The sequence below is a fragment of the Hyla sarda genome, chromosome 9 (assembly GCF_029499605.1).
Source record: "Hyla sarda isolate aHylSar1 chromosome 9, aHylSar1.hap1, whole genome shotgun sequence".
NCBI classification, from domain to species: Eukaryota; Metazoa; Chordata; class Amphibia; order Anura; family Hylidae; genus Hyla; species Hyla sarda.
The window spans coordinates 143,376,797-143,516,548 of NC_079197.1; the positions used below are offsets into that span (position 1 = coordinate 143,376,797).

At 44.3% G+C, this 139,752-nt stretch overlaps 1 protein-coding gene and 1 long non-coding RNA gene across 4 annotated transcripts; one reads left to right on the forward strand and one right to left on the reverse strand.

Annotated features, from left to right (window-relative positions):
* Positions 1 to 29,223: 29,223 nt before the first annotated feature.
* On the reverse strand, positions 29,224 to 47,656 carry LOC130290748 (uncharacterized). 3 transcript variants are annotated; one of them, XR_008847683.1, is made up of 3 exons: positions 47,608 to 47,656; positions 30,263 to 30,406; positions 29,224 to 29,278 (listed from the first exon to the last, which is right to left on the reverse strand). It is a non-coding gene; the product is annotated as an uncharacterized LOC130290748 (long non-coding RNA). The 3 variants fall into 3 exon arrangements; XR_008847684.1 differs by lacking the exon at positions 29,224 to 29,278 and adding an exon at positions 29,289 to 29,409; XR_008847685.1 differs by lacking the exons at positions 29,224 to 29,278; positions 47,608 to 47,656 and adding exons at positions 29,289 to 29,409; positions 45,690 to 45,889.
* Positions 47,657 to 47,753: 97 nt separating this feature from the next.
* COQ8B (coenzyme Q8B) lies at positions 47,754 to 118,521 on the forward strand. The gene is made up of 16 exons (XM_056538791.1): positions 47,754 to 47,916; positions 49,602 to 49,646; positions 55,363 to 55,546; positions 57,495 to 57,767; positions 61,086 to 61,152; positions 61,255 to 61,332; positions 65,963 to 66,082; positions 71,609 to 71,694; positions 72,071 to 72,211; positions 73,497 to 73,578; positions 77,403 to 77,496; positions 80,683 to 80,824; positions 85,573 to 85,680; positions 87,215 to 87,280; positions 91,072 to 91,158; positions 113,556 to 118,521. The coding sequence occupies exons 3-16, from the start codon at positions 55,370 to 55,372 to the stop codon at positions 113,844 to 113,846; spliced, it is 1,812 nt and encodes a 603-aa protein (XP_056394766.1). The 5' UTR covers positions 47,754 to 47,916; positions 49,602 to 49,646; positions 55,363 to 55,369; the 3' UTR covers positions 113,847 to 118,521.
* The last annotated feature ends 21,231 nt before the right edge of the window (positions 118,522 to 139,752 follow it).

Genomic DNA, 139,752 nt, shown 5'->3' on the forward strand with positions numbered 1-139,752 from the left:
CTCTCTTGCTGGTACTCTTTATAGAGGTACTCTGGTTGGTACTGTTTAAGGAGGCACTCTCTGGCTGGTATTTTTATAGAGGTACTCTCTGGCTGGTACTGTTTATGGAGGCACTCTCTGGCTGGTATTATTTATAGAGGTACTCTCTGGCTGGTACTGTTTATGGAGGTATTCTCTGGCTGATACTGTTTATGGAGGTACTCTCTGGCTGGTATTTTTATAGAGGTACTCTGGCTGTTATTTTTTATGAAGGCATTTTATAACTAACAAAAAATCAGTAGGTGGGGGACTTATGTGCACCTTGTTTTGTGTGGTGGCCCAGTATGGGATGGTGTTTCCCCGTACTTCACCTGCCGTGTCAGGCAGAGTCTCACCATGTCCCCAGGGCCCCCTTTATGTATTATCCCCTGTGTATATAAGTTGTGATATTAATAATGTACTGTTTCCTTAATTGTTATACCATGTGATTGTTACCCAGAAGGCACTAGTGACCAGGTGACCCCCCCCCCCCCCCCCAAGTGACCTATGGGTTCCTTGCACAGCCCCCTATATAACCAGTGGAGGGACTGCAATCTCTCTCTTAGTTCCAGTGCAGTCAAGTTGTCTCAGTGTCTGTGTCCGGAGCATTGGAGGCCTGAAGCCTAAAGTCTGCAGCCACCTGTCAATTGCAAGTAAGCCAAAGTCATCTAATTGTCAGTCATCACGTCAGTCCAGTCCACCTTATAGTCACCATGGCCTGCACCAAAGTCTGTCTAACTACTGCAAGTCCCAGCAAGCCTGCGAGGTCTCTATGTCACTAATCACCTCCTTGGGCCCTGGCTGTACTGCATAGACTGTAACATCTGTCTGCCCTCAGTAAAGCTGCCATTTGTCCATAACTTGGCGTCGGTGTCTTCATTGCCCCCGTGCCTAGCCCAGGACCAGCGGTATTACCTTCGGGTAGTTATAGGCTAAACCACGCCCTGGCGTCACGACAAGAAGGGGTTAATAACATCTGCCCCTAAGCTTATAACATCTACCCTGCACCTCAACAACCTTTGTGTAACACATGTTTCATTAAGTAATACTCAAATGTTGCCAACTGTGTTCTTCCATAGACTGTTTATAAAATAAAGTATATAAACAAGCTGCTAATAGTATCCCCTAATGGAAATGTTTCTGAAAGTTCTGAGTACTGTGTGTTTACAAGGGTAAACATTTTTCTGGGCTTCCTTTTAGCTGTCACTTAACATAATCAACAGCGTCTTCTCAGGAATGGCTGATAACAGGGAACAATAGACTGCAATAACCTGCACAGATATCAATATATGGTCGGATTATTTTCCCTCTAATAGAGGATTCATAAACAACAAAGTTTGTTGCAAATAGTTTTGAATAGTACCTAAATAAATCCATGTGTTCACCACCAAAACAGATGAATGAAATTGCAGAAATTCCTGCTCTGTGTGATTCCACCTTAAGGGACACAGTCACCTGAGAGGGTTGTTAGACGGGTCGTTCTACTGTAAATGCTGAGGGAGCGTCGGCTATCCGTCCATTTACTAGTGCACAGCATGACACAGTGTCCATTAAAATCAATGGGCCATCTGTGCAATGTGTGGATGGAAGCAATCCTCTGGAGCGGAAACCACACTCATCAGTACTTTACACTGCTCAGAACTGGGGATTTTTGGGAAAAGGCATGCAGAAAACTTAAAGGGGTATTCCAGAAAAAAAACTTTTTTTTATATATCAACTGGCTCCAGAAAGTTAAACAGATTTGTAAATTACTCATATTAAAATCTTTCAGTATCCTTTCAGTACTTATGAGCTGCTGAAGTTGAGTTGTTCTTTTCTGTCTAAGTGCTCTCCCCAAAGCAAATCCCCATAGCAAACCTCTTCTACTCTGTGCAGTTCCCGAGACAAGCAGAGATGTCAGCAGAGAGCACTGTTTCCAGACAGAAAACAACAACTCAACTTCAGCAGCTGACATTTATTGAAAGGATTAAGATTTTTTTAATAGAAGTAATCTACAAATCTGTTTAACTTTCTGGAGCCAGTTGATATTAAAAAAAAAAAAGTTTTTTTTCCTGGAATACCCCTTTAACACTCTCTAAGGCCCCGTTCATACAGAGTAATTCAAGAGGAATTTACTCGAGTATTTCCTCTTGAATTCTCCGCTCCAAATTAATTCACATCTCCTCTGCCCATTGACTTTAATGTTATTTCCGCTGTCCTGTTCACACTGCAGAAATTCTGCTAGCAGAATTCCAACGCTGAATTCCTTTCCGCTTGAAGAAAGAACATGTTCATTCTTCAAGCGGAATCCGCGAGCAGAAATCAATAGAAGTCAATGGTAAAAAAAAATTCTGCCCGACATCGTTTTCAAGCGGAATTCAGAAAAGTAGATTAAATAGTCTCCTCCTTCATTCCTCTTCATTTCCGCATGAAAATTCCACTTGAATTCCGATTGAAATCCGCTGGAATTCCGCTTGATGGAGAAGGCAACAATTTCCTGACCGAAATTATTCCTCGTGAATTACTCTTGAATTCCTCAGTGTGAACATAGCCTAAGACAGAATCCCCCCCATCCTATGGCTCTTTGGCTGTTCTAAAACTACAACTTCCAGCATGTCCTGACAGCCAAGTTTTGCAACTGCTGAAGAGTCACAGGTTAGAGTAAATGTATAAATTAAAGGGGTATTCCGGCAAAAACATTTTATCCCCTAAGGATAGGCCGTCACTCTCCCTCCCATAGACATGAATGGAGGGGGCATGGCGTGACGTCACGTCCCCAGTCCCGGAGGTTTCCGAAACTAGAGACGCAGTCTCCGCATAGTATGCGGGTGCTGCAGGGAGATCGCGAGGGGGGGGGGGTCTCAGCAGCAGGCCCCCCGCGATCAGACATCTTATCCCTTATCCTTTGGATAGGGGATAAAATGTTTTTGCCCGGAATACCCCTTTAAACCCCTGTACCCTTAGCAGACTAGCAAGTTCAGGGAAAGTAGACACAGGAGGATCTACCAGGCCGTGACTGGCATGCTGGCATCAATAATACATCAAGATAAGAACACCCTGCACGCTAGATTCGCCAATGAAAATAGCTATTTACACTGGTGGATCTAGGTGCGGCATGACAAAAGGACGCTTCATACATGACCCCCTGGATTTTTAGACCAATGCAAGCTACATGTTCTCTAAAAGTCTCTATGTAGAACCTTTGTAGCTTGGGAAATGTTTTTGCCCTAACAGATACTCCCCCAAAAAAATGTCCCTCAAATGGTCTATTCACATGCACAGTATCCTGGACAGCTTCAAATCCTGCACATCAAATCTGTGCAGAATACTGTACGTGTGAATAAACCCTAAATGGTCTTGTAATAAGGGCAATATAAATGGTGCATATAACAACACAACAGCACAAATTCTCCATACGTTGTCCTGATATATGACATAAAGGTGTGAATGGGTGAAGCTGGCACACCTCATGGGAGTCTACATACTGATGGTTATCTGGTTGTGTACACTGAGTGTCTATATGCGGATATCGCTTGTCCTCCCTTTAGTTCTGTACTGGTTGTTACTTTTAGAGCGAGTTCACACGTGGCATTAAATCTTAATTCTTCCAGTACTTTTCAGCTGCTGTATGTTCCACATAAAGTTCTTTTCTTTTTTAATGTATTTTCTGTCTGACCACAGTGCTCTCTGCTGACACCTCTGTCCATTTTAGGAACTCTCCATAGTAGGAGCAAATCCCCATAGCAAACTTCTCCTGTTCTGGACAGTTCCTGACATGGACAGAGGTGTCAGCAGAGAGCACTGTGGTCAGACGGATAAGAAATTCAAAAATAAAAGAACTTCCTGTGGTGCATACAGCAGCTGATAAGTACTGGAAGGATTAAGATTTTTAAATAGAAGTAATTTACAAATCTGTTTAACTTTTTGGCACCAGTTGATTTAAAAATAAAATGTTTTCCAGTGGAGTACCCCTTTAAGTCATTCTGGAAGCTGTAGTTTTAAATGGTGAAAACTACTTTAGCGCTTTCCCATTCTGTAGCCATTGGTATATTTTATCATTATTATACTGGAATTTTTCACAATGCGCTACACGAGGGGTGTCTGTCACAACAGGCTAAAGACAAAACTTACTTTGTGGTGGAGGGGGGAGTAGGTATGGGGTGACGCCAACCCTAGCGAAGCCACGGTATTCCAAATGTTTGATCTGAACCCCAATAAAAGGAGAAGAAGTGCTGCTTCTCTCCACTCTATAGGAACTATAGGAGACAGTCCCATAGACCTGTGTCTTCTTCCCCCAGTTGCAAAACTGCAACTCCCAGCATGCCCGGAGAGCCAAAGGCTAGATGCACCCTGGTTGGGAAACACTGCTGTAGGCTTTTTATGGAAGCTTAGCATGGAATGTTATCAAGCGATCAGTACTGAGACCCTGACCGATCAAAACTTTTCTTTTCGTCTCTAGTGACAGTTCCCATAACAAAAAAATAACAAAAATCCCACTAAACACACTTGTGGACGAGATTCTTTTGGACACTCAACTTTTTCAGACAACCGAAAGGCAACTCAGTATAGTAATGCAGCATAGTTATATGTTGATACTCCCCCTCCCCCCACATCCCCGCAGGAGTCTGGGAAAGCTGGGCAACCGCATTGAATTTAACATAGGACTTATCTATTACATTACATGAGGTGCTGAGCCAGATGTGAGATCTGCTGAGTGCTACAGGATAAGGGTCAGTCACAAGCCTGCGCTGCTTTTTGGGCAGGATGACTCAGGATCCAGCATCAAGTGCGTAGGTCTAAAGTTTGTCATTAACCCCATTCAGCAATCGTCAGCATTAAATGTTACTATAAATGTAGCATATAGGTAATAGCAGAGGAAGTCCAATCGTTCTAGTGAAGTGTGTTTCCTAACCAGTGTGCCTCCAGCTGTTGCAAAACGACAACTCCCAACATGCCTGTACAGCCGAAGGCTGTCCTGGCATGCTGGGAGTTGTCGTTTTGCAACAGCTGGAGGCACACTGATTGGGAAATACTATTCTAAGGGGTCGAATGGTGATGACAGTAGATAAAGGTCTTTATAGCAAGCTTATACTCCTAGTAATACTGGGTCATCTCTAATTCTCTATACACAGTGCAGTGTTATGATTCTGCTGCATGTGCCACCCACTCACAGGAAATCACTCAAAGGGGGGGTTGTAAAAAAAAAAAAAAAAAAAAAAAATATATATATATATATATATATATATATATATATATATAGCAAAATATATAAAGCTTTTATATATCTATCTATCTATCTGCATGTGCGCGGTATGTCCTATATTACCTACATAAAGCTGTGTAGGCATGGCTTACTGCTCCTTCAACTGTACCTGAAACCAGACATGGGGATTTACATATGACACATTTGTGATACTATTACCTGCTGCAATACACATTCCAGTGATGTCATCAGAGGGACGCTATAGAAATAACCCGCGTCTCATGTTACAGGTATCACTCCAGAATGCAAAAGAAAGGGGAAGTGTTTCCTTGATAATACTATCGCTGCCAAGGTATCTGTAACAACAGCCATACTGCATGGCACCCAACTTTCCCAAAAATAGGTAGAATTTCTCAGTATCTCCCATAAATGAGTCCAGCCCTCACATTTTTGTAAATATATATTTTTTTAATCTCTACATGTGACAACACTAAAGAATACTCTTCTACAATGTAAAGTAGTGAGTGCACAGCCTGTATAACAGTGTTTAATGTCGTGTCCCCTCAAAATAACTCAATGCACAGCCGATAATGTCAAAAATGTCTAAAATGAAAATGTCGGGCTCAAAGTGTCAATATTTTGTGTGCCCACTATTTTTTTCCAGCGCTGCTTTAACCCCTTAAGGACCCGGGGGTTTCCTGTTTTTGCATTTTCGTTTTTCGCTCCTTACCTTTAAAAAAATCATAACTCTTTCAATTTTGCACCTAAAAATCCATATGATGCTTATTTTTTGCGCCACTAATTCTACTTTGTAAAGACATCAGTCATTTTACCCAAAAATCTACGGCGAAATGGAAAAAAAAATCATTGTGAGACAAAATTGGAAAAAAACCCCGCCATTTTGTAAATTTTGGGGGCTTCCGTTTCTACACAGTAAATATTTCGGTAAAAAATGAAACCTTTTCTTTATTCTGTAGGTCCATACGATTAAAACGATACCCTACTTATATAGGTTTGATTTTGTCATTATGCATTGATAGGACTTATTGATCGCTTTTTATTCACTTTTTCATGTTATAAAAAGTGACCAAAAATACGCTATTTTGGAATTTTTTTGCGCGCATGCCATTGACCGTGTGGTTTAATTAACGATATATTTTTATAATTCGGACATTTCCGCACGTGGCGATACCACATATGTTTATTTTTATTTACACAGGTTTTTTTTTTTTTAAATAGGAAAAGGGGGGTGATTCAAACTTTTAATAGGGGAGGGGTTAAATTATCCTTATTCACTTTTTTTTTTGCAGTGTTATAGCTCCCATAGGGGCCTATAACACTGCACACACTGATCTTTATCATTGATCACTGGTTTCTCATAAGAAACCAGTGATCGATGATTCTGCCGCTTGACTGCTCATGCCTGGATCTCAGGCACTGAGCAGTCATTCGGCGATCGGACACCAGGAGGCAGCTAAGGAGACCCTCCTTGTGTCTTACAGCTATTTGGGATGTTCATCTTTAGAAGAGGCTTCCTTCTGGGAAGACCAACAATACAGGCCAATTTGATGCAGTGTTCGGTGTATGGTCTGCGCACTGACAGGCTGATCCCCTATCCCTTCAACCTCTGCAGCGATACTGGCAGCACTTAACATCTATTTCCCAAAAGCAACCTCTGGATATGAAGCTGAACATGTGCACTTAAATTCTTTGGTTGACCATGGCGAGGCTTGTTCTGAGTGGAGCCTGTCCTTTGAAGCCGCTGTTTGGTCTTGCTCACCGTGATGCAGCTCAGTTTCAGGGTCTTGGCAATCTTCTTATAGCCTAAAGAGCAACAGTTATTTTTCCAGATCTTTAGAGAGTTCCATGCCATGAGGTGCCATGTTGAACTTCCAGTGACCAGCATTAAAGTGCATTAAATGAGAGCCATTGAGGGGGCGTGGCCGTGACGTCATGAGCCTCTGGCGCTGCACCCGACTACCGCCACGCCCCCTCCCATAGACTTGCATTGAGGGGGCGTAGCCGTGAGGTGTGGCCATGACGTTCCAAGCCTCCGTTCGGCATCGCCAGTTATCCGTCACGGAGCGAAGTTCGCTACGGGCATCGGATGTCTGGTGTGCTGCAGCCGAGATCGCAGGGTCCCCCGTGATCATACATCTGATCCCCTATCCTTTGGAGTACCCCTTTAAGCTTCTCTTCTGAAGTCTTTGCTAATACAAAAATGCAGATACTATACGAAGGGAATTACTTCTCCCCAAGTGCATTATTTTACATTTGGAAACTTTAAAACCACTTGAACAAATATTTTGCTATAGTTCTATTGAAATCTTTACCATCAAGTCAAGGGAATATAAGCCGGTGCTAAGGGAAACTCTTGACAGTTGTTATGACGACACAGATAATAACTATCAAGGAAGGACATTTAGAAGCAGAGGCAAAAAAAAACAACAACTTCTAACCAATGGAACAGATTTCTATCTGTCAGAAACAATGTTTAAGCCACCATAGATACACCAATATTCATACAGTCTGCATTGTCCTCTATATAGACGAGTAGAATAGTGTGAGTTTCACCAGAATAAGGCTCACTGGTGCTCTCTAGTGGTACTACAAGTAAACTACAGCACAGTGAGGAATATACTGTTTCTTTAATAGACCCCACAGTTTACCTGCCTCAATTCTCCTTCACTCTGGCCATGAGGCTTGTAGGGAAGTAGTATAACACCTGCCCAGGACATCTTGACCAGAAAGTCCTCTCATATGAGCAGACATATAGAACAGTGTAGAAACTAAGCTATAAATATACATGTATTTCCTCTGTGGTAAACGAACAAGAGTTCTACAGTAGCGCCAAAAAGCCATGACTTTTCCGTATTGGTTCTACAAAGTTGATGATCGGCTACCTTATTGTTGTTGGATGAGGTCAACAGTGCAGCAGATTTTTTAAAATCTATAAATCTATATTTCTAAAAATCCATAGCATGACGGAATAAGATTGGTTAATACCTGTGGTGAGGTGAAGGGATCACAACCACTGCCCACTACTACACAAGGGAGTGCCTTTCTTGTCTGGTTTATTCCTATATAGAACACAGTTATTTAGGTTAAGGGTACACTTATCCAGATCCATCATCAGGTGAAGGTCCAAGGGTAAACTGCTACACACTGTACCCCTGAATATAATACTACCCCACACTGTACCCCTGAATATAATACTGCCACACACTGTACGCCTCTGAATATAATACTACCACACACTGTACCCCTAAATATAATACTGCCGCACGCTGTACCCCTAAATATACTACCACATACTGTACCCCTGAATATAATACTACCACACACTGTACCTCTAAATATAATACTGCCACACACTGTACCCTCTGAATATAATACTGCGTCACACTGTACCCCTGAATATAATACTACCACACACTGTACCCCTGAATATAATACTGCCACACACTGTACCCTCTGAATATAATACTGCCACACACTGTACCCCTAAATATAATACTGCCATACACTATGCTCTCTGAATATAATACTGCCACACACTGTACCCCTGAATACTACCACACACTGTACCCTTGAATATAATACTACCACACACTGTACCCCTGAATATAATACTACCACACACTGTACCCAGAATATAACACTGCCGCACACTGTACCCCTAAATACTACCACACACTGTACCCCTAAATATAATACTGACACACACCATACCCCTGAATATAATACTACCACACACTGTACCCCTAAATATAATACTGCCACACATTGTACCCACTGAATATAATACTGCCACACACTGTACCCCTAAATATAATACTGCCACACACTGTACCCTTAAATGTAATACTGCCACTCACTGTACCCTCTGAATATAATACTGCGTCACACTGTACTCCTGAATATACTACCACACACTGTACCCCTGAATATAATACTGCCACACACTGTACCCTCTGAATATAATACTGCCACACACTGTACCCCTGAATATAATACTACCACACACTGTACCCTTGAATATAATACTGTCACACATTGTGAGCCTTATTAAAATACTGCCACACACTGTTAACCTGAATGGGACCCTGCCACATACCTTGCCTCTGAGTATAATGCCGCTACACATTGTACTTGCTGCCACACACTGTACCCCTGAGTATAAACTGCCATGCACTGTGCCCTTAATATTGCCATACACTGTGCCCCTGAATATAATACTGCCAAACATTGTGCCACTGGGAATAAACTGCCACATACTGTGCCCCTATTGACCTGTGCCATAGTCCCCCTAGTGAACTTTGCCATAGCCCTTCCTAATGAACTGTGCCACTGTACCCCAATGAACTGTGCCACTACTCCCTAATAAACTGTGCCACTATCCCCATAATGAAATGTACCACTGTGCTCCAAAATCATTTTTTCCCAACATGTGAATCTTCAGCAGTTTCAAGCTACAACTCCCATCATGCATTCACAAAATAGCATGATAGGGGCTTAAAGGGGTACTTCGGTGGAAAACATTTTTTTTAATCAACTGGTGCCAGAAAGTTAAACAGATTTGTAAATGACTTCTGTTAAAAATTCTTTACCCTTCCAGTACTTTTTAGCAGCTGTATGCAACAGAAGAAATTATTTTCTTTTTGAATTTCTTTTTTTTTTGTCTTGTCCACAGTGCTCTCTGCTGACACCTGATGCCCTTATCAGGAACTGTCCAGAGCAGGAGAAAATCCCCATTGCAAACCTATGCTACTCTGTGGGGTACACGGAGGGGGCGTGTCGGCCACCGTCGCGTCATGCGGGGACAGAACGCCCCCTTTCCAGCATACTGTTGCAGCCCCGTCCAGGAGATCCCAGGGTGCCCCAGCGGTCGGACCCCCCTCGATCTATAGCTTATCCCCTATCCTTCAGATAGGGGATAAGTTATATTGCACTACAGATATCCTTTAAAATCTTATCAAAAAATCATACAGATGAAAATTCCATCCGATTTTCAATAAAAATCTGATCATGTTTTTAAAATGAATATGTGTGCCAATGACAATTAAGTTTTATATATTTGAAGTGTATGTGTTTTGAAGTCTACTGCGCATGCGTACAAAAAAATTGTGTACGATTAATAATCTGATAGAATCGCACAGTCACACGATTCCAAGCGATTTACATAGACATGAATAATAAAGAAATCAGACACGATTTCGATCCGATTTTGAATCTGGACGAAAAATTGTGGTCAACCATTATTTTACCTCCGATCTCAAATTGGAATGTGGATCAATACTGATGCATTTGTTGTCTATCATTAATGAATGGAAGTCAATGGATACGACTTGGCATGCGGATTTGTACGATTTCAAAGTTAAAAATCGTGAGAAGTAGGATGGTAAAATCGTGATGTGAATGCACCCTCAGCTATCGCTGTCTGGGAGTAGCATTGCACAATAGACTCCTGAATACTAAGATTATATATACAATTTTCCAATATACTGTCAATTTGCTAATTGGCTTCCTTCTATAGGAACTGTCATTGTTTAATCCCAGGGGATAAAAACAAATCTGTCCTGGTCATGAACCGATTTCTTATGTGCCATACACCATAACAAGAACAGATTATTTCCTGAAGGCAAACAATGAAGCAAAGACAGAAAGCAGAAACTTGACTATTCTGAGGAATTGTTACATAAATTATATTAGATTAAACACTGGATAAATAACCTGTATCAGCCAAAATCCAGAATACCTCTTCAAAGGGGTGCTTCAGGGAACTAAACCCATAGCCCATCCTTTCCCTCTCATCAACCTAATTCATTGTCTAAATATTATTCATTAGCTATATAGAGCAGCCCCCCCCCCTCTTTGGTTGTCACTTACATGAAGTGAGGGAATGACATCATCCAGCCATCCACTCTGTGTCTGTCCAAATCCCTCTCTGAAAGCAGCCACCACCCTCCTGAGAGACACAGACCATGTGGTTTCTAGCCTGCACTGATGAATCATGCTCTCTGAGAACTGGGTAGAAGTGTGCAGCCTTAGCCAATCAGACACTGAACTTCTCTCTGCTGCTCAAAGCAGGATGGTGGGGGAAGCTCTAAGAGTGAGATAGATAGCAGAGCAGAGACGCTATGATTACTGGGAGATATAGGCAAGGAGAAGGATGGCATAAAATATCAAACAGCCAGAGAAGACAACGGGGGCCACAGGAGCCATGCATATCAGGCAGGATGGTATATATACCACACACACACACACACACACACTTCCTTGGAGTTCGCCTTTAAGTAGTGAACCTTCCTGCCCCAGGATAGGGATTCTGATGATATGAGGGTGGGAGCTCTATTTTGATTTTGCATTATGGGTTTTCCTCACTGTTTGTATACATAGGTTTGTCACATATATGCAGAGAGAAACAAATCATTTCTACTCATCGCCGCCCCGTTTAGAAGTTTAGCTTGTATATTTACAGTGCCGCTATTCATTCCCTCTGGAGTTTGCTACAGGAATGCCTGAGTGGATTACACAGAATTAAATCAAGAATAAACTCCATTGTAATTAAGTTTATCCCAAATTTAGGACAGGACATAAAAGAACAAAAATACTTGACATTGTTCTCATAGTTTATAGTCGTATGAATTAAACACAACATTCTAAAAAAGCACTGCCCGGAAGGGAACTATAACTTATACCACAATATAGCACATAACACAAGTACAACAACCCACTGTATATTGTACTATTAACCATTGCATTATGACAAATCTGAGCCCATGGGAATTACTTGCCAGATTAAAAACCATTAAGTGTCACAGTAGTAAATGTAGCTATAGCAAAGCTCTACTAAGGATGATGTGCAGTAAGTGATACCTACGTGGTCGCTGCTGATGGAGTCCTTATCCTGGCATGGTGGCACTGACATTGATCAGCCAACTAAATCTGACATACCTTCCCATCCCTCATATTTAGCAGAGCCAATAAGAAAGCAGCCAAGGTAAAAGACATGCCCACAGCTAGTAATACATTCAATTAAAGGCCACCCCTAGGCAACATAATAACCAACAGAATACCAACGTAATGAGAGACAAGGGGAAATTGTTGAACAATGCCGTCCTATAGTTATAATCTTTCAGAGTCCCAGATGAAGGTTTGACGTGCCGAAACGCATGTTGGAGTGGTATTGTCCCGGTTTACGCACTCAATACTTTGCTTTCACTATCAGTCTTATAGCACAGTTATGCAATCTAGCATTTAGCACTTTGTTGTAAGGCTTTACTATTTGGGTTGTGCAATTACCTTTGGGGGATTTGTGTATTCTATATGTCCCTTTGTGACAATCCTATACATTTTATGTGCAATATATACACATGCTGCTATAGTGTGATCCATTATGGTGGTATCCCATTTTTTACTGTTGTGCGGATCCGGTGATATCACCAATTTTTTGGATGTCTGATTCTTTCCTTGCAATATGCACATACATATAAATTGTGCTTTTATCTTCATGTTATTCCTTGTGTGTCTAATAAAGCATGTGTCATTTAATTAATAAGTGACTCCATTTTATTCTTTGTTGCATAGAAAAGACCACCAGTAGAGAAGATATTTGAATCACTGACCAGCACCCACAGTTTTAGTGCCCACCAACAAGACACAGGTGGCCCCTTCATTACATTCTCCTGTCTCAGCCCAGATCATTTCCAGGCACTTAGCAGAAGGATATTTGGTGTCACAGGGGGAGATTTATCAAAACCTGTGCAGAGGAAGAGTGGTGCAGTTGCCCATAGCAACCAATCAGATTGCTTCTTTCATTTTCCACAGGCCTCTAAAGAGGCCTGTGGAAAATGAAAGAAGCAATCTGATTGGTTGCTATGGGCAACTGCACCACTCTTCCTCTGCACAGGTTTTGATAAATCTCCCCCACAGTGTCCAGTAGATGTCCTGCCATTGACAGACAGCCACCATCACCTTTATTTCTAGAACAAGAAATCTGGATGCTACAGATTGGAACCGTGTCCTCTTTAAAGACTAATCCAGGTTCTGTTTTAGGTCCAAGGACAATTGGGTTTGAGTAGGGAGGCCTTGTGGTTATAGCTTAAAGGGCTATTCCGGCTTTATACATCTTATCCCCTATCCAAAGGATAGGGGATAAGATGTATGATCGCAGGGGTCCCTCCACTGGGGATCCCTGCGATCTCAGTGCCCCTCCTCCACGCCCCTCTATTCATTTCTATGCGTGCCATGACGTCACCAGGGGGCGTGACCGTGATGTCACCTCCCCGTCTTGGTGGCAGCGCCCAGCACAGAATGCCGGGGGCTGCACCGAGATCGCAGGTATCCCCAGCGGCGGGAGCCCTGCAATCATACATCTTATCCCTTATCCTTTGGATAGGGAATAAGATGTATAAAGCCGGAATACCCCTTTAAATACTGCTTTTGCTGTTAAGTGACACACTTTCCCAACTGCTTGTATGATGATCATGGGGGAGCCAACCCATACAACAGTCAGTCACCCCTAGTAGTGTTAAAGGATAACTCTGGGATGTAAAAACTTATCCCCTATCCTAAGGATAGGGGATAAGTGTTAGATAGAGGGGGGTCCAACCGCTGTGGCCCCCCGCAATTTCCCGAACGGCACCCCGGTTCTCAGCATGAATGGAGCGTGTCGACCACCACACGAAGCAGCGGCCGACACGCCCCTTCCGTGCAGCTCTATGGGAGAACCAGAGCGCTGCTTTCGGCAATCTCTGGCTCCGCATAGAACTGCATGGAGGGGACGTGTCAGCCGCAGCTTTGTGCTGTGGTCAAAAACGCTTGTTACATGCAGGGAGCCGGGATGCCGTTTGGGAGGCTGTGGCCCCCCGCAATCTAACACTTATCCTCTATCCTTAGGATAGGGGATACGTTTTTACATCCCGGAGTTATCCTTTAAGAGGGATGCTAACAGCAGAGCTGCAGCCACGTTTTGCCTCTTGGCCGACCTAGGACAGACCACTTACTCTGACACACTAAACACTGTGGTTTGATTTGGGTCAGGTGGGTGATCAGATGACCCAGTTACAGTAATGAAATGTATGGATGCAGCTGTGCTGAAACAAAACAGATGGTGCTGTAGGACTCGTGATGGTGAATATGCATGAGAGTGCTTGTTCTCAATGGAAACCAGGAACATCAGGTTGGGAATCTGTGTGGATTCAGCAGTGAGTGGCCTGGACACAGATGACAGTGAATGGGGCCTGCATCCATAACTGTGGCTGATTCTACAGCATACAAACTGCAAATCCACGGCAGAAATGTGTATGCTTTACATTCCTGCAGAAATCACGTAAACATTCCAAAGACACTCTGCAACAATGTAAAATCTGGCCATTGTAGCAAGGTACAAAAGTAGCAAAAACCTGCGGAAACTGTGCACAAAGCCAAACCAATGCAATACTTCCCATCCTCATACATGTAGGGGGCTCCACCATGTTCTTATAACCAGCCCTGTGAGTAACAACAATTGCTTCATGGAAATGAAGCTTTATAGATGGCTGTCTGGGATTGTAATAAATAAAGGGAACTGAAGGGTTTCTATTCTGACCCTTAAGGAAATCTGTCACCAGACCGACAGGTTAGTGCAGGTGACACTGATGACAACGGTACTTACCTTGTCCCAGTCCATGGCGGGGAACTCCTATAATCTTCTCCGGTATCTTCGCTCCGGGCACCGGCTTGGGGCACAGGTGGAGCTTAATGACATAACCGCTGCTGCCCGGGACCCTGCAGAATGCAGCAACGGCTTGGGGCATGGGCAGAGCTAAGTGACTTCACCGCTACTGCTCTGTGCTGGGTCCCGGGAACAGTAGCGGTTACGTCATGAAACTCCCAGCATGCCCAGACAGCTGACGGCCCGTATAAGGAGAAATACAAAAGTTATAGGGGTCAGAATAGGACAAAATTTTCCCCTCATATGTGTATCCTGTGATGTCACGCATATATAATTAATTATGCAAATTAGCATGGCCAGTATTTTTTTGCAAGAAAGGTCACAACCCTAGGCACAGCTGTTACCAAATGTACAGAGCTGAGCCTGCGAAACAATAAAGAGGCCACAGCACCAGGGCCATTTCAATCAGCTGATCTTGGAAACCCCACCGATGTTGGTTGAACTGGAACAAATGGGTTAATGGGAGAATAAGAATCAAATAGCTCAGTGGGACAATAAGAAGAAAATGGGTCAATGGGACAAAGTAACACGCTTTAAAACTTGCACAGAACATCTTCAATGTTCATTGCTAGTGTGGTGGTCCAGTACAGGAGTTGCGCTCCTGTACCTTTCTGTCCTGTTGTTACCAAGTCATGTAACCAGGGAAGGTGTCAGTGACCAGGTGACTTGTGTGGTGACCTACAGGATCCCTTCAAAGTGCTCCCATATAAACCCAGAGAGGAGCTAGTCAGTCAGAGCAGTTCAGACCTTGCTGAGGAACAGTCAAGACCTGAGAGTGTCCTGTGTCCTGAGGAGACCCAAGGCCTACCACGCAGCCACGCTTCCACCAACCAAGTGCCACACAGGTGAATGTCAAAGCCTGGTAAGCTACACAACGGGTGAAGTCTAGTCAGTCATAGTCAAGTCAGTCAAGTCTGTCTCAATTCAGCCTGGGTCTGCCGCAGTCCACTACAAGTCCCAGCGAGCCCGCAAGTCTCCTAAGTCACTGGTCATCTCCTTGGGCCTAACTAACTGAACTGTAAAGACTATTTAATCTGTCTGCCTCAGTAAATCTGCCGTTATTCCGTAACTTGGCATTGAGTCATTATTTGCCCTGCGCCTAGCCCAGGATTCAGCGGCTATACCTAGGGTGGTGCAGAGGTTAACCACGCCCTGGCATCACGAATACAAGGGGTTAATGCCATCTGCCCCTAGGGTAATAACATCTGCCCTCATCACACCCTCACCCCACTAGCCCATCCCTCCTTCTGTGCTCCATCTTTACACTCTGTCTTACTCTTGAAGCCTCTTCCACCCTGTACAACCAGAAAGCTGCAACAATACCAATAGAATGCCAAACAAACGTTCACACGGTATAATATAACACCTGCACTGGGCATGCATGGAACAAACATTGTGTATCTGCACAGTGCATGATAGGGGATACGTTTTTTAGTATGATACTTCTCCTTTAATGAAACCGCACGGTGAATGGTGTAATTGTAAAAAAAAAATACTAAAATCCAGAATTTCAGATTTTTCGTCACTTTATATACCAAAAAAAAAGGAATAAAAAGTGATCAGAAAGTAATCAAAACAAAAATGATACCATTGAAAATTACAGATCATGGTGTTAAAAAATTAAAGTGTTATAGGGATCAGAAGAGCGTGATTTTAAGCAGTAAAATAAAATGAAACCTATATAAATTGAGTATTTTTGTATTTGTAAGAACCTACAGAAGAAATATCATGTGTCATTTTAACCGTAAAGTGCACTGCATGGAAACAAAATCCCCCAAAATTTGCCAAATTGCAGGGTTCTTTTCAATTTAACCCCACAAATAATTTTTTTCTTATTTTTTTTGCTTTTGTGGTAAAATGAGTGATGTCATTACAAAGTACAATTGGTGACGCAGAAAAAATATCCCCCCCCCCCAAAAACATATCTGTCGGCGTTCAGAACCCGACTCATGACGTCAATGAGCTGGGAGAGAGGTGTACGGCAGCACACTCCTATCCTGCTCTGTCTACAGGGATGGCCCCATATGGGTGTGTGGGTGGAAAATGGAAGACTTATGTAGTGTTGAGCGGCATAGGCCATATTCGAATTCGCGAATATCTGGACGAATATTCGTCATATATTCGCGAATATTCGCATATTCGTTACATTCTTGTTTTATTTTCGTATATGCGCAAATTCGCGTATGCGAAAATTAGCATGTGGAAATTTGTGCATACAAAATTCGCATATACGAAAATTAGCATATACTAATATTCGCATATGCGAATTATCGCACGCCAGTCTCACACAGTAGTATTAGAGCCTTCTTTACACCACACAAGCTGGAAGCAGAGAGGGGTGATCACTGTGATGTGTACTGTGAAGAAAAAAAAAAAAGAATATTCGTAATTACGAATATATAGCGCTATATTCGCGAAATTCGCGAATTCGCGAATATGCGATATTCGCGAATAATATTCGAATTGCGCATATTCGCGAGCAACACTACACTTATGGTTATTCAAGGTGCGTTCACATGCTCTTTGTATTTGCGGGTTTTCCGCTGAGTATTTGAAAGGGTGCGGGCTCTACTCGGCTGTCCGCAGCAGATTTTCCACGGAGGAATTTACGCTATGGAAAATTTACGCAAGCCCCATTGAAGTCAGTAGGGACTGCGGCAGATTTTCCGCAGCGTAAATTCCGCCGCGGACAATCTGCTATGGACAGCCGAGAAGAGCCCGCCCCTTTCAAATACGCAGCGGAAAACCCGCAAAAACAAAGTTAAACTATATAGGAGTTGTGATGTCCCAGTCTGGGATGTGGTCCCGTACTGTTCTTCTGCCCTGTCAGGCACAGTCCCTGCATGTCCCCAGGGCTCCCCTGCAGTATACCCCCATTAGGTAAATAGGTTTGCCTCATTTAGTGTACTGTTACTTTAATGTTTGTACCACATGATTGTTACCCAGAGGGCTCCAGTGACCAGGTGACCCCCCAAGTGACCTAAAGGCTCCTTGCACAGCCCCCCTATATAACCAGGGGAGGTCCAGTGCAGTCGTCTAAGTGTCTGTGTCCAGAGCATTGGAGGCCTCGAGCCTAAAGTCCTGCAGCCACAAGTCGGTCATCAGTAAGTCAAGTCATCTTATTGTCAGTCACCATCTCTGTCAAGTCAAGTCCATCTGTAGTCACCGTGGCCTGCACTAAAGTCAGTCTAACTACTGCAAGTCCCAGCAAGCCTGCGAGGTCCCCCTGTGTCACTGGTCACCTCCCTAGATATTTGGCTGTACTGCAAAGACTATATCACCTGTCTTGCCTCAGTAAACCTGCCGTTATCCTTAATCTGGCATTGGTGTCCTTATTGCCCCCATGCCTAACCAAGGATCAGTGCTATTACCTTCAAGTGGTTAAGGCTAAACCACACCCTGGCGTCACGACAAGAAGGGGTTAATACCATTTGCCCTGCATCTACCCTACATTGCACCCCGACACCACAGGTGTCATGGGGCCTAATGATTCTCCATTGCCTGTGGGCCCCATGGGTTCTCAGTAGAGATGAGCGAATTTACAGTAAATTCGATTCGTCACAAACTTCTCGGCTCGGCAGTTGATGACTTATCCTGCATAAATTAGTTCAGCTTTCAGGTGCTCCGGTGGGCTGGAAAAGGTGGATTCAGTCCTAGGAAAGAGTCTCCTAGGACTGTATCCACCTTTTCCAGCCCACGGGAGCACCTGAAAGCTGAACTCATTTATGCAGGATAAGTCATCAACTGCCGAGCCGAGAAGTTCGTGACGAATCGAATTTACTGTAAATTCGCTCATCTCTAGTTCTCAGTCCACAGTTGATCAAAAGTTTTCATTGGTTGTAGACTAAGTGTTCAGACCCCGACTGATTACAACAGTGTTTCCCAACCAGGGTGCCTCCAGCTGTTGCAAAACTACAACTCCCAGCATGCCCGGACAGCCAACGGCTGTCCGGGCATGCTGGGAGTTGTAGTTTTGCAACAGCTGGAGGCACCCTGGTTGGGAAACCCTGGATTACAAGAACAAGACGGGAGAAGTGACCTGGACGGACTTGCAATGCAAGTCTATGGGGCCATCCCTGTAAACAGAGCAGGATAGGAGTGTGCTGCCGTACACCTCTCTCCCAGCTCATTGACGTCATTAGTCGGGTTCTGAACACTGACAGATACGTTTTTTTTTTGGGGGGGGGGGGGGGGATATTTCTTTTTTTCTTTTTACAGGTACATTTTAAGCAAAAAGATACTGTCCAAAGCAGACATCTCCTTAATGTGTCCTGAATCATTATTTACTTTAAAATCACATTTTTTTCCGGAAAACTTTAGATGTAAAAAAAAAACAAAAAAAACAAGTACGATAAATATGATCGAAATGAATGATAGACTGGTACAGAGGGAGAGGGCTTATTTTGACATTGCCACTTGGAAGATTTCCATTTCTTCTAGGCTAAACAATACAATCATAATTGTGTCCAATGTCTTGTGCGCCTGACAATGAAACCTTATGTTTAAAATACTTTGCCTTCCAATGAATCGTGAAAATATGCCAGTTCTGCCACAGTTACAATTAAGTTATAATTCCCAGGCATGGGCCAGCTGGAGAGGTAACTGCGGTTTAGTTTATTGGCTATATTTGGGCTTTATATGAATCAGACCCCAAAACATGTGCTTGATAGACCCATGATCTTTAGATGGTTGCTCTCCCTGTCACTGCTACCAGCAGTACCTGCATTTACCCAGAAGAAGTTTAAAGGGGTACTCTGGTGGAAAACTTTTTTTTTTTTTTTTTTTTTATCAACTGGTGCCAGAAGGTTAAACCGATTTGTAAATTACTTCTATTAAAAAATCTTAATCCTTCCAGTACTTTTTAGGGGCTGTATACTAAAGAGAAAATAAAAAAAGAAATGCATTTCCTCTGATGTCCTGACTACAGTGCTCTCTGCTGACCTCTGCTGTCCATTTTAAAAACTGTCCAGAGCAGGGTAAAATCCCCATAGCAAACATATGCTGCTCTGGACAGTTCCTAAAATGGACAGCATGAGGTCAGCAGAGAGCACTGTGGTCATGACATCAGAGGAAATGCATTTCTTTTTTGTATTTCTCTTTAGTACACAGCCCATAAAAAGTACTGGAAGGATTAAGATTTTTTTAATAGAAGTGATTTACAAATCTGTTTAACTTTCTGGCACCAGTTGATTAAAAAAAATAATTAAATAAAAAAAAAATAAAAAGGTTTTCCACGAGAGTATCCCTTTAAATAGATTTGTCAATTACTTCTATTAAAAAAAATCTTAATCCCTCCGGTACTTATTAGCTGCTGAATACTACATAGGAAATTATTTTCTTTTGGTACCCAGAGCTTTCTGCTGACATCACGAGCACAGTGCTCTCTGCTGACATATCTGTCCATTTTAAGAACATTTTAAGTCCCGAGTAGGAGAAAATCCCCATAGCAAACATGTGCTGCTCTGGGCAGTTTCTAAAATGGACAGAGATGTCAGCAGAGAGCACTGTGCTCATGCTGTCAGCAGAGAGCTCTGTGTTCCAAAAAGAAAAGAATTTCCTCTGTAGTATTCAGCAACTAATAAGTACTTGAAGGATTAAGATTTTTTAATAGAAGTAATTTACAAATCTGTTTAACTTTCTGGCACCAGTTGATTAAAAAAAAAAAAAAAAAGTTTTCCACCGGAGTACCCCTTTAAATGGACACTGTCAGAATCAAAAACTTTATCTGTTGTACATCTTATAAAAATCATGGCTTATAAAAAATACCACTAGGGGTCCCCATACATCCAGCACATAATCCTGTCAGGCTGCAGTCTAATCTTTGTCCCAGCTGAAGCACAAAGCCCAGGAAGTGAGGTTGGGACTAGCACTCTCCTCTGCTCACTCTTGTCCTATCCTAAAACAGAGAGGAGGGATTACAGGAAAGCCTACATTGATTGGATGAAAATACCCAGCACAGCAGACTCAGGGAGGAAGTGAATACATGGTGAGTGAGGGCGGGTTCAGTGCTTACCTCGGTCACACCCCTTCCTGAGCAGAAAATAATAAGTGAGCAACAGAACAGAGGGATTTGTGATCCAACATATATATCATTTTTTTCTGTGATATGACAGCTACACTTTATAGTGTACCTGTGGCTTTCAAAATCTTTTGGCATGTCGTATGGGCATGTCAAATGTTTTTATCGGTCGAGGTCTGAGTGTTCGGACCGTGACCAATGACAAGAATAAGCAGGAAGAGAAGCAGGCAGCCATCCATTTCTCTCCCTGCTTTGTACCTGCGACCTGGATGGCCTTATAGACTTATAATGTAAGCCTGTCTAGGTCATGTGACACGTAGCCGGGAGAGAACGTATGTTAGCATGGAATTCCCTCGATTTGTTCATGTAATCTGTCAGGGTTTAAACACACAGACCCTAACCTGACAAAGATTTTGATATGTCTCCAACATATCAAACTTTGTTTTTACAAATGACAGGTAGACTTTAAAGGGGTATTCCAGGCAAAAACTTTTTTATATATATCAACTGGCTCCGGAAAGTTAAACAGATTTGTAAATTACTTCTATTAAAAAATCTTAATCCTTCCAATAGTTATTAGCTTCTGAAGTTGAGTTGCTGTTTTCTGTCTAACTGCTTTCTGATGACTCACGTCCCGGGAGCTGTCCAGCTCCTATGGGGATATTCTCCCATCATGTACAGTTCCCGTGACGTGACATCATCATTGAGCAGTTAGACAGAAAACTTCAGAAGCTAATAACTATTGGAAGGATTAAGATTTTTTAATAGAAGTAATTTACAAATCTGTTTAACTTTCCGGAGCCAGTTGATATATAAAAAAAAGTTTTTGCCTGGAATACCCCTTTAAAGGGAACGTGTTATTATCAGGATGCAGTCCAATCTTCCGGCATTATGTTATAGAGCAAGGGGGCAGAATGAATTTATATATAGTTTTGTGTATAACTTAAAAGGGTACTCCGCCCCTAGACAAGAAGTCTGATCGCGGGGACCCCCGCAATCTCTGGCCCGACACCCCAGTAATCCTTTAGATAGGGAATAAGATGCCTAGGGGCGGAATACCCCTTTAATGGCTAAGTAGGACCACCACTGGACTTCTAAGTCCAGAATAAGCAGATATTTAAATGAATACATTACAAGTTATACTTAATATTTTTAAACAACACTATACATCAAACTGCTCAGCTCCTATGCTCTGTAACATGCTACCCGCAAAAAGACCTACATGTTTAATGTGACAAGTTCCAGTTAACCCCTCGATGGCCCACGCTGAGAATGCATTTTCAGTGGTAAGAGCCAGAATGTCATACACCGCCAAGCATCTGCTGCAACTACCGAGATAAATCCTGGCAGTTTAACCACTTAGATGCCACAGTCAATAGCAGGGCCAGTTTTAAACTAAGTGTGGCCCTGGACAAAATTAAAAGTGGGGCCCCAATTGCTTAAATATGTTACCAACAATACAGTGAAATACTATGTGTCAGTCACTACACAAAGACTATTATTACCATTAAGACCATTAAATAAGGCTCAAATAATACTGCCATACCAGGAACACCACATTACTACTAAACAGTGAATGAATAATAACATTGCATGTACAGTGGTCCCTCAAGTTACAATATTAATTGGTTCCAGGACGACCATTGTATGTTGAGAACATTGTATGTTGAGACCAGAACTCTATGGAAACCTGGTAATTGGTTCTGAAGCCACCAAAATGTCATCCAAAAATAGGAAAAAGTGAGGATTAAAGATAAATAAGTAGATAACTAATATAGATAAAGCAAATCCTTACATATAAAAGTAAGAAAGATCTGCTGGGAGCTGTAATCACTGTCTGTTTCAGTGTTTCCAACCAGGGTGCCTCCAGCTGCTGCAAAACTACAACTCGCAGCATGCCCGGACAGCCTTCGGCTGTCCGGGCATGCTGGGAGTTGTAGTTTTGCAAAATCTGGAGGCACCCTCTTTGGGAAACACTGGTCTATGTAGAGGACAGGAGCTTCTTCAGGGTCCTGTACAGAACACGCAATGTCCTAAGAAAAAGGAAAATGGAGCCGCCCTCACCTGATGTCCAAAGGAGCAGCTAACTCTTGCACAGGTAAAGAGTACAGAACATGTAATACCTCCCTGTACTGTAGGGGGCGCTACCAGACACCAGTCAGTGCTTGCACTTTAGGAGGGCATTTTACCAGTGAAATATCCATTCTGATTGGTCGGTTCTTCCAGCCATTGACACGTTTCGCAGATTCCATAGCATTGTATGTTGAGTCTGTTTTCAAGTTACAATTGTCCAGAAAAGACCATTGTATGTTGAAACTATTGTATGTTGAGGCCATTGTAAGTTGAGGGATCACTGTATACTGCTAATAAACAAAGCAAATGAGATTTATGACACTAAGAAAAAAAAAAAAGAACAAGGGGCGCTCCCTAGTGGAATAACCTTTTGGCTTGTGAATAAAGCAATGAGGTAGAGGTGCTCACCGCAAAGTGTTGCGCTGAGGGCACAATACCTGTATTGGCATATAGATGTATGTGCTGGGGGTACCAGCGGTAAGTATCAGGCGAAGAGGATCCTGGCAGATTCTTTGTGAAGACATGCTAGCTCAGCGGCCCACACCAATGTAGAAAGGAGCAGTACCGGACCATGAGATGAAGATAACAAATTGGATTTATTTCATATACACGGAAAACATGTTTCGAGAGTCATCCACCTTTCTTCGTCAGGTCGTCTAAGACCTGACAAAGAAAGGTGGAGGCCTTTCTAAACACGTTGTACATATATTATGAAATAAATCCATTTTGTTATTTTCATCTTGTGGTCCGGTATCAGTCTTTTCTTAGATGGTGTGCACCGCTAAGCTAGCCTGTCTTCACAGAGAATCTGCCAGGATCCTTTTGCCTGAATAAAACCACTATTTCTTTTGTGTCCTGGGGAACAATTTTTACAATTCTGCCGAGGGAGGTGTTATATAGACAAAAACCCTATACTTAACATCCCCGCTTCCCCGTCACCACTGGTATCTTGCTCCAGTCACACTGCACAGCACTTCTGGGTTTGGGATCAGTGTGTGGAATTGGCCAGTCAATCAGTGGATGAGGTGGGACATTACTGCTGCTGCTGATTGGACACTGCCACATGCCGACCCTGAACCCAGGGTGGTAAAAGCAAAACCCAAAAAAATGAAATGGAATTATAATGAAAGGGGGCGGCAAGGAGTTAGTAAGTCCTAAGTGTCCCTAAAACCGTTGTCCCTTCCTATTGCCCATCTGCCCTAAACGACGGATCAACAACCACAAGGACGGACCCTATACTGCGCTGAAGTGCATGAGTGTAAGAGTCAAACAAAACAAAACAAACAGTAAATGTCGGGGACAAGTCAGCAACATAACGGGAATACAACAAAGCAACAAACAGACATATCAAGACAGAATATAGCACACTAACAAACAGTTCAGAAACTGGGATCAAGATTAACAGCAGATATAATAATATGAACAAGACTATGTGTGTTAGTGCTCCATTTGCTTAGGGGACATTGACCATCATTCTCAAGAATGGTGGAGGTCCCTGCAGTCAGATCTCCACCGATCTCCACAGTAGTATAAGAGCAGCAGTGCAGCGTGGACAAGCAGAGCCTAGACGTGACACCACACATGTGAATCCAGTAGGAGGGAAGAAAGACCCAAACCATACTACATACTAACTGAAAGCTGTCATGACTGGGGGGTGGACAGGGAGAGTGAGCCCTAAGCTGTCCCTAAATGGCAGATTGACAACCACGGTGCTGGTCTACCTGCACTGAAGTGCATTGGGCATAAAGGTACACAAATAATACTGTACATAGTCGGTCACAGGTCAGGAACATAACAGGAAAACAACTAAACAACCAGATAAACCACACAGGATCTAAATATAACTGTACTAACAGTTCAGATACCGGAATCAAGATAAACGGCAGATAGGAATAATAGACCAAGACTAATTATTGAATAAGTATACAGCAGAAACCAGGAGATGCAGGGGATGAACAGATGAACTGAATGTAAAACACTAAACAGGTCAGGAAACAGAACACTATTTACACTGGAAACACAGGATGGAGCAAACAGGAATAATACAAAGCCAAACTCCAAACATGGAGAAATACAGGTCAGGATACCAAACAGGAATATTACAAAACCAAACTCCAAAACAAGAAGGAGTTGTTACGCCTAGCGCTCCGGGTCCCCGCTCCTCCCCGGAGCGCTCACGGCGCCTTTCTCCCTGCAGCTCCCCGGTCAGCGCTGACCGGGAGCGCTGCCCTGTCATGGCCGTTGGGGATGCGATTCGCACAGCGGGACGCGCCCGCTCGCGAATCGCATCCCAGGTCACTTACCCGTTCCCGTCTCCTGCGGTCATGTGCTGGCGCGCGCGGCTCCGCTCTCTAGGGCGCGCGCGCGCCAGCTCCCTGAGACTTAAAGGGCCAGTGCACCAATGATTGGTGCCTGGCCCAATTAGCTTAATTGGTTCCCATCTGTTTCCTGGCTATATCTAGTCTCCTCCCTTGCACTTCCTTGCCGGATCTTGTTGCCCTAGAGCCTAGTGAAAGCGTTTTTGTGTGTTTATACCCTGTGTACCAGAACTTTGCTATCTCCCCTGACTACGAACCTTGCCGCCTGCCCCCGACCTTCTGCTACGTCCGACTTTGCTTCTGCCTACTCCCTTGTACCTCGCCTATCTTCAGCAGCCAGAGAGGTGAGCCGTTGCTAGTGGATACGACCTGGTCACTACCGCCGCAGCAAGACCATCCCGCTTTGCGGCGGGCTCTGGTGAAAACCTGTAGTGTCTTAGAACCGGTCCACTAGCACGGTCCTCGCTATCCCTCTCTGGCACAGAGGATCCACCTCCTGCCAGCCGGCATCGTGACAGTAGATCCGGCCATGGATCCCGCTGAAGTTCCTCTGCCTGTTGTCGCCGACCTCCCCACACTGGTCGCCCAGCAAGCCCGACAGATTGCCCAACAAGATCACCAGCTGTCGTACTTGACCACCATGACTCAGCAACTCCAGTCACAGCTACAGCAGATTCAGTCTCAGCTACAGCAGCAGCAACCATCTCCTCCCCCAGCTCCTGCACCTCTTCCGCAGCGAGTGGCCACTCCTAGCCTCCGCCTGTCTTTGCCGGACAAATTTAATGGGGACTCTAAGTTTTGCCGTGGCTTTCTTTCCCAATGTTCCCTGCATCTGGAGATGATGTCGGATCAGTTTCCTACTGAAAGGTCTAAGGTGGCTTTCGTAGTCAGCCTTCTGTCTGGAAAAGCCCTGTCATGGGCCACACCGCTCTGGGACCGTGATGACCCCGTCACTGCCTCTGTACACTCCTTCTTCTCGGAAATTCGAAGTGTCTTTGAGGAACCTGCCCGAGCCTCTTCTGCTGAGACTGCCCTGCTGAACCTGGTCCAGGGTAATTCCTCCGTTGGCGAGTACGCCATACAATTCCGTACTCTTGCTTCTGAACTTTCCTGGAATAATGAGGCTCTCTGCGCGACCTTTAAAAAAGGCCTATCCAGCAACATTAAAGATGTTCTGGCCGCACGAGAGACTCCTGCTAGCCTGCATGAACTCATTCATCTAGCCACTCGCATTGACATGCGTTTTTCTGAGAGGCATCAAGAGCTCCGCCAGGAAAAAGACTTAGATCTCTGGCCACCTCTCCCACAGTCTCCACTGCAATCTGCGCCTAGGCCTCCCGCCGAGGAGGCCATGCAAGTGGATCGGTCTCGCCTGACCCTGGAAGAGAGGAATCGCCGTAAGGAAGAGAATCTTTGTTTGTACTGTGCCAGTACTGAACATTTTCTGGTGGATTGCCCAATCCGTCCTCCACGTCTGGGAAACGCACGCTCACACTCAGCTCTCGTGGGTGTGGCGTCTCTTGATGCCAAGTCGGCTTCTCCACGTCTCACGGTACCTGTTCGGATTTCCACTTCAGCCAGCTCTCCCCTCTCAGCCGTGGCCTGTCTGGACTCTGGAGCTTCTGGGAATTTTATTCGGGAGTCCTTTGTGAATAAATTCCATATTCCGGTGACCCGTCTTGTCAAGCCACTCCGCATCTCCGCGGTCAACGGAGCCAGGTTGGACTGTACCATACGTTTCCGCACGGAGCCCCTTCTTATGAGCATCGGATCTCATCACGAGAGGATTGAACTTTTGGTCCTCCCCAATTGCACCTCGGAAATTCTCCTTGGACTTCCCTGGCTTCAGCTTCATTCCCCAACCCTGGATTGGTCCACTGGGGAGATCAAGAGTTGGGGGTCCTCTTGTGCCAAGAACTGTCTAAAACCGGTTCCCAGTAACCCTTGCCGTAACTCTGTGGTTCCTCCTGTATCCGGTCCCCCTAAGGTCATTAAGGACTCTGCCTGCCACAGGAAATGCCCCTCCCCCCCTCCCAGGCAAGCTTCTGTGTCCCCTCATGGCCCTCGTCCTGGTGTCACACTGCCCCGTGCCAGGTCTCGCCCTCTGCCCTCTCTCCCCATTCCTACTCCTGCGGTTCTGCCTGCCGTTGAGGAATCCCTCCTTCCTTTCCCGGTGTCCTCATCCCAGGGGAGGCAGTTACCCGATAAAGAGAAGGGGAGACCTAAGGGGGGGGGTACTGTTACGCCTAGCGCTCCGGGTCCCCGCTCCTCCCCGGAGCGCTCACGGCGCCTTTCTCCCTGCAGCTCCCCGGTCAGCGCTGACCGGGAGCGCTGCCCTGTCATGGCCGTTGGGGATGCGATTCGCACAGCGGGACGCGCCCGCTCGCGAATCGCATCCCAGGTCACTTACCCGTTCCCGTCTCCTGCGGTCATGTGCTGGCGCGCGCGGCTCCGCTCTCTAGGGCGCGCGCGCGCCAGCTCCCTGAGACTTAAAGGGCCAGTGCACCAATGATTGGTGCCTGGCCCAATTAGCTTAATTGGTTCCCATCTGTTTCCTGGCTATATCTAGTCTCCTCCCTTGCACTTCCTTGCCGGATCTTGTTGCCCTAGAGCCTAGTGAAAGCGTTTTTGTGTGTTTATACCCTGTGTACCAGAACTTTGCTATCTCCCCTGACTACGAACCTTGCCGCCTGCCCCCGACCTTCTGCTACGTCCGACTTTGCTTCTGCCTACTCCCTTGTACCTCGCCTATCTTCAGCAGCCAGAGAGGTGAGCCGTTGCTAGTGGATACGACCTGGTCACTACCGCCGCAGCAAGACCATCCCGCTTTGCGGCGGGCTCTGGTGAAAACCTGTAGTGTCTTAGAACCGGTCCACTAGCACGGTCCTCGCTATCCCTCTCTGGCACAGAGGATCCACCTCCTGCCAGCCGGCATCGTGACAGGAGTACATGTCAGGATACTAAACAGGAATAATACAAAACCAAACTCCAAACATGGAGGAATACAGGTCAGGACTCTAAACAGGAACGTAAATACAGAGCACGGTAAAAGCAAGACTCACACTGTGAACACAGACTAAGATAACAAGGTAAAAGCAGAACGGACATAAAAAATCCTAAAAACCAAGCATATTAAAATCTATCATAAGCAGGACTATTAACCATAGTAAAAACTCAGACAATAAACATAGCAAAGCTAAAACAATAACCAGCCCAGAGTTCAGGAAAGCTCGGAGTTAAATAGCCACACCCAAGCTGTCTATGGCTAAGAGCTTTAACTATTCCCTAGCCAGGGAGAATTACAAATAAAACTGCCCAGCCACAACCCAGTGTCTGAACAGACACCAAAATAGAAAAACACAAAAATGGACATTACAAAAGCATTCTGAGATGATTTATCCTTTATAGTTTGACGCATCATAAACTATGTTTAACTATAAGTGCCCTTAAACACATGTAATGACTTATAAAATTACAATAAAAGGAGAAGCTTCATCATCAGATTATTTTTCGTCTTGCTATTTATTTTTCTTCTAGACCCTCTCACCCACAAATGCCGGAACTGACCTGTCCCTACACACTTGACTTCACAGCCTTGTCTGAACACCAGGAAGAACCTTTGTTTGCACTAGCTGGATCACCATGATTCACATCACTCCAATTGTTGTGAAGGAAAATGAGGCATCTTAGTTTTACGTACCTGATCATGTCAATAACCATGTTCCTTTAGACATGCAGATCACAAGAGGGCATATACTGCTGCCAGCTCACACTTCCTTCTGCTAACAATCACAACCCATGTCACAAGAGGCGGCAGAAGGGAAGTGTTGACCAATAACAAGAGCAGCATCAGAGCTTTAGAACCAGACATCATAATATATGTCATAATATTACCTACCGCCACTGCCGATTGTCCTGGAGTCTTCTACTGTAGAGTAGGTGGAGAACACCTGGCAAAGTGGAAGTTTGCATGAAAATCACAAACCATAGATAAACAGCTTTGTCCCTGCCCTGATAATTGTTCACTTCCTGACAGGAGCTTGAAGTTGGCTCAGTTATAGGTGTGGAGAGGTCACTGGAGCTGTAGAAGAAGGTTGTGGTGGTGATAGCGATGTGATCGGGCAAGGTCAGGACAACTGTAGGCGGCATGGTGCAACAGGACTGATGGCGTATCCTACTGTACCCAAGTAAGGGTGCATTCACACCACGGTTTGTGCATACAGTTGGTGTATGGTTTAGGGGCATTAAAACTGTATGAGTTATTACTGTGTGCAACCATATACACATATGGTTTTATATGGTTCTCATTACACTACAAAACATTACACTACATTTCACTACAGAACTCTAAAAAGCTGTGTGCTGTGTATATACGATTTTAAAACAGTAGACACAAATGTGGTAGGACCCAACTGTGCTAAAATGTCCTAAACCTTTCACTTTTTTAGTATGGTTTCTCAATGCCGGTCTATGGAAGTACAGTTCTATTATAGAGTCACCGTATACATAAACTGTAGTGTGAATGCACGTTAATTTTGCAATAAAACGAAAATATAGACATACATTTCATTTTCAATAAGTGTATATCCTCTCTATGCAAAAGCCAAATACCAGACCTTCGCAAAAGTGCACTAAAATAACATTACTAAGCAATACCCTAACTATGCAGAAATTCCCTATGGTGCCTACAAAATGTGTACAAGAAGACAAGCAAACCTCAAGGACTCCACCATTAAAAACGATGCATAATGTAGACCGTGCTTCAATTTAATACATTGTTTATTAAAAGTTAATGGATCAAAACAATAAATCAATAATAATGCAAGCACTAATAACAATAGACTATCACTGGGCCCTAGTGGTAGGTAGAATTTATATAGATATAATACTGTTAATAGAAAAACTGAAGAAAAGGACAGGCGTCCTGCACTCACCGCGTAAGACCTGGATATCTGGCTCCCATCTCGGGCTGCTCCTCTGGTAGGGACTTCAAGACAGCGTGGGGCACTCAGAGGCTAGTGCCGGCATGAAAAGGGGTACAATTCCTGGGGCATTGTTGTCGAATCTCCTTCACAGGTCTGAATAAAAAGACGAGTCCATGTAGCATTTTTGTGAAAACGTCCATACATGTTCCTTTCAATAACGAGACATAAACATGTGGGATTCATTACCCTGATAACTACATTTTTATCACATTCAATATACTTAAGTCGAAAGTATTCAAAATGACATTCAGAAAGTATTTTAACCCTTGAAAATTCAAAATCTTGTAGAGCCATTTTTTTTTATTTTTACAAGGGATAAAAGGAGAGAAATCCCCCCAAAATTTGTAATCCAATTTCTCTCAAGTAAGGAAATACTTCATATGTGGATGTAAAGTGCTCTGTGGGCGCAGTACGGGGCTCAGAAGGGAAGTAGCGACATTGGGATTTGGAGAATGAATTTTGCGGAAATGGTTTTTGGGGGACAAGTCACACATAGGAAGCCCCTATGGTGATAGAACAGCAAAAAAAAAAAAGAAAACACATGGCATACTATTTGGGAAACTACACCCCTCAAGGAACGTAACAAGGGGTACAGTGAGCCTTAACACCCCACAGGTGTTTGACGACTTTTTGTTAAATTTTGATGTGCAAATGAAATTGTTTTTCCCACTAAAATTCTGTTTTTGCCCCAAATTTTACATTTTTACAAGGGGTAATAGGAGAAAATGCCCCCCAAAATTTGTAACCCCATTACTTATGAGTATGGAAATACGCCATGTGTGGACGTCAAGTGCTCTGCTGGTGCACTGCCATGCACAGAAGAGAAGGAGTCACATTTGGCTTTTGGAAAGCAAATTTTGCTGAAATGGTTTTTGGGGGGCATTTCACATTTAGGAAGCCCCTATCGTGCCAGAACAGCAAACAAAACCTTACATGGCATACTATTTTGCAAACCACGCCCCTCAAGGATCATAACAAGGGGTATAGTGAGCCTTAAAACCCCATAGGTGTTTGTCGAATTTTATATTTGGACGTGAAAATGAAAAATTTGATTTTTTTTTCACTAAAATGCTGGTGTTACCCCAAATTTTTCATTTTCACAAGGGGTAATTAAAAAAATACCCCCAAAGAAAAAGCCCCCCAAAATTTGTAACCCCATTTCTTCTGAGTAAGGAAATAACCCATATGTGGATATAAAGTGCTCTGCGGGCGCACAACAAGGCTCATAAGAGAAGGAGCGCCATTGGGCTTTTGGAGACAGAATTTGTTTGGAATGTGCATTTACAAAGCCCCCGTAGTGCCAGAACAGTGGACCCCCCCACATGTGACCCCATTTTGGAATTTAATAAGGGGTGCAGTGAGCATTTACACCCCACTGGTGTTTGACAGATCTTTGGAACAGTGGGCTGTGCAAATGAAAAATAAATTTTTTCCAAAATTCTGTCAGACACTTGTGTGTAACACCAGAATTTTGGTTAAAATGTTTTTATTTTTTTTTCATTTTCCCATCCAACTTTAACAAAAATTTTTCAAAAACCTGTGGGGTGTTAAGGCTCACTATACCCCTTTTTACGTTCCATGAGGGGTGTCGATTCCAAAATGGGGTCACACATGGGTATTAATTTTTTTGCGTTTATGTTAGAACTGCTGTAAAATCAGCCACTCCTGTGCAAAATACCAATTTAGGCCTCAAATGTATATGGTGCGCTCTCACTCCTGAGCTATGTTGTGCGCCCGCAGAGCATTTTACATCCTCATATGGGGTATTTCTGTACTCAGAAGAAATGGGGTTACAAGTTTTGGGGGGCTTTTTCTCTTATTACCCCTTGTGAAAATGAAAAATTTGGGGTAACACCAGCATTTTAGTGAAATTTTTTTTTAAAAAATTCATTTTCACGTCCAAATTTAGCGAAAATTCGTCAAACACCTATGGGGTTTTAAGGCTAACTATACCCCTTATTACATTCCTTGAGGGGCGTGGTTTCCAAAATAGTATGCCATGTAAGGTTTGTTTGCTGTTCTGGCACGATAGGGGCTTCCTAAATGTGACATGCCCCCCAAAAACCATTTCAGAAAAATTGGCTTTCCAAAAGCCATTTCCAAAAGGCTCTAACAGGCTGGTGTAGACCCAACTTTTCTTTTCTATGCGGGGCAAAAGGAGAAAAAAAACCTTAATTTGTAACGCAATTGCTCCTGAGTACGGAAATATCTCATATGCGGCCCTAAACTGTTTCCTAGAAATACGACAGGGCTCCGAATGAGAGAGCGCCATGCACATTTGAGGCCTAAATTAGGGATTTGCATAGGGTTGCGTTGCAATTGCCTCTGCTACCAAAAATATTCTACACCAGTAATTCCCAAACAAGGTGCCTCCAGCTGTTGCTAAACTCCCAGCATGCCTGGACAGTCAGTGGCTGTCTGGTGTGGTGCCATATTTTGTGTTTTGCCCTCCAGCGAGCGGCGGGGACCTGGGTCTGATCGGGGATGCCTGTACGCCCTGCGTCTTCAAGAGGTTAATAATAAAATATAACATTCTGTATGCTACAGCCACCACAATGGGAACTTACTATAAGTACTCGCTACACATAATATATATATATATATATATATATATATATTTATATGTATATACAGTAAGCTCCATCTAGTGGTCACTAAAGCTCTAAATGTACCTATGTAGCTGTATGGGGGATAATAAAGTTCTGTTTTAGAATTGTTGACTTATGCAATGAAATGTTGGAACTTTAACCAACAAAAATAGGGTTTTAACAAATACCAAGAATATTCGGACTATAAGACACATAGGGCCCACTCCCTGGTCTGGACAACTCTAAGCAGGAAAAAAATGTATTATATATTAAGTAAAAACTTCCCAGGTGGTCTAAGAAAGTGGAGGGGTCAATGGGGGAGAGATATCATAACCTGTGTAAAGGAAGAGTGGTGCAGTTGTCCATAGCAACCAATCAGATCGCTTATTTAATAAAAAAAAATAAAAGAAGCGATCTGATTGGTTGCTATGGGCAACCGCTCCATTTTTCCTTTGCACAAGTTTTGATAAATCTCCCCCAACGTCAGCTCAGAAACAGCCGGGTGGCGACCACGGGGCCGGAGTATCGTGACATCACCCCACTATGCAAGTCTATGGGAGGGGGCGTGACGGATAGGGGATAAGATGTCTCAGGTCCGGAGTACCCCTTTAAGCTCTGAGCACCATTATCTACTGAGCAGTGAAACAAACTGCAAAGGTGCATGTAAAGTAAAGTGAAAGTGCATGTGTATATGTATCTCTGGCCTGGGGTCTATATTAGTTTATTTTTTATTTTTTATTATTCAACATTATTTTATTTTATAATCACATTACAAAATTTGACAATAAAACAATAAATGCTGAAAATTCATATATTTCATCCACCCCATCCCTCCAGAATGCTGGGAAGAGAAGAAAAAAAAAAAAAAACTTGCTCAATAAGGTGCCAAATAAACCTGCTCGATATGGTACCAGAACTATGGACTACCACGCCATCTTTTCTCCATCCTTCCCATATCATATCTGTTTTCTTCCTTTGTACAGGGTTGCCCCTTATCCTCAGAAGCTCATATACTTTCAACTTATGGACCAATTTTTCCCATTCTTGAATTGTAGGTGTTACGCCGAGCACTCCGGGTCCCTGCTCCTCCCCGGAGCGCTCGTGGCGTTCACCTCCGTGCAGCGCCCCGGTAAGACCCGCACTACTGTCTCCGGCGGGGATACGACCTGCGTAGCGGGACGCTCCCGCCCGCGGACCGCATCCCAGTGACCTCACCTGTCCGGTCCTCCGTCGACTCAGTCCCGGCACGCACGGCCCCGCTCCCTAGTGCGCGGGCGTGCCGGCTCTCTGCGATTTAAAGGGCCAGCGCGCCACTGATTGGCACCTGGCCCAATCAGCACTTTCACCTTTGCCCTCTTTATAAAAACCCACTTCCCCTTCCTAGCATTGCCGGATCTTGTTGCCTTGTGCCAGTGAAAGCGGTTTGTGTATGTTCCTAGCCTGTGTTCCAGACCTTCTGCTGTTGCCCCTGACTACGACTCTTGCTGCCTGCCCCGACCTTCTGCTACGTCCGACCTTGCTCTTGCCTAGTCCTTCTGCACCACGCCAGTCTCAGCAGTCAGAGAGGTTGAGCCACTACCGGTGGACACGACCTGGTTGCTACCACCGCAGCAAGACCATCCTGCTTTGCAGCGGGCTCTGGCGAATACCAGTAGCAACTTTGAACCGGTCCACCGGTCCACGCCAATCCCTCTCTGACACAGAGGATCCATCTCCAGCCTGCCGAATCCTGACAGTAGGTCATACCTCGGAGTGCCAAACCCGCAAAATCAATAGCTTCACACAAAATAACAATTTAGTAATTAAAATACTATATTTCCCAAATACCCGTGTTTCTCCTAATATCACATTTTGACAGAAAAATTCAAACTGTGCCCCAAGACTAATATTAACCTTATTTGGGATCTCCTTCCAAACATTACCGACTATAGAGCAACCCCAAATTATATACAAAAAAACTAGCTCCCTCCACCTGGGCACCTGGAGTCCCTCCAATAACCAAAAGCTACCAACTGTTTGGGAGAAAGGTATTTACATTATGTATAATCTCCCACTGCGTCAATCTGTACGTACTAATCACTGAAACATTACCCACATTTCTCACAATCTGTTCCCATTGATCCTCTGGGATGTCCCCTACCTCTTTAGCCCAAGACCTTCTAGCTTTCAGACTATAAACACTAACATATGCCCTAATAATCGCCTTATATATTTGAAATATCACCTTACTCCCCACCCTGACTTTAAGGATATTGTCACGATGCCGGCTGGCAGGTAGTGGATCCTCTGTGCCAGAGAGGGATTGGCGTGGACCGTGCTAGTGGATCGGTTCTAAGTCACTACTGGTTTTCACCAGAGCCCGCCGCAAAGCGGGATGGACTTGCTGCGGCGGTAGTGACCAGGTCGTATCCACTAGCAACGGCTCAACCTCTCTGACTGCTGAAGATAGGCGCGGTACAAGGGAGTAGGCAGAAGCAAGGTCGGACGTAGCAGAAGGTCGGGGCAGGCAGCAAGGATCGTAGTCAGGGGCAACGGCAGGAGGTCTGGAACACAGGCTAGGAACACACAAGGAAACGCTTTCACTGGCACAATGGCAACAAGATCCGGCGAGGGAGTGCAGGGGAAGTGAGGTGATATAGGGAAGTGCACAGGTGATCAGGCTAATTGGAACCACTGCGCCAATCAGCGGCGCAGTGGCCCTTTAAATCGCAAAGACCCGGCGCGCGCGCGCCCTAAGGAGCGGGGCCGCGCGCGCCGGGACAGGACCGACGGAGAGCGAGTCAGGTACGGGAGCCGGGGTGCGCATCGCGAGCGGGCGCTACCCGCATCGCGAATCGCATCCCGGCTGGAGGCAGTATCGCAGCGCCCCGGGTCAGTGGATCTGACCGGAGCGCTGCAGTGAGGAGAGTGTAGCGAGCGCTCCGGGGAGGAGCGGGGACCCGGAGCGCTCGGCGTAACAGTACCCCCCCCTTGGGTCTCCCCCTCTTCTTAGAGCCTGAGAACCTGAGGAGCAGACTTTTGTCTAGGATATTGTCCTCAGGTTCCCAGGATCTCTCTTCTGGACCACAACCCTCCCAATCCACTAAAAAAAAGGTTTTCCCTCTGACCTTTTTTGATACCAGAATCTCTTTGACGGAGAAGATGTCCGAGGAGCCGGAAACAGGAGTGGGAGGAACAGATTTGGGAGAGAAACGGTTGATGATGAGTGGTTTAAGAAGAGAAACGTGAAAGGCATTAGGAATACGAAGAGAAGGAGGAAGAAGAAGTTTGTAAGAGACAGGATTAATCTGACACAAAATTTTGAAAGGACCAAGATAGCGTGGTCCCAACTTGTAGCTAGGGACACGGAAGCGGACATATTTAGCGGAGAGCCATACCTTGTCTCCAGGGGAAAAAATGGGAGGAGCTCTTCTTTTCTTATCCGCGAACTTCTTCATGCGTGATGAAGCCTGTAAGAGAGAATTTTGGGTCTCTCTCCATATGATGGAAAGGTCACGAGAAATTTCATCCACAGCGGGCAGACCAGAGGGCAAGGGGGTAGGGAGGGGGGGAAGAGGGTGACGGCCGTACACCACGAAAAATGGGGATTTGGAGGAAGATTCAGAGACTCTGAAGTTATACGAGAATTCGGCCCATGGAAGGAGATCTGCCCAGTCATCCTGGCGGGAGGAAACAAAATGTCGTAAATAATCACCCAGGACCTGGTTAATTCTTTCTACTTGTCCATTGGATTGGGGATGATATGCAGAAGAAAAATTTAGTTTAATCTTGAGTTGTTTACAGAGAGCCCTCCAGAATTTAGACACGAATTGGACGCCTCTATCCGAGACGATCTGCGTAGGCAACCCGTGAAGACGAAAAATGTGTACAAAAAATTGTTTAGCCAACTGAGGCGCTGAAGGAAGACCAGGAAGAGGAATGAAATGTGCCATTTTGGAGAATCGATCAACGACCACCCAAATAACAGTGTTGCCACGGGAAGGGGGTGAATCAGTAATAAAATCCATACCAATCAGAGACCAAGGCTGTTCGGGGACAGGCAGGGGGTGAAGAAAACCAGCGGGCTTCTGGCGAGGAGTCTTATCCCGGGCACAGATAGTGCAGGCTCGCACAAAGTCCACAACATCCGTCTCCAGAGTCGGCCACCAATAGAAGCGGGAGATGAGTTGCACAGATTTCTTGATGCCCACATGACCTGCGAGATGGGAGGAGTGACCCCATTTGAGGATTCCGAGGCGTTGGCGTGGAGAAACAAAGGTCTTTCCTGGAGGAGTTTGCCTGATGGAGGCTGGAGAAGTGGAAATCAGGCAGTCCGGAGGAATGATGTGTTGCGGAGAGAGTTCAACTTCCGAAGCATCCGAGGAACGAGAGAGAGCATCGGCCCTAATGTTCTTATCGGCAGGCCGAAAGTGAATTTCAAAATTAAATCGGGCAAAGAACAGAGACCATCGGGCCTGGCGAGGATTCAGCCGTTGGGCAGACTGGAGGTAGGAGAGGTTCTTGTGATCGGTGTAAATAATAACTGGAAATCTTGATCCCTCCAGCAGATGCCTCCATTCCTCAAGTGCTAATTTGATGGCTAGAAGCTCTCGATCCCCGATGGAGTAGTTCCTCTCCGCCGGAGAGAAGGTCCTAGAAAAAAACCCACAAGTGACAGCATGCCCGGAAGAATTTTTTTGTAGAAGAACAGCTCCAGCTCCCACTGAGGAGGCATCAACCTCCAATAGGAAGGGTTTGGAAGGGTCAGGTCTGGAGAGCACGGGAGCCGAAGAAAAGGCAGACTTGAGTCGTTTAAAGGCGTCTTCCGCTTGAGGAGGCCAAGACTTGGGATCGGCATTTTTTTTGGTTAAAGCCACGATAGGAGCCACAACGGTAGAAAAATGTGGAATAAATTGCCTGTAATAATTGGCGAACCCCAAAAAGCGTTGGATAGCACGGAGTCCGGAGGGGCGTGGCCAATCTAAGACGGCAGAGAGTTTGTCTGGATCCATTTGTAGTCCCTGGCCAGAGACCAAGTATCCTAGAAAAGGAAGAGATTGGCATTCAAACAGACATTTCTCAATTTTGGCATAGAGTTGATTGTCACGAAGTCTCTGAAGAACCATACGGACATGCTGGCGGTGTTCTTCTAGATTGGCAGAAAAAATCAGGATATCGTCCAGATATACAACAACACAGGAGTATAAAAGATCACGAAAAATTTCATTAACAAAGTCTTGGAAGACGGCAGGGGCGTTGCACAGGCCAAAGGGCATGACCAGATACTCAAAGTGTCCATCTCTGGTGTTAAATGCCGTTTTCCATTCATCCCCCTCTCTGATGCGGATGAGATTATAAGCACCTCTTAAGTCCAGTTTAGTAAAGATGTGGGCACCTTGGAGGCGATCAAAGAGTTCAGAGATGAGGGGTAGGGGGTAGCGGTTCTTAACCGTGATTTTATTAAGACCGCGGTAGTCAATGCAAGGACGTAGGGAGCCATCTTTTTTGGACACAAAGAAAAATCCGGCTCCGGCAGGAGAGGAGGATTTACGGATAAAGCCCTTTTTTAAATTTTCCTGGACGTATTCAGACATGGCAAGAGTCTCTGGGGCGGACAGAGGATAAATTCTGCCCCGGGGTGGAGTAGTGCCCGGGAGGAGGTCGATAGGACAATCATAAGGCCTGTGAGGAGGTAGAGTCTCAGCTTGTTTTTTGCAAAAAACATCCGCAAAGTCCATATAGGCCTTAGGGAGACCGGTTACTGGAGGAACCACAGAGTCACGGCAAGGGTTACTGGGAACCGGTTTTAGACAGTCCTTGGAACAAGAGGGCCCCCAACTCTTGATCTCCCCAGTGGACCAATCCAGGGTTGGGGAATGAAGTTGAAGCCAGGGAAGTCCAAGGAGAATTTCAGAAGTGCAATTGGGGAGGACCAAAAGTTCAATCCTCTCGTGATGAGATCCGATGCACATTAGAAGGGGCTCCGTGCGGAAACGTATGGTACAGTCCAATCTTTCATTGTTTACACAATTGATGTAAAGGGGTCTGGCGAGACTGGTCACTGGGATGTTGAACCTGTTGACGAGAGAGGCCAAAATAAAATTTCCTGCAGATCCAGAGTCCAAGAAGGCCATAGTAGAGAAGGAGAAGGCAGAGGCAGACATCCGCACAGGCACAGTAAGACGTGGAGAAGCAGAGTAGACATCAAGGACTGTCTCACCTTTGTGCGGAGTCAGCGTACGTTTTTCCAGGCGGGGAGGACGGATAGGACAATCCCTCAGGAAGTGTTCGGTACTAGCACAGTACAGGCAGAGATTCTCCATGCGGCGTGTCCTTTCTTGAGGTGTCAGGCGAGACCGGTCGACCTGCATAGCCTCCACGGCGGGAGGCACAGGAACGGATTGCAGGGGACCAGAGGAGAGAGGAGCCGAGGAGAAGAAACGCCTCGTGCGAACAGAGTCCATATCTTGGCGGAGCTCCTGACGCCTTTCGGAAAAACGCATGTCAATGCGAGTGGCTAGGTGAATGAGTTCATGTAGATCAGCAGGGATTTCTCGTGCGGCCAGAACATCTTTAATGTTGCTGGATAGGCCTTTTTTAAAGGTCGCGCAGAGGGCCTCATTATTCCAGGATAATTCTGAAGCAAGAGTACGGAATTGTACGGCATACTCGCCAACGGAAGAATTACCCTGGACCAGGTTCAACAGGGCAGTCTCAGCAGAAGAGGCTCGGGCAGGTTCCTCAAAGACACTTCGGATTTCCGAGAAGAAGGAGTGTACAGAGACAGTGACGGGGTCATTGCGGTCCCAGAGCGGTGTGGCCCATGACAGGGCTTTTCCAGACAGAAGGCTGACTACGAAAGCCACCTTAGACCTTTCAGTGGGAAACAGGTCCGACATCATCTCCAGGTGCAGGGAACATTGGGAAAGAAAGCCACGGCAAAACTTAGAGTCCCCATCAAATTTATCCGGCAAGGATAGGCGTAGACCAGAAGCGGCCACTCGCTGCGGAGGAGGTGCAGGAGCTGGCGGAGGAGATGATTGCTGAAGCTGTGGTAGTAACTGCTGTAGCATAACGGTCAGTTGAGACAGCTGTTGGCCTTGTTGCGCTATCTGTTGTGACTGCTGGGCGACCACCGTGGTGAGGTCGGCGACAACTGGCAGAGGAACTTCAGCGGGATCCATGGCCGGATCTACTGTCACGATGCCGGCTGGCAGGTAGTGAATCCTCTGTGCCAGAGAGGGATTGGCGTGGACCGTGCTAGTGGATCGGTTCTAAGTCACTACTGGTTTTCACCAGAGCCCGCCGCAAAGCGGGATGGACTTGCTGCGGCGGTAGTGACCAGGTCGTATCCACTAGCAACGGCTCAACCTCTCTGACTGCTGAAGATAGGCGCGGTACAAGGGAGTAGGCAGAAGCAAGGTCGGACGTAGCAGAAGGTCGGGGCAGGCAGCAAGGATCGTAGTCAGGGGCAACGGCAGGAGGTCTGGAACACAGGCTAGGAACACACAAGGAAACGCTTTCACTGGCACAATGGCAACAAGATCCGGCGAGGGAGTGCAGGGGAAGTGAGGTGATATAGGGAAGTGCACAGGTGATCAGGCTAATTGGAACCACTGCGCCAATCAGCGGCGCAGTGGCCCTTTAAATCGCAAAGACCCGGCGCGCGCGCGCCCTAAGGAGCGGGGCCGCGCGCGCCGGGACAGGACCGACGGAGAGCGAGTCAGGTACGGGAGCCGGGGTGCGCATCGCGAGCGGGCGCTACCCGCATCGCGAATCGCATCCCGGCTGGAGGCAGTATCGCAGCGCCCCGGGTCAGTGGATCTGACCGGAGCGCTGCAGTGAGGAGAGTGTAGCGAGCGCTCCGGGGAGGAGCGGGGACCCGGAGCGCTCGGCGTAACAGATATATTCCATTAATTCATTATTTTGTGTAGAAAATAAACTCTTATCCTGTGTATATTCCAAAGCATGCCTTACTTGTTGATACCTAAAAAAGGGAACTTGTTTTTACCCCGTATCTATTTTGTATTTCTTCAATACAGTGGTCCCTCAAGTTACAATATTAATCGGTTCCAGGACGACCATTGTATGTTGAAACTATTGTATGTTGAGACCAGAACTCTATGGAAACCTGGTAATTGGTTCTAAAGGAACCAAAATGTCATCCAAAAATAGGAAAAAAAGTGAGGATTAAAGAAAAATAAGTAGATAACTAATACAGATAAAGCAAATCCTTATATATAAAAGTAAGAAAGATTAGCTGTGAGCTGTAAATCACTGTCTATGTCAGTGTTTCCCAAGCAGGGAGCCTCCAGCTGTTGCAAAACTACAACTCCCAGCATGCCCGGACAGCCAAAGGCTGTCCGGGCATGCTGGGAGTTGTAGTTTTGCAACAGCTGGAGGCTCCCTGCTTAGGAAACACTGGTCTATGTAGAGGACAGGAGCTTCTTCAGGGTCCTGTACAGTACACAATGTCCTAAAAAAGTAACATGGAGCCGCCCTCACCTGGTGTCCAAAGGAGCAGGTAACCCAGGTACAGGTGAAGAGTACAGAACATGTAATACCTCCCTGTACTGTAGGGGGCACTACCAGACACCAGTCAGTGCATACACTTCAGTAATACAGGTAAAGAGTACAGAACATGTAATACCTCCCTGTACTGTAGGGGGCGCTACCAGACACCAGTCAGTGTATACACTTCAGTAATACAGGTAAAGAGTACAGAACATGTAATACCTCCCTGTACTGTAGGGGGCGCTACCAGACATCAGTCAGTGCATACACTTCAGTAATACAGGTAAAGAGTACAGAACATGTAATACCTCCCTGTACTGTAGGGGGCACTACAGACACCAGTTAGTGCATGCACTTCAGTAATACAGGGGTTTTACCAGTAAACTGCCCATTCTGATTGGTCGGTTCTTCCGGCCATTGACAGGTATCACAGATCTGGACTGTCCGTACATTGTATGTTGAGTCTGGTTTCAACTTACAATGGTTCAGAAAAGACCATTGTATGTTGAAACTAGTGTATGTTGAGGCCATTGTAAGTTGAGGGATCACTGTGCTTAGGAGATTCCCCCCTTCCACCAGCTGTGCAATATATTTACCGTAATCCCATATTTAACCCAAAGAGCTGAGTCGGGAATAGTCACGAATTCTTTCAATCTAACATTATCCCAAATCGGTGTAAAAACCGTGCACTCCTGAATTTTACACGCCCTCTTAAATAATTTCCACCCCTTACCTAACATTCTACCATAAGAAAAGGAGTTATCCATACGATTATCTTCCTACTCCTCTATCACTGAGGTGCTATTATTAATTAGTGAGGGAGGACAGTAAACAGAACTAACATAGAGCTGCCAGTGAACTATATCTTTTATAATCCTGGACAAAAAATAAGCTTTAAAATTTGGCATGGACATTCCCTCTTCCCCATTCATAGTACACAATATCTCATATTTCAATCGGGGGCATCCTTCACCATATACAGTGATCCCTCAACTTACAATGGCCTCAACATACAATAGATTCAACATACAATGGTCTTTTCTGGACCATCGTAAGTTGAAACCAGACTCAACATACAATGGTACGGACAGTCCAGATCTGTGAAACATGTCAATGGAATGGGCAGAATGGGCATTCACTGGTAAAACCCCTGTATTACTGAAGTGTATGCACTGACTGATGTCTGGTAGCGCCCCCTACAGTACAGGGAGGTATTACATGTTCTGTACTCTTTATCTGTATTATTGAAGTGTATGCACTGACTGATGTCTGGTAGCGCTTCCTACAGTACAGGGAGGTATTACATGCTCTGTACTCTTTACCTGTATTACTGAAGTGTATGCACTGACTGGTGTCTGGTAGCGCCCCCTACAGTACAGGGAGGTATTACATGTTCTGTACTCTTTACCTGTGCCAGGGTCACCTGCTCCTTTGGACACCAGGTGAGGGAGACTCCATGTTACTTTTTTAGGACACTGTGTGTTCTGTACAGGACCCTGAAGAAGCTTCTGTCCTCTACATAGACCAGTGTTTACCAAGCAGGGAGCCTCCAGCTGTTGCAAAACTACAACTCCCAGCAAGCCCGGACAGCCTTTGGCTGTCCGGGCATGCTGGGAGTTGTAGTTTTGCAAAAGCTGGAGGCTCCCTGCTTGGGAAACACTGACATAGACAGTGATTACAGCTCCCAGCAGATCTTTATTACTTTTATATGTAAGGATTTGCTTTATCTATATTAGTTATCTACCTATTTTTCTTTAATCCTCACTTTTTCCTATTTTTGGATGACATTTTGGTGGCTTCAGAACCAATTACCAGGTTTCCATAGAGTTCTGGTCTCAACATACAATGGTCTCAACATACAATGGTCGTCCCGGAACCTATTAATATTGTAACTTGAGGGACCACTGTACATTTATTTAACATTCGGTGAAAATGGTTAAATCAGGTTCCTGTAATCCATACAGGGGAACTGTTCAGGATAAACAATACCTGGGGTACGACTATAATTTTAATAAGAGCCATACCATCGGCCAATGAAAGGGGCATTCTCTCCCAGATTTAGCTTCTTATCCAGTGGTAATATACATGACTTGCTCCAATTTATTTCCAGCCCGGATCTGTATCCAAACACCGAGAAAGCATTTATAATCAAAGGAACTGCCCTAACAGGATTTTGTATAAATAGGAGCCAGTCATCGGCGTATAAAGCCATTATATTGTCATCTCCCTTCGGCTAAGTCTCCACTTGGTTTTTTGCACTGTGTTTTTAGGGATTAAAAAAACGCCTGAAAAATCGCCAGTGCAAGTGACGTCATCATGCGTTTTTTCTTGCGTTTTTTCTGGCATTTTTTCTGGCGTTTTTTTCATTTGTGTGGAAATGGCACCTTGGCATTTTTTTTTTGGTACCCAAAATTTCTTGGGTACCAAAAAAAAAAAAAGGATGCAGCAGTGATGGAAATTTTTTTATTAAACGCAATGTATATATTTTATAACCCAATTTTTTTTATTTTTTTAATAAAGTGTGTGTTTCACTTTTTTTTTAAAATACATTTTAAAAATGTTTTATGTAGTACTACTACTCCCAGCATGGAACAGACTGTTCCATGCTGGGAGTGATAGTACCTGTACTATAGACATATATCGTCCATAATATAGCAGAGAAGCGAGCGGGTCTATACATCGCCCTCTCTGCACTATACTCCGGCCACTGATGTCAACAGAAATTCATATTTCCCACCCAGAGCTGTGATTGGCCGGATGGTTTCAGCCAATCACAGCTCTGAAGAAAAGATGAATGAGTGGCCGGCCCGGAGTATAGTGCAGAGCAGAGATGCGAGCGATGTATACAGCCGCTCCATCTCTGCTATAGACAGGACGATCACAGAGGGTGTCAGTAGTGACATCCACTGTGATGTGTCCTTAAGCAGGCACTACTACTCCCAACATGGGGCACACTGTGCTCCACCATGCTGGGAGCTGTAGTACCTGTATTAATAGACAGATCGCAGTGAGTGTAACTTCTGACACCCGCTTCGATCTGTCTATTAATGCAGGTACTACAGCTCCCAGCATGAGGCAGCGTGTGCTCCATGTTGGGAGTAGTAGTAGCTGCAGTTATGGAAAGATCACAGCGGGTATCACTCCTGACACCCGCTGTGATGCTCCTGTATAATGTATAGAAGTGGCTGCTCTCCTATGGTCCCCTGCACGGCCGTATATATACACATGTTCCTATTTCTCACAGAGAGCTGTGATTGGCTGGAACCATCTGGCCAATCACAGCTCTGCGGGAAATATGAATAAGTGTATATATACGTAAGTGCAGGGGACCATAGAAGAGCGGCTGCCGCATCTATATATTATACAGAAAGATTGCAGCAGGCGATCTGTCTATTAGTACAGGTAGTACTACTCCCATCATGGAACAGTGTGTTCCATGCTGGGAGTAGTAGTACTAACTAAAAAAAAATAAAAAAAATAAAGCAAAAAAGTGAAAAACACACACACAATACATTTGTATAATTGTCGGCTACATTTTTATTTCCCCGCACGCATAAATTGATCCCTGTTTAAAAAGTAATAGTTTTTTTTTTTTTGCAATAATATACATTTCGTTACATACAATTTTTTCCTTCACTACTGTATATTTGTGAATTTTTTTTTTAATGGTACCCTACGAAATGTTATTAAAAACAGCTATCTACATCACTTTTTTGGATCGCTATAGTCCAAAAAAAATTAAAAAGCGCCTGCAAAAACGCCAAAGTTAAAATCCACATAGCGTTTTTCTTGGCGTTTTCTCACTCCCATAGACTTCTATTGGAGCAAAACGCCACGATTTTGACAAAAAACACCGGTTTGAGGGAACTACAGTGTTTTTTTTCAAAACGCCAAAGAGCAGAAAAAAACGCAGAAAAAGTGAAAAACTCCAAAAGGATTAAAAAAACACCAAAGTGAAAAAACTCAAAGTGGAATTCGAAATTTGCGATTTCTCATTGACTTACAGCCAAAAAAACTCCATGCGGCAGAATTGGCATTTTTCTTTGCGTTTTGCAAAAAAAAAAAAAAAAAAAACATGTGGAAACTTAGCCTTCAACTGAAAACCCCTTATTCCAGAGAGTTCCCTTACAAACAATACAAAGGGCTCGACATACAGAGCGATTAAACAAAGGGGACAAGGGGCACCCTTGACGGGTGCCCCTTGTTAAGTTAAATGCAATGGATGGCGAGTTCCCCAGAACTATACTCGCTCTAGGTGCCACATAGAGAAGCTTTTCCAACTAATATACAAATACCTCCACTCCACCCTTATGCTTCGGTGGACGGAGTAGTTTATCATGTCAGCCAACGAATGGCGTCTCCCCGGGGTCCATATTAGTTTAGTGGTCTAGGCTGCAACCTATATGTATTTCTGGTTTGGGGTCTTAATTTATTCTATTTTTATTGGGGAGGTCTGGGCTGAGGACTATATATGTGTTTCTGGTATCAAAGTCTGTATTAGTTTAGGGGGTCTGGTTTGCGATTTGTTTTTATTTTGACGTCTGGGGTCTCTCTCTATATATATATCTGGTCTGTTTGTATTTTGGGGACTGTGCACGGTCTGTGGGTTCTGTTTGTATTTTGGGGACTGTGCACGGTCTGTGGGTTCTGTTTGTATTTTGGGGACTGTGCACGGTCTGTGGGTTCTGTTTGTATTTTGGGGACTGTGCACGGTCTGTGGGTTCTGTTTGTATTTTGGGGACTGTGCACGGTCTGTGGGTTCTGTTTGTATTTTGGGGACTGTGCACGGTCTGTGGATTCTGTTTGTATTTTGGGGACTGTGCACGGTCTGTGGGTTCTGTTTGTATTTTGGGGACTGTGCACGGTCTGTGGGTTCTGTTTGTATTTTGGGGACTGTGCACTGTCTGTGGGTTCTGTTTGTATTTTGGGGACTGTGCACGGTCTGTGGGCTCTGTTTGTATTTTGGGGACTGTGCACGGTCTGTGGATTCTGTTTGTATTTTGGGGACTGTGCACGGTCTGTGGGTTCTGTTTGTATTTTGGGGACTGTGCACTGTCTGTGGGTTCTGTTTGTATTTTGGGGACTGTGCACTGTCTGTGGGTTCTGTTTGTATTTTGGGGACTGTGCACGGTCTGTGGGCTCTGTTTGTATTTGGGGGTCTGGTGTAGAGTTTATTTGTATTTCTGGTCTGTTTTTATTTTGGGGTTTAGACTAAAGTCTATATATATTTCTGGTTTGAGGGTTTGGTGACTGGTCTGCCTTCTGTTTTTATTTCGAGGTCTGGTCTGTTTGTATTTTGGGGTCTATATTTATTTCTGGTCGGGGGTCTGTATTTGTTTAGTGGGTCTGGATTGCGGCCTTTTTTTTTATTGTAATCTCTGGGGTCTATATAGTGGTCTAAGGTCTAAATGTGTCTCTGGTCTGTAGTCTGTTTTTATTTTGAGGTCGTAGGTCTATATGTATTTCTGGCCTGAGGTCTGTCTGTATTTTGGGGTCTATAGGGGAGATTTATCAAACCTGTGCAGAGGAAACGTAAAGCAGTTGCCCATAGAAACCAATCAGATCGCTTCCTTCATCATTTAGAAGCCTTTTTAAAAATGAAAGAAGCGATCTGATTGGCTACCGGCAATTGCTCCACTTTTCCTCTGCACAGGTTTTGATAAATCTCCCTCTATATGTATTTGTGGTCTGGGGTCTGTATTTGTTTAGGGGATCTGGTCTGAGCAACGCATCACAACCCCCGCACGAAACGTGGGCTGCCACGCCACTTCCATATAGCTCTCCCATACAGCGTGGCAGCCCTCGCTTTGGGCGGGGGTCGTGACGCGCTGCTCTTGGGGGGAGCCAAAGCTCCATACAGATCACTGGGGGCCCCATCGGCGGGACCACCACAATCTAAAACTTATCCCCTATACTGCACATATGGGATACGTTTTTCACCACAATACTTCGCCTGTGCACAGAAAAAGTTGACTAGTTGCCCATAGCAACCAAGCAAATGGCTCCTTTCATTTTTCAGAGGCTTTTTTTTTTTTTAAATAAAAGAAACAATCTGGTTGCTATGGGCAACTGAACTTTATCTCTCCACAGGTTTTGATAAATCTCTCCCTATATGAATGTATTTTTGGTCTCTGATCTTCTTTTATAACTCCATCCGTCAATCACTCCTCGTCGGTCATCACGTGACCCCCCCTCCACCTCCCGCCTCATAACCTTCACGCTGTCTCCTGCCGGCAGCCAATCACGTCTCTTCTTACATTCAGCACTTAGATGTGACGCGCGCTGTGATTGGCCCGCGCTACGTGCGGCGCTGATTGGCTGTGAGAAGAACGTGCCTGTCATTGTGATTCCCGGTATCTAAACCGGTGCCGGAGACGAGGGTGGAGAACGCAGCGCTGTCCCGAATAGGTGCAGCGATCCGAGCGTCTCGGGTACTGCGGCGCGGGTTTTTTTTTTAGCTTGGTGCTTGCCCTCATCAAAGATGGCGGCAATGGATGTCTAGTGAGTGCGTGAGAAGCAGAGGTGAGTATGTAATGTTCTTCCATATAGTATAAGTAATGTGTAGTGTGTGTGTGTATGATCCTGCGGTGGTGAACTCTGCAGTCTGGTGAGGAGATATGTCCATTAGTAGATGTGTTATATAACTGTGTTACCTAATGGAGGGCGGGACCCCACCTGTCATTGGTATAGAGGAGTATAATGTGTATATAATCGGTATATAGCTCTAGTAATGTCTCTATAGGTAGTTATATCCACCTAAGTCATAGCACTGAATTTCTATGGAAGTAAATTGAAGTATTGTACAACAAAAATTTATAAAACTTTCTGATACCCTTTTTTTTCCTAGACCTCCAACATTGTAAAAGGGGTATTTGGGATGGCATGTGACTAGTAGGGGTCCGACCCCCGACAGGGGCCACAGTGCTGATTTAACATTATGACTATTACTATAAAAGATAAAGGGGTGTACCATCAGGAAACACACATCCCCCCCCCCATACACAACATAGGGTATAGTGGGCTGATCACGGGGGACCCTCCACCCTACTATGACCTCCATAATGGGACCCCGGATCTCCCAGCAGTTGGACATTTAATGACATCAGACACTTATCTTCCATCCCAGTGTTTCCAAACCAGGGTGCCTTCAGCTGTTGCAAAACTACAACTCCCAGCATGCCCGGACAGCCTTCGGCTGTCCGGGCATGCTGGGAGTTGTAGTTTTGCAACAACTGCAGTGCCACAGTTTGAAGACCACGGGTATCAGTAAGGGTGCATTCACACCGTGTTTATGCAATACAGTTACCGTATAAGGTTTCTGATGAAAAACGGATTCCTCAAAACCGGACCAAACTATCAAAGCGTGTGTACAAATTTTAACCAGTTTACAGTTTTAAAAAATGATGTCTGATTGCAACTGTTTTTAAGGAAGAAACGTATACATTTTTAACTTTTCACTCCATTATGAATAAAGTTTCACTGGCTTGAATGAAATTCCAAGAAAAAAAACTGTGCAAAGTCAAAAACCGTATGGTGAAAATCAGATGGAACCGTACGCACATACAGTTCCCATTGACTCCCATGTTAAAAAAAAAAATAAAAAATAAACTTATACGGTTTTTCACCCTGACCAAAAACCGTGGTAGGCTAATGTTTTGGGTACAAGGAAAAAAACGGACAAAACAGTAAAAGGCGCAAAACGGATGCAACCGGATGCATCATTTGGCATACGGTTTTCAATGGAGAGTCAATGCATACGGTTTTCAATGGAGAGTCAATGCATACGGTTTTCAATGGAGTCAGTGCATACGGTTTTCAATATGGTTCCGTACGGTTTTCAAATTTAATACGTATACGGGAACTGTATTGCAAAAAACGTGGTGTGAATGCAGCCTACAGCTATGCAACCTTGTGGTTGTAAGGCCCCATTCACATGACTACTTGGGGCTCTGTTGCCAGTATACATCTAGTTACCTTCCAAAAGAGAATATCGACATGTGCCATGGTGTACCTGCAGCGGAGCCATAGACATTACTAAACCAAGCCCTGTCTATTAGTAATGACGTGCGTTCTGCGTTACGTATACACATGGTTTATTTGCGGGACGCAAAGGCACGGTACACTGCTGCTGTTCTCACTTGAAATAAAAAAAAAATAATGTAGTATTTTTATTTTATTTATTTATATTTTCTCTCCTTTTAAACCAGAGTTACCCCGAATAAAAGAAATTGCGAGTTTGGAAAGAAGTTGAGGTGAGAAGTTTGTATTGTCAAACATATCCAGGCTGTCCGGGTATGCTGGGTATTGTAGTTTTGCACCAAACGGAGATACGCTGTTTGGAAAGCACCTCTCTACTGTATAGACTTTAGGGGGAAAGAAGTACCGTATATACTCGAGTATAAGCCGACCCGAGTATAAGCCGAGACCCCTAATTTCAACCCAAAATCCCAGGAAAAGTTATTGACTCGAGTATAAGCCTAGGGTGGGAAATACCTCATCCCCCCCCTGTCATCATCCAGACCCGTCATTAACATCCTCATCATCCCCTTGTCATCATCCCACACATCCCCCCTTCATCATCCCCTTATCATCCCACACATCCCCCCTTCATCATCCCCTTATCATCCCACACATCCCCCCTTCATCATCCCCTTGTAATCATCCCACACATCCCCCCTTCATCATCCCCTTGTAATCATCCCACACCCCCCCTTCATCATCCCCTTGTAATCATCCCACACCCCCCCTTCATCATCCCCTTGTAATCATCCCACACCCCCCCTTCATCATCCCCTTGTCATCATCCCACACATCCCCCCTTCATCATCCCCTTGTCATCATCCCACACATCCCCTTATCATCCCACACATCCCCCCTTCATCATCCCCTTGTCATCATCCCACACATCCCCTTATCCCACACATCCCCCCTTCATCATCCCCTTGTCATCATCCCACACATCCCCCCCTTCATCATCCCACACATCCCCTTATCATCCCACACATCCCCCCTTCATCATCCCCTTGTAATCATCCCACACCCCCCCCCCCCCCTTCATCATCCCCACACCCCCCCCCCCTTCATCATCCTCTTCTCATCATTCGCCCTCAGTGGTCTTCAACCTGCGGACCTCCAGAGGTTTCAAAACTACAACTCCCAGCAAGCCCGGGCAGCCATCGGCTGTCCGGGCTTGCTGGGAGTTGTAGTTTTGAAACCTCCGGAGGTCCGCAGGTTGAAGACCACTGCGGCCTTCAACATGCGGACCTCCAGAGGTTTCAAAACTACAACTCCCAGCAAGCCCGGGCAGCCATCGGCTGTCCGGGCTTGCTGGGAGTTGTAGTTTTGAAACCTCCGGAGGTCCGCAGGTTGAAGACCACTGCGGCCTTCAACATGCGGACCTCCAGAGGTTTCAAAACTACAACTCCCAGCAAGCCCGGGCAGCCATCGGCTGTCCGGGCTTGCTGGGAGTTGTAGTTTTGAAACCTCCGGAGGTCCGCAGGTTGAAGACCACTGTGGCCTTCAACATGCGGACCTCCAGAGGTTTCAAAACTACAACTCCCAGCAAGCCCGGGCAGCCATCGGCTGTCCGGGCTTGCTGGGAGTTGTAGTTTTGAAACCTCCGGAGGTCCGCAGGTTGAAGACCACTGCGGCCTTCAACATGCGGACCTCCAGAGGTTTCAAAACTACAACTCCCAGCAAGCCCGGGCAGCCATCGGCTGTCCGGGCTTGCTGGGAGTTGTAGTTTTGAAACCTCCGGAGGTCCGCAGGTTGAAGACCACTGCGGCCTTCAACATCATCCAGCCCCCTCTCACCCCCTTTAGTTCTGAGTACTCACCTCCGCTCGGCGCTGGTCCGGTCCTGCAGGGCTGTCCGGTAAGGAGGTGGTCCGGTGAGGAGGTGGTCCGGGCTGCTATCTTCACCGGGGGCGCCTCTTCTCCGCGCTTCCGGCCCGGAATAGAGCCGTTGCCTTGACAACGACGTATCTGCGTCGTTGTCAAGGCAACGTGACTATTCTGAGGCCGGGCCCGAAGCGCTTAGAAGAGGCCTCCCCGGTGAAGATAGCAGCCCGGACCACCTCCTCACCGGACCACCTCCTTACCGGACAGCCCTGCAGGACCGGACCAGCGCCGAGCGGAGGTGAGTACTCAGAACTAAAGGGGGTGAGAGGGGGCTGGATGATGTTGAAGGCCGCAGTGGTCTTCAACCTGCGGACCTCCGGAGGTTTCAAAACTACAACTCCCAGCAAGCCCGGACAGCCGATGGCTGCCCTGGCTTGCTGGGAGTTGTAGTTTTGAAACCTCTGGAAGTCCGCAGGTTGAAGACCACTGCGGGTGGGGGAGTTCACTCGAGTATAAGCCGAGGGGGGTGTTTTCAGCACGAAAAATCGTGCTGAAAAACTCGGCTTATACTCGAGTATATACGGTATGTGACAGGTTGGTGTCTGGCCGCAATCTGTTTTCCTATAGTTCAGTATACTGCAGTAGTGGGACTGCTGTGACTACTATGGGGGAGCAGCTATTGTTACTATTGGTTGGTGTAGAGTGTGTGACTACTGCAGTTGGGGGTTTCAGTGTATGCTGGGAAAGTTAGAGGTATTCCAGGAAAAAACTTTTTTTTTTTATATATCAACTGGCTCCAGAAAGTTAAACAGATTTGTAAATTACTTCCATTAAAAAAATCTTAATCCTTTCAGTACTTTTGAGCTTCTGAAGTTAAGGTTGTTCTTTTCTGTCTAAGTGCTCTCTGATGACACGTGTCTCGGGAAACGCCCAGTTTAGAAGCAAATTCCCATAGCAAACCTCTTCTAAACTGGGCGGTTCCTGAGACAGGTGTCAGGTGTGACAGGTGTCATTACTTAGACAGAAAAGAACAACCTTAACTTCAGAAGCTCATAAGTACTGAAAGGATTAAGATTTTTTAATAGAAATAATTTACAAATCTGTTTTTAACTTTCTGGAGCCAGTTGATATATATAAAAAAAAAAAGTTTTCCTGGATAACCCCTTTAACCCCTTAAGGACTCAGCCCATTTTGGCCTTAAGGACTCAGACAATTTAATTTTTACGTTTTCATTTTTTCCTCCTCGCCTTCTAAAAATCATAACTCTTTTATATTTTCCTCCACAGACTAGTATGAGGGCTTGTTTTTTGCGCGACCAGTTGTCCTTTGTAATGACATCACTCATTATATCATAAAATGTATGGCGCAACCAAAAAACACTATTTTTGTGGGGAAATTAAAACGAAAAACGCAATTTTGCTAATTTTGGAAGGTTTTGTTTTCACGCCGTACAATTTCTGGTAAAAATGACGTGTGTTCTTTATTCTGAGGGTCAATACGATTAAAATGATACCCATTATTATATACTTTTATATTATTGTTGCGCTTAAAAAAAATCACAAACTTTTTAACCAAATTAGTACGTTTATAATCCCTTTATTTTGATGACCTATAACTTTTTTATTTTTCCGTATAAGCGGCGGTATGGGGGCTCATTTTTTGCGCCATGATCTGTACTTTTTTTTTGATACCACATTTGCCTATAAAAAACTTTTAATACATTTTTTATAATTTTTTTTTAATAAAATGTATTAAAAAAGTAGGAATTTTGGACTTTTTAAATTTTTTTTCGTTCACGCCGTTCACCGTACGGGATCATTAACATTTTATTTTAATAGTTCGGACATTTACGCACGCGGCGATACCAAATATGTCTATAAAAAATGTTTTTTACGCTTTTTGGGGGTAAAATAGGAAAAAACGGACGTTTTACTTTTTTATTGGGGGAGGGGATTTTTCACTTTTTTTTTACTTTTACTTTTACATTTTTTTACATTTTTTTTTACACTTGAATAGTCCCCATAGGGGACTATTCATAGCAATACCATGATTGCTAATACTGATCTGTTCTATGTATAGGACATAGAACAGATCAGTATTATCGGTCATCTCCTGCTCTGGTCTGCTCGATCACAGACCAGAGCAGGAGACGCCGGGAGCCGCACGGAGGAAGGTGAGGGGACCTCCGTGCGGCGTTATGAATGATCGGATCCCCGCAGCAGCGCTGCGGGCGATCCGATCGTTCATTTTAATCGCGAACTGCCGCAGATGCCGGGATCTGTATTGATCCCGGCACCTGAGGGGTTAATGGCGGACGCCCGCGAGATCGCGGGCGTCGGCCATTGCCGGCGGGTCCCTGGCTGCGATCAGCAGCCGGGATCAGCCGCGCATGACACGGGCATCGCTCCGATGCCCGCGGTTATGCTTAGGACGTAAATGTACGTCCTGGTGCGTTAAGTACCACCTCACCAGGACGTACATTTACGTCCTGCGTCCTTAAGGGGTTAAGGAGTAGGCCTCTTTACAGAAGGTGGGTGGGGGGTGACAAGTTTTGTTTTCTAAAAGGGGGATCTCCGCTGGAAATACTTGCAAATGATGCGTAAGTGCAGGAGTTTTAATTAAAGGGAACTAATCGTCAGATTTTACCCTATATGATAGCGTTTTATATAGGGAAAAATCTTTATCCTCACCATCCCCGGGGGACTTAGAAACTAGTCACCGCTGCGGCCGTAAGTAGTCCCCTGGACGGGGAGCTCCTCTTACCTAGCCCCGTATCTTCGGCCGGCAGCAGCAACAACTCCTCCGCTTGATTGACGGGCCGCATCATCGCTCTGATCCATCTGTTCAGTGATCAGAGCGATGACGTGGTCATCAATCAAGCTGAGGGGGCGCCACTGCCGGCCGAAGAACAGGACTAGGTAAGAGGAGCTCCCCGCCCAGGGGACTACTTACGGCCACGGTGGTGACTAGTTTATAAGTTCATATCCTCACTATCCCTGGGGGCAGGAGCATCCCCCGGGGATGGTGAGGATAAAGATTTTACACTATAGAACGCTTTGCTAAGTGTTATATAGTGTAAAATCTGATGATTGGTTCCCTTTAAATTGGAGCAACACTTAACACTTTTGGCCAGAGGCGCACTTTAAACATGAACGGTTTCTGACTTTTCACCTGCCTGTTTTATGAGTAAAATACTCTAACAATATAAATCACAACAACTAGTTGAGGCAGATATATCTACTATGTATATAGACAACTTTTACAAGGAGAGCATGTGCCTGGAATTCAGCCTTATAAAATCTATAAGTAAACCTATTTAGTGTACATTGACATTTACAGGTTCCTTTAAAAGGCTATGGACACCTTTGCACTGATTTTTATTTTATATATTTTTTTTTATTTTTTTTTTTTTTCTTGTGTTAATTTTCTGCCTAAATGCAATGCACTGTTTTCACACTGTGCATTTTTTGGGTGAGCATTTGTTTATGGGAAGAGTTGCGACAGATGATGTTGTGGAAAGAGAAGGATCGGGCATGTTGGGTTTCAATGATCCCTTTTGTTTTAAGAGAGATAAGAGGCCACCAGTGGAGTCTAGGAAAAGACTTGGGGTATGTTCACACGGCGGAATGTCTGTGCCGAATTTCAACACGAATATTCCGCTGTAGCAGAGTCCCATTGATTTTAATGGGATTCTGCTGCACTGTTCAGAAGGTGGGATTCCCACAGCAGATGTTTTTGCCGCGGAAATTCCTATTCCGCCTCCCATAGAAAGAATAGACATGTCTATTCTTTCTGCAGATTTCGCTCGAAATTGCATTACCATCTATGAGGCGCATTTCCGAGTGGTCCTACCGCCCGCTTGATCGTGCAAATGTGCTGAATGTCCGCCCTGTTTGCCAAGAGGTAAGTCTAAAACTAGGAGCAGTTACGATACAGGAAGCCTGAAAATGGAGAAAGGTAGATTGCAGGCTGAAACGCAGGGCAACATTTTAACTCAAAGGTAACCATTACCATACATAATTATACTTTTTCCACTTTAAAGGTGTTCGTGGCCTTTTGTGGCCTGTTATGTAATTTGACAATATATAGTTCTGCCTCTTTACTTTGACCTCTGATTTTTGTGTTTCAGACATAGGATGTGGAAGGAGGTGGTCTTGGTGTTACAGGGAGCGTCCCATGTGGCGCAGGCGATGGCGAAGATGGGCTGTGAAGAGCTACGTTTGGTGACCACTACATCCACATTAGGAAGCGGCATCAAGTCTATGCAGTCTACAGCTGAGCGATGTGTGAGCGCGGCATTCACCAGAATACAGGTAAGCCAACTGTGTAGCCACATGGCGTCACTTTTCCCTTGGGGTGTGTTCACACATACTATATACGCTGTACATGTACAGTATATGCGTTTCCCAACCAGGGTGCCTCCACCTGTGGCAAAACTACAACTCTCAGCATGCCCGGACAGCCGTTGGCTGTCCGGGCATCCTGGGAGTTGTAGTTTTGCAACAGCTAGGTTGGGTAGCACTGGTCCTGTGCAGCAGTATTAACAAAGCCCTTTCTTAAAGGGGTATTCCAGGCAAAAACGTTTTTATATATATCAACTGGCTCCAGAAAGTTAAACAGATTTGTAAATTACTTCTTTTAAAAAATCTTAATCCTTTCAGTACTTATGAGCTTCTGAAGTTAAGGTTGTGCTCTCTGATGACACGTGTCTCGGGAACCACCCAGTTTAGAAGAAGTTTGCTATGGGGATTTGCTTCTAAACTGGGCGATTCCCGAGACAGGTGTCATCAGAGAGGACTTAGACAGAAAAGAACAACCTTAACTTCAGAAGCTCATAATTATTGAAAGGATTAAGGATTGAAAGGTTTTTTTAATAGAAGTAATTTACAAATCTGTTTAACTTTCTGGAGCCAGTTGAGAGAGAGAGATATATATATTATATATTATATAATATTTTCCCTGGCTAACCCCTTTAAAGGTTTTCTATGCAGTCGGAGTGTGGCCTTCTAGTAAGTTTTGTTGTAGACCCCTACAATGTCCTTTTGCATCCCTGAATATATTACTTAACCAGGAAATTTGCAGCAGTCTGCTTGCTATTATGGCGATCTCACAAATATTTCTAAAGGCTCCCTCATGTGACACTAAGGCCTCATATCTCCGGCAGTGTGAAGCCCGTTATTTTAGGATCGCGAATAGCGGGAGAAAAAAATTGTGCTTTCTCTGAAAATTACGGCGCCTGACGGACCCCATTGATTATAATGGGGTCCAACGGGGCCCATTATGACCCTTCAAACTCCCCCCCCCCCCCCCCCCCCCCCCCCCAAAAAAAGTGTGAAGGACGTTATTCCCAGGTCGTAACGGTAGTGTGAAAGGGGCCTTAGTGTTTAGTACAACAATTGTTTGCATATCCTTAACACTTTTATTCCTGTAGATCATCTCTTGCTTACGTGGAGGTCACACCTCTCGCCCTTAGGACATCACTAAGAAGATTAGGAGTGTGAAGTTTCAGGGAATGCCTGTCTTGTAGAGGAGACAATCTGTGTCCCGTGACTTCCCCCGATATTATCTCCGTCATGTCTTCAAGTAATATTTAAGATTTTAGTGTCTTAGGGTGTATTCACACGTACAGTATCCTTTGCATATTTGATGCTGGAGATTTAATGCTGCAGATTTCAATGTACACTAAATGACTGACACACAGCATCAAATCCTGCACATCAACTATTTGCACGATACTGTACGTGTGAATTGACCCTTAAAGGGGTACTCCACTGCTCCAGTGTTTGGAACTAAATGATGTTCCGAACACTTAGAGCCAGCGCTGGGAGCTTGCGATGTCATAGCCCCGCCCCCTCTTGACATCACCCCCGTCCCCTCAATGCAAGTCTATGTCTCTGTCCGGGCATGCTGGGAGTTGTAGTTCTGCAACATTTGGAGATCCACAGGTTGGAGACCACTGCCCTACAGGATTGGGGGATCCGACTGCAAGGAATCCCCTTCAGTCTTTAGTATAGGAAATTGACTCCTCTTCTCTATCACTTCCTGATAGGTGGAGTATTGATTGTTGAGACCCCCATTAATTGTCAGAATAATGTCTACTCTACTGTCCGCCTGAGGTTTAGGGGGTGAGGGCTAGACCCCCCCCCCCCCCCACTGATCCTCCATTACGCCATAATATTACAAGATGTGAAAGTCTATAGTTGTGACCGCTGTCATTGTTCATTGATTGTATGGATTGATCTCTCGACATGTTTTGTCTAGGTCAATAAGACAGACTCCAGGGAGCGCCCACCATCCGATGATTTCAGCGCTGAGTCTTGGAGCGTGATGTCGGAGTTACCCCCGGCTGAAGATATGCCACCTTCCCCGACCAACCCTGCAGAATGGCAGAAGAAGGGCCCAAGCCTGACTGGCATGGGGCAAGTCAGAACATACAGCACCATTAGAGGCTTAACAGCTGATGAGATTCAGAGAGCGAGGGAGACTAAAGTTCAAGGTGGAGCAGAGGATCTTGGGAGACCCAAGCGACAGAAGGTGGGGGATCACTACTATTAAATATCACAATGGCAACATTTTCTTTTATCATATTTTTTTTTTTTTTCAAGCCTTAAAGGGGTATTCCTACCTTGTTACTGCCGTCTTTCTCTGCTCCTCCGGCCTCTTTGCAGTGGCCGGAGGTGGTCTGGAAAGCATAAAGCAGCCAAGGTGGGAAGTTACACAATTTGTGTAACTCCCATTGACTTTAATAGGAGTTGTGTCAAATGGCGTGGCCCCACAGACTGTTTATATAACCCCAGGAGTTATGCAAACAGTGTCAGGCTGGGTTCCCATAACGTTTTCTCCCATACGGGAGCGCATACGGCAGGGGAGAGCTAAAACCTCGCGCTCCCGTATGTAATTTATTTCAATGAGCCGGCCGCAGTGAAACGTTCGGTCGGCAAATTTTTGCCCCGTATGCGCTTTTACAACCGGATCTAAAACCGTGGTCGACCACTGTTTTAGATGTGGGGAAAAAGCACATACGGGGCAAAAATTTGCCGACCGAACGTTTCATTGCTGCTGGCTCATTGAAATGAATTACATACGGGAGCGCATAGAAAGGCATACAGGAGCGCGAGGTTTTAGCTCTTCCCTGCCGTATGCGCTCCCGTATGGGGGAAAACGTAATGGGAACCCAGCCTGACTTGTGGAGCTACAACGTTTGTCTTACTCCCATTAAAATAAGACCTTGTCTTGACCTCGGTGAGAATACCCCTTTTATAGTGGGAATCCAAAAAGTTATACCCTGTTCACAGGATAGGGGATAACAAGCTTATTGGTTGGGGACTTGCCATATGTCCGGCCACCACTCTATTCATTCTTTATGGCGCTTCCGAAAAATTGCTGAGTGAGCTTGGCAGTGTGTAAAAGCCCCATAGGGAATGAATGCCGCATGTGTTGTGCTCTGTTCAGTGGGGTCCCATTGGTTGAACCCCTACCGATTAGCTTGTTGTTCTCTATCCTGTTGGTAGGGGAACACTTAGCAAGTTGGGAATACCCAGATTTGTCATCATTGGTCAGGATCTGGCAACTGGTACATCCACCATTGACAGTTCTGCCTGTGCAGTTTTGGGATGGGAAATGTACAATTATCTGTATGAAAACAGTAGTATAAAGCTATCCTAGTCTTTGTTTCACTTGTAAATCTTGGGACGGGGCCATTATTGTTGCCAATGTCTGGCTAAAGTGAAATAAAATACCTGTGACATAAATTGTCTGGTCTCATTCATTGCGAGCATCTATCTACATCAGTGTTTCCAAACCAGTGTTCCTTCAGCTGTTGTAAAACTAGAATTCCCAGCATGCCCTGTGACAGCTTTTGACTATATACCAATGAGAAATATCTGATCAACACCATTTGGCTAAGTTTCTACTTGTCTTTTATTTTATTTTTTAAACACCAATTCTGCCGCATGGCATTTTTTCGGCCAAAAAACGCTGCGGAGCGGCTCTATACAGTGCTCACATCTCTGCACTATACTCCGGCCGGCCATTCATATTTCCCTCTGAGAGCTGTGATTGGCTGCAACCATCCGGCCAATCCTCACTCTGGGCGGAAAATATGAATGAGTGATGTTCTATTCACATCACTGGCCGGAGTATAGTGCAGAGATGTGAGCGCTGTATAGAGCCGCTCTTCATCTCTGCTATATTATGGACAATCGCATCGGGTGTCAGGACTGACACCCGGGGCGATATGTCTATTAGTACAGGTACTACTACTCCCAGCATGGAACAGTCTGTTCCATGCTGGGAGTAGTAGTACTACCTAAAGAAAAGTCAAAAAATAGAGAGAAAAAAGTGAAACGCACACACTTTATTAAAAATTTTATAAAATTTCGTTAAACACATTTTTTTGATCACTACAGCATCTTTTTTTATTTATTTTTTTTTTGTACCCAACAAAAAAAACGCCAAAGGGGCCAAAAATGCAATTTTCTCACAAATGGGAAAAACGCCAGATGCAGGAAATTGCACTGGCGTTTTTTCTTGGGTTTTTTTCAAACCAAAAAACGCAGGACAAAAAAAACAAGTAGAAACTTAGCCTTTAACCTCCTTGCCACAAATAGACATGCAGTTGTATCCAATAGATCCCCCAGATGTGCGACTCGTGTTCCCATACCATCCCCAGCGGGAGGCTGCTTTAATATACAGTCGGGCTCCTGCATTAATGGCTGGAATAGGCTATGGCTATAGCTCAATCTCTGGTCCTTCACCCCTTAGCGGTGACTGTGGTGTCTAAGAGGTTTGACGCAAGATAGAATGGCTTCCCATCTCAACCAGTTAATGCACCACAATTGCAAAGTATATACTTGGGGAGAGATTTATAAAAACCTGCTCAGGAGAAGTTGCTGAGTTGCCCATAGCGACCAATCAGATCACTACTTTCATTTTTAACAGACCTTTTCAAAAATGTAAGTAGCAATCTGGTTGCTATGGGCAACTGGGCAACTTTTCGTTTTGACAGGTTTTGATAAATCTCCCCCTTTTTAATATAATTTTTTCCCTTTTTCTTCCCTCCTGCTTCTTCCTTTTTTGCATAAACCCCACTCTTTAGCACAGGTCATGTGTATTACTGCAGCCCATATCCCATTTACTTCAGTAGAGCCGTGCTACAATACCAGACACAACCTGTGGACAGGAGTGGTGCTGTTTTTGCAAGAAAGGAGCAGCATTTTTTTCCCTAATCCTTTACAACCCCTTTAAAGTGTAACTGTAGAATTTATATGAAAAATAACTATATTGCAGCACTGTGCACTATACTCATTTTTCAAAATCGCTTTCATGTTCAAATCGGCGCATATGTACAGAGCGCTGTTTTCCCTTGCTCCCTGCCACTCTTAACTCTGCATTAGGGAAGCGAGCCTCCTTCTCAGCCTCCCAGACCCAGTGTAATGTAATTATATACGGTTACCTAGGAAACAGCAGAAGGCTGAGAAAAATGGCGCTTTGCTCAGGTATGTACCAATTTTTAAGATTAGAGAAATTTAGATAAATTGTTATAGTGCACAAATCTTTAATTAAAGTGCACATTTATGGTATTGCCGCCCATAACGGGCTACATCAGTGGAAAAATAAAAGTTGTGGCACTAAGATTGCGCAACAAAAACTTTGGTAGATCTTTCCCTATATACAAAGAGACAGATCTCTTAATAAAGATGGACGGCGAGAATCCACTGCAGACCACCCTGGTGACTGAGCCCTGTTACCAGCCGACTTAAACAGATTCCCTTTAATGTCTGCAGGTCGACTGGTATTTTACACTACATACAAAAATCAGCATAATAAACCTTAACCTCTGTTTCTTCACAGCTCAGTGAAAGGGCTAGAGAGAGAAAGGTGCCTGCATCACGTATCAGCCGAATTGCAAATTTTGGGGGTAATTTTATTTATTTTTTATTTCTTTTTAATATATATTTTTTTTTTTAATTATTTCATAATGTTGACTAATAGTTTAATCTTGAACCTTACTGCTCATTAGGATTGGCTGTAGGCCTTGGGATTGGTGCATTGACGGAAGTAGCTAAACAGTCTTTAAGCAGAGAAAAGAAATCAGGAGGTGAGTGATGGGCATCAGCTGGATGAATGGACTGCTGCTGTGTTTGCCTCTTCCCCTGCAGTCATAATGGGGTGTGTTTTGTGTGTATTTGTGTTTTTTGTTTTTGTTTTAATAGAAATCAGATCTATTAGTCTTTAAATCAGGCCTGCATGACTGCTCTTCTCCCTGAGCAGTGATACCGGCAGTGCCCGGGCTGTCAATCACACAGAGTAGGCGTGGTTACAGCCCAAGTAGCAGGGACTACAGGAAGATGCCGCACCCCCTTAAAGGGCATTACCACACAGCGTGGGACCACTTAAAAAGTGATTATCTTCACTATTGCTGACCCCTGGAGGACAACGGGTCATTGTAAGAATGCAGATTTTACCCTATATAATGTGTTGCCACCAGTTATTTACGGTAAAATCTAATGACTGGTTCTCTTTTAAAAGTTAGTATCTTTTGGGGTCTGAGTTTTCAGACCCTGACTGATGGCAAGAATGAGCTGGAAGAAGTGCGCATCAAGCAGCCCAAGACTTAATCCCAGTGTAAATCAATGGGGCCATATCGGTCACTCGTATAGATTACAAGGGGATTACACACAACTAGCACTTCACTCCTCACTGGTCTGAGCGATTCGGTCTGGGTGTTCAACTACACTATCAAAGCTTTTTAAGTGTTATTCTTTACCCAACTACAAAAAATATTTTTGCACCCTACTGATTTCTATCCTTTCAGTCGTGAAACTAATGCTGTACTATACATGGTGCCAATATATGGCCCCTCCAAAGAGGCGATAACATTCACCCAAATAACAAGTAAATGTATGTCTAAAATGGATTAGGGAGAATATTTGTTATCTCAGTGTTTCCCAACCAGGGTGCCTCCAGCTGTGGCAAAACTACAACTCCCAGCATGCCCGGACAGCCTTTGGCTGTCCTGGCATGCTGGGAGTTGTAGTTTTGCCACAGCTGAAGGCACCCTGGTTGGGAAACACTGTGTTATCATAATACTCTCTCTACTGAAAAAAAAATGCTGCAGCCACTTTAGGGGGGGGTTGTAGCCAGGTAACCTTCATTTAAGGCTTTCATCGCTGAGACCTAAGCAAAAATCATGTTCTATTCTTACCGGGGAACTGATAAAAAAAAAATGTACAAAATAAAAACACTTTAGTTTCTGCTCGTACTACTCTAAGGCTCCTTTCACACTGACGTTTGTGCCGGTCACTGTACCGGCCGTCAGGAAGATAGTGGGAGAAATATTTGTGCATGTCACGTCTTTTTCTCCTGCTATCATAACGAGACTTATATTGGACCTTAGAGGAATTCCATTCTAGTGAATGGGATCCTCTTTGCCCGTTATAACTTTTGTTTTGCTCCATAATAATAGCCAAAGTAGGGGGGGGGGGAGCCATTAACGTCCGTTTGTAACGGAGCAACAGTAGTGTGAAAGGAGCCTAAGAAGAAAATATGACACCATAAAGTTAAAGCACCTTCCTCCTTCTATTCTATGAAGCTCTGGACTTGCAGTTATTCCTTTAGGGTATGTTCGAACGTACGCAGATTTGAGGTGCAGGATTTTCTGCTGCAGATTTCAATGTAAACTAAATGACTGGGCACAGCTTCTAATGTGCAGCTACAAATTCTGCGCATCAAATTTTCGCAGGATCCTGTACGTGTGAATGGACCCTTACAGAAGGTATGTTGTGCCCTCAGGATCATTTTCTCTGGATGGCCTAATTAACTTTAGTCCGATGCTTCATATAACTGACAGCTGGTTCACCCGCACTAAACTTTATGCGCAGGCTAATAGTGCAGAGCAAAACAATGTCACCTACATAAATCTGTGCTCCGGTTGCAGAGTTCTAGCCCCCTGTTGCTAGTAAGCTAATCTGATCTTTTGCTTTCTTATGCCCACCCATCATCTAAATATGCACTCTGCTAGAATAACTGAGCACAGGTTCACTTCCTTCTCTCCAATCTCAACTCCTTATCATGTGAAGTATGGGCTCACGCGGAGGGAGGTGGTGGGCTCGCGCGGAGGGAGGTGGTGGGCTCGCGCGGAGGGAGTTGGTGGGCTCACCTCATTAGGATGGGAGAGTAAAGATTTATGCATATGCAGAAGATGGGTGGGCAAATAAGAACATGGAGGAAGAAAAGCTGGTTTCCATCTCTATTGCGCAAAAGATGAGATTAGCTTACTAGCGACGGGCTATATCCAAGATGATACATCAGCTTACTAAGATTTACCCACACGATAACCCTGTGTATTGAATTTAGTGGGGGTGAACCAGCATTCAGTTTCCCTCTAACAGATCGACCACAGCTCAACCTAGGATATAATACAGTATGCAGCAAAATTGCTGTCTTTTTTTTAAGGAAAACTGAGGGTATGAAGCTGTAACCAAATAGTTTTACAGTAACTTCCCTGGCTTTACTAGCAGCAGATAGAGGTTGAGCTGTAGATGTCATACATGCTGCTGTTTTTTGCTCTGTAGGCTGTTTTCAGAACCCTCCTCTACTTTCAATATGCCTTTTAAAGACCACAATAAAAGATCGCTCTTGTGCTTTATTCACTGTAGTTTTAACCATTGTTGCATAAATCAATAGTACAAGTGAATATAGGAAACTCCTTTCCTGCCCTCTTCCTTTCTGAATTCATCATTCACTCTCAAACACAGCCATTTTTTTTTTTTTTTACAAGGTCAACAAGCAGGTTATGTTTTGGCTATGGATAGGGAAGAAGAGAGAGGCAAACATGAAGACTGCAGAGACCGTACAGGAATTTCTATAAGAAAAGTCTGCATGGTTCCCCTGACAGCGTCCTCCCATTAATCTGTGTTCACACATCGGAAGGATTTTGCGGAAGAATAACCATGTTCAATCTTTCCTCTCAAACTGGTGGAATATGCCAGAGAACTCCTTTTTTTTTTTTTTTCTTCAATGGAGCGGCGCTTATGTCCACGGCACACCACCATGGACATAAGTGTTCTGGAGCATTGTGATCGGTGCGGGTCCTCTAGGGAAATTACTCACTGAATTTCCATAGTTTGATCAACCAGGGTACCTCCAGCTGTTGCAAAACTACAAAGGCACTAAGAAGGGATGGGAGCTGTTAAGGACCAATATTTATCAGCCATTGTGGAGCCTGTCATCCATTGGATGACCCAAATTGTCTATACATTCACAGACAGAACAGGGTTTGTGTCAAAGGAACTGAATACTTAGGGGTTCCCCCATAGATTACAATTGGTTTGGCATTAGATCAGTGTTTCCCAAGCAGGGTGCCTCCAGCTGTTGCAAAACTACAACTCCCAGCATGCCCGGACAGCCGAAGGCTGTCCGGGCATGCTGGGAATTGTAGTTTTGCAACAGCTGGAGGCACCCTGCTTGGGGAAACTCTGCCTTAGGGTGTGCTATAGAAATATAGGGGGCGTATTATCCCCTTTTCTGTGTGTGCAGTGTTTGGGAGATATCATGAAATCTGCAGAGGGGTAAACTGATTAAAGGGGTACTCCAGTGAAAACCTTTTTTCTTTTAAATCAACTGGTGGCAGAAAGTTAAACATATTTGTAAATTACTTCTATTAAAAAATCTTAATCCTTCCTGTACTTATTAGCTGCTGAATAATACAGAGGAAATTCTTTTCTTTTTGGTATGTTCTCATGACATCACGAGCACAGTTCTCTTTGCTGACATTATTATAATAATAATAACACTTTATCTATTGTTGTCCTTAGTGGGATTTGAACCCAAGTCCCCAGCACTGCAAGGCAGCAGTGCTAACCACTGAGCCACCATGCTGCCCTTAGTATACATCTGCTATGCATCATTGCTAAAATGGACCGAAATGTCAGCAGAGAGCACTGTGCTCGTGATATCATCAGTGTTCCAAAAAGAAAGGCATTTCCTCTGTAGCATTCAGCAGCTAATAAGTACTGGAAGGATAAAGATTTTTTTAATAGAAGTAATTTACAAATATGTTTTAAATTTTCTGCCACCAGTTGATTTAAAAGAAAAAAGGTTTTCACCGGAGTACCCCTTTAAAAAAAAAAATGCCATATAAAAATGATATAATGGCCAGGAATAGTCACCATCATGACTCTCCTTAGACACTGACCCAGATTTTCAGAGATTGTCTACTCTTTGGTATAGTACAAATTTAGTCCTGGGTTATTTTGCCAATAGATTTAGGGTCCACCTGCTTATCTGTTGGTGTATATGGCTAGTTTTTCTTGTGGGCCTCGTTCTGCCACCATGTCACTGTCACTAATGTTAAAAGAGATTGAAGATAAGGGAAATTCATCAAATCTATTGGAAAAGCAGGAAATATGGAGACCCGGTCCCTTTTTGTAATTCTTGGCGCAAGTTAATGGAAAAACTTAAAAACTCATGATAAATCCAAGGGGCACGGAGTGCAAATGGTTAATAGGCAAATAAATCCTATAGTAAATCTAAATAATTATTGTCCTTAGCTCAGGCCTGAAAATGTGAATGCTGTTTCTTGATCTTATAGCAAACTCTTGATGTATTTATAAGTCTTTGTGTTGAATTTGGATTTTATCATATCAGATGTTTGTGTTCATTTTTGTAAGGTGTAATTTTTGTAAATGTAAGTAAATTTTTTTATTTTTTTATTTCTATTATTGCAGATCTCACTGTCTTAGAAGCAAACTCTTTCATGAGTGAAGCCAATGCCGAAAGAATAGTGGACACGTTGTGTAAAGTTCGGGGGGCTGCCTTAAAGATCGGACAGATGCTGAGTATCCAAGGTGATTATGGGAGCATCGAGAAATGTTCAGTTATGTCCATAATGTGACATGCAGAATTGAATTCTAATGCTGGCTACTTATTCCCCCTTAATGTCAAGTTTTGGGGGCTATGTCACCGTTACACACCAAGATATCAGTATTTTGCAGAATACCCACGGTGCCTCCATAAATTATAACAGACCAAAGGCAATATGCTTATGACTATGATTAGTCTGTTTTCAAGCGAGCACATTTTGCCTTTTTTTGGAGCAATCTTGATGTACTCTAGCAACATAGACTCAACATACTTCAGATTTTGGGGCTTAGTTATAAGTGAGGGTGTTGTGTTTTTGTTGTTTTTTTTTATTATAGAAGCAAACTCCTGTGGTCCGACTAAGGGGAGTCTACTACTAAATGTCACATTTTCTTGAAAAAATAAAATAAAATGGTCATACCATGCTAAGGAAAAAAAATAAAAATAATACAAAGATGTAAAAATTTGCCTGCAGAGTTTCAGCTTTAAAAAAAAAAATAAAATAAAAAAAAAACTGCGGCAAGTATAGCATTTTATTATAAAACTCTGTTTGTTTTCAGGCTTAGTTTTATGTTTGTCAGGATACACATGCAGGTGCAATTCAACAATCTCCTCCCAAACCGATAAATCCATCTCTTTCCTCACTTACACTTCTATAGGTGAAAAAGATTATGGGAGAAAAATTCTGTAAACCCCCATAGACTACTATGCAGATATTCCTTTCCAAAATTCCCTCTTAGGGTGGGTTCACACTACGTCTGTAGTGTACGGTGGCTGGATCCGGTTGGGAGGGGCGAAAACCGGCTGCTCCCGTATCCCAGCCAGATCTGGCCCCAACCCCATTCATTTCAATGAGCCGACCAGAGTCGAACCCTGACTCCGGTTGTCTCATATTTGCCCCGGTTTTCTGACCGGACCTAAAACCGTGGTATTCATTGAAATGAATGGGGTTCGGGCCAGATCCAGGTGGGATACGGGAGCGGCCGGTTTTCGCCCCTCCCAACCGGATCCAGCAACCATACACTACCAACGTAGTGTGAACCCACCCTTAGTCCGTAAAGCTATAGCAATGTGCTGGCTGGGAGGAGACCTAGACCTAGGGTAGGGTAGGTGGAAACATTTATTGTCCCATGTGAAAACATTGTCTATGAAAGTTGGAGTTTCTCCCAAAGACTTAGAAAGGTATGGGGGAAGTGGTAGGAGTCTCCCTTGATACTTTATTTTCTATTTACTATTTAAGAGGTTTTATTTATAAACAATCAAACTAGCCGGGCCAAAGGTAAATAAAACCTGAATTGTAGTCCAAGAATTCTGTAAGTACTTGTCCACACTGCTGAATTTCTGCCACCAAATTTCGCTTGCAGCAGAATCCCATTGTATTCTATGGGATCCTGCTGCAACACTCATATTGCCGTCCCATCCGACTGCATTTCCATCTATGGAGATGGCTTCCCTACTGATGGGAAATTTGGCGTACCTGCTACAGACTGAATCTCTCTCCCTGTGGAGATTCAGCAGTGTGGATGGGCTCTAATAAATTGCAAAAGAATCACCAAAGGCCCAGCAAACCAAGAGGACATCCCGACTGACCATGTGCTAACAAACAAGCATCTACTGGTCCCTTGTCCCCCACTCTAGGGTATTGCAATATTAAAGGGGTATTCCTTACTTACATGAATAATTCCCTTTCGGGGTAGATTTTTCAAGCCAAGTCATTTTAATGGGGTCTCCTTCTTTCTTTTTAAGAGTATCTCCTAGCGTCCTGTTTTTTCTATAGGAAATGAGGGGTTTCCTCATAGCGACTTCCTTTTAATTCGGGGTCTCTTTCGAGTAAAAAACAATTTTTCTTGATAGCTCTCTCTATCATTGGGCTATTAGGGGAATTCTGAAATGTGAAAGTGAAACGTTTATTATTTCCTGACAACCTTTTTTTCTTTTTGTTTATTAGTAATGTATTTCTCTCTGTTCTACTCGCTTTTGCTCTTCCTTCTGTAATCAATTGTAACGGACACTTTCTTTCTGTCAGCCTCTTTTGAAGTTCATCTGCCTGTCTTTCATACGTGGTATCTGATACATTGTTTCTTCTAAGGCAGATAAACTGGCCAAAAGGGACACCCTTCTTCACGGAGCCAGTTCGAGAGCCAATACATATACTCATCTAACAATCCCTTTATTAGTCAGCTTAAGTTCTATGCAAGATACGTAGACGATGTTCTAATAGCATGGGCAGGCACAGAAAATAAATTCAGTGAATTTGTCACATACCTGAATAATGTAAATAAAATCAATTTGTTATTTTACTCCCAATTCGGCAGATCCTCAATCGAGTTCTTAGACGTTAAACTTATTATAGAACAGGATAGAATTATTAGCGAAGGTTATAGAAAAGAGATGGCCAGGAACACCCTTCTTCACTATGGGAGTTCCCACCCCCATTCCGTGAAGAAGGGTGTCCCTTTTGGCCAGTTCATCTGCCTTAGAAGAAACAATGTATCAGATACCACGTATGAAAGACAGGCAGAAGAAGACCCCATTAAAATGACCTGGCTTGAAAAATCCACCCCGAAAGGGAATTATTCATGTAAGTCCTGTAATTTCTGTAGGTTTAATGCTGAATTAAAAACGATGCGGCTAGGTGCGGTTACACATACTGTCACAGACATCATTACGTGCAGGACGAAGTATGTTGTATACGTGATCTTCTACCCCTGTGGGTTCTTCTACATAGGGAAAACTATCAGGCAATTGAGTGCGCGAATAAGAGAACATATGTACACATTCCGCACTTTGAAAGGAGCCCCGCGCCTGATCTCCCATGTAGTGGAAACCCATAGGGGTCAGACGGATCACTTACAATTTTCAGGTATAGAGAGAGTTAGACCTAAGCCCGGCAGGAATATAGATAAGTATTTATTGCAACGTGAAACATACTGTATCATACATACTGCCGCAGCGGGCCCGTTGGGACTAAATGAGAAAGTGGATTATGCACCATGTTTTTAAATATCTAGTTTATACGTTGTATTTATATGTTTGTTCTGTGCTCTTCTGATGTGTATACCAAAATGGCGATATATAGCCAATGGCGTTCACACCAATCACGTCAGCTCAGGTGGGCGGTTCGGATCAATTCCAGGTCCACCTCTCACCTGTATAAGAGCCAGTTCAATCTCCAGACTTGCATGGCCAGAGGAAGCTCGCTAGCCGAGTGAAACAGAATCTGTCGCCTGTTTGTGTACCCCCCCTTGTCTATCCCTCTCCCCCCTCTACTATTTGAATTGTGAGTATTTTGCAATAAAGAAAGAATTCTAGAGAGAAGACGGGTGAGTGACGGTTTATCTTCATCTTCCTTGGATTAAGAAGTTTAGATTTGTAAATTACTTGTAATAATAAGAAAGGAGAGAACCTATTGCAAGACCAAAGCTCGTGTAGAAATGTTTCGCTGTCAAGGTTCTTAAATACGGGTGTTAATCTGGGGAACCCCTGACTTCTTTAGCCTGACCGGTGTATAGTAAGCTCTATTCTGGATCAGTATATCCGTTGCGCGAACTACAGCGGAGATTTAATAGTCCGCAACTTCTGTCACCCACCGATAGGTCAGGGATAGCCGCTTGCCAGGTGGATTGTGCTGCATCGAAGGGACTCTGGATTGTAATAGGGCAGAGATATTAGTGAGAGGCTTTGCCAAGTCCTCAGCACGGAGTAGAGATTCCAAGCCGGTCATAGACCTGGAAATCTGCCCTGAGCCATACGTTGCCAGCACCAGGTGGCGGACTTGCAAATAGCCAATTTTTGCCTTCTAATCCCAATTAGCCTGAATATTGTTCCAGTCTGTTCACAGAACAATCCTGCTAGAACCAGACTGTTGGCGAGTACCATAATATAGTACATCTGGTATAGACTAGAAGAGAAATTATAGCTGAACATAGATCATAGTAACTGGAATGACGGCCTCCATTACGTTGCACAAACACAATTGAAATACAACGTATGTTACATTGTTGCTGCGTCATTTCATGATTCGCTAGCTCTATTTATATGTGTTTTTTGACCTTTCTGCATCTGGATGTATATCATAGTAACGGGAACGATGGCCTCCATATGTTACGCATACACTATGGAAATACAACATAGGTTACAAAGTTTCTGCATTTCTTTCATACATAGCTAGTTTTATCTATAGCAGTGTTTTTTTGACCCGTGTGCCTCCAGCTGTTGCAAAACTACAACTTCCAGCATTCTCAGACATTCTGGATATATATTATAATCACTGGAATGATGGCCTCCATTACGTAGCACAAACACAATAGAAATACGACATATGTTACAAAGTTGCTGCAGTTCTTTTTTTCATGACCTAGCTGGCTCTATCTATAGGAGTTTTTTTTTTTTTTTAACTGTGTGCCTCCAGCTGTTGCAAAATTACAACTCTCAGCATGCCCGGACAGCCTTTGGCTGTCCGGGCATGCTGGGAGTTGTAGTTTTGCATCAGCTGGAAGCACACTGGTTAGAAAACACTCATCTATAGAAAGCTTATATCCAATTTATGTTGTAAAATAGAATGATGGCATTCAGAAATATATAAAAATATTTAAAGGGTATTCCAGGATATATATATCAACTGGCTCCAGAAAGTTAAACAGATTTGTAAATTACTTCTATTAAAAACCTTAATCCTTTCAGTACTTATGAGCTTCTGAAGTTAAGGTTGTTCTTTTCTGTCTAAGTGCCCTCTGATGACACGTGTCTCGGGATCCGCCCAGTTTAGAAGAGTTTTACTGTTTGGATTTGCTTCTAAACTGTGCGTTTGCCGAGACATGTGTCATCAGAGAGCACTTAGACAGAAAAGAACAACCTTAAAGGGGTACTCCGGTGAACACCTTTTTTTCTTTTAAATCAACTGGTGCCAGAAAGTTAAACAGATTTGTAAATTACTTCTATTAAAAAATCTTAATCCTTCCTGTACTTATTAGCTGCTGAATACTACAGAGGAAATTATTTTCTTTTTGGAATTCTCTGATGACATCACGAACACAGTGCTCTTTGCTGACGTCATTTTAATAATTCTTTTATTGTTATCCTAAGTGGGATTTGAACCCAAAGCCCCAGCACTGCAAGGCAGCAGTGCTAACCACTGAGCCACCATGCTGCCCTTAGCATACATCTGCTAAGAAAGGAATTTCCTCTGTAGCATTCAGCAGCTAATAAGTACTGGAAGGGTTAAGATTTTTAATATAAGTAATTTACAAATATGTTTAACTTTCTGGCACTAGTTGATTTAAAAGAAAAAAGGTTTTCACCGGAGTACCCCTTTAACTTCAGAAGCTCATAAGTACTGAAAGGATTAAGATTTTTTAATAGAAGTAATTTACAAATCTGTTAAACTTTCTGGAGCCAGTTCATATATATAAAAGTTTTTTCCTGGAATACCCCTTTTATATATCCTTGAATGATTTTAGTTCTTCAGAAATGTTTTAGTATTTTTTTTATTGATGGCTTCGTTCTTATTACAGATAACAGCTTCCTTAGTCCGCAGCTGCAGAAGATCTTCGAGAGGGTGCGGCAGAGCGCCGACTTCATGCCGTCCTGGCAGATGAGTGTAAGTAAAGTTGTCGCTTACTCTTCTTTGCCATAATCCGTTGATAGTATAAAGAAGATCCCGCCACTCTCCAAGATGGATGCAATGACGTTAGCGTTTATTCATATCTGGTCATAATACAGGACGTGTTTCGGTGCACCGGCCTTCCTCAGCTGTAGAAGTCCTGAGTGCCGAAACGCGTCTTGTATTCTGACCTGAGATGAATAAACGCTAACGTCATTGCATTTATTTTGGAGAGTGCTGGGATCTTCTTTATACCATTGCATTGGATTGAATGCCACCAGGTGCACCACCGTTCCAGAGTGCTGACACTTATATACCATAATCTGCTAATGGGCCAGTGAAATTACAAATGCAGACATTGTTTTGTCCACAGAAAGTCCTTGAGGAAGAGCTGGGCCCTGGTTGGAGGGAGAAGTTGTCATATTTTGAAGATAAACCTTTTGCAGCTGCCTCTATTGGCCAGGTACATCTAGCCAGGCTGCTGGATGGTCGTGAAGTAGCCATGAAGATCCAGGTCAGTTCGCCATTACTTGGCCACCTGAGCATGCTGGGAATTGTAGTTTTGCCAACTAAACAGTTAAACAGTATAAGGAGGCTCCTTTTGTCACCCATCGTGGATGCAAGATCGCCATGGGCCTAACTAAAAGGCCCAATCACCTAACAGAATCACTTAGATTCCCCACCTCTCAATAATTTTACAACAACCAGCCTCTCAAAAAGTAAGCCCTCCATACGATTAAATCAGTAGAAAAATACAATAAGCAAAAGTTATGGCTCTTTAATGGCAGCAGCTTTTAAAAGAAAAATAAAGCACATAACACGTTTTATAAAATAAATAAATACCATAGATTTAGTATTGGCATAACCATACATACCCATAGATTAAAGGTAACATGTTACATATGCTGGTGATTTAAAGGCCCAAATTTAAATGGGAACTCTCCTTTAAACTAACGTTTGCTGTTGCACTCCTTTATGGTAAATAAAAAATCTTTCTAATGTACTTTGTTTAAAAAATAAGTCTTCTATGTTTTATTTGTGTTTAAAAAAGCTGCCACTAGGTGTCTCACTGCTTGTCCAGAGCACATTTCCCTCTATCTCTTGCACAGACTTTGGACTCCTGCTGGCTTGGCAAAAGTCCAAAATCAGGAAATGCAGTCTGGAGTGCTGAGGGGGATATGTGCAGCCTTAGCCAATCATAGCTCATCACACACTGAACTGCTCTGGGCTGTGTGTAGTAGTGAGGGAGGAAGTTCTCCCCTGTATGGCTTCAGATGATGTCACACCTGCTGGGGAACGCCCCTTCCCAGTCTGTGAATGGGAGAAAATACAGAGCAATATCAAGGTAGAAAACTATAAAATAATAAAAATAAAGGCAGGGGGTGGTTTATCATGATGGGGGCAGTGAACTGGGAGGATTATAACATTTAACAAGATCAGGAGAGGTACTCTTTAAGGCTGAAAGGTCAATAGTGTTTTTTAACATTCCCCCTTAGAAAGTTATTTAATAGTTAAAACGTGCAATATGCCTCTATTACAAGATACTGCTCATCCTGCCAAAAATCAAGCCCTTATCTGGATAAATCAGCGAAAAAAATAAAGCTTGTGGCTGACTGTTGTGAGGGGGAACCCCAAAACTATTTCTGTGGTCCTTGAAGGGTTAAGGTGGGTTTGGCACTTCTGTATCATTATGTTGTGTAAAACTGTAAGTATCACCTGAGAAAATTAGAATTTTTTTTTTTCATCGCTTGTGTTTACATAATACATTTTTTTTTTTTCTTTTTTAAATTTTTGACCAGTATCCCGGAATTGCTCAGAGTATTAAGAGTGATGTGGAAAATCTGCTGTCAATTCTGAAATTGAGCGTAGTTCTGCCAGACGGTAAGGAAGTCTACATTTCTTTCTGCTTTATACATGTTTGAGTGTTTTTTACACAGTGGATATTAAAGCAAATTATGTATAAAAATGTAATAGTTTTCCAGAGAGGCAGATGTTATGACACAAAAACTAAAAATTTTATCATGTTATGTCTTTACCTTTTTTTTTTTCTTTTTTTTTTTTTAAAGAAGATATCATGACTTAAAAAAAATATATATAGAAAGTAAAATCAAACATTATTGGCCTGTATAACCCTCCCTGCTCCAACCTAGATCCTTCCTTTGGTCTATGTTTAGTTATCTTGCAGTGTTGACCTCATGTACATCAATTCCTCTCCTCAGTGGTCATGTGCATATGTTCTAGCATCACCACTGATGGATGTACGTGATATCATTGCTGCAGGAAACTAAACAAAGGAGACCACCGGAGCATCTCCGCAACACTGTGTAACAGGGGAATAATGGATTAAAATTTCTTATTACATTTTTTTTATTCTAAAAAAATTTCCCATTGGAAAGCTGTTAGGGTCTAAAAGGAAAAGGCACCTTTCTTGTAGCTGATGGTGGCTGCCAAACGTATAAACTCTCCTTTTATTTCTCAGCCAAGTGTTAGCAAGCTGCTAAAGGCCTGCTATTGGACTCCACAGGGCAGGCACAAGATTTGAACGGTGGGCACAACACTCTTAGCTGAGCCCTGTACACCAGTCAAGGAGGGGCACGTAGGTGAGGGCAAGCAAGCAGGCGTGCCAGGCTGGGGCAGTTGAGCAGCTTGGCCCCCACCCCTCTGACAAATGACTAATGACATTTTTTTATATGTTTGGCCACCAGCATCAATAAAGATACTACACTCTGCACTGCCCACGTATCCTAGGCAGTCACCTGAAGTGTAATGTGGCTCTAGGAGCACTGTAGTACAAGGAGCTGATGGTGAGGATATGGGTGGTGCAATTTATGGACTTCAAGTAGAAAAAGACGCACTCACCCAGTCAGTTCTCTTGTTTGATATTTATTCGGTTTTCATATAATATGAACAACAGCAATGAAAAGAAACAGCTTCCCCGAAGTGCCTCGTGCAGAGCGTCGTAGGCAGGGACTTCTCACCTGGACGACGATGGCCGTTTCACGCCTGTCAGCGTTTCCTCAGGCGTGCAGAGCGTCATAGGTAGGGACTTCTCACCTGGATGACGGCGGCCGTTTTGCCCCCTGTTGGTCCCAAGGGGCCTGAGGAAACTACTACAGGGTGAAACGGCCACCGTCGTCCAGGTGAGAAGTCCCTACCTATGACGCTCTGCACGCCTGAGGAAACGCCGATAGGCGTGAAACGGCCATCGTCGTCCAGGTGAGAAGTCCCTGCCTACGACGCTCTGCCCGCTGCACTTCGGGGAAGCTGTATCTTTTCATTGCTGTTGTTCATATTATATGAAGAATGAATAAGTATCAAGCAAGAGAACTGACTGGGTGAGTGCGTCTTTTTCTACTTACCTTTTGGATTAATCATTAGATACAATTTGCTTTAAAGGGGTACTCCATTGAAAAACTTTTTTCTCTATCGGCTCCATTGGGGGACACAGACCGTGGGTGTTTGCTGCTGTCTCTAGGAGGTATGACACTATGGTAACAAAAAAGTCTGCTCCTCCCAGCAGGATATACCCGCCTCCAGGCCCTGAGCTAATCAGTTTTAGCTTAGTGTCTGAAGGAGGTGGACATGGTCTGGATTTCTCCAGGCCAGGTCTTATGTTTTATTATTTTCCTAGTTAGGGAATGTGTTAGTGTTTTATTCCTTTTTCTTTCATGTTTTCAGGTGGGGACTCAGGAACTGCGGCTCACTGTTTCCCCATTGCGAGTAAGGGGGCACAGACATTGCGTATATGCGCTGTTAACCCCCTCTCTCCAACGGTCAGCACCTGGGGTTGTACCTCATGGCTCCGGGTCCCCCTATTCCCTGCTCGCCTCGCTCGCACATGGTAGCTCGGCGTGATGCAGGTGACAGAAAGCTGACTGAAGACCTCGCAGAAGACTCCATTAGGTAAGTTCTTCTGACTGAGGTGAGTATATATTTTCTCCCTTAGGTGCTGACTTGCAACCTCTGGAGACCCTCATTTTTTGGACCACTTTCAGGTTAAAGGGCTGGCCTGTGTTGGGGCTCTATCTTTATTCAAAGCAGGGGCGAGCAAGGGCATTTTGAGCAGGAAGGGGTTACTTCTTACTATGTACGTGTGTGTGTGTGTGTTTTATACTATGCGGCTGTCAGCCACAGCGCTTACTATGCGGCTGACAGCCGCAGCGTTTGTACTGTTCGGTGCACGGAGCGCCGACTTACTTTAGTTTTCAGCAGCAGACAGCTGCCGGCGTACATGTGAATCGCCCGCTCACTTCCCCGCGGGCGCAGACGCGACTGACATGTGCGCCCAGGGCAAGGAGCGGGCGCCATTACTGTTCTTCTTCACGGCAGCCGGGGCGATTTTCGGGGGACAGAGGCCGATTAGACAGTGCCTCTGCTCCAGGCATGCCCCTCTATGACTATTGGCTGGCCTGTTTCTCCCTCTCTTTCTCTCAGAGCGGAGTTCTCCTCACAGCAGCTGCCACAGGGGACACAGACTCGGGTGAGAGAGTTCTTTTTTCATTATGTCCGTACCGAGAACTGTTCCTCCCTCTAAACAGACAACTGGAGCATTAGTTTCCCACTTTGTCTGTAAGTCCTGTAATTCCAAAATGCTTGGTTCTGCTGAACCCACTTGCTCCTGCTCCTCTGCTGCCCCAGACCCCATGGTGCCCCCGGATGCTCTTTCAGTTCCGGTGGATTCGGCCGCCCCTCCAGCCTGGGTTTCTTCCCTATCCCAGTATATGGCTGACTTGACGCAAGTCTCCCGTTCGGTGGCTGAGGCCTCCCGTGACGTGGTGTCTGCCTTGAAGAAGTCTGCCCTGCGCCGGCCCTCTAAAGGGACCCGCTCCCCTTCCCCACATACCTCACGCACTCACAAGCGTACTAGGGGTGCATCTTCTGACTCTTCCATTGAGTCTTCAGGTAGACGTGGGCGTTCCCCTCGTGGTTTTCTGTCCGAAGGTGTGTTCAGTTATATCTTTTCTTCTGGTTCTCGGACAAGTTCAGGTTTTTTCATTGACCTGTCGGTCCTCTCCTATTGCTCTGGTACTAAAACTGATTAGCTCAGGGCCTGGAGGCGGGAATATCCTGCTGGGAGGAGCCGACTTTTTTTGTTACCATAGTGTCATACCTCCTAGAGACAGCAGCATACACCCATGGTCTGTGTTCCCCAATGGATCCTTCGAGAGAGAGATTTTACGGTAAGGGTTAAAAAATCTCCTTTTTTAAAAAAAAAAAAAATCAACTGGTGCCAGAAAGTTAAACAGATTTGTAAATTACTTCTATTAAAAAATCTTAATCCTTCCTGTACTTATTAGCTGCTGAATACTACAGAGGAAATTCTTTTCTTTTTGGAACACAGAGCTCTCACAGAGATGTCAGCAGAGAGCACTGTGCTCATGATGTCAGCAGAGAGTTCTGTGTTCCAAACGGAAAAGAATTTCCACTGTAGTATTCAGCAGCTAATAAGTACAGGAAGGATTAAGATTTTTAATAGAAGTTATTTACAAATCTGTTTAACTTTCTGGCACCAGTTGATTTAAAAGAAAAAAGTTTTTCACCTGAGTATCCCTTTAATGTACTGGTGTCCACAGCTCTTAGCATCAAATACAGGTAACAGGTTCCTCTCGATTGACCAGCCCCTTATGTTCAGAAGAGGTGATGTTCTCTGATGTTATGTAACCATTTACTTCTGCACAGAAGGACTTATTGAACGTTTTTTACAGGTTTGTTTCCTGAAAACAGTGTACAAGTCCTACAGAAAGAACTGGCATGGGAGTGTGATTATATACGTGAAGCCAAATGTGCCAAGACGTTCAGGTAGAAATGTAATCCTTCTGTTTTGTTTTTTCCACATGGAGTCTCTGTTCATTTTTCTGATATGACCTACGGACATGCTCATATAGATGATAGGATAAGGAAATTAACCATATCAGTTTTGCAGTTGATGGGCTTTTTATGGCTTAGAAAATGACGTTTTTAACCAGGCGCTAGTGTCCAAAAGGCATGCAAGATCTGGAGGCAGGGATCCGTGCTCCCTGCTCTAAGCAATGTCCTGTATGTCATGGAAGGAAGAGGCAAACATTTCTGAGGCACCTCCTGGATACATTTGCCCATCAGTTGTGACACTTGCATATCATTTGCTTGCCCTATCACCTATACAGTAAGGTCTACAGTAAATATCAATAAAATGAGCTGATGGACTCCCTTTAAGCATGTACTTTAAAGGGGAACTCCAGTGGAAAACAAATGTTTTCAAATCAACTGGTGCCAGAAAGTTAGACAGATTTGTAAATTACTTGTATTTCAAAATTGTAATCCTTCCAGTACTTATCAGCTGCTGTATACTACAGAGAAATTTGTGTAGTTATTTTCAGTCCTGACAGCAGTGCTCTATGCTGACACCTCTGTCCGTGTCAGGAACTGTCCAGAGTAGAAGCAAATCCCTATAGCAAATCTCTCCTACTCTGGACAGTTCCTGACACGGACAGAGGTGTCAGCAGAGAGCACTGTGGTCAGACAGAAAAGAACTTCACAAATTTCTCTGAAGAATGTTTGTAGTATACAGCAGCTGATAAGTACTGGAATGGTTAAGATTTTTTAATAGAAGTAAATGACAAATCTGTTTAACTTTATGGCACCAGTTGATTTAAAAAAAATAATAATAATTCCACCGGAGTACCCCTTTAATACACAGCATATGTGTGGGTTCAGCTTCACCCTCTCAAATTTAAAGCTTGGATATTCGCTTTCAAAAGGAATCTATATTTGCTGTTATAAGCTGCAGACACTGTTGGATACCTTCTATGGTATAAAGGGCAAGCAGTACCTTTCCTCAAACTTTGCCAAAATTGTTTTATTTCTCAGCCAAGTGTCAAGGAGGTGGAACTAAGCCATTCTAATGCCAAATCCTGGTACTCCTTGCTTTGTCCTCACCTCCCAGCCCCTCCTTGACTGACATAAAGAGCCCTGTACATTAGTTAGGCAGGAGCTGAGATGTGAAGTCAAGCGAGGAGGTGTGCCAGGCCATGGCACTTGAGCAGCACAGCTCCTCCCCCTTGACACATGGCTGAAAAAGAAGGCGATTTTGACAACCACCATCAGCTCCAGGAAAAGTACAGTTTGCTCGAATACCCAAACAGCCATTCAGTGGTGATCTGCAGATCTTAGCAGCAAATGCAGCTTCACCTTAGTGACTTTACGTGAAAACGCCATGAGCCATAATTAATTTATTTTAATTTCATTTTACATTTTTTTTTTTTATTATAAAAATTATCAAATCGATTCCATTGTTTACAAATCTATCTGGTTAGCCTAGTAGCACAGTAGAGGAGACTTATTAACACTCTCTAAGATGTAGACATCATAGACAGTTGTGAACAGTGTGCGATAGAGCTGGCACCTCTCAAAGATGGCTCGTCTCTCACTGATGTGGCCACTAAGAAGGGAGTGCAAGGGTATAGTTAAGGGGATTGATACCCAACAGTTCTGCTGTGTATGCTTGTAGTAATCATACCTCACATTCTCCATGCATCCCCATTAGAGTTCTGAAGAGAATTCATAGTATTGTTCTCCTTAGGCTATGCAGAATTTCTGTGTGGAATTTCCTGCATCAGCAGAGTCCCATTGATACCAATGGGATTTTGCTGCACTGCAATTTACGCAGCAATCCAGTTCGCAGAAAGAATAGACATGTCTATTCTTTCAGTGGAGTCCGCACAGAAATGCATTGCTGTCTATGAGACAGCGCATTTCCGAGCGGTCCTAGCACCTGCATATTTATTCATTCTTCATATAATATGAACAGCAGCAGTGAAAAGATACCGCTTCCCCGAAGTGCAGTGTGCAGAGCGTCATAGGACGGGAATTTACACCTGGATGACTGCGGCCGTTTCACGCATGTCGGCGTTTCCTCAGGCCCCTTGGGGCCTGAGGACACGACGACAGGCGTGAAACGGCCGCCGTCGTCCAGGTGAGAAGTCCCTGCCCATGACGCTCTGCATGCTGCACTTCGACAGGGTAATGTCCGCACAGAAATTTTCCGTGCAAACAATAACCCGGAGGGGTAATCTAAGGCAACCCTAACCTGAATATTGACCCCTGCCTGTTAGTCCAGCAGGAAGGCAGCTGCAGGAGATAGTAGGCGGCTGAGCAGAACCCATAGGGATGTCTGCGGTGGTGAATTTGACCCTGGAGGTTCAGGCTATTAAACAGGAGACCTGCCTGATGTCAGTAGCTGATGACAGCGGGGCAAGAACCCATGTGACTTCAGTGTCCCAAAAGCATTTTCCCCTAAACAAGTACAATGTATGTTAGCAGGATGAGGCCAGAATAATAGAAGCTTGGTACTGGAACGCTCAGAACATTTGGTCAGGTATGCGAAAGACTAGCCACGGCCCCGTTAGAGCATATTACAAGACATTTATTTCATGTTTTTAGACCCTTTCTCTTACACATTCTTGGTTAAGCTAAGTTTAGGCAAATATTTTTTGGGGGAAACTGTGGGGCAGGTACATTAAAAAACCTGATGTATTTTAACGCTCCTTGTAGCCTGGTTTCCGAATAAGTGTTTTCCAACCAGGGTGCCTCCAGCTGTTGCAAAACTTCAACTCCCAGCATGCCCGGACAGCCGAAGGCTGTCCGGGCATGCTGGGAGTTGAAGTTTTGCAACAGCAGGAGGCACCCTGGTTGGGAAACACAGTTTTAGACAAAATCATCCTTAGCAATGGCATGGAAGACTCCATTGTTGAGCAGGAAGTTTTTTTTGACTCCGTAAGGCTTTCAAATATATTGCAATTGGTTTTTCATTCACTCGAATTCTTTGTTCACATTAATAGATGTTACCAGAGAGCAGTGCATTGTGGGAAGCTTACTTGCAGCTAGAATAAGCTGTCAGTTCTACAGTCTGTGGATTATACTGTATATGCTTTATTTTGGATGTGAATGAAGTGGACTTGTATTAGGTAGACTGTCAGCTTTGTCTTATGTTTCCCCCATTACGTACAGGAGTCTCCTGAGCGATGATCCTTTCTTCAGGGTCCCACAAGTGATTGATGATCTTACCACCAAGAGAGTATTGACTATGGAGCTGGTGTCTGGAGTTCCTCTAGACCAGTGCGCAGAGATGGACCAGGAAACCCGCAACCAGGTCAGATATAGGAATGATAGTGATCTTCACAACCCTATAGTGATCTCATATTGTGGTGTGACTCCCCACTGAAGCGCTATACACCACTGTCTCGTCTCTTTCCAGGTTTAGTGCTGGACAGAGAACTAGTTTGGGCTGTTCCTGAAATTCCCTGAATATATCTTCTTGGGACCTTATCGTCATCCTCCTCTACTCTGATCCTTTCCTTTGCTTTCTTTCCCTTTTTGATCTTCCTCATATGTCCTTGACATATACAATTATTAGTATCAATGAGACACATGAGCACTTAGGCTAAGTTCACACTACCGTCGTGCTCCATACTGTTCTGTTTGTCTTTTTTGTTTTTTAATTTGTGCTGAACAGATCCAAAACGGATCAGAGCACAACTGACACCACCGCGTCCTGACATATGCCAATGAGGTGTCTGTTGAGGATCCAGTATTTTACTGGAGTTGAGCGAAGAAGAAGAAAAAATAGGACATGCACTACTTTTTTTTTTTTTTTTTTTTTTCTTTCTGCTTAATTCTCATTGTTCCGACAGACTGGACGACTGAGCTTCCTTTACGGGAGCACAACGGCAATGTGAACAAGCCTTTAATCGGTTTGTTATTGTATTTTTATTGGTATTTTCTTTGTATTGGTTATAAATTGTTTATAATTATTACTGGTACATTGATAGCCCTTTGCATGACATTTTAACTATTGACTTATTTGTATGCTGACCTGATCTGAGGTGTTAACACTTTTTTTCTTTTATTAATGTACCTGTGAAGTTTTTCAAGAGTAGGAGTTATCTATGGGCCTACCCCACTGCCCTGAGAAAGAAGGGACCATAGTGCTGAACTGTTATGTGCCCTTAATGGTTTTCCCCAGCACAGTGGGGCCCAGCCACCCCTGCGTGCAGAGGAACTGCAACACATTACCATTCAAGCAAATAGGGTCCATGCTACAGTTCCCTGCACACACAGATGACTGGGCCTCCTACTGTCCCCAGAAAAATTTTGCAAGGGGCCTCAAAGCTAGATCAACAATGCAGCTGCTTCTTTCTAAGGGTAAGAGGGTATACCAGAGGTTGGCCCTTACTGAACATTTAGGGATTTGCTCTTCGTTTTATAAGAATGCCACTCTTAGTCAGAATTCCATTAACTTTTTAGTTTAACCCCTAAAGGACGCAAGGTGTACATGTACGCCCTGCGCCTGCTACAGGACTTTGAAACAAGCTTAGGAGTTGAGTTTACTTTCAAAGCCGGTGGGTAGCAGCTGCTATGAGCAGCCAGGACCCCCCACTAATGCCAGAGATAAGCGATCATACTGTTGTCCAGCATTAACCTTTTTAGATTGCGTAATTGGAGATTTTCCTACCCTTGGTGACGGAAAAATATAGATTTTATTAAAGATTGGAGACTAGCATTATGCTAAATTCTTTCTTTACTGAATTGATAGCAGCAAACAAAGAGTTAATAAACAGTTAACAAGTAAAAAGTTGAAGCAGTACATTAAGTCAGTACTTAACCAGTAATGGTACAGTCCAGGTGAATATAAGGACCCCTCAGGTGAAGCCCCTCCTCTTTCTTTGATGAAGTGGTAGATGAGAATAATATAAAGTTGACGTTCTCATGTTGAAAACAGAATAAATGGAACTTGAACCAATTGCAGGTCAAGAAACAAGAGTTCCAGTCCGTTATGGAGTTTGACAAACCTGTGAGGTATTCTGCTTTCAAAATAATGATTTGATTCAGACAAAAGTGCCCACAATACATTGTGATATTGGCAAAAATTTCTGATTTGGTACCTACTAGTCTTTAGATGTATTGTACCACAGGAATGTTGTACATCCGCATAGAATACAACAATGGGACTTCTCTTTGGTGAAACTCTTGAGGGCAAAAGAACCCGCCAAAAGTTCTAAACAGTTGATATGAAGAAGGGAGTCTTCTTCGGATAATTTTCTTCCTGTGGAAAGGGAACTGCAGTGAGCACCCCAACCCAGACGACTGCCATTCGATTCTGTGATCATATCCAGAACTGAACTGAAGTTGGCTTTGCCGTTCCAAGCCTAAATATGATGAAGCCACCATAGAAGGTCTTCTTTGGTATCTAAAGTAAGGGATATCTCATCTGAATAACCCAAGCCATTTCTCAAATGTTGTGAAGAGGTGCTTGGAAGATTGCTTGAATGGAAGCAGAAAGTAATCCTACAATATGAGCAATGGCTCATGGGGACACTTAATGTTTGTTCAAAAGGGATCGTATTGAACTCAAAACTAAAAATATTTGAGAAGAATATGGAGAAACACTTACCTGTAGGGAATCTCGATCGTGGGAAGCCTCTATGGCCCCTTGCCCTCCATGGACGCCCTATGCTTGGAAAGAAGCGGGTTGGTTGATAAGAAACCTGTGATAAAGAGAAGTTATCTGGTCTAGGTGGGGGAAGGCATCTGTATGGTTGTCTGATGTATTTGTTTATCTCTTCAATGTATGAGTCCCCAAACAGATAATTATCAGCAGATGGCGTAGAGTCTGAAGATGCCAAGTGGATTAATTCCTGGCCGGTTTGTCAAGAGGTTTCTTAACCCACAGGCTAGCAAACTTTGAAACTTGTGGATGAGGAATCCATTCCCCTGACTGTGGGTGTTTAATCTCACCCAGGTTAAAGTATGGATTCCTCGAACTATCCAGAATGACAGGACCAGATGATTCCCAATAAGAGGCCTTAGATGCCCGCTTATGGTATACTTCCTCTGGGGCCGAGGGTAACTTAGAGACCTCTTGAATTGAGCTTTAGATAAAGCATTTATTTATTAAGCCCCTGCTTGTGATGTCATTCTCTTTTGTTTGGCCGCAGAAAGATCGGTAATGAGATGACGTTGTTTTCGGTAGCTTTACCCTGTTTAAATCCACCCACCATGTGAGAGGTGTGCCTTGCAGACCAAAACAACTGAGGGTGTGGCTGGACCCATTTAAGGGGAACCATGAAATGTGTTATGGTTCATTACTGAAGCCACGGATTAAGCAATGATATCATGTATGGAAGATTTTTTGACCAGTCTGGTCCACCATAGGCTGTAATAGATTTTCTTCTATATTATCAAAATTATAAGTGTCAGACATTTTAGTTGATTCCTCTTCTCCATGTATGAATAGAAAAATTATATATGAGAGAAAATATAGGAAGTAATATAATAAATTAAGGATAAATAGAATTGTATTTGGATAGGGGATAAGATGTTTAAGCACCGGAGTACCCCTTTAAGAATATATAGATATATGTGAGAGAAAATAGGGATGAAATTTGATATAAATAGACAAGGGATTAAATATATACACTGAGAAAATGAATTAAAACAAGGGAATATATAATGAAAATTATTAGAGAGAGATTGAGAGAGAGTGTTTACTGTATTTTGCCAGTGGGTTCGGTTTGCTGATCTGGACCCTGTGATCACACGGGAAGTCCCGATCAGCTGAGATGACCTGCGGAGGGCCCTCACGTGCATCTTTGTTTTCCATTCTCCAGTCTGCTAATCCAGTCTATTTTGGCAGGCTGAGGAAACAGAGCTATGATAACACTGATCAATGCAATATTATGGTACAACATTGAACAGTTTTTGCAATTAAAAGATTGCATGTAATAGTCTCCTAAGGTGAATAAAATTTAAAAAAATAGTTTTTAAGTGAATAAGCAAAATAATGTTAACAAAAATTAATGTATTTGGCATTGCCGTGTGCACAAATTGCTGAACTTTAAAAAAAAAAAAAAAAAAAAATTTGCTTTTAAAACGTAAAAAAATCCAGAATTCCTGTTGCTTTGGCACTACATATATCAGAACAAAATGAATAAAACGTGATCAAAACGTCCTATGCAAACAAATAATGCCAGCAAAAACCGCAGATCATGATGCAAAACATTAAACCCTCATACATCCCCATATATGGAACAATATGTGTTATAGGGGTCAGAAGAGGACAATTTTAGGCATACTCATTTTCTTACAAAAAGCTTTATTTTTTAAAAGTAGTGAAATAAAACAAAGCTCATCTAAATTGGGTATCGTTGTAATCAAATGGATCTTCAAAATAAAGATAACGTGTCATGTTTACCAGCAGAGTGCACAGTGTAGCAACAAAAACCTTAAAGGGGTTATCCAGGAAAAAACTTTTTGTGTATATATATATATATATCAACTGACTCCAGAAATATAAACAGATTTGTAAATTACTTCTATTAAAAAATCTTAATCCTTTCGGTACTTATGAGCTGCTGAAGTTGAGTTGTTCTTTTCTGTCTAAGTGCTCTCTGATGACTTGTGTCTCGGGAACCGCCCAGTTTAGAAGCAAATCCCCATAGCAAACCTCTTCTACTCTGTGCAGTTCCCGAGACAAGCAGAGATGTCAGCAGAGAGCACTGTTGCCAGACAGAAAAACAACAACTCAACTTCAGCAGCTAATAATTATTGAAAGGATTAAGATTTTTTAATAGAAGTAATTTACAAATCTGTTAAACTTTCTTGAGCCAGTTGATATAAAAAAAATGGAATACCCCTTTAAAAACAGAAATCTGCCTCATTGTATTTTTTACTTGTTTCAGTGGTTTTATAGTACAGGTTATTTTATATACCTTATATGCTTCTTGGTTTACCATGCAGTTTATGTAGAACGTAATTGATCTTTTCACCTTGTTTTGGCTTTCATCTTGCCTTTTCATTGAGTGTTCCATCTTGACGTTTGCACTGCTCTTTGCTTTTCAGGTATCCTACAATATTCTCCGGCTCTGCCTCCAGGAGCTCTTTCAATTTCGCTTCATGCAGACTGATCCAAACTGGTCCAACTTTTTCTATGATGCTGATGTAGACAAGGTAAAAATTGGCGCGCGCACATTCTGTAGTCTTCAGGCAGTTACAGTGGAGGGATAGTGTATACATGGTGGACAAGCTGTTTTTTTATTAATTCATTTTATTTTATCTATTTTATTTTTTATTAATTAATTTATTTAAAAAAAAATTTTTTTATTAATTTAATCTAATTAATTAATTTTTTTTCAAGCAGGTTATATTATTTGCTATGTCCACTTTCACAGCCAATTTTTTACTGTGCGTCCTAAATGAAAGACTATAGGGGAGATTTATTAAAACCTGTGTAGAGGAAAAGTGGTGTAGTTGCTCATAGAAACCAATTAAAGGGGTATTCCAGGAAAAAACTTTTTTTTATATATCAACTGGCTCCAGAAAGTTAAACAGATTTGTAAATTACTTCTATTAAAAAATCTTAATCCTTTCAGTACTTATGAGCTTCTGAAGTTAAGGTTGTTCTTTTCTGTCTAAGTGCTCTCTGATGACATGTGTCTCGGGAACCGCCCAGTTTAGAAGCAAATTCCCATAGCAAACCTCTTCTAAACTGGGCGTTTCCCGAGACAGGTGTCATCAGAGATTACTTAAACAGAAAAGAACAACCTTAACTTCAGAAGCTCATAAGTACTGAAAGAATTAAGATTCTTTAATAGAAGTAATTTACAAATCTGTTTAACTTTCTGGAACCAGTTGATATATATAAAAACGTTTTTTTTCCTGGATAACCCCTTTAATTGCTGCTTTTTATTTTTAAAAGACCTCTGAAGAATCATAAAGCAGTCTGGTTGGTTGCTAGGACCAACTGCATCATTCTTCCTCTACACAAGTTTTGATAAATCTCCCTATATTTTTAATACACAGAACTACATTTATTGGTGACCTATATAGCAGATATAGAGCAGATAAGAGACAACGGAGCAGACAGCGCCGCACATTGTGTAGTGGCCGTATTGCGTTACTGCAGCTTGGCTTTATACATTCACTTCAGTGGGAGCTGAGCTGCAGTAACCCAGCATGGCCACTAAACAATGTACAGAGCTGTCAGATTAATGCTGGTTTACTGTATATGTGGACACTGCAGTTCTGGAAAATAGCTGATTGGCAGGGGGCACGGTTTTGGCACCCCATTGATTAGATCAGGGTTTCCCAACCAGGGCTACGTTCAGCTTTTTTCTATTATATAACCAACGAAAAAGGAATTAAAGTTTACTGATGTCCTATCCTCAGGATAGATCAATATCTAATCCAGTGTTTCCCAACCAGGGTGCCTCCAGGTGTTTCAAAACTACAACTCCCAGCATGCCTGGACAGCCAACGGCTGTCCAGGCATGCTGGGAGTTGTAATTTTGCAACATCTGGAGGCCCCCTGGTTTGGAAACACTGGATTAGATATTGATCTATCCTGAGGATAGGACATCAGTAAACTTGAATTCCTTTTTCGTTGGTTATATAATAGAAAAAAGCTGAACGTAGCCTTTAAATTGAAGCTTGTTCATATGGAAATAATAGGAATTCTCTCTGCTTTGTACACATTTCCTCTTAGGTGATGTTGTTGGACTTTGGAGCCAGTCGGTGGTTTGACACGGCGTTCACTGATGATTATATTGAGGTGAGTTGAAATCTCTGATGGTTCCTCCCCCCCCTCAGGGCTCTTTAGTGGTGGTAAACTGGACAATTGTCTTTTTCTTTGGAGGCTGCAAAGAGCAAAATCTGCAGAAGCAAAGTAAAACCTTCCATTTTTTTTTTAGCTATGTATTTAGAAATCTAGTGGTAGCATTACTATGCATCTGGAAAGTCTTAAAGGGGTACTCCACTGGAAAACATTTTTCTTTAAATCAATTGGTGCCAGAAAGTTAAAGGGGTACTCCGCCCCTAGACATCTTATCCCCTATCTGAAGGATAGGGGATAAGATGTCAGATCGCCGCGGTCCCGCTGCTGGGGACCCCTGGGATCGTTGTTGAGGCACCCCGCTCTCATTACAGCACAGAGCGAGTTCGCTCTGCACGTAATGACGGGCAGTACAGGGGCCGGAGCATCGTTACGTCACGGCTCCGCCCCTCATGACGTCACGGCCCGCCCCTTTCAATACAAGTCTATGGGAGGGGGCGTGGCGGTCGTCACGCCCCCTCCCATAGACTTGCATAAAGGGGACGGGCCGTGATGTCACGAGGGGCAGAGCCATGACATCACGCTGCTCCGTCCCCCGTATCGCCCGTCATTACGCACAGAGCGGACTCGCTCTGTGCTGTAATGAGAGCGCAGTGCCGCAGCGGGGATCCCAGGGCTCCCCAGCAGCGGGACCGCGGAGATCTGACATCTTATCCCCTATCCTTTGGATAGGGGATAAGATGTCTAGGGGTGGAGTACCCCTTTAAACAGATTTGTAAATTACTTCTATTAAAAAAAAATCTTTACCCTTCCAGTACTTTTAAGCAGCTGTATGCTACAGAGGAAATTCTTTTCTTTTTGAATTTCTTTTCTGTCTGACCACAGTGCTCTCTGCTGACACCTCTGTCAGTGTCAGGAACTGTTCAGAGTAGGAGCAATCCCCATAGCAAACCTATTCTGTCTGGACAGTTCCTAAAATGGACAAAGGTGTCAGCAGAGAGCACTGTGAACAGACAGAAAGGAAATTTTAAAAAAAAGAACTTCCTCTGTAGTATACAGCAGCTGATAAGTACTAGAAGGATTAAGATTTTTAAATAGAAGTAATTTACAAATCTGGGAAGAAAAGTGCAGAAGCCAGCGGTATAATAAACTTCACCTTTATTCGTTATCCATATAAAACTTCGACATGGCGTGTATAAAACTTCAACATGACGCGTTTCAGGTCATGTGATCTTTCATCAGATGCATCTGATGAAAGATCACATGACCTGAAACGCGTCATGTTGCTTATCCAGGAGGTTTTATCATTTGTATTTTGAGACGCCATGTCGAAGTTTTATATGGATAACGAATAAAGGTGAAGTTCATTATACCGCTGGCTTCTGCACTTTTCTTCCTGAATTGGAGGTCTTCTTGCCGTCCAGAGGATCGGGTGAGCTGACTATCCTTGTTATAATTTACAAATCTGTTTAACTTTCTCGCACCAGATCATTTAAAGAAAAATTTGGAGTTCCCCTTTAAGACCCTCATATTTTCTCACATTTTGGTATGTTGTGACCTTGTCTTAAAAATAAAGCAACAAAGAAAGTTTTTTCCCCATGATTGTGCACTCAACACCCCGTAATGCAAATCTGAAAATTTATTACAAAGAAAAAATAATAATTTAGCATGGACATAAGGATTTTTAGACCCTTGTCACTTGAAATCTAGATATAGAGACCCCATTTCTCTTGATAGTCTCTGAGATGCTTCTACACCTTGATTGTAGTCTGTGGTAAATTCAGTCGACTGGACCGGATTTGAGCAGACCTTATATAGACAGGGCGACTATTAGAGATGAGCGAACTTACAGTAAATTCGATTCGTCACGAACTTATCGGCTCGGCAGTTGATGCCTTTTCCTGCGTAAATTAGTTCAGCATTCAGGTGCTCCGGTGGGCTGGAAAAGGTGGATACATTCCTAGGAAAGAGTCTCCTAGGACTGTATCCACCTTTTCCAGCCCACGGGAGCACCGGAAAGCTGAATTAATTTATGCAGGATAAAGTAATCAACTGCCGAGCCGAGAAGTTCGTGACAAATCGAATTTACTGTAAGTTCGATCATCTCTAGCGACTATATAAGGTATCACAGCTGACAATGCATATCAGAGCAAAAAATTAAAACAGCCTTGAGGGGGAAAGAACGGTGTGTAGAGCTCAGAAACAGGATTGTGTGGAAACACAGATATAAAGAATGGTACGAAAATGTTTGCTGCACTGAAAGCTCAGTGGTATCAAAGATGCGAACATTATTTATTCCAAAAAATATTGTTAAAAAACAACAAAAACAAATAATCAAATACGCCATGATTGCGATAGTTGGTTATTCCACCTCCCAAAAAAACTGAAAAGAAGGATCAGAAAGTCATCCGCATTCTTAAATGGTACCAACAAGTTTTGAGCCCTAACAAAGCGCCATCTGGCAAATAATAAGTTATGAATCTTGTAATGTGGTGACACTAGTTATAATTTTTTTTTTTATATTTCTATTATGACAATGTAGTTTGTCTTAGGGTGGTATTTAATTTGAAATAATAATAATAAAAAAATTAAAAAAAACTGCCTTGTAGCTCACCTACCTTTTAAAACCTTCCCTGTTCTCCCTAATGCAATGGTTTCAGAATACAGTGACCCCCCCCCCCCCCCCGACCTACGATGGCCCCGACATACAATCATTTCAGCATACGATCACCTCTCAGAGACCATCGCATGGTAAAGGCAGCATCAACATACGATGCTTTTGTATGTCGGGGCCATCGCATAAACGGCTATCCGGCAGCGCAGACTGCTTCAGCTGCCACCAGATAGCCGTTTACGGTGCCCCCTGTGGTCCGCTGACGATCACTTACCTGTCCTCGGGGCTCTGGCGCATCCTCTTCGGGATCCCCTGCATCGTTGGCGCTCTCCATTGACGTCATCCCGTCGCTGCGCACTCCGTCCCGTCATCCAATAGGAGCAGCGTGCGTAGCAACGTGATGGCGGCGACGGAGAGCGAGGATGCCGGGGAAGCAGAGGCCTTGCCGGAGCGTCGGGAACGCGGCGACAGCGATGGACGGCGACATCCCGGGCAGCGGTGACGGTCCGGAGCGGCGGGGACATGTGAGTACAACTTCCTCTACCAGTGGTCTTCAACCTGCGGACCTCCAGATGTTGCAAAACTACAACTCCCAGCATGCCCGGACAGCTGTTGGCTGTCCGGGCATGCTGGGTGTTGTAGTTTTGCAACATCTGGAGGTCTGCAGGTTGTAGACCACTGTCCTATACATTACATTGCACTGATCCCTCAACATGGGCTGGTTTCAACAAACGATGGTCCGTTTGAAACGGATTACCATTAGAGATGAGCGAACTTACTGTAAATTCGATTCGTCACGAACTTCTCGCCTCGACTTCCCGTGGGCTGGAAAAGGTGGATACAGTCCTAGGAGACTCTTTCCTAGGACTGTATCCACCTTTTCCAGCCCACCGGAGCACCGGAAAGCTGAACTAATTTACGCAGGAAAAGTCATCAACTGCCGAGCCGAGAAGTTTGTGACGAATCGAATTTACTGTAAGTTCGCTCATCTCTAATTACCATCATATGTTGAGGGACCACTGTATATGTCAGTTGCCGTCTTCTAAGACCCAGGGTATTATCCTGACAGTCTTGGTAGTTGTACACCCGCAGTGACTCCTACAGTCCTGTGATCGGGCATCAGGGTTGTGCAAGTGCTCGATGTCTTGGTGACTGCCTCTTCTTCTGTCCTATTCAGGTTGTAAAAGCAGCAGCAGAAGGCAACAGAGCAAGAGTTCTACAAAAGTCCAGAGACCTGAAATTTCTGACTGGGTTTGAAACAAAGGTAAATGGTGCAACATTTAGGGAACTCTTTGGGGTGGCAATGACATCTGAATAAATGGGATTTGTTCCTCAGCATATCAGAAGAAATAGTCCTTAGTCTGATTTTACCTTTTTTAATGTCTTTCCTCCAATAATACAGTGATCCCTCAAGTTACAATATTAATTGGTTCCAGGATGGAAAGAGGTGTTCCCAAGCCCGGGGGCGGGTACACTTCCCCCGCTCCCCCTCTCATCCCTGTACTTGCTTGGCTGACAGTCATCTGGAAGCCGAGCCCTGTTTTTAAATCTTGTTCCTGCACTGTGCATATAAAATGTGTGCAGCTGGTTGTCAATCAAGCAGATACATGGAAAAACTGTAAAAAAAAAATTAATACTAATAAAAATGTGAAATTGTTGTAGTTCTACTAATTCACTGAATAATTTCAAAGCGTAACTGTGATCACGCTCCAGTGGCAGGATATCTGTTTAAAACTCCTGCATATTCTGAGCCTGGGACTTGCCTAAAACTACAGTGATCTTGATATGGATTTGCCTGAAGTCACATTCAAGTCTATAGGGCTTAAAGGGGTACTCCGGGGGAAAACAAATGGTTTTTATATCAACTGGTGCCAGAAAATTATACAGATTTGTAAATTATTTTTATTTAGAAATCTTATTCCTTCCAGTACATATCAGCTGCTGTATACTACAGAAAAAGTTGTCTAGTTCTTTTTTAGTCTGACCACAGTGCTCTCTGCTGCCATCTCTGTCCATGTCAGGAACTGTCCAGAGTAGGAGCAAATCCCATAGAAAACCTCTCCTGGACAGTTCCTGACATGGACAGAGGTGGCAGCAGAGACCACTGCTGTCAGACTGGAAACAATTACACAACTTCCTCTGAAGCTAACAGCAGCTGATAAGTACTGGAAGGATTAACATTTTTAAATATAAGTAATTTACAAATCTGTTAAACTTTATGGCACCTGTTGATTGAAATTTTTCCACTGGATTACCCCTTTAAGGCAAATCTGTATTCTGAATGCTGTAGTCTCTGGCCCCAAAATTGCAGGAGATTTAAGCAATAGCCTGCCGTTGGAGCGTAATGCTGACAGCCCAATATACTGGTTTATAGTGTGGGTGAACAGCTTTACAAAGAGTTGTCACTTACTTTAATCTGTATTAGTTGTAGAATTATGGCCATTTATTCTGTCATTGCTACTGTGTGCAGTGGAAACGGGGAGCCGGTTTGCCTTGCTCCCCCGCCTCCTCAATATTTACTCGCCGACCCGCCCCATGATGAATATTCAAATGGGTGAAGGCTCTGCTCTCTAAGCATAGTGCTGCGCAGAGAGTGGAGCGTTCACACCCGGCAGGCTCTCGCATCCTAGTAGACATTTGAATATTTATCACAGAGGTTGGTCGGCAGTGAATATTGAGGAGGCAGGGGAGCTTGGTGAGCTGACTCCCGCCTCTATTGCGCACAGCAGCCCAGTAGGGATGAAACAATAAATGACCTTAAATCTGCAACTAATACACAGGTTAAAGTAAGTGTCAACTCTTTGTAAAGTTGTTCACCTGCACTATAAAGAAGCTTATTTGTCAGTTTCTCTCTTAAAGGGGTACTCCGCCCCTCGACATCTTATCCCCTATCCAAAGGATATGACGCGCAATACAGGGGCCGGAGCATCGTTACGTCACGGCTCCGCCCCCTTGTGACGTCACAGCCCGCCCCTTTCAATACAAGTCTATGGGAGGGGGCGCGGCGATCGTCACACCACCTGCCATAGACTTGCATTAAGGGGACGGGCCGTGATGTCATGAGGGGCGGAGCCATGACATCACGCGGCTCCGTCCCCTGTATCGCCCATCATTACACACAGAGTGAACTCGATCTGTGCTGTAATGATAGCGGGGAGCTGCAGCGGGGATCCCGGGGGTCCCCAGCAGCGGCACCACCGCGATCTGACATCTTATCCCCTATCCTTTGGATAGGGGATAAGATGTCTAGGGGCAGAGTACCCCTTTAAGCTTTAACTCGCAAAGCAGTGTCATGATTGTGTTTTTATAGATGGTCAATTGCATTCTATTACTTGTGGAGAAAGCAGCCCACCATGTTTAATTCCATCCGTTTCCACACAAAATGGACTTTAGATTGACAGCGCAATATGGAGGAATACAAAGATACAGTTTTATGTTATGTTCACATAGAGCTTGGCGGTATGACCAAAATGCATATCACGGTATTTTTGGAAGTTATGGCGGTTCCATGGTATTTAACGGCATTCTCTCCCACCTCCAAACACGCTGGGGAACTAATCATAAGTGACCCTCGGGCGTTGTTCTGCTCTCTGCTGCCACCTCTGCCAGGAACTGTCCAGAACATAAGCAGATCCCCATAGCAAACCTCTCCTGACTTGGACAGAGGTGGCAGTAGAGAGCACTAAGATCAGACTGGAAAGAACTACACAACTTCCTCTGGAGCATACAGCAGCTAAGTACTGGAAGGATTAAAAATGTAAATGGAAGTAATCTACAAATCTCTAACTTTCTGGCACTAGTTGAATTGAAAACTTTTTTTTTCCCCCCCTCCGAAGTACCCTTTTAATGTTAAAACGACTTAATCTCAGCTGTAGAAAAATAAATTTTAGGAACCCATTGGACACATTTTGTCTAACCATGTATTATTCTTGATTTACAGGATGGGGGGAAAAACTAGCTAATATGTGGGGGCCCGAATGTTAGAAAGAAGGGTTGGGAGCTGTTTAGGACCAATATTTATCAGCCATTGTGGAGCCTGTCATCCATTGGATGACCCAAATTGTCTATACATTCACAGACAGAACATGGTTTGTGTCAGAGGAACTGAATACTTAGGGGTTCCCCCATAGATTACAATTGGTTTGGCATTAGATCAGTGTTTCCCAAGCTGGGTGCCTCCAGCTGTTGCAAAACTACGGCTGTCCGGGCATGCTGGGAATTGTAGTTTTGCAACAGCTGGAGGCACCCTGCTTGGGAAACACTGCTTGATATACTAGAAGATATGATGGGTTCACCAGTATATGGCTCAGGTTTAGTATTATGGTTGCAGACCTTGTTACGTTGCCAGTTGAGGATACCCAGGAGGCCATATAATAGGAGCAATGCTTCAGAGGTGATATTTTGGCTTCAATCACAGCTCTCTGATATTTCCTGTTATGTTAAAGGGGTATTCCAGGAAAAAAACTTTATATATATATATATATATATATATATATATATATATATATATATATATACTCCAGAAAGTTAAACAGACGTGTAAATGACTTCTATTAAAAAATGTTAATCCTTCCAGTACTTATCAGCTGCTGAAATTGAGTTGTTGTTTTCTGTCTTAACTGCTCTCTGATGACACCTGCCTCGGAAGCTGTCCAGAGTAGCAGCGAATCCCCATAGCAAACCTCTTATGCGCTGGACAGTTCCTGAGACAGACAGACGGACAGGTGTACGCAGAGAGCACTGTTGTCAGACAAAAAAGAACAATGCAACTTCAGCAGCTGATAACTATTGGAAAGATTAAGATTTTTTAATAGAAGTAATTTACAAATCTAAAAAAGAAAAAGAAATGGTCTAATGGGCATACCCCTATACCCAAGGTGTAAACAATATACCGTAAATACAAATAAATCTATTTTGCCTGACCAAGGAAAGTGTACAGGATTTTTTTAAATATAAAGAATAATTGAATTATTGAAAAGCGTGCTTCAATTGTAATATATATTCTTTACTTTATTAAAATTAACAGTATCTAATAAACTATCTTCACACAGGGCCCTTGTGTGAAAAATAGAATAGACAGTTCACAATTATTAATAAAACATTAAACATAAAATAGACATAAAAATTGTTGCCACTAGTGAATAATTATTCATTTGATCCTGTTGAGAATATTCAAATAATGTTGTAACAACCAGCGTCCATAAATGTCACTAAATGGTTAACACAGGTTGTAGCCTGGTTATTTGATCTTAAATGTTCAGATGTTTCAGAAATGTTTCAAAGTTATGACAAATGTAGCACTGTAGCCTAAGTGTAGAGCACTATAGCACAGGTGGCAGAATGTTTTACCAGTCTCTGGATAGAAGTCCGCTGTAGATGGAATTAGGATACCAGCGATCCTCCCAGGGTTGCAGGAGTTGAGCGCTGGCGATGGCAGGTCTGGTCTGCGCCGGACCGATGGAGAGCCGCTCGCTGGTGATGGTACTCACTGCTGTTGGTAGTGTGCAAAACCTCATGGGGTCAGCGCGTGACGTCACTGGTAACCGGCTGGAGGCAAACACTGGAGACAGAGGCTGGGACCAGAAGCTGTGGGTGCTCACTTAATGGAATAGGCTGGGCTACCAGGTAGCGATAACTGTTATGATGGCACAAATCCAAATTAATGTATTGGCGCTGTGTTCAGGGTCGGTAGTGGCAAATAAAATCAGAACTAGACGCGTTTCAGGGCACTGGGGTCACGGCCCTTTCCTCAGTAGTCTAGTAGGACTAGGACATCAGCGAGCGGCTCTCCATCGGTCCGGCGCAGACCAGACCTGCCATCGCCAGCGCTCAACTCCTGCAACCCTGGGAGGATCACTGGTATCCTAATTCCATCTACAGCGGACTTCTATCCAGAGACTGGTAATACATTCTGCCACCTGTGCTATAGTGCTCTACACTTAGGCTACAGTGCTACATTTGTCATAACTTTGAAACATTTCTGAAACATCTGAACATTGAGAAACATTTTTGAAACATCTGAATATTTAAGATCAAATAACCAGGCTACAACCTGTGTTAACCATTTAGTGACATTTATGGACGCTGGTTGTTAGAACATTATTTTAATATTCTCAACAGGATCAAATGAATAATTATTCACTAGTGGCAACAATTTTTTATGTCTATTTTATGTTTAACCCCTTAAGGACACATGACGTTCTCATACGTCTCCATTTCCGAGTCCTTAAGGACACATGACGTATGAGAACGTCATGTGTTTTACCGGCCCCCCGCAACCATCTGGAGCGGAGCCGGTCCCCGATGCCTGCTGAAATCGTTCAGCAGGCATCGGGGCATATCGCCCAGGGGGGTCATTATGACCCCCCATGTCGGCGATGGCCGCAGATCGCTGGACAATTCAGTCCAGCGATCTGCGGCGGATTCCGGGTCAATCGGGTCTCCAGTGACCCGGTGACCCGGAATTATTGGCTGATCGGGGCCGTCAGAGACGGCCCCGAACAGCCAGAGCCAGCAGAGCCAATCAGGGCGCCTGCTGCGGGTGTCACTCCCGCAACCCGCTCCGCCCCTCTTCCGGAGGACGTGAGCGGGTGCGGGACGTGCACCCCGGGTGCTGGGGACCCCGATCCCCGGCGCCCCTGTTGGGATCGGGGCCCCAGGAGCAGCGGCGGCGGAGACGACGAGGGACTGACCTGGTGCAGCGAGGATCGTTGGAGGTGAGTGACAGCCTCCTGCTGTTGCTTAGCAACAGCTCCCAGCATGCAAAAAGGGCATGCTGGGAGCTGTAGTTATGCAACAGCAGGAGGCAGACCACCACAACTCCCAGCATGCCCTTATGGGCATGCTGGGACTTGTAGTTTTGCAACAGCTGGAGGCACATTCTTTCTATGGAAAAGTGTACCTTCAGCTGTTGTGTAACTACAACTCCCAGCTTGCACAATCAGCTAAAGTGCATGCTGGGAGTTGTAGTGGTGCATCTGGTGGTTGCATAACTACAACTCCCAGCATGCCCGTTGGCTGTCGGTGACTGCTGAGAGTTGTAGTTTTGCAACAGCTGAAGGCACACTGAGTTAAGTAGCCAGTGTATCTCCAGCTGTTGCATAACTACAATCCCCAGCATCCCCAGCCAAAGTAGTATGCCTCCAGCTGTTGCATAACTACAACACCCAGCAATGCCCTTCCGCTGTCCGTACATGCTGGGGGTTGTAGCTTTTGCAACAGCTGAAGGCACACTGGTTGCAAAACACTGAGTTTGTTACCAAACTCGGTGTTTCACAACCAGTGTGCCTCCAGCTGTTGCAAAACTACAACTCCCAGCATGCACTGATAGACCGTACATGCTGGGAGTTGTAGTTTTGCAACAGCTGGATGTTCCCCCCCCCCCCCCCCCCCCCCCAATGTGAACGTACAGGGTACACTCACATGGGCGGAGGATTACAGTAAGTATCCGTCTGCAAGTTTGAGGTGCGGCAAAATTTCTGCCGCAGCTCAAACTGCCAGCGAGAAACTACTGTGAACCCCCCGCCCGTGTGACTGTACCCTAAAAACACTACACTATACTAACACACAATAAAATAAAAAGTAAAAAACACTACGTATACACATACCCCTACACAGCCCCCTCCCCAATAAAAATGAAAAACGTCTGGTACGCCACTGTTTCCAAAACGGAGCCTCCCACGGTTGCAAAACTACAACTCCCAGCATGCACTGATAGACCGTACATGCTGGGAGTTGTAGTTTTGCAACAGCTGGATTTCCCCCCCCAATGTGAACGTACAGGGTACACTCACATGGGCGGAGGATTACAGTAAGTATCCGGCTGCAAGTTTGAGCTGCGTCAAATTTTCTGCCGTAGCTCAAACTGCCAGCGAGAAACTACTGTGAACCCCCGCCCGTGCGACTGTACCCTAAAAACACTACACTACACTACCACAAAAAATAAAATAAAAAGTAAAAAACACTACATATACACATACCCCTATACAACCCCCCCCCCTCCCCAATAAAAATGAAAAACGTCTGGTACGCCACTGTTTCCAAAACGGAGCCTCCAACTGTTGCAAAACAACTACTCCCAGTATTGCCAGATAGCCGTTGACTGTCCAGGCATGCTGGGAGTTTTACAACAGCTGGAGGGCCCCCTGTTTGGGAATCACTGGAGTAGAATACCCCTATGTCCACCCCTATGCAAGTCCCTAATTTAGGCCTCAAATGCGCATGGCGCTCTCACTTTGGAGCCCTGTCGTATTTCAAGGCAACAGTTTAGGGCCACATATGGGGTATCGCCGTACTCGGGAGAAATTGGGCTTCAAATTTTGGGGGGTATTTTCTGCTATTACCCTTTTAAAAATTTAAAATTTTTGGGAAAACAAGCATTTTAGGTAAAAAAAATATATATTTTTTTACATATGCAAAAGTCGTGAAACACCTGTAGGGTATTAAGGTTCAAATTACCCCTTGTTACGTTCCCCGAGGGGTCTAGTTTCCAAAATGGTATGCCATGTGTTTTTTTTTTTTGCTGTTCTGGCACCATAGGGGCTTCCTAAATGCAGCATGCCCCCAGAGCAAAATTCGCTTTCAAAAAGCCAAATGTGACTCCTTCTCTTCTGAGACCTGTAGTGCGCCAGCAGAGCACTTTTCACACCCATATGGGGTGTTTTCTGAATCGGGAGAAATTGGGCTTCAAATTTTGGGGGGTATTTTCTGCTATTACCCTTTTTAAAAATGTAAAATTTTTGGGAAACCAAGCATTTTAGGTAAAAAAAATATATATTTTTTTACATATGCAAAAGTCGTGAAACACCTGTAGGGTATTAAGGTTCACATTACCCCTTGTTACGTTCCCCGAGGGGTCTAGTTTCCAAAATGGTATGCCATGTGTTTTTTTTTTTGCTGTTCTGGCACCATAGGGGCTTCCTAAATGCGGCATGCCCCCAGAGCAAAATTTGCTTTCAAAAAGCCAAATGTGACTCCTTCTCTTCTGAGACCTGTAGTGCGCCAGCAGAGCACTTTTCACCCCCATGCGAGGTGTTTTCTGTATCGGGAGAAATTGGGCTTCAAATTTTGGGGGGTATTTTCTGCTATTACCCTTTTTAAAAATGTAAAATTTTTGGGAAACCAAGCATTTTAGGTAAAAAAAATATATATTTTTTTTACATATGCAAAAGTCGTGAATCACCTGTAGGGTATTAAGGTTCACTTTACCCCTTGTTACGTTCCCTGAGGGGTCTAGTTTCCAAAATGGTATGCCATGTGTTTTTTTTTCTGTCCTGGCACCATAGGGGCTTCCTAAATGCGGCATGCCCCCCAAAAACCATTTGTCGCTCCTTCCCTTCTGAGCCCTCTACTGCGCCCGCCGAACAATTAACATAGACATATGAGGTATGTCCTTACTCGAGCGAAATTGGGTTTCAAATACAAGTAAAAATTTTCTCCTTTTTATCCCTTGCAAAAATTGGGTCTACAAGAACATTCGAGTGTAAAAAATGAAGATTGTGAATTTTCTCCTTCACTTTGCTGCTATTCCTGTGAAACACCTAAAGGGTTAATACACTTACTGAATGTTTTTTGAATACTTTAGGGGGTGTAGTTTTTATACTGGGGTCTTTTATGGGGTATTTCTAATATGAAGACCCTTCAAATCCACTTCAAACCTGAACTGGTCCCTGAAAAATAGTGAGTTTGAAAATTTTGTGAAAAATTTCAAAATTGCTACTGAACTTTGAAGCCCTCTGATGTCTTCCAAAAGTAAAAACTCATAAATTTTATGATGCAAACATAAAGTAGACATATTGTATATGTGAACCCAAAAAAATATATTTTGAATATCCATTTTCCTTACAAGCAGAGAGCTTCAAAGTTAGAAAAATGCAAAATTTTCATTTTTTTTAATCAAATTTTGGGATTTTTCACCAAGAAAGGATGCAAGTTACCACAAAATTTTACCACTAAGTTAAAGTAGAATATGTCACGAAAAAACAGTCTCGGAATCAGAATGATAACTAAAAGCATCCCAGAGTTATTAATGTTTAAAGTGACAGTGGTCAGAATTGCAAAAAACACTCCGGTCCTTAAGGTATAAAATGGCCTGGTCCTTAAGGGGTTAATGTTTTATTAATAATTGTGAACTGTCTATTCTATTTTTCACACAAGGGCCCTGTGTGAAGATACTTAATTAAAATTAACAGTATCTAATAAACTAAAGAATATATATTACAATTGAAGCACGTTTTCAATAATTCAATTATTCTTTATATTTAAAAAAAATCCTGTACACTTTCCTTGAGGTCGGGCAAAATACATTTATTTTTTACTAGCTGAGTACCCGGCGTTGCCTGGTTTTTCCTTCCTAATCCTTGTTGGGGAGGAAAATAAACAAAGGAGGAAGCTTTTGACTTCATATCCCGACCTCCTATCCCGACCTCCTATCCCGACCGGTAATATGTGTACCAGATATTGAAATATCTCCAGCCGTACGGAAGTTATGTGGGAACATACATTTCCCATTGATTTGAATGGGACTTGCAAAAACCCCGACCCTCACAAATGGGGGTAGTTAAGGGTTAAATTAACTATCCTATATTTTAAGTGGACATATAAGTAACATGTGACCAAGTATTATGGAAATATCTCCAGCCGTTTGGAAGTTCTACAGTAACATCTTTCCCATTGACTTGTATGGCACTTTAAACATAAACCCCGACCCAGGCAAGTGGAGCTGGGTAAGGGTTAAATCACCTATCCTATGTTTGTTGCTGACATATAAGTAACGTGTGCCAAGTTTCATGTTAATATCTTTAGCCGTTTGGACGTGATGCTGGAACATACATACATACTGTACATACATACATACACATACATACACATACATACACATACATACACACATATATACACACATACATACACACACACACATACATACATACATACATACACATACATACACACATACACACATACATACACACACATACATACACACACACACACATACACACATACATACACACACATGCATACACACATACATACACACACATGCATACATACATACACACACACACATACATACATACATACACACACATATATACATATATACATACATACATACATACACACACACACACACACACACACACACACATACATACACACACACACACACACACACACACACATACATACATACACACACACACACACACACACACACACACATACATACACATGCTTACATACACACACATACATACACACATATATACATACATACACATGCTTACATACACACACATACATACACACATATATACATACATACACACATATATACATACACACACACACACACATATATACATACATACACACACACACACATACACACACACATATATATACACACATATATACACACATATATACATACACACACACATATATATATACACACATATATACACACACACACACATATATATACACACATATATACACACATACACACACACACACACACACACATACACACATGCATACATACATACACACACACGCATACACACACACACACACACATATATACACACACGCATACATACACACACACACACAAATACATACATACATACACACGTTGAGTTATATAGATAGATAGATTTATATAAATCTATCTATCTAAAATCTATATATATATAAATCTCAACTGGCTCCAGAAAGTTAAAAAGATTTGTAAATTACTTCTATTAAAAAAATCTTAATCCTTTCAGTACTTATGAGCTGCAGAAGTCGAGTTGTTCTTTTCTGTCTAAGTGCTCTCTGACACCTGTCTCGGGAACTGTCCAGAGTAGAAGCAAATCCCCATAGCAAACCTCTTCTACTCTGTGCAGTTCCCGAGACAAGCAGAGATGTCAGCAGAGAGCAATGTTGTCAGACAGAAAAGAACAACTCAACTTCAGCAGCTGATAATTATTGGAAGGATTAAGATTTTTTTTAATAGAAGTAATTTACATATCTGTTTAACTTTCTGGAGACAGTTGATATATAAAAAAAAAAAACAAAAAAAAAAAAACATTTTTTTTGCCTGGAATACCCCTTTTAATTGTCTATACATTCACAGACAGAACATGGTTTGTGTCAGAGCAACTGAATACTTAGGGGTTCCCCCATAGAATACAATTGGTTTGGCTTTAGATCAGTGTTTCCCAAGCAGGGTGCCTCCAGCTGTTGCAAAACTATAACTCCCAGCATGTTTTATATACGAGCAGATATGATGGGTTCACCAGTATATGGCTCAGGTTTGGTATTATGGTTGCAGACCTTGTTACGTTGCCAGTTGAGGATACCCAGGAGGCTTCAATCACATCTCTCTGATATTTCCCGTTATGTTAAAGGGGTTATCCAGGAAAAAACTTTTTTATATATATCAACTGGCTCCAGAAAGTTAAACCGATTTGTAAATTACTTCTATTAAAAAATCTTAATCCTTCAAGTACTTATCAGCTGCTGAAGTTAAGTTGTTCCTTTATGTCTAACTGCTCTCTGATGACACCTGGCTCAGGAGCTGCCCAGAGTAGCAGCGAATCCCCATAGCAAACCTCTTATGCTCTGGACAGTTCCAGCAGAGAGCACTGTGGTCAGACAGAAAAGAACAATGCAACTTCTGCAGCTGATAACTATTGGAAAGATTAAGATTTTTTAATATAAGTAATTTGCAAATCTGTTTAACTTTCTGGAGCCAGTTGATCTGTCCCCTTTAATGTATTCTACCTTACTGCCTCCCTTCATCTTGTCAGAAGTGGTGTCTCCTTTGTCATTCTGCCGTAATAAAGATGCTTGAATGGAGTAGAACAAATTGTTTTCACGCCATTTTAGTCAAACATCGCAATGACTCCAGGAGCCCACAGGGGAAGCGATTTACCCTTAGGAACCTGTCTGCTGGCACTGGTTACCCAAGAAGATGCCAGACTATGCTTTGATACATTTTATATCAGACCTCTGGGGTATTAATTAACTATATACTGCCTGTAGTTTTCCCGATGAATCAGAAGTGGATCAGTGCTATTATTCATTGTGGGAAATTGACGGTAATACAGTGGTCCCTCAAGTTACAATGGTCATCCTGGAACCAATTAATATTGTATGTTGAAACCATTGTATGTTGAGACCAGAACTCTATGGAAACCTGGTAATTGGTTCTAAAGGCACCAAAATGTCATCCAAAAATAGGAAAAAGTGAAAATTTAAGAAAAATAAGTAGATAACTAATATAGATAAAGCAAATCCTTATATATAAAAGTAATAAAGATCTGCTGGGAGCTGTAATCACTGTCTATTTCAGTGTTTCCCAAGCATGGATCCTCCAGCTCTTGCAAAACTACAACTCCCAGCATGCCCGGACAGCCAAAGGCTGTCCAGGCATGATGGGAGTTGTAGTTTTGCAACAGCTGGGGGCACCCTGCTTGGGAAACACTGGTCTATGTAGAGGACAGGATCTTCTTCGGGGTCCTGTACAGAACACAGTGTCCTAAAAAAGTAAGATGGAGTCGCCCTCACCTGGTGTCCAAAGGAGCAGGTAACCCTGGTACAGGTAAAGAGTACAGAAGAACATGTAATACCTCCCTGTACTGTAGGAGGCGTTACCAGACACCAGTCAGTTCATACACTTCAGTAATACAGGTAAAGAGTACAGAACATGTAATACCTCCCTGTACTGTAGGAGGCGCTACCAGACGTCAGTCAGTGCATACACTTCAGTAATACAGGGGTTTTACCAGTAAATTGCCTATTCTGATTGGTCAGATCTTCCGGCCATTGACAGGTATCACAGATCTGGACTTGTCTGTACATTGTATGTTGAGTCTGGTTTCAAGTTACAATGGTCCAGAAAAGAGCATTGTATGTTGAGGGATCACTGTATACAATGATGGCTTTTAGCAGTATTGATAATGCAGACAGATGCGCTCAGGTTTTCTAGGTCTCCTCGTTCTCATTAGATCTCCCTTTATACCTATTGTGCTCCGCTCTAATAATTATCTGTCCAGCTGAAAGCTTTAGTTACCGGAATCTAAGAAGAGGCAGACATGTCCTGGTGAAATGATAAAGCAATAGGACTGCAGCGCTCAATCCTGGGTACCTGCGGAGTGCTCTGTATTAAAAATACACGCCTCAATTTAATGGGCACAGTTCACCTAGGGACCCACCTCCCTCCGTTACTTTTACGGAACCTCTGACGTATCTGTTCTAGTAAATACTTTTTGTTTCTCATAAAATAGCAATTCTGAAACCTTTTATTAGGACTGTAGTGCCGCATGGTTTTCCAACTCCTTAACCCCTTAACGACCACGGACGTAAATCTACGTCCTGGTTTGGCGGGACTTCCCACACCAGGACGTACATTTACGTCCTGTGTACGACCATGAGCATCGGAACGGTGCTCGTGTCATACACGGCAGGTTCCGCCAGAAATGGCCGACTCCCGCGATCGCGCGGATGTCCACCATTATCCCCTCAGATGCCGTGATCAATACAGATCGCGGCATTGCGGCACTTTGAATGGATGATTGGATCGCCCGCAGCGATGCTGCGGCGATCCGATCATCCCTAATGGCGGCTGGAGGTCCCCTCACCTGGCTCCGGCCATCTCCCAGGGTCTTCTGCTCTGGTCTGAGATCGAGCAGACCAGAGCAGAAGATCACCGATAGTACTGATCAGTGCTATGTCCTATACATAGCACTAAAAAGTATTAGCAATCAAATTATTGCTATAGATAGTCCCCTATGGGGACATAAAAAGTGTAAAAAATAAAAATAAAAAAAATAAAAATAATATATATATATATATATATATATATATATATATATATATATATATATATAAAAAATTGGAAAATGTAAAAATAAAAAAAATTCCCCTTCTCCAATAAAAATTGTCAGTTTTTCCCATTTTACCCCCAAAAAGCGTATTTTTTTTTTATAAACATATTTGGTATCGCCGCATGCATAAATGTCCGAACTATCAAAATATAATGTTAATTATCCCGTACGGTGAATGGCGTAAATGTAATGTACAAGGCCGCCCCCTTGTGCCGTGTGCAGAAATATACACCTTATATAGAAAAGTTGTATATTTCTGTAACATTTCTGCGACGTGTTGCAAGTCGGCCCTAAAGGTGCATGTGGAGAGGACATGCCGCTGGCACACCCCCTCTATGCGAGACCCTCACATTCCCTGCAACTGTCCGCCACCCCGGTGCAAATCCCTAATTTAGGCCTCAAATGCACATGGCGCTCTCACTCCCTGTCATATTTCAAGGCAACATTTTAGTGTGACATATGGGGTATTTTCTTACTGGGGGAGGGGGGGGGGGATTGCGCTTCTTATTTTGGGGGACTTTTCTCCTTTTACCACTTGTGAAAATGACAAAATTGGGACTACACTAGCACGTTATCGTATAAAAATATTTTTTTTTACATTAACATGCTGGTGTTGTCCCATGTTATTCATTCTCACAAGGGGTAAAAGGAGAAAAAGCACAATTTTTCGGAGTACAGAAATACCCCATATGTGGATGTAAAATGCTCTGCGGGCGCACAACATGGCTCAGGAGTGAGAGCATACCATGTAAATTTGAGGCCTAAATTGGTGATTTGCACAGGGGTGGCTGATCGGTGCAGAGGTTCTGACATAAACACAAAGAAAAAAAACACCCACATGTGACCACATTTTGGAAACTACACACCTCAAGGAATGTAACAAGGGGTGCAGTGAGCATTTGGAGAGTAATAACATTGCTGGTTATGGATACTAAAATGGAGTCATGTGGGGGGTTTCCACTGTTTGAATAGCATGGGGGCTTTGTAAATGCGACATGGCCCCCGAAACCTATTCAATGATAGAGGGGGGGGGGGGGGAGGGGGGAAGGATAGAGGGAGGGAGACGGATAGAGAGAGGAAGGGGGAGGGATAGAGAGAGATGTTTTGATATATCAATGTATATGTATCGATATATAATCGAGTTTTTATATATTTTTTTTTTATTTTGGCAGAATGTCATAGTGAGCCCCTTTTGCAGCCTAAAGTGGCTGATAACAGAGAGCAGTAGTTGTCATGAAAGGTGTATTCCAGCCCCTAAAAACACATCCCCTACGCACAGGATAGAGCAGTGTTTCCCAACAAGTGTGCCTCCAGCTGTTGCAAAACTAACTCCCATCATGTCTGGACTTGCTGGGAGCTGTAGATTTGCATTAGCTGGAGGCACACTGATTGGAAAGTCGGAAGAGTCGGGGCCCCGCGATCTCCAGAATGGCTGTCCAGGCATGCTGGGAGTTGTAGTTTTGCAACAGCTGGCTGCATACTATTTGGAAAACACTGCTCTATGGAAACGCCAGAGATACAAGAGTACCGTACTCTGGTGGTATCTCTGGTGTTCCCATAAACAATGCATGGGGTAGCGGAAGTCAGGGCCCCTGCGATCAGACACCTATCCACATGACAGCCCCTATCCACAGTTTTTAGGGGCTGTTCCTTTAAACTGCAGGGCATCTGGACAAGCTATAGATCTCAGCTCATTGCCCTTATTAATCTGGTTACAGATGCCCTTGTCTGATATGTAGTGATAATACATTTCATTGTGACCTTTTATAAATCCAGTCCCTTGTCTGTGTATATGTTTATCGTGTCTGCGGATGGATCACAGAGAAATGGCCTTAAGAATAATTTTCTGGCTGCGTAATGGCCAGGAGTATTGTCCATGGACTGTGACAGGGCGTATGTGGGTTGTACATTCAGTCCCAGCTTTTTCTACCATGTCTGCGCTGCTCCGGTACACGCCGTCCACACAGCAGAGTGTTCAGACACTGTACGGGACATTGCTGTGTTATGTTTTCATTGTTACGGATACATTCAAGGCAGTCTCGTTCTCCAGGACCATTGACGAGATGTTCCAGACCTTTCTGCCCATCAAATCCCCAAAACTCACAAAGTGATGACCTGGTACATTGCAGATTATAGCACAACAGATAACTCTTATGGCCAGCGCTGAGCATCGGCTTCCTAGCGGATTTATTGTCACTGTGACAAACTATGCGGATCGTCATCTGCGGATCATTCAGAGCCTATCCCTTCTGCTTATTCAGCTATGGAATTCTCAACCTTCTGATCTCTCATCCCCCCCTCGAGCCTTTTCCTGCTTTATTCCTGTATATTGATACTGATATTCATCTGCTGGAAATGGTCATTTTCCGCTGACCTCTAATCAGCAACTTAATGCATTTAGGCATGTAGTCGTGGCTAAGACAACTTGCTGAAATTTAAACAGAGCATCAGAATGGATAAGAACTTGGCATGGTTATTGGTGCTAGACTGTCTGGGAATTATTAAGCACAACCATCTCTAGTCTGTAGAGACTGATCCGAAAAAGAGAGAATATCCAGTAAGCAGCTGTTGGGTGGATAAAAATGTCTTGATGTCAGAGGAGAATAGACAGACTGGTTTGAGATAACAGAAAGACAAAAGTTAATAAGCACTCGTTGCAACCAGAGTATGCAAAATACCATCTCTTAAGGCACAACACGTCTAACTTTGAAGCAGATTGTCTACAGCAGCAGAAGACCACGCCTGTTAGCTAAGAAGATTGCCTGATCTGATGAGTCTTGATTCCAGCTGTGACATTCAGATAGCAGAGTCACAATTTGGTGTAAGCAACATAAAAGCATGTAGAAATACCAAGTATGTCCGGCACCACGACAGCAGGTAAAGTCAGTTTATTGAAGAATAAATGGTAATAGCATACAAGCAGAGCGTAATAGCTTACGCGTTTCGGGCAGCAATGCCTTTAGGCCCCTTTCACAGATACAAAATGACTCAGTTTTAAAGATCCGTAGGAAGTTCCACCTGAAAATCGGCTGAAAACGTCCGTTAGAAAATCCCATTATAGTCTATTGGATTTTTCTAATAGCCGTTTTAACCCGTTATAGCCCGGTATCAATAACAGACGTTATTTTGTGACGGAAGATAGTAATGGGAGAAATAGTGCATGCACTATTTCTCCCGTTACTATCTTCCTTCACAAAATAACGGACTTATTAATAACGGGCTATAACGGGTTAAAATGGCTATTAGAAAATCCCATTATAGTCTATGGGATTTTTCTAACGGAACTTTGTACGGATCTTTAAAACGGAGTCATTTTGTAGTGTGAAAGGGGCCTAAGTCATGACAACATCAAAGCATGGATCCATCCTGTATCAACAGTTCAGGCTGGCGGTGGTGGTGAAAAGGTGTGGGGGACACTTTCTTGGAAAACTTCGACCGCAGTGGATCCATCTCCTGATGGCTACTCCCAGCAGGATAATGCGCAATGTCACAAAGCTCACGTCATCTCAAACATGACAATGTGGTTACTGTACTCCAATGGCCTCCATAGTCACTCCATCCAATAGATCACTCAAATATCATTTATTAGCTATATAGAGCAGTTTCCCTCCACAGGTTGTCACTAACATGCATGAAGTTAGGGAATTAAATCATGCAGCCATCCATTCTGTCCAAATCCCTCTTTGAAAGCAGACCCACCCTCCTGAGAGACAAAGACCACATGGTTTCTGCCCTACACTGATGAGTCATGCTTTCTTTAGTTCTGAGAACTGGGGTGGGGGGAAGCAGTCTTAGCCAATCAGACACAATCTCTCTCTCTGCTGCTCAGGGCAGGAGGGCAGTGGCTGACAGAGCAGCGCTGCAATGATTACTGGGAGATGTAGGCAAGGGGAAAGAGGCATGGCAAAGAATATCAAGCAGCCAGAAAACCTAGGCCACAGGAGCCATGCATATCAGGCAGGATTTACAGGGGACATATCCAGGTAGAGTGGAGGCTTTGGAGCTTTTTGATATATATTTCCTTGGAGTACCCCATTTAATCTATAAGCTCACATAGCCCAAATCCACAGCCTTGTTTTGAGAATTGCAGAGTCCTGTTTATAGGAGATAATGAGTACTTCTGGCAATCGCAAGAGCTAGCCTTCACACCGTACAGTGAACGCAACACTGCCAATAATCTATACGGTAAATGCAGGGATAGCGTTCGGCACAGCACTGCTTATTGTGGCTTTTGGCAACTTCATATGCACCTGTGTTGGAAATGACGACTGCAGTGAATCCGAACTGGGGTGCTCAATTTATTGTCCCTTTGCACAGTTGTAAGTTAAGAGATACGCCCATCTGCACCGGAGCACAGGTATTTAACCTGAGTTCCGGCGGTAGTAGGGGAGTGGTCTGAGGAAGTGCGCCTCGCGCACGAAATAGCTATCACCGCTACGTGGACGGCGTCCAAGTCCTCCCTTGCCTTGTCTGTAATTATGCTGCACTTTATGGAATAAATAAGTTTGTTATAATACGATACTGGTGAGTGCCATTTACCTTCTTTCATTACTGTCAACAATCTGCCTGAGGTTCCTTCTCAAGAAACTGCAGAATCAGACCTAGCCTCAATAACAAATTCCTCTTGGGAAGCTGAGATATGTGAAGCTGTTAGATGTGGTCTTCATACTGTAGAACTGCTATAGAATTCCCCTTCTCGAGAAGTAATTGGTCAACAAAATGACGGCTCTGCAAAGTCAAACTTCTCCACATCCTGTTTTCCCATGAACACATATCACCGGTGTTAGAATCGGGGTAAGGGTCTAATTTTCTTGGTCTACCCACTGATAAAGAGAAAGAGGGTTCCCATGTTTTTGGATGAATGGAGTGGTAGATGGGCATGTGCGCTTCTACTCTATGAAACTCCATGGCAGTGGTTTCCCAATGGTGGACCTCCAGATGGTGCAAAACTACAACTCCTGGCATGCCCGGACAGCCAACGGCTGTCCGGGCATGCCAGGAGTTGTAGTTTTGCACCATCTGGAGGGCCACAGTTTAAAGATAACCACTCTATGGGACTGATGGAGGTGTCCTAGTGCATCGAGTCGGTGTCATAGAGTTTAGTGGACAGTAGTGTACATACCCTGTAGCTGCTCTATCCAAATGTTGGACATGGGACATGTGGTTTTGTGATCAATGGGGACACTCAGCAATCGGACCCTTGTTACCTATTCAGGTCATAATTAAGTAGTTCTAATATAAGTAGTTAAAGGGGTACCCCTCTTTAAAACATTTTATTTAAATCCGCTGGTTTCAGAAAGTTAAACAGATTTATAAATGAATTCTATTAAAATCTTAATCCTTCCAGTACTTGTCAGCTGCTGTATGTTCCACAGGAAGTTTTTTCTCTTAAAATTTCCTTTTTCTGACCACAGTGCTCTCTGCTGACACCTCTGTCCATGTCAGGAACTGTCCGGAGTGGGAGAAAATCCCCATAGCAAACCTATCCTGCTCTGGACAGTTCCTGACATGGACAGAGGTGTCAGCAGAGAGCACTGTGGTCAGACAAGAAAGGAAATTCAAAAAGAAAAGAACTTCCTCTGTAGTATATAGCAGCTGGAAGGATTAAGATTTTTTAATAGAAGTCATTTACAAATCAGTTTGACTTTCCGTCACCAGTTGATTAAAAAAAATATATACGGTGTGTATATATATATATATATATATATATATATATATATATATATATATATATATAAAATATATTCCAGCGGAGTATTGTATTGTTCTAAGGAACCCCCGCTGCCTTTTATCGCTTTTAGTACTCTGCCTGCATTTTACCGAATGAAGTTGTATCTGTCCAACTAGCAGTATTCGTTTCCAGCCTGTGATGTTTAATCGAGATCTGGTTTTCCAATCAGAAAAGTAAGACGCTACAAAGCTATGCAGACCGTATCCATGGTTCTACCTATATTATAGGAAGCCAGAATGCTTCAGTCTATCTGGTGGATTTTTTAATAGCTTAATAATTTCCTATATAACAGCTCTTACTTTCCATGTCTGAGTTTCAGAGTGCTTGGGAAAAAACCAAAGCATTGTTCCAAAGCGATTCCCACTCTGACCTTGATTCCTACCAGGGTCGATAAGAGACTTCATTGGTTAGTGAAGGAAACCTGTAACCAATAACGTCAGCCTTTTAGGCCTGGTTCACCTCTGCATTGGAGCCCTGTTCCGGAGTTCCATCAGAATTTGTTTCTGTGGCAAACAATGGACCGGGATGGTCCTTTGCATGACGGACACCAACTGGACCCGATGGATCCCACTGGCTTTGAATGAGGTCCGTCAGGTTACTGTCTGGTGTCCGTCTGGAGTTGAGTGGCGAAAAAATTTGTTTTTTTTCTTCTCCTCCTCCGAACTCTCATAATTTGAACGGACTCAACAAAAGGAGCTTAACGCGCTGATGTGAACCTGATCCGTATCCTGTATCTATACTGTGCATTGCTATACTTATGTGTTACAGAACCGAGGCCTAAAGGGGACCATACACCTTCATGAGCAATTACCCCTGTCCTCTCCATGCACATGTATACTCTGAGCGTGTGTGTGCTGTCACAGGGGAGAGGGCAATAATCCATTACTAGGGATGAGTGAATTTACAGTAATTTGATTTGTCACAAACTTCTCGGCTCGGCAGTTGCTGACTTTAGCCTGCATAAATTAGTTCAGCTTTCAGGTGCTCCGGTGGGCTGGAGACTCTCTCCTAGGACTGTATCCACCTTTTCCAGCCCACCGGAGCACCTGAAAGCTGAACTAATTTATGCAGGCTAAAGTCAGCAACTGCGGAGCCGAGAAGTTTGTGACGAATCGATTCACTGTAACTCTATCCATCTTCATCTCTATCCATTACCATCAAGTGTGTCCGATCCTGGATGGTAATGACTACACCCAATACATAGTTGTGCTGGTTAATTTTCATTTTTTTTCTCTTTGCTGTGCAAGTTAGGCGGAGTACCCCTTTAACCCCTTAAGGACGCAGCTCATTTTCACCTTAAGGGCGCAGCCCTTTTTTGAAAATCTGACCACTGTCACTTTATATATTAATAACTCTGGGATCCTTTTACCTTTCATTCTGATTCTGAGATAGTTTTTTCGTGACATATTCTACTTTATTTTAGTGGTAAATTTTCAGCGTTACTTGCATCCTTTCTTGGTGAAAAATCCAAAAATGTCATGAAAATTTAGAAAATTTAGCATTTTTCAAACTTTGAAACTCTCTGCTTGTAAGGAAAATGGATATTCCAAATAAATTATATATTGATTCACAAATACAATATGTCTACCTTATGTTAGCATCAGAAAGTTGACATATTTTCTGGCGGACCCAGATGCAAGCATTACAATTGCCTCTGCCACCACAAATACCCTATAGCAGTGTTTCCCAAACAGGGTGCCTCCAGCTGTTGCAAAACTCCCAGCATGCCTGGACAGTCAATGGCTGTCCGGCAATGCTGGGAGTTGTGGTTTTACAACAGCAGGAGGCTCCTTTTTGGAAACGGTGCCATACCAGACGTTTAGAATTTTTATGGGGGGGGGGGGGGGGGGCAGTGTATATGTAGTGTTTTACTCTTTATTTAGTGGAAGTGTAGTGTAGTGTTTTTAGGGTACATTCACACGGGCGGGGGTTCACCGCGAATTTCCCGCTAGGAGTTTGAGCTGTGGTGGAAAATTTGCCACAGCTCAAATTTGTAGCGGGAAACTTACTGTAAACCCCCACCAGTGTGAATGTACCCTGTACATTCACATGGGGTGGGGGGGGGGCAAACCTCCAGCTGTTGCAAAACTTCAATTCTCAGCATGGACTGACAGACCATGCATGCTGGGAGTTGTAGTTTTGCCACAGCTGGAGGCACACTGGTTAGTGCTTCCCCACCAGGGTGCCTCCAGCTGTTACAAAACTACAACTTCCAGCATGCACAGTCTGTCAGTGCATGCTGAGAGTTGTAATTTTGCAACAGCTGGAGGCACAATGGTCGAGAAACACTGATTTAGGTTCTGTTACCTAACTCTGTGTTTCCTCACCCGCGGCTGATGTCTGTGACTATCAGCTGTCTATGACAGCTGAAGTCACTTCTCTGTCACAGCCGTCTCGTCCTAATGCGGCAATTACTCGCTGATTAGGGCGAGCCGGCTCGTCCTGCGCCGGCAACCATTTAAAACCTACTAGTCCTTAAGATAAGCAACTCACTAGGAAAGGCGCAGACGACCCCTGTGGCACATGATTGCAAAGGATCAGCCTGGTGGTCAATCATTAAGATCCAATGGTCCTAGCGTTGAGGTCTTCTGGTAAATCTGTCTATTTGGCCACTACTCTGAAACTGTTGCATATTGTATTTGGGCAGTTCAATCTAATACTAGACTTTCTGGGTTAATTTACACTGAGGAAATTCAGTTGACAAACTGGACTTCCCTGGTGAATTCCGGCAAATCCAAATACTTGTCAGTTCAGTCATGGAACCTTCGACGAATGAAGTGAACACCGCGAAACCCATTGAAATCAAGAGCATGTGGTGCAAGTCAGTCGGAATCAGCATGGTAATTTCTACAAGGAAATGCTGTGCGGATTCTCCATAGTGTGAATTTGGCCAAGTGTTTATTTCTTGGCAGCTGCAAGTGAATAAAAGGAATACGGGGGCTTGGCATATGGCGTTGTTTTTTGTGGCGTTAGACATTATCTGTGGTTTTATGTGCCTTACATCAGGCTGTTTAGTTTTAATAATGTTTTTTTTCTGTCTGTCCTTAGGTCTTTGAAGAGGCTCACATAGATGCTGTGATGATTCTAGGAGAGGCTTTTGCCTCTGAGGAGCCTTTCAACTTTGGTACCCAAAACACAACCAAAAGGATCCACGATCTGATCCCGGTCATGCTAAAACACAGACTTACTCCTCCCCCTGAGGAGACCTACTCCCTGCACCGGAAAATGGCAGGCTCGTTTCTCATCTGTGCCAAGCTGAAGGCAAGCTTCACTTGTAAGGAGCTATTTGATAATATATATCGTCAGTACTGGGCACAACGAGGGCAAGAGGGGCGCTAGTCAACCACTGCTTGAGCCACTCCATCATTTTTACTTGAAACGAATGACATGGGAATAGTTTTTGTTTTTTTAAATCCTTTTATTGCCCAGAGAATAATCTATACAATCCCACCACTGTGTGAGTCAAAGCCCTTTCCATGGTCGAGTATGTATGGTTTTGTTCCAAGACGTTGGCTCTTGTGCCAAGTATATTCTTTGCAGCTACAGTTGTACTTAAGTGGAATTTATCTATTAAATGGGAGAGATTAAAGGTCCCATCCTTTTCAGCTATCCAAAAGGGTCCAACCTGCTTAAGGAGGCGCTCAATGAGCAGCGTCTCATCTGGGAATCAAAAGCTTTCTCTGATCCGTATCGCAGACGTGCCGGAAGGCTTGAGACATTCAGTCTAAACAGTTTTTATTCATTTTATTCTTTGGCATCTTATTGCTTTTTTTCTATTAAGTGTTATGTCATTCTGCTTCTTCGCCGCAAAAACTCCAGACTTGTCCCGAAATTTGTGGATTGACTTTCATTGACTTGTCATTGGGATGTTTAAATTAATCACATAATCCGCTATTCAGCGTCCTTTGAAGCTGCCTTCTTGTTTAGGAAGATAGAATTCCCTGTGAAATTTTCCCTGCTAAAAAGAAGACCCGGGAACAATGTAAAATAGGTCAACCAGGTTCCAGGCACGGATACGTCTCCAGAAAACCAGATCAGAGCTTATATTTCTCTAGCCAGAATATACAATGAAGATTAAAGTGTGAATGGATTGCAGAGTGCACCTCCCAGTAAGAGATATATGCCAAACTAGTGTACTGCAGACCTCTCAGCACCCACGTTTGTTGCTGCTGCTGCTGACAGGCCCACCCTTATTTGGCATTGTGCTGACTTCTTCTAGTGCCTTCAAAGGACCACTAATCACTCCCTGCTTTTATAGACTAGGGAAACTAATGAGATTCTCACATATATCTAAAAACATATATAAAAATCACAGCTAAACATTTTAAGGAAATCTTTTAGCTCTCTGTGATGCTCCGAGCTGCATACATCGGCAGACAGCTGATAGGAAGATAAAACAAATGATACATGTCTCTTAGGTGATTGCTGTTAACAAAGCTATAAAATCATGTTCTCCTTCTAAGCTTGAGTCCTAGAGGCCGTGCCGAGCTGCAGCATGCACACCTCCCTCCTCCACCCCTTAATCCCCTAGATGATTGATATACAGAGTTTGGCTTTCACCACTGATCCCTGTAGGTCAGACAGTCAAGGCAGGGAGGAGGCATGCATGCTGCAGCATGTGCGCTCGGAAGGAAAAAATTATTTTATAACTATGCAGAGTCATCTGCAGTTCTGAGCATAATATAGAACTAGCACCGAGAAAGCAGAAAACAGGAATAGCAGAATTCTCCATTAGTGATTGCTTGCCATTGACTTTCCTTTGGAATGTTTCATATAAGGCCATGTTCACACACATTTTTTCTCTAAAAAAAACCTATGACTTTGCAGCCATCTCTTCTTTACTCTAAACACAGCTGTCTTTTTCGAAAATAATAGCTTTTAAAAAAGTACAGTGTGTGCATAACCAGACATTTTTCCATTGAGTTTAATAAATGGGCACTGTCAGATTCAAAAACTTTTTTGTATGTTGTACATCTTGGCAAAACATTAACCTTTTTAAATATAATTCATAAGAAAATTTTATTTCCTTCTTTATAGAAATCATGGCTTATAAAATCATGGATTTGTCTAAACTGAAGCACAGGCATGGACAAAGTCCAGTAAGTGAGGCTGGGCTAGTACTCCTCTGTGCTCTCTCCTGTCTGATAGTACTCCTCTGTGCTCTCTCCTGTCTGATAGTACTCCTCTGTGCTCTCTCCTGTCTGATAGGATTCCTCTGTGCTCTCTCCTGTCTGATAGGACTCCTCTATGCTCTCTCCTGTCTGATAGCACTCCTTTGTGCTCTCTCCTGTCTGATAGCACTCCTCTGTGCTCTCTCCTGTCTGATAGCGCTCCTCTGTGCTCTCTCCTGTCTGATAGCGCTCCTCTGTCCTCTCTCCTGTCTGATAGCGCTCCTCTGTGCTCTCTCCTGTCTGATAGCGCTCCTCTGTGCTCTCTCCTGTCTGATAGCGCTCCTCTGTGCTCTCTCCTGTCTGATAGCGCTCCTCTGTGCTCTCTCCTGTCTGATAGCGCTCCTCTGTGCTCTCTCCTGTCTGATAGCGCTCCTCTGTGCTCTCTCCTGTCTGATAGCGCTCCTCTGTGCTCTCTCCTGTCTGATAGCGCTCCTCTGTGCTCTCTCCTGTCTGATAGCGCTCCTCTGTGCTCTCTCCTGTCAGCGCTCCTCTGTGCTCTCTCCTGTCAGCGCTCCTCTGTGCTCTCTCCTGTCAGCGCTCCTCTGTGCTCTCTCCTGTCTGATGGTACTCCTCTGTGCTCTCTCCTGTCTGATGGTACTCCTCTGTTCTCTCTCTCCTGTCTGATGGCGCTCCTCTGTGCTCTCTCTCCTTTCGGATAGGACTTGTGCTTTCTCCTGCCATGATTTGTATAAAAATATCTTATGAAGTATATTAGGAAGGTTAATGTTTTGCCAAGATGTACAACATATAAAAAGCTTTTGTATCTGACAGTGTCCATTTAAATTACTGGAAAAGACAGTATTTTTTTTGTCTCTTTTTAGTGTTGTAGAATGGACAAAAAACTTCTGGGGAAAAAAAAACAATGTGTGAACATAGCCTAAAGGTTAACTTTGAGAAACCAGGTTTATTTGGGCACAGTACCCTCCCCTTCCTCTATAGCAATATTTTCCAAACAGTGCCCCTCCAACAGCTTAAAAACTACAATTCCCAGCATGCCTGGACAGTCTTTGGCATTTTTGGTCAATCCAACCACATAATATCTGCTTCTCCTTGAATTATAATTGTCTGTCTTCACCAAAGAAGAATGCCACATTATTTACTATGTGAATGTACATGTATTAAATAATTTATACAAATAGCCATCTCCCGGTACTCTTTATACATAGACTGTTGATGCTCTGGATGTGCTGTTACCAACTTTTCTCAAAAACCTCATTAAATGGCTTTATTTAAAGTGCGTCACTAGGTTAGTGCTTCTCCTGGGTGACATTTAAAGAGAATTTCTTCTCTGAATACCAATCTCTGCTGATTAATTTTCTTAATATAAATTTTTAGTGGTTAAAACTGTTTTCTCTGATACAGATCTCCAAATTCCCTGAATGAATATACACTGCTCAAAGAAATAAAGGGAACACTTAAACACAATGTAACTCCAAGTCAATGAGACTTCTGTGAAATCCCACTGTCCACTCAGGAAGAACACTGATTGACAATCAATTTCACATGCTGTTGTGCAAATGGAACAGACAACAGGTGAAAATTATAGGCAATTAGCAAGACACCCCCAATAAAGGAGTGGTTCTGCAGGTGGTGACCACAGAGCACTTCTCAGTTCCTATGCTTCCTGGCTGATGTTTTGGTCACTTTTGAATGCTGGCGGTGCTTTCACTCTAGTGGTAGCATGAGACAGAGTCTACAACCCACACAAGTGGCTCAGGTAGTGCAGCTCATCCAGTATGGCCCATCAATGTGAGCTGTGGCAAGAAGGTTTGCTGTGTCTGTCAACGTAGTGTCCAGAGCATGGAGGCGCTACCAGGAGACAGGCCAGTATATCAGGAGACATGGAGGATGCCATAGGAGGGCAACAACCCAGCAGCAGGACCGCTACCTCCGCTTTTGTGCAAGAAGGAGCAGGGGGAGCACTGCCAGAGCCCTGCAAAATGACCTCCAGCAGGCCACAAATTTGCATGTGTCCACTCAAACGGTCAGAAACAGACTCCATGAGATGGGTATGAGGGCCTGACGTCCACAGGTGGGGGTTGTGCTTACAGCCCAACACCGTGCAGGACGTTTGGCATTTGCCAGAAAACACCAAGATTGGCAAAATTCGCCACTGGCACCCTGTGCTCCTCACAGATGAAAGCAGGTTCACACTGAGCATGTGGCAGAGTCTGGAGATGCCATGGAGAACGTTCTGCTGCCTGCAACATCCTCCAGCATGACCAGTTTGGCGGTGGGTCAGTAATGTTGTGGGTTGGCATTTCTTTGGGGCACGGCCCTCCATGTGCTTGCCAGAGGTAGCCTGACTGCCATTAGGTACCAAGATGAGATCCTCAGACCCCTTGTGAGACCATATGCTGGTGCGGTTGGCCTTGGTTCCTCCAAATGCAAGACCATGCTAGACCTCATGTGGTTGGAGTGTGTCGGCAGTTCCTGCAAGAGGAAGGCATTGATGCTATGGACTGGCCCGCCCGTTACCCAGACCTGAATCCGATTGAGCACATCTGGGACATCATGTCTCGCTCCATCCACCAATGCCACGTTACACCACAGACTGTCCAAGAGTTGTAGGGAGGTCATACGGGCACGTGGAGGCCACACACACTACTGAGCCTCATTGTGACTTGTATTAAGGACATTACATAAAGTTGGATCAGCCTGTAGTGTGGTTTTCCACTGTGATTTTGAGTGTGACTCCGTATCCAGACCTCCATGGGTTGATAAATTTGATTTCCATTGATAATTTTTGTGTGATTTTGTTGTCAGCACATTCAACTATGTAAAGACGAAAGTATTTCATGCGATTAGTTCATTCATTCAGATCTGGGATGTGTTATCTTAGTGTATTCTTAAATTACACAATTCTGGTTTACTTTTCCTAACTCTAGAAGTCTCTTACCGCATACTGCTCATACATTGAAATCCATGTTAAAGATGTATGCTAGTAAGCTGCTAAGCTCCCCTTAGTGTTGGCTGGAAGTAGTGAGAATTTTATCATTTCTATTTTATGACAGTGTTTAGAGAAGCGTTAATAAGCAGCTACCTGTTTTCCACCTTTTTATAGAATGTCCTCCCCCATCTTAATAAAGGCAAGGGTTTGACTTTAGACTTGGCACCTAACATTTATTTAATATCTTTAATCAGTTCAACAATGAAATGAGCTAAATACAAGTAAACCATGCAAGAAGCTAGATCTTTTTAAAATTTTCTGTAAAAATATTTAGATGGCCAAAATGTAAAGAACAATATTTACAATATGAACAATATTTATGACCTATTCACAATATAGGTGATAAATGTATGATCACTGGGACCACCGGTGATCAAGAGAGTTTGAGGTCATGACTCCCCCCATTTTGAATGGAGCTGTGGTCACAAGTGTACATTACTGCTCCATTCACAGTCTATGGGCCACAGTGTTCAGGACACCCAAAGAACATACATCACCAATCCAGTGAATAGGTGATGCATGATGTTCATTGGCCACCACCTTACTGTATCTCCAGTGTTACTTTCCACTACATCTTCTCATGTGACATGGAGAGATGCACTTGCACACATGGCAGTAGACTTGCTAAGACAACCATATGATGCCCAATATGTGCACACATCCTATTCATGAAACATGTTGGACATCATACAGATGACTCTTTAACTGTACCACCCAACATGCAGTTTTGTCTTTCCATGTCTGAACTGATGGGAGAGTAAACACATTAAATATGTCTATACTTTCATTTCTAGGTGGTTTATAACTGAACAAAGGTGATCTACTTATTAGTAAAGGAGTTGTGTGCTTTGGTAATACTTTATTATCCATGTGGAGGTGCTATATGGAAGTTAAACACTTCCTGACAGGACTCTGCTGCCTATACCTACTGTGGGTGAACTCTACTGCCTATACCTACTGTGGGGGAATTGCTGCCCCCTATACCTAATGTGGGGGAACTGCTGCCTACTGATTCATTACTGTAGCAAAATTACAGTTATGAAGTAGCAACAAAAATAATTTTATGGTTGGGGATCACCACAACATGAGGAACTATATTTAAGGGTCGCAGCATTAGGAAGATTGATTATAGGAATCCTATAGGATTAGACCTGTTGGAGATGTTTGTCAGAAAGCAAGCCTTGGTTTAACAAGATGAATTCATTGAAAGGCATTGGTTTGGCCATTGGTAGGCATTCTCACTATAGGATAAATGCTAAGTAAAAGGGAATAATCCGCTTAAAGCTAATAGGCATGGATCAGTTTGAGACACTTGGGGAAGGTGGAATAAAGGGAACTTTTTCCATTAGCTTTTTTAATTTTGTGCCCCAAAAAATCAGAAACCCAACATTTAAGAACCTAAATACTGGACAAAATTGACCTATATGAGGAATTTATCAAAAAAAATCTGGCATTTGTTTTCCCAGCATTTCCTGGATAGAGATATTTTGGTGCAGAGAAAAGTATGCAATGCGCCACATTTTTGACCGCGGTGTACCACTATGAAGCCAAGAAGCCAGAACCAGCAAGAAACACAGGATCATTTAAGTAAACTTCAATTATTCCCCTCACCGAGAATTACTCCATATAAAAGTCAGTTGTAACTCCATGAGGCCATTGTCACATGATTTGTATTGATCTATACGGAAGAATAGACTGTTTGCAAGACAAACCTCATAAATGTTTTATTTTACATTTGCAGCCATGTTGGGGAATCATGCGGCAGTAGTGGTCCATCTGTAGCAGAGCAGGGCCGGAGCCCACTTTCCTGTCCATACAGGTCTGGTTTTAGACGTTGTCCCACTCTGCTGGTAGATCTTTGGCTTTGTGCCTAGTTGTTGTCTTTTGGTTCCAGAACATTTTCTTATACTTGACAAGACTTCTGCCTCCAGCCCCAATGGATGTCAGTGTATTTGTAACATCTAAACCTTCATCTATAATTTACATTTTTAGTAGTAATATAAGACAAGTCGGAGTCTTTTAAAGGCCTTCCCTGTGTACATCTCCCAGCAGTGGAGGAGAATGCTGGAGGTTCTCAGACGCCTCGCTCTCTGGCAGGATTTAATGCTATACACAAAACCCTGCAGGGTAGTGAAGTTCACTTGGCGAGGGTCAGTGACCAAGGCACAATGGATTTACTGTAACCGGATTCCCAGAAGCTAACTTTATGAAAAGGTTTGAAAACCTATTTAACTGTAAGAAAGAAAAAGAACTGACTGAGCAAAGGGGAGTTTGGGGTCAACATTGACTCACTGAGAAGAATCTGTGCTCATTTACTGAACATACAGCAGCGCTCCGTAATGAGTCTCCTATCAACGCCTCCACCATTTTCTTATCACATGGCTCGCCGCATTCCATCCCTATTTTTTTTCTTCCTAAGATGCCCATGGACCTGATTAAGCAGAAAATGTTCACTTGAAGGATTCCAGACTAAAACCAGTATAACACAATAATGCAAGCACATCAAACAGTGGGAACTACACTGCCCTTACCTATACCCAGGCCCTTATGTATAGCTTGTGCTGCCCTAGGCACTCGGTTTGGTGTATTCCACAAACATCATCCAGATCTGTCATAAATATTCAGCAAAAACTCAATGTGTTACATAAGGATGTTACATGGATCTCCCTCCCTATAAAGAGAAAGTGATAAAATCCATCGTAAATCTAAAGCAGTTCTTACACATGGATTCAAACCAAATTTTTTTAATTTGCATCTTTTAAAGGGGTACTCCACTGCTAGATATTGTATCCCCTATCCAAAGAATAGGGGATAAGATGTCTGATTGCAAGGGGGTGCCGCTGCTGGTGCCCCCACTATCTCCCGCAGCATACTGCATTCTAAACACACGCCGGGTTCCTGCGGCAGTGGTCATGACGTCACGGCCACTCTCCTCTTTGTGAAGTCACGCCCCACATTTCTATAGGAGGGAGCGTCGGCCGACACATCCCCTCCCATAGACATGAATGGAGGGGGCGTGGGGTGACGTCACGATCACAGCCTCCGTCTCAGAGCGTTCTGAACAATATGTTTAGAACGCTGGAGCACCAGAGTACCCCTTTAACTCTGAAGTGCTGTCCCCCTCAACATTGCTGCCCTAGGCACTGGCCCACAAGTGCATAATGGCAAATACAGCCCTACCATGTGTTTTACCTGTGATGGCTTTGTTGCCAACATGCCCAATTATAAGGGAACATCTAACCAAAAAAAGCCCGCCTCCTGGACACTTGCCCTGGCAGCTTGTCAGGATGTTAAACCATGCTTTTCTCGGTCATGTCAGTTGCATGAAAGAAACTACAGACATTCTTACACATCATCCTTGACCTCTATGTTCTACCGTCAGACTCTCCATGTTGTCATCTTGTTTAGAAATACTGTATACAATGATCCCTCAACTTACAATGGTCTCAACATACAATGGTCTTTTCTGGACCGTTGTAACTTGAAACCAGACTCAACATACAATGTACAGACAGTCCAGATCTGTGAAACGTGTCAATGGCCGGAAGAACTGACCAATCAGAATGGGCATTTGACTGGTAAAACCCCTGTATTACTGAAGTGTATGCACTGACTGGTGTCTGGTACCGCCCCCTACAGTACAGGGAGGTACTACATATTTAGTACTACTTTTAACCTATGCCATGGTTAGCTGATCCTTTGGACACCAGGTGAGGGCGGCTCCATTTTACTTTTTAGGATATTGCCTGTACTGTACAGGACCCTGAAGAAGATCCTGTCCTCTACATAAACCAGTGTTTCCCAACGAGGGTGCCTCCAGCTGTTGCAAAACTACAACTCCCAGCATGCCCGGACAGCCTTTTGCTGTCCGGGCATGCTGGGAGTTGTAGTTTTGCAACAGCTGGAGGCTCCCTACTTGGGAAACACTGACATAGACAGTGATTACAGCTCCCAGCAGATCTTTATTACTATTATATGTAAGGATTTGCGTTATCTATATTAGTTATCTACTTATTTTTCTTTAATCCTCACTTTTTCCTATTTTTGGATGACATTTTGGTGGCTTTAGAACCAATTACCATAGAATTATTGTCTCAACATACAATGGTTTCAACATACAATGGTCGTCCTGGAACCAATTAACCCCTTAAGGACCCAGGACATCCTGTGACATCCTGGCGTATTCCGGTCCCTGCCACGCGCCGGGCAGAGATCGGAACCGGATGCCTGCTGAAATCCTTCAGCAGGCACCCAGGGCAAACGCCGAGGGGGGCCATGTAGGCCCCCCATGTCGGCGATCGTCGCAAAACGCAGGGGAAATCGCGGGGGAAACCCTGCGATCTGTGGCGATCTGTCACAGACAGCCAGGACCATGCTGGAGGCTAGGAGCGAGGTGGCAAGCCGGCCACCTCCTCCTATACCCTGCGATCCGTCGGTTAGCTAACCGACCAATCGCAGGGGGGGGTGGGTGGGTGGTTACTTCCTCCCGCCCTGCCCGGCCCCTGGAAGTCCGGAGAGGACGGGAGGAAGACCGGAGGACGCGGCGGGGGACGGGGGAGTGCTGGGGCCCGGCCCCGGTACTTACCTCGTCCCTGAAGACCCGGTCCCGGCGATGAACACGGCGACAGGTGAGTTCCTCTTCAGCCGCAGTCGGGCCCTTTACAGCAATGCACGTCGCCGTAAAGCGACATGCATTGCTGTATTGGGACCCTGTATACTACAACTCCCAGCATGCCCAGACAGCCCTTGGCGTCTGAGCATGCTGGGAGTTGCAGTTTTGTAACATCTGGAGGTCCACAGTTTTGGGACCACTGTGCCCTTCCAGATGTTGCAAAACTACACATCCTGAAGTTTAGTGTTCCGGACGCTGTGTGCGGGCTTCCGTGTTCAGGGCTGCCCCTTGTGACGTAACGCCCGTCCCCTCAACGTAAGTCTATGGGAAGGGGGCGTAACGGCCATCTCGCCCCCTTCCCATAGTCTTTCGCTGAGGGGGTGGGCGTGACGTCACGAGTGGCAGCCCTGAACACGGAAGCCCGCACACAGCGTCCGGAACACTAAACTTCCGGACGCTGGGGAGCGGAGTACCCCTTTAATATTGTAACTTGAGGGACCACTGTATTAAAGCATTTGTATTAGTCCATACTAGATATAAAGTTGCAAATAGATGACCTATAGAAGTAGCACTGAAAATGTAGGTTTTTGTGGCCAAATTTTGTCTGTAATGATTTCTTATGAGGCTCCGAGTCCAGCGAGGTGAGTCATATGGGACACACCCTGACCAAAGCATAGCCTGTCCTTAACTTGCTCCCCGGCAGCTGCCTTCAGTGGAGTCTTGTAACTGGAATATCCTTTAACTCTTGTGAGGCTTCCAGGAAGCAGTGTGGGGGCGTCTTATGGGTACATTGGATGGACATCGGAGGTGGAACGAATTTCATGTCTGTCTGGAATGTAAAACCTCACCCTATAAATGACGTGCTCTGCAATCTCTCTGAATGCTCTCTGCCCCCATCGTTCTTTATACTGGGTTCAGTTCTTTTCTGGTGGATTGTAAACATGGAGTATGACCTCATATTCCCACTGCTCCGCTGGTTTGCTGAAGACGTGAATAACATAACATCCCAGCAACATCCTGCTCGCATTAAAAGGAACTTGTTCAGTCTTCCAGGCCAGATGCTTTCAGTATGACATATAGGACAATGAGGTTTAGCTGGTCTACAGTGAATAGGCAGTACCCAGTGCTAGGGAAATGTCCCTTGGGACACCTTTGTTTGCCCGTTAGGGTCTATTCACACCACGGTTTGAGGATAAGGCAGCCAGATCAAGCAGGAGAATTTAAAAAGCCGTTTGCTGCCATAACCCTACCAGACCCATGTTGCACCCTATTCATTTGACTGAGCTGGGTGAATAGTGACTCCGGTCGGCTCATTTTTTGGTCTACCACGGTTTTTAGTCCGGCAATAAAACCGATACGGCTCGCCTTAAAAAAAATCATAACGTTTTTATATTTTCATCCACAGACTAGAATGAGGGCTTGTTTTTTGTGCAACCAGTTGTCCGTTGTATTGCCATCACTCACTTTACCATAAAATGTATGGCGCAACCAAAAAAATACTATTTTTGTGTGGGGAAATTAAAAAGAAAACCGCAATTTTGCTAATTTTTGGAAGGTTTCGTTTTCACGCCGTACAATTTTTGGTAAAAATGACGTGTTCTTTATAAATGACGTGTTCTTTAACCCCTTAAGGACACATGACGTTCTCATACGTCTCCATTTCCGAGTCCTTAAGGACACATGACGTATGAGAACGTCATGTGTTTTACCGGCCCCCCGCAACCATCTGGAGCGGAGCCGGTCCCCGATGCCTGCTGAAATCGTTCAGCAGGCATCGGGGCATATCGCCCAGGGGGGTCATTATGACCCCCCATGTCGGCGATGGCCGCAGATCGCTGGACAATTCAGTCCAGCGATCTGCGGCGGATTCCGGGTCAATCGGGTCTCCAGTGACCCGGTGACCCGGAATTATTGGCTGATCGGGGCCGTCAGAGACGGTCCCGAACAGCCATAGCCAGCAGGGGTGAGGTGGCACTGGTGCCACCTCACGATCGCCCTGATTCGTCGGCCGGATTACCGGCCGACCAATCAGGGCGCCTGCTGCGGGTGTCACTCCCGCAACCCGCTCCGCCCCTCTTCCGGAGGACGTGAGCGGGTGCGGGACGTGCACCCCGGGTGCTGGGGACCCCGATCCCCGGCGCCCCTGTTGGGATCGGGGCCCCAGGAGCAGCGGCGGCGGCGGAGACGACGAGGGACTGACCTGATGCGGCGAGGATCGTTGGAGGTGAGTGACAGCCTCCTGCTGTTGCTTAGCAACAGCTCCCAGCATGCAAAAAGGGCATGCTGGGAGCTGTAGTTATGCAACAGCAGGAGGCAGACCACCACAACTCCCAGCATGCCCTTATGGGCATGCTGGGACTTGTAGTTTTGCAACAGCTGGAGGCACATTCTTTCTATGGAAAAGTGTACCTTCAGCTGTTGTGTAACTACAACTCCCAGCTTGCACAATCAGCTAAAGTGCATGCTGGGAGTTGTAGTAGTGCATCTGGTGGTTGCATAACTACAACTCCCAGCATGCCCGTTGGCTGTCGGTGACTGCTGAGAGTTGTAGTTTTGCAACAGCTGAAGGCACACTGAGTTAAGTAGTAAACCAGTGTGTCTCCAGCTATTGCATAACTACAATCCCCAGCATCCCCAGCCAAAGTAGTATGCCTCCAGCTGTTGCATAACTACAACACCCAGCATGCCCTTCCGCTGTCCGTACATGCTGGGGGTTGTAGCTTTTGCAACAGCTGAAGGCACACTGGTTGCAAAACACTGAGTTTGTTACCAAACTCGGTGTTTCACAACCAGTGTGCCTCCAGCTGTTGCAAAACTACAACTCCCAGCATGCACTGATAGACCGTACATGCTGGGAGTTGTAGTTTTGCAACAGCTGGATGTCCCCCCCCCAATGTGAACGTACAGGGTACACTCACATGGGCGGAGGATTACAGTAAGTATCCGGCTGCAAGTTTGAGGTGCGGCAAAATTTCTGCAGCAGCTCAAACTGCCAGCGAGAAACTACTGTGAACCCCCCGCCCGTGTGACTGTACCCTAAAAACATTACACTACACGAACACACAATAAAATAAAAAGTAAAAAACACTACATATACACATACCCCTACACAGCCCCCCTCCCCTCCCCAATAAAAATGAAAATGTCTGGTACGCCACTGTTTCCAAAACGGAGCCTCCAGCGGTTGCAAAACTACAACTCCCAGCATGCACTGATAGACCGTACATGCTGGGAGTTGTAGTTTTGCAACAGCTGGATGTTCCCCCCCCCCCCCCCAATGTGAACGTACAGGGTACACTCACATGGGCGGAGGATTACAGTAAGTATCCGGCTGCAAGTTTGAGCTGCGTCAAATTTTCTGCCGTAGCTCAAACTGCCAGCGAGAAACTACTGTGAACCCCCGCCCGTGCGACTGTACCCTAAAAACACTACACTACACTAACACAAAATAAAATAAAAAGTAAAAAACACTACATATACACATACCCCTATACAACCCCCCTCCCCAATAAAAATGAAAAACGTCTGGTACGCCACTGTTTCCAAAACGGAGCCTCCAGCTGTTGCAAAACAACTACTCCCAGTATTGCCAGATAGCCGTTGACTGTCCAGGCATGCTGGGAGTTTTACAACAGCTGGAGGCACCCTGTTTGGGAATCACTGGCGTAGAATACCCCTATGTCCACCCCTATGCAAGTCCCTAATTTAGGCCTCAAATGCGCATGGCGCTCTCACTTTGGAGCCCTGTCGTATTTCAAGGCAACAGTTTAGGGCCACATATGGGGTATCGCCGTACTCGGGAGAAATTGGGCTTCAAATTTTGGGGGGTATTTTCTGCTATTACCCTTTTAAAAAATGTAAAATTTTTGGGAAAACAGGCATTTTAGGTAAAAAAAATATATATTTTTTTACATATGCAAAAGTCGTGAAACACCTGTAGGGTATTAAGGTTCAAATTACCCCTTGTTACGTTCCCCAAGGGGTCTAGTTTCCAAAATGGTATGCCATGTGGTTTTTTTTTGCTGTCCTGGCACCATAGGGGGTTCCTAAATGCGGCATGCCCCCAGAGCAAAATTCGCTTTCAAAAAGCCAAATGTGACTCCTTCTCTTCTGAGACCTGTAGTGCGCCAGCAGAGCACTTTTCACACCCATATGGGGTGTTTTCTGAATCGGGAGAAATTGGGCTTCAAATTTTGGTGGGTATTTTCTGCTATTACCCTTTTTAAAATTGTAAAAATTTTGGGAAACCAAGCATTTTAGGTAAAAAAAATATATATTTTTTTACATATGCAAAAGTCGTGAAACACCTGTAGGGTATTAAGGTTCACATTACCCCTTGTTACGTTCCCCGAGGGGTCTAGTTTCCAAAATGGTATGCCATGTGTTTTTTTTTTGCTGTTCTGGCACCATAGGGGCTTCCTAAATGCGGCATGCCCCCAGAGCAAAATTTGCTTTCAAAAAGCCAAATGTTACTCCTTCTCTTCTGAGACCTGTAGTGCGCCAGCAGAGCACTTTTCACCCCCATATGGGGTGTTTTCTGAATCGGGAGAAATTGGGCTTCAAATTTTGGGGGGTATTTTCCGCTATTACCCTTTTTAAAAATGTAAACATTTTGGGAAAACAAGCATTTTAGGTAAAAAAAAAATTTTTTTTTTACATATGCAAAAGTCGTGAAACACCTGTAGGGCATTAAGGTTCACGTTACACCTTGTTACGTTCCCCGAGGGGTCTAGTTTCCAAAATGGTATGCCATGTGTTTTTTTTTTGCTGTTCTGGCACCATAGGGGCTTCCTAAATGCGGCATGCCCCCAGAGCAAAATTTGCTTTCAAAAAGCCAAATGTGACTCCTCCTCTTCTGAGACCTGTAGTGCACCAGCAGAGCACTTTTCACCCCCATGCGAGGTGTTTTCTGTATCGAGAGAAATTGGGCTTCAAATTTTGGGGGGTATTTTCTGCTATTACCCTTTTTAAAAATGTAAAATTTTTGGGAAACCAAGCATTTTAGGTAAAAAAAATATATATTTTTTTTACATATGCAAAAGTCGTGAATCACCTGTGGGGTATTAAGGTTCACTTTACCCCTTGTTACGTTCCCTGAGGGGTCTAGTTTCCAAAATGGTATGCCATGTGTTTTTTTTTTTTTGCTGTCCTGGCACCATAGGGGCTTCCTAAATGCGGCATGCCCCCCAAAAACCATTTGTCGCTCCTTCCCTTCTGAGCCCTCTACTGCGCCCGCCGAACAATTAACATAGACATATGAGGTATGTGCTTACTCGAGAGAAATTGGGTTTCAAATACAAGTAAAAATTTTCTCCTTTTTATCCCTTGCAAAAATTCAAAAATTGGGTCTACTAGAACATGCGAGTGTAAAAAATGAAGATTTTGAATTTTCTCCTTCACTTTGCTGCTATTCCTGTGAAACACCTAAAGGGTTAATACACTTACTGAATGTTTTTTTGAATACTTTAGGGGGTGTAGTTTTTATAATGGGGTCTTTTATGGGGTATTTATAATATGAAGACCCTTCAAATCCACTTCAAAACTGAACTGGTCCCTGAAAAATAGTGAGTTTGAAAATTTTGTGAAAAATTTCAAAATTGCTACTGAACTTTGAAGCCCTATGGTGTCTTCCAAAAGTAAAAACTCATAAATTTTATGATGCAAACATAAAGTAGACATATTGTATATGTGAACCCAAAAAAAATATATTTTGAATATCCATTTTCCTTACAAGCAGAGAGCTTCAAAGTTAGAAAAATGCAAAATTTTCATTTTTTTCATCAAATTTTGGGATTTTTCACCAAGAAAGGATGCAAGTTACCATTAAATTTTACCACTAAGTTAAAGTAGAATATGTCACGAAAAAACAATCTCGGAATCAGAATGATAACTAAAAGCATTCCAGAGTTATTAATGTTTAAAGTGACAGTGGTCAGAATTGCAAAAAACGCTCCGGTCCTTAAGGTATAAAATGGCCTGGTCCTTAAGGGGTTAAAAAAAATCGCAAACTTTTTCAAATTCAAAACGTTTTTATTAGAGAAACAATACAAATAGGTACAAGAAGCATTACTGATGCAGAGAATGGTGAGAACAAAGCGACCGTACAGGTCTTAATAACCAATACAATGCTCAAACAAAAAAGCATATAAAAAAACTGAAAATATCAAACTGGGGAATAAGGGGTAAGAGCCAGGGGAGACACAAGGAGAAGGCATAGGGACTGAAGGGAAAAGAAATGTGTCACAGAGGAAGGCAGTGGTTAGGGGAAGGGGGAGCCCAGTCGGGCCAGTGGGAAAGTAATAAAAATGGACTGAAGAGCACAAGTGGGAGAACAAATCACACTGGACCCACACGGAGGGGCAGTAGGCTAGACAAACCACAAAGGATGGGAGGCTGAAGGAAGGCCACAGAGAGAGATTTAGGGGGGGGGAAGGGGACAGAGAAGCGTCAAAACTGTGAGGCAGAAAGGTAAGATAAAGAGAGATGGAGATACCACGGAGGCCAGCAAAAGAAGGTCACGAGATAGAGCGGTACGCTTCTGAGGAGCAGAAGCTGGACCAGGTTAACCAGGTGGAGGTATATCGGGTCAGGTCAGACAGGGAGACGGCTAAGAGTTCTTCCATGCGTTGGGTCAGGGCCACTTCAGCGACCCATTCGCCCACAGTGGGAGCGTCCGGGGAACGCCAGTGCCGGGGGATGACTGTCTTGGCTGCCTGAATCAAATGCCGCACCAAGGAGCGTTTATATTTGGAAACGGCCATAGGAAGCATGAACAACAACACCGCCCCAGGGTCTCGAGGGACAGTAACATTTGTCACTGTTTGGATAATGGAGAGGGCTGAAGACCAAAAACGAGATAGGGATGGCAACTCCACCAGATGTGGGACATCGTGCCCCCGGCAGCTCCACACCTCCAACACGTATCAGGGACTGACGGGTACCAACGGTGGAGCACCGACGGCACTCATTACCAACGGGAGAGAATTTTAAAGCTAGTCTCCTGCGCTTTGGTAGCCATGACTGCTTTATGAGTTAAGCTAAATCAGCGGGACCATTGTTCAGGAGAATACTGATGTCCAAGCTCGGACTCCCACGCTGTACAGTAGGGGGGGAGGGCTTGCGATCTATGCAAAATAAGTTGGGAGTATAGGAGGGAGATTGAGCGCCGAGGGCAGGTGGAAGACAAGCAAAGGTGTTCAAAGGAAGAGAGGGAACGATACAAATTATGGGGGCCCTGCAGGGATGTGTAGAAGTGCTGCAGCTGAAGGTATTCAAATAGAGCTCTACGAGAGACTGGCCAAGATTTTTTAATAGCTTCCAAGGGCTGGAGGTCATTCCCAGCTAGGATGTGACAAAAGCGCATAGGGCGGAAAAGAGAGGCACCTAGAACGCCCCCCCCCCCTCTGAGTTCCAGCCCGGGGGGAAGTCCGGATGGTCCGAGACAGGTAGCAGGGGGCCCAGGAGATCGATCAGAGAACCTCCAACACCTGCCGTATGTAGGGATGCCAATGTGTGTCGGGTAGAGAAAGAGAGTGGAGGAGAATCCAAAGAAGGGGACCACGTCCATGGGAGCGTGGAGAGGGAACGGCTGGACAAGGACTGGGCTAGCCTCACCCAGAGTTTATGTTCGCGGTTATGGAACCAGTCTAGCACCCGTGAATGAACACAGGCAAGGTAGTAAAGCCTGCCATCAGGTAGCCCAACCCCCCCCCCCCCCCCCCCAGATAGCTTATGGCGAGTTAAGAGGAGCCTGTTTATCCTTGGGCAGGAGGACGACCACACGAAAGAGCCGAAGCACCGCTGAAGTCGGGTCCAGTACGCCCCGGGCGTCTGGAGCAAGTATAGCAGCCTAGGCATGATCGTCATCTTCAGTATGGCAATCCGACCGAACCAGGAGAATTCCCTACGGTCCCAAGAAGCTAAATCAGAGCGGATTCTAGACAGCAAGGGTAAGAAATTGAGAGAGAATAGATTAGATAGATCAGTTGGGATAACAGTTCCTAGATACGAGATCCCCTGTGAAGGCCAGGAGAAAGGAAAGGAAGAGCAGAGAGATGACTGCATATAGTCCGGCAATGAAACACCCAGCGCCTCACACTTGGAGTATTTCATTTTAAAATTGGACCATCGACCAAATTCAGAGATTCTTGCCATCAAGGTTGGGAGGGACACCAAGGGGTTCGTGAGATAAATCAAGAGATCATCAGCAAAGGCCGAACACTTGTATTTATGGCCGCCAATGGTCAGGCCACAAATATCAGGGTCAGCTCGAATAGAGGCAAGTAGGTGCTCCATCACCAGGACATATAACAGGGGCGAGAGAGGGCAGCCCTGGTGCCCCCCAAAGGGAGCGGAAAGGGAGCCATTGATCTTAAGACAGGCCGATGGGGACTGATACAGCGCTAGTATCTTGGCGGTAAAAACGGGACCAAGGCCAATACGTTGTAGAGTTTGTGCCAGGGAGGACCAGGACACACGATCAAAAGCCTTTTCGGCATCCAAAGAGAGAACCAGTAGTGGGATCTGGCGTGAGCAAGCACAGTGTATAAGATCAAGGGTCTTCAATGTGTTGTCTCTGGCTTCCCTCCCCAGCACAAAACCCACCTGGTCTAAGTGAAGAAGGGCGGGAGGACAGAATTAAGGAGGTTGGCGAGGAGTTTAGAATACATTTTTAGGTCCACATTCAGCAATGAAATGGGACGGTAGCTACCGCAGACTTGGGGATCCTTCCCTGGTTTGGGGAGTACTACTACATGCGCCAGGGTGGAATAGGAGGGGAAGGAAATGGAAGGGGATATAGCGTTAAAGGCCTGAAATTGAGAGGGGAAAGGGAGGATTCTAGGGCCTTGTAGAACCGGCCGGTATAACCGTCCGGACCCGGGCTCTTGCCTCCCGGAAGGTCTTTTATTAAAATATCTCTTCAATCGAAAAGGGGTCCTCCATAAGTTCAATCTGGTCAGGAGAGAGGGAGGAGGAAGATTGTAAAGGTCAGAGTAGAAGGAGTGAAACGTAGAAAGAATATCAGGAGTAGTGTGGACTAGGGACCCACTATGGGTTTTAATGCAGGGAATGTGAGATTGTGCAAGCCTAGAACGTAGTGCTCGAGCCAACATGCGGCCGCTCTTATTGCCGTATTCGTAAAATTTGCTGCGGCCAACCTGTAAGAGGCGACCCCAGGAGGCCTCAAGGAGGCGCTTCACATCTAGTCTCGCTATTTCCAGGTCCCTAAGAACCAGGGCGGAAAGTGAGCGTTCGTGGGCCAATTCAAGGGAGGAGACCTTGGCTAGAGCAGTACGTAAGTCGTGGGCTTTTGACGTTTAAGGCGCGCACCATGTTTCATGAGGACACCCCACAAAACACATTTTTAGCGCCTCCCAACGAACAGGGGGTGGAGTGGGATCGGTCCCATGATCGCTGACAAAATTAGTAACAGTCTGGGAGAGATCAGCTACGCACACAGTATCCAGGAGTAAAGATTCATTCAACCTCCAGGACCATGCAGAGCGGGTCAAGGAGGGAACTGTGAGAGAGCAGAACACGGGCGAGTGATCAGACCACAGAATGTTCCCAATAGAGGCAGAGGTCAACCATTGAAGGGAGCTATGTTGTACCAGGACAAGGTCAATACGACTATATGAAGCATGAGTGGGAGAATAGAAGCTATAGTCTCGGTCTGAGGGGTGTAGGAGACGCCAAGAATTGCGCAGTTGGAGCAAGGCCAGAGAGCGTTTTACCCTTTTTATAGCAGCATAGGACAGGCAGGAACGACCAGAGGAGTTATCTAAGGTAGGGTCGAGGGTCAGATTAAAGTCCCCGCAAAACAGAACTGTCACACGGACCAGAGGGATGGCAGTGTCTATTAAGGATATCAGGAAGTCAACTTGACCCTGGTTAGGGGCATAGGCATTAATGATGGTGAACTCCCGGCCGCCTAACCGGAGAGACAGTATGAGATAGTGGGCAGCTGGGTTGGCCGAAACGGAAATCATTTGGTGTGTAAGGGACTTATGGACAGCTATGGCCACTCCCTTGGAGCGGGAGTCAGGGTTATCTGCACGAAACCAAGTGGAGTAAAATTTGTTCTTTATGGGGGAGAGTGTCCTACCTTGAAGTGTGTCTCCTGGAAACATGCAATATGCGTCTTGCGCCTGTGGAGATGATGTAGGATCTGAGCCCGTTTGGTGGGAACGTTCAATCCCTTGGCGTTGAAAGAAGCCACATTGAGATCTGCCATGGTAGAGAGGGAGGCAGGCAGAACACAAACGGCTAGGGCTGCTGGTTAACCTGGGCGAGGAAGGAGAAGAGGGAGAGTGCGAAGGAAAAGGAAAGGGTGCAGAGAAGAAAAGATCGGAAAGGGCCAAAGAGGGAAAGAAGAGAGGGACAAGGAGTGGGAAACGGATGAGGCTAAAACAAGACACCAGGGAAATGAAGACCAAGTAAACAACAATTAAGAAGAAAGAAAAAACTGGAGGGGGGGAACGGGGAAGGAAGGTGTGCTGAGCAGCAGGGGGTGCTGCCGCGGCAGATACTAAAGCGGACAGACGTCCAAACTAGAAGTACTCACCAAGGTAAGCCCAGGGAGTAACTTCAAACTATGTGGGGAAACTGGGAAGGGAGCCCCCGAAGCATGAGAAGAATTGAGTATAAAAGGATGAGACGTGAAAAGGCTAAGGTAAGGCACCAGAAAGCGTAAGAAAAGTGGATATTGGAGGGGAAAAGGACCACGACAGAAGGCCAGCAAGGGAAGGAAAGGGGGGGGAGGGGGGGAGGGCAGAGTAAACATCCACTGTCCGGGCACAAACAGTAGTAACCTGAGGAAGAGAACAGTGGTTAAGTCACGTAAAAGTGCAAAAACATCCCCACATCCCCCCACCTCCCAGTAAGACACAGAATCATTTCAAAGTTCATGTGTACACAAATAGAAAGGGCAAGGAAACAGGGATAGGGACATCAGGTCCCGTCAGCCGGGCCCGCCGCCAAGGAGGGCACAGACTCCCAGCGGGTCACCAGGCGTTGCCTACGGGCACCGTGAGGGGGTAGGCCCTGACGAGGTGCCTTGGAGGATTGGAGGGGTGAGCGTTGTAGGGGGTATCGCGGATGTCCGCCATTATCGGCGGGTCCCTGGCTGCGATCAGCAGCTGGGACCTGCCGCGCATGATCCTGGCATCGCTCCGATGCTTGCGGTTATGCTTAGGACGTAAATGTACATCCTGGTCAGTTAAGTACCACCTCACCAGGACGTACATTTACGTCCTGTGTCCTTAAGGGGTTAAAGATCCGTATGAAGTTCCATCTGAAAATCAGCTGTGAAACAGCAGTTACATAATCACTAATGGCTGTTAGAAAATCCCATTATAGTCTATGGGATTTTTCTAATAGCTGTTTTAACCCGCTATAGCCCGTTATTAATAACAGCCATTATTTTGTGACGGAAGATGGTAACGGGAGAAATAGTGCAAAACCGAGTCATTTTGTAGTGTGAAAGGGGCCTTAGACAGTGAAGATGTTTACAAGATTGTTTGAAGTTGCTTCTGCAATGTGTTAGGTATTATATTATCCTTGCTTCTTGGTGAGGGGTGCTTTTTTTTAGTGTGTAATGCTTTTCAAAGAGGTCATCCCATGATTTTTTCCTCACCAAAATCCCTGTTTTACAGTAATTTTAAGTCTGTTTCTAGCTTAAAAATAAATTTTACATAATTTTCACTTGTTGCTGATAGAGGACGGGGTGGGGGGGATGAGGACAGAATTAGTCTCCTTCCCCCTCTGGCAGCTAACACTATATTTACTACGCTGCCATGTTGCTGCAGAGGCACTGGTCCCTCCATGACAAGCAGGACAGGATAGAAAGCTATTCCTATTGGCTGCTCTGCATTGAACGAAGGATCTCTATGAAAAGACTGGACTGTGGGGCGATGACTGAGCATGTGTGTCCTCCAGCACTCGGCTCATATCATGGATGTGCACATTGCTATACACTTTGAACAACAGGGGGCACCATACTATGTAAGAAAATGTCACTGGATAATCTTTTAACAGCATTTACATGGCAAACACTTGTTAATTTTTATGTGGGACAAAAACTTTAAAGGGAACCTGCCATCACTTTCATGCTGCCCGAACCATGAGTCATTGGGGCATCCTGAAGTGGCTTTTCCCCACCCCACCAGGATATAGGTAGAGATCCAGCAGAACAGACAGAAGCCACCTTGATGCCTTGTGGTTCATGCAGCATAAAAGGGATTTCCTTTTAAGATTGTTGCACACACGTGGAGAGTTGTATCTATCAATGAACATACCGTATTTTTGCGCCGTATAAGACGCACTTTTTCTTCCCCAAAACTGGGGGGGGGGAAAAGTTGGTGCGTCTTATACGGCAAATACACATTAAAACCCTGTCCTATCGCGGTGGTCTCTGCGGCCATCAACGGCCGGGACCCGCGGCTAATACAGGACACCACTGATCGCGGTGATGCCCTGTATTAACCCTTCAGACGCGGCGATCAAAGCTGACCGCCACGTCTGAAGCGAAAGTGACACTAACCGGCTCAGTCGGGCTGTTCGGGGCCGCCGTGAATCGCGGCGTCCCGAACAGCTTACAGGACACCGGAAGGGACCTTACCTGCCTCCTCGGTGTCTGCTCCGTGCCGGGATCCCCTGCATGGTCGGCGCTCTCCTTCGTCGCCATCACGTCGTCGCGCACGCCGTCCCATCATCCAATAGGAGCGGCGTGCGTAGCGACGTCATGGCGGCGACGGAGAGCGAGGATACCGGGCAGCAGAGACATTCCGGAGCGACAGGGACACCCCGGGGACGCGACGACAGCGATGGAGGGCGACATCCAAGGCAGCGGTGACAGGTGCAGAGCGGCGAGGGGTCCGGAGCGGCGGGGACACGTGAGTATTACCTCCTATACCAGTGGTCTTCAACCTGCGGACCTCCAGATGTTGCAAAACTACAACTCCCAGCATGCCCGGACAGCCGTTGGCTGTCCGGGCATGCTGGGAGCTGTAGTTTTGCAACATCTGGAGGTCCGCAGGTTGAAGATCACTGTCCTATACTTTACATTGTATTTGGTTCAGAATCTTTTTTTTTCTAGATTTTCATCCTTTAAAATTGGGTGCGTCTTATATGCCGGAGCGTCTTACATGGCGAAAAATACGGTAGTTTAAAGGTAGTCTAAGGTGCATCCGTTCTCTTTCTTGTTCATGCAGATCTTTTTTCTATACACCTCTTGCACCTCTGTGCACCTCTTCTGTCATGTTACTATATCAGCAGTTTCTTACTTACAATTGTTTTTGGGAAAGCTGGGTGGCTGACAATATGGCCATAATTACATTTATTAGAGGGTTTGCCCACCAGCTTCCTGGATTACCAATCTGTCAAGTTATTCAGCAAAACATGAGCAGGGGTGGTGCCATATTTTCTACACCAAAGGGATTTTCACAACCCAGGGCAGGGTTGCCATTCAGGAGTCTAGGTAAGCTAGGTAGATTAATCCGGTCATATATTTGCAGTGGTGGCCATTTTGTCTGTCACCCAGCTTTTCCTGCAACAGATACATTAATAGAGGACAATTTAATTCAAATATTTAAATTTCCGATATTTTTCTTTCCATCCTAAGTGCTAAGTACATTGTTTACCTTAGGCTACTGATTCTGGGGTTTCTATGTCTCTTTGGGAGGTTTCGATCTGCCTGACCCTTAAAGTTTTAAAATTTTTTTGTTTTGTTTTGTTTTTATGTCAACTGGCTCCAGAAAGTTAAACAGATTTTTAAATTGCTTTCTATTAAAAAAATCTTAATCCTTCCAGTAGTTATCAGCTGCTGAAGTTGAGTTGTTCTTTTCTGTCTGACAGCAGTGCTCTCTGGTGACACCTCTGTCTTTCTCAGGAACTGTCCAGATTAAGAGCAAATCACCATACCAAACCTCTAATGCTTCAGACAGTTCCTGAGACAAGCAGAGATGTCAGCAGAGAGCACTGTTGTCAGAAAGAAAAGAACAACTCAACTTCAGCAGCTTATAACTACTGGAAGGATTAAGATTTTTTAACTGAAGTGATTTACATATCTGTTCAACCTTCTGGAGCCAGTTGATATAAGAAAAAAAGTTTTTTTTCCTGGAATACCCCTTTTAAATGATCACTAATCTCTAGGGCTGCAACGATGAAATCGATTAAATTCGATAATGGAATTCTTTGTCGACGAATCCCGTTATCGAATGATCGCCAGATTCGTTGCGGCGGCAGTGAAGGAATGAAGCTGACATGTCCCGCATGTAGGCTTCATTAATTCACCGCCGCCGCCCTCTCTGTACCCGACGGAGATGAGCAGCAGAGAATAGACATGACCCGGCGCTGCGCTAATTGCGCTAGAAGTAGAGTAGCAGCGGGGACATGCCGGGTGGCGGCGGTGAATGGAAGTATCGGGCCAATACTAGCAATTTGCATGGTATCGGGGACTCGTTCAGTGTCCCTGATCCCAAAACCGATATCTGCTTCTCCCGTTCTCCCGTCCCATGTAGGAGCACGGAGGAAGCAGAGTGACGTGTATGTCACATGCTCCTCCCTAGGACGCCTTGATGAGGACGGGGCAGAGGACAGCCGCAGGTGAGTGCTGTCTACAAGGGTGGGGGCTGCCGTCTACTGGAGGGGCTGCTACTAATGTCTGCTACACATGGGGGGTATCTGCAGGGCATTGCACCCGACTCATGTCTGTAGTACAGACGCTAGGATGCAATGCTCTGCACATACCCCCATGTGTATAGTAGTGTAGTATACTACATGCACACTGCTGTACACATGGTAGTATGTGCAGAGCATTGCATCCTAGTGTCTGTACTACAGACACAAGGGTGCAACGCTCTGCATATACCCCTATGTGTATATCGGTAAGCAGTGCACACCGCTTTACCCGTGGGGGTTTGTGCAGAGCATTCCACCCTTGTGTCTGTAGTACAGACACTAGGATGCAATGCTCTGCGCATACCCACATGGCTAAAACAGCGTGTATGTAATACATATACTCTGCTATACACATTGGGGGGGGGGGGGGGGGGTGCAGAGCATTGCATCCTATTGTCTGTACTACAGACATGGGTTGGGTGCAATGCTCTGCAGTCTGCAAATACCCCCATGTGTATAGGAGTGCTATAGAAAAAGTGTAAAGTAAAAACAAATTACGGTAAATGTAAATAAACCGCCCGCCCCCCAATAAAAATTAGCTCCACCTTTTCCTATTGCTATACAAAAATCGTAAAAAAATATATATATATTTTTCATATCTGATACTGCCGCATGGCTAATTGAACTATTAAAATGAAATGTTAGTAAATCATTAGCATCTTATTTATGTTCAGACAGTTACCCATGCGGCAGTGTCAAATTTACGCTGGTTTCTGTACAGGATCATTAATAATGACAGCAACCGGCGTAAACGTAAAAAACAAAAAAAATCTAACATTTCTGTTGTTTGGTCACATCACATGCGAGAATACTTTTAATATGGCCATTGTACATAATTCTTCAAGTAGAATCACCTGGACCCTTTATTTTGGCATTTTGACGTTTTTTTTTCCGATTAATCGATAAAATAATCGACAACTAATCGATAATTAAAATAATCGTTAGCTGCAGCCCTAGTAATCTCTCAGCAAGCTTTTTGTCCTATCTCTGTATGGCACAAAATCAGAAACAGCAGCAACAACATAGAGGAGTGCTGCGTGTGTGAGCCAAGCTCTGGAGAGAGGTATAAGGCTGGGTTCACACTGTGGAATTTCTGGGCAGAATTTCTGCCGGAGATCAAGCCAGCGGTACTAGGACCCCACGGACTGCACTGCCGTCCCCATAGATGGCAATGCATTTCTGAGCAGATCTCCTAAAAGATCCACCCAGAAATGCATTGTAGTCTGTGGGGACAGAAATGCAGTCCGTGCGGTCTTAGTGCCACCGGCTAAATCTCCGGCAGAAATTCTGCCTAGAGATTCCGTAGTGTGAACCCAGCCTAACACTTACTAGAGCTTACACAGCTTCTCTGTTTTCTAGAATTACTGCAGGTTCCTTCTACTCTATTCGATGGGCAACTAGTCTGATCTTTCAGTGCTGATCCGTTTTCAGATAGATTTTTTGCAGTTGAAAGTTTAGGAGGGTTCGAGAAGGAGCCTTAGGGCACGTTCGCACGAGCGGATCACCAGCACGTATTTCGTTGCAGATCCGCCGCTGAAGGACCGCTGTATGCTGCCTTTACAGGTACCTGCTTAGAGCAGCAATACGCTGCAGACACACTGTGATGTGCGATTTGCGCAGTATACTCTCACATCGCGGAAGCTCTCGGCCTAGCTCATAGAGCAGGGGGAGCGGCCGTGATGTGTGTGAGTATACCGCGCATGCGCAGCGACCCGCACATCGCTTCAGTGTGTCTGCTTGTAGTGGCGTATTGCCGCTCCGACCAGGCACATGTAAAGGCAGCATACAGAGGTCCTTCAGCTGCGGATCAGCAGCGTAATACGCGCTGGGGAT

What these genes read in the sequence shown, in the direction of transcription:
- COQ8B (XM_056538791.1), top strand. Translation starts at nt 55,370, where the DNA reads ATGTGGAAGGAGGTGGTCTTGGTGTTACAGGGAGCGTCCCATGTGGCG. An exon ending in CGGCATTCACCAGAATACAG is followed by an intron (nt 55,547 to 57,494) that starts GTAAGCCAACTG and finishes TGTTTTGTCTAG; the next exon opens with GTCAATAAGACAGACTCCAG. An exon ending in GAGCGTAGTTCTGCCAGACG is followed by an intron (nt 73,579 to 77,402) that starts GTAAGGAAGTCT and finishes CGTTTTTTACAG; the next exon opens with GTTTGTTTCCTGAAAACAGT.